The sequence below is a fragment of the Salmo salar genome, chromosome 13, assembly GCF_965601325.2.
Source record: "Salmo salar chromosome 13, fSalSal1, whole genome shotgun sequence".
Lineage (NCBI taxonomy): Eukaryota > Metazoa > Chordata > Actinopteri > Salmoniformes > Salmonidae > Salmo > Salmo salar.
Genome location: NC_138303.1, coordinates 104,134,445 through 104,278,623, shown reverse-complemented (window position 1 = coordinate 104,278,623; position 144,179 = coordinate 104,134,445). Strand labels below are relative to the sequence as shown.

At 43.6% G+C, this 144,179-nt stretch overlaps 3 protein-coding genes, 1 non-coding gene and 1 pseudogene across 9 annotated transcripts; 2 read left to right on the top strand and 3 right to left on the bottom strand.

The window, feature by feature from the left end:
• Positions 1-9,632: 9,632 nt before the first annotated feature.
• pdl1 (Programmed cell death 1 ligand 1) lies at positions 9,633-15,153 on the bottom strand. Of its 3 annotated transcripts, XM_014138756.3 has the most exons (7): positions 14,930-15,151; positions 14,484-14,666; positions 13,358-13,417; positions 12,448-12,798; positions 11,936-12,214; positions 11,219-11,332; positions 9,640-10,066 (listed from the first exon to the last, which is right to left on the bottom strand). In XM_014138756.3, the coding sequence occupies exons 3-7, from the start codon at positions 13,410-13,412 to the stop codon at positions 10,041-10,043; spliced, it is 825 nt and encodes a 274-aa protein (XP_013994231.1). In that variant the 5' UTR covers positions 13,413-13,417; positions 14,484-14,666; positions 14,930-15,151; the 3' UTR covers positions 9,640-10,040.
• Positions 15,154-28,687: 13,534 nt separating this feature from the next.
• Positions 28,688-32,442, top strand: LOC123726175 (plasminogen receptor (KT)-like; annotated as a pseudogene).
• A 4,667-nt stretch (positions 32,443-37,109) lies between these two features.
• rln1 (relaxin 1) lies at positions 37,110-38,647 on the top strand. The gene is made up of 2 exons (XM_014138792.3): positions 37,110-37,287; positions 38,083-38,647. The coding sequence occupies exons 1-2, from the start codon at positions 37,110-37,112 to the stop codon at positions 38,433-38,435; spliced, it is 531 nt and encodes a 176-aa protein (XP_013994267.3). The 3' UTR covers positions 38,436-38,647.
• Positions 38,648-40,158: 1,511 nt separating this feature from the next.
• On the bottom strand, positions 40,159-139,571 carry LOC106568442 (tyrosine-protein kinase JAK2). 4 transcript variants are annotated; one of them, XM_014138772.3, is made up of 24 exons: positions 139,298-139,570; positions 111,385-111,612; positions 80,405-80,528; positions 80,057-80,168; positions 75,005-75,150; positions 73,010-73,301; positions 72,595-72,714; positions 72,175-72,332; positions 68,678-68,789; positions 68,274-68,460; positions 67,118-67,242; positions 66,620-66,754; positions 66,322-66,409; positions 63,802-63,929; positions 63,115-63,253; positions 62,658-62,809; positions 62,105-62,255; positions 61,691-61,857; positions 60,519-60,708; positions 57,766-57,890; positions 56,486-56,658; positions 44,928-45,039; positions 43,532-43,645; positions 40,159-43,459 (listed from the first exon to the last, which is right to left on the bottom strand). In XM_014138772.3, the coding sequence occupies exons 2-24, from the start codon at positions 111,608-111,610 to the stop codon at positions 43,352-43,354; spliced, it is 3,384 nt and encodes a 1,127-aa protein (XP_013994247.1). In that variant the 5' UTR covers positions 111,611-111,612; positions 139,298-139,570; the 3' UTR covers positions 40,159-43,351. The 4 variants fall into 4 exon arrangements, with proteins under 4 accessions (XP_013994247.1, XP_013994249.1, XP_013994250.1 ...); XM_014138774.3 differs by having other exon boundaries at positions 61,691-61,824; XM_014138775.3 differs by lacking the exon at positions 111,385-111,612 and adding an exon at positions 78,121-78,240.
• Positions 125,215-125,290, bottom strand: trnaa-ugc (transfer RNA alanine (anticodon UGC)). Its single transcript has one exon. It is a non-coding gene; the product is annotated as a tRNA-Ala (tRNA).
• Positions 139,572-144,179: the final 4,608 nt, after the last annotated feature.

The window sequence follows — 144,179 nt, the reverse complement described above, 5'->3', positions numbered from 1 at the left end:
GATTGGTTGAAGAGCATGCATTTAGTTTTGCTTGCATTTAAGAGCAGTTGGAGGTAGTGTTGTATGGCATTGAAGCTCATCTGGAGGTTTGTGTCCAATGAAGGGCCAGAAGTATACAGAATGGTGTCGTCTGCGTAGAGGTGGATCAGAGAATCACCAGCAGCAAGAGCGACATCATTGATATATACAGAGAAGAGAGTCGGCCTGAGAATTGAACCCTGTGGCACCCCCATAGAGACTGCCAGAGGTCCGGAAGACAGGCCCTCCAATTTGAAGCACTGAACTCTGTCTGAGAAGTAGTTGGTGAACCAGGCGAGGCAGTCATTTGAGAAACCAAGGCTGTTGAGTCTGCCGATAAGAATGCGGTGATTGACAGAGTCGAAAGCCTTGGCCAGGTCAATGAAGACGGCTGCACAGTATTGTCTTTTATTGATGGCGGTTATGATATCGTTGAGGACCTTGAGCGTGGCTGAGGTGCACCCGTGACCCGCTCGGAAAACCAGATTGCATTGCGGAGAAGGTACAGTGGGATTCGAAATGGTAGGTGATCTGTTTGTTAACTTGGCTTTCGAAGACTTTAGAAAGGCAGGGTAGGATAGATATAGGTCTGTAACAGTTTGGGTCTAGAGTGTCTCCCCCTTTGAAGAGGGGGATGACCACGGCAGCTTTCCAATCTTTAGGGATCTCAGACGATATGAAAGAGAGGTTGAACTGGCTAGTAATAGCGGTTGCAACAATTGCGGCTGATCATTTTATAAAGAGAGGGTCCAGATTGTCTAGCCCAGCTGATTTGTAGGGGTCCAGATTTTGCAGCTCTTTCAGAACATCAGCTATCTGGATTTGGGTGAAGGAGAAATGGGGGAGGATTGGGCAAGTTGCTGTGGGGGGTGCAGAGCTTTTGACCGGGGTAGGGGTAGCCAGTTGGAAAGCATAGCCAGCCGTAAAAAAATGCTTATTGAAATTCTCGATTATAGTAGATTTATCGGTGGTGACTGCGTTTCCTTGCCTCAGTGCAGTGGGCAGCTGGGAGGAGGTGCTCTTATTCTCCATGTGTCCCAGAACTTTTTGGAGTTTGTGCTACAGGATGCAAATTTCTGTTTGAAAAAGCTTGCTTTTGCTTTCCTAACTGCCTGTGTATATTGGTTCCTAACTTCCCTGAAAAGTTCCATATCGCGGGGGCTATTCGATGCTAATGCAGTACGGCACATGATGATTTTGTGCTGGTTAAGGGCAGTCAAGTCTGGAGTAAACCAAGGGCTATATCTGTTCTTAGTTCAACATTTTTTGAATGGGGCATGCTTATTTAAGATGGTGAGGAAAGCACTTTTAAAGAATAACCAGGCATCCTCTACTGACGGAATGAGGTCAGTATCGTTCCAGGATACCCGGGCCAGGTCGATTAGAAAAGCCTGCTCGCTAAAGTGTTTTAGGGAGCGTTTGACCGTGATGAGGGGTGGTCGTTTGTCCCCGGACCCATTATGGACGCAGGCAGATCCTGGTTGAAGACAGCAGAGGTATATTTAGAGGGCAGGCTGGTCAGGATGATATCTATGAGGGTGCCCGTGTTTACGGATTTAGGGTTGTACTTGGTAGGTTCCTTAATAATTTGTGTGAGATTGATGGCATCTAGCTTAGATTGTAGGATGGCCGGGGTTTTAAGCATATCCCAGTTTAGGTCACCTAACAGTACAAACTCTGAAGATAAATGGGGGACAATAAATTCACATATGGTGTCCAGGGCACAGTTGGGGGCTGAGGGGGGTCTATAACAAGCGACAACAGTGAGAGACTTGTTCCTGGAAAGGTGGGTTTTTAAAAGTAGAAGCTCGAACTGTTTGGGCACATACCTGGATAGCATGACAGAACTCTGCAGGCTATCTCTGTAGTAGATTGCAACTCCACCCCCTTTGGCAGTCCTATCTTGGCAGAAATTGTTGTAGTTGGGGATGGAAATTTCAGAATTCTTGGTGGCCTTCCTAAGCCAGGATTCAGACATGGCTAAGACATCAGGGTTGGCGGAGTGTGCTAGAGCAGTGAATAAAACATACTTAGGGAGGAGGCTTCTGATGTTAACATGCATGAAACCAAGGCTTTTACGGTTACAGTGGAGGTAAACCTAGGCGTTGAGTGACGATGAGAGAAGTTTCGTCTCTGGAGGCACCAGTTAAGCCAGGTGAGGTCTCTGCATGTGTGTGGGGTGGGACATACGAGCTATCTAAGGCATTTTGAGCGGGACTGAAGGCTCTACAGTGAGATAAAACAATAAGAACTAGCCAAGACAGCAGTAGACAAGGCATATTGACATTAGAGAGAGGCATAAAGCAAACACAGGTGTTGATCAGGAGAGCTAAGACATCAACTGGTAAATGGCAATGAATGGGCAGAGCGGGTCAGTTAGGTACATACAGGACCTGAGTTTGAGACTGGGGCCGACAGGTAAACAAAATTAGGTTCCATGTTATTGAAGCAGTCCAGGGGGCATCAGCTGTGTAGCCGAGTGATCATAGGGTCAAAGGAGCAGCGATAGGTGGTAGTCACTACTACACTAGGCGAGCAGGGGGCATAGCGTTCAGAAAAGCTAGTGGGCCGGGGCTAGTAGATAGTTCTTCGGTGACATCGTAACAGAATAGCCTGTTGAGACCACATCGGGCGATCATGTCGGCAGTCCAGTTGTGATAGATCGGCGGGGCTCCGTGTCGACAATAAAGGATCTAGGCTAATTGGCAAAGGAGGTGTTGTAGCCCTAGAATAAGCTGGTATATGGGCCTAGCTCGAGGCTAGCACAAGGCTAGCTGGTGCTTGCTTCAGGACAGAGGCGTTAGCTAACAGTAGCCACTCGTTTGCAGCTAGCTAGCTGTGATGATCCGGTGTAATGATCCAGAGCGGCAGGAATCCGGTGATTGGTAGAGAGATGCAGTCCAATCTGCTCTGGGTTGATATTGCGCCGAGCAGACAGGCAGGTGTTGTCCGAGCTAAGGCTGGCTGGCTGGTGACCGAGAAAAAGGTGAAGACCGCTAGCCGTGGCTAACAAAGACTAGTATCTAGTTAGCTGGCTAGCTCCTGATGGAAGTTCCAGTTATAAGGAATAAAAATATCAGATCCATACTACATTGGGTGAGGCGGGTTGCAGGAAAGTATATTTAGTTCGTAGATAGAAAATGAGATTAAGATATATACGAAGAAGACCGGCTATTTACACGGGATAAGACAAGGACAAACACACACGTCCTACTGCTACGCCATCTTGGATTAGATGATCCATCTTGGATTAGATCACTGAAGGCTAACTTCTTAAACCTGGGGTCAAGTGCAGCGGTTTCTGAAAGCACATGATTATATTCCATTCTGTGGAACTTTCTGTCCATTGATGAACATTGGGTGTCCATCAACTCTGTCACATGTCCTGTGGTTACATTTGCTTCTCTGGCGGCTGGCTGTGATTTGCTGCAGACCCTTACACAGGAGCATAATTTTTGAGGCTGTCACATAGCTGAAAAGAGAGCACAGTAACTTATTTGTTCAGGTTCATGTTTTGTCTACTGATACTACATTCTCATCTACTGCTCATATACATATACAGTTGAAGTCGGAAGTTTACATACACTTAAGTTGGAGTCATTAAAACTAGTTTTTCAACCACTCCACAAATGTCTTGTTAACAAACTATAGTTTTGGCAAGTCGGTTAGGATATTTAGTTTGTGCATGACACAAGTCATTTTTCCAACAATTGTTTACAGACAGATTATTTCACTTATAATTCACTGTATCACAATTCCAGTTGGTCAGAACTTTACATACACTAAGTTGACTGTGCCTTTAAACAGCTTGGAAAATTACAGAAAATTATGTCATGGCTTTAGAAGCTTTTGACAGGCTAATTGACATAATTTGAGTCAATTGGAGGTGTACCTGTGGATGTATTTCAAGGCCTACCTTCAAACTCAGTGCCTCTTTGCTTGACATCATCGGAAAATCAAAAGAAATCAGCCAAATTGTAGACCTCCACAAGTCTGGTTCATCCTTGGGAGCAATTTCCAAACGCCTGAAGGTACCACTTTCATCTGTACAAACAATAATATGCAAGTATAAACACCATGGGACCACACAGCCGTCATACCGCTCAGGAAAGGAACGCATTCTGTCTCCTAGAGATGAACATCATTTGGTGTGAAAAGTGCAAATCAATTCCAGAACAAGAGCAAAGGACCTTGTGAAGATGCTGGAGAAAACAGGTACAAAAGTATCTATATCCACAGTAAAACGAGTCCTATATCGACATAACCTGAAAGGCCGCTCAGCAAGGAAGATGCCACTGCTCCAAAACCTCCATAAAAAAGCCAGACTACGGTTTCCAACTGTACATGGGGACAAAGATCGTACTTTTTGGAGAAATATCCTCTGGTCTGATGAAACAAAAATAGAACTGTTTGGCCATAATGACCATCGTTATGTTTGGAGGAAAAAGGGGGAGACTTGCAAGCCGAAGAACACCATTCCAACCGTGAAGCACGGGGGAGGCAGCATCATGTTGTGGGGGTGCTTTGCTGCAGGAGGGACTGGTGCACTTCACAAAATAGATGGCATCATGAGGTAGGAAAATTATGTGGATATATTGAAGCAACATCTCAAGACATCAGTCAGGAAGTTAAAGCTTGGTCGCAAATGGGTCTTTCAAATGGACAATGACCCAAAGCGTACTTCCAAAGTTGTGGCAAAACGGCTTAAGGACAACAAAGTCAAGGTATTGGAGTGGCCATCACAAAGCCCTGACCTCAATCCAATAGAACATTTGTGGGCAGAACTGAAAAAGCTTGTGGGAGCAAGGAGGCCTACAAACCTGACTCAGTTACACCAGCTCTGTCAGGAGGAATGGGCCAAAATTCATCCAACTTATTGTGGGAAGCTTGTGGAAGGCTACCTGAAGCGTTTGACCCAAGTTAAACAATTTAAAGGCAATGCTGCCAAATAATAATTGAGTGTACGTAAACTTCTGACCCACTGGGAATGACCTAAAACAGTTTTACTGGGATTAAATGTCAGGAGTTGTGAAAAACAGAGTTTCATGTTTTTGGCTAAGGTGTATGTAAACTTCCGACTTCAACTGTATAATACTGGATTAAATAAGGATGTAGTAATAACTGCATACTGTACCTCTCTCCACTGATTTCCACAATGACCTGCTCAATGGGTTCCTGCACACCTCCACCACCTCCCATTCCTTTTGGGTCAGAGCATCAACTGTTGCATTGACAATGGCCAGGGTAGAGATGATGGCATCCTTTGACTCAAGAAACCGCTTCAACATATAAAATGTTGAATTCCACCTTGTAGTGCAGTCTTGTTTAGGCCTCAGCTCAGGCATCCCCATCTGGCGTTGTGTAGACTTTAGTTTTTCAGCACCTACTGTGCTCCTGTGGAAGTATTCCACAGCTGCTTTCACTTTGTCAACAGTGGGCTTCATCACCTTCAGAGCATCTCTTACAATCAGCTTGATTGTGTGGGCAAGACATGGATGATGGGTCCATTTCAAAATTTCATTTAAATCTTTTGATTATTCATATCTTAATTTTTTTATATTTTTATAAATAGATTAAGCTCTTCTGATATCTGAGCTGGCTCCCAATGTTCACCAACAAGAGTCGACTCTTAGAGCCAACTTGTTCGCGAACAACCCATCACCACTACAAAGAGGCCAGAGTTTCCATGTTGGAATTCGGGTGTATCGAATGTCAGTTATTTTTCATTTTTTTAACAACTCTTTGACTGACATCGTTCAATTACTTGATTTCAATTCGTTTTTTAGCTCAATGTGCACATTGCTCTGCAGTTTCTTTAGAGATAAATCAGATCATGCCTGAACTGTGCGATGTAGTAGGCAGTTGAAACAATAACAAAGTGATTTCCTCACCACTGTTTTGGTAAGAAGCTCAGGGCTGGAGAGATGTAACCTCTCTCAAATGCATAGACAGAGCTACGGATGCAAGGACAGACCATCCAGGATATAAAAATGATAGTTTTAACCATGTTTTGAAGCTATATAGTGTTTGTTTATATTTACTTTGTTTACAAATGTTGGAGTAAAACAAGCTTATATTTTGGGTTCTCATGGAGTGTGACAGTTGAACTAAGCTCATGAGGGATTTATAAGTTATATTCTTCAAGAATCAATGTGTATATATCATTAATTTATAATTCCAAAAATGAACGAATCTCCTGATTGCCCCTTTAACCTTCTTAAATGTAACTACATCATGTAATCTACGTAATCCCCGAAAGTATTAAATAATGATAATAATATTTATCATGAGAGGACCATAAACAATAACTAGTAATGCTGCATACTCCAAGAAAGGTTAAAAGGTGTTAAATTACTTTTATGCTTTCTATGTATAGTATAATCAAATTATAAAACCACTATCTATAAGATTTCACCTTCCTTATCAATGTAAAATACATATTGTATGTTAAGTGTTAGAGATGTTAAATCGGGTTCAAGTCCGGGCTCTGGCTGGGCCACTCAAGGACATTCAGAGACTTGTCCAGAAATCACTCCTGCGTTGTCTTGGCTGTGTGCTTAAGGTCGTTGTCCTGTTGGAAGGTGAACCTTCGCCCCAGTCTGTGGTCCTGAGTGCTCTGGAGCAGGTTTTCATCAAGGATCTCTCTGTACTTGCTCCGTTCATCTTTCTCTCGATCCTGACTAGTCTCCCAGTCCCTGCCACTGAAAAACATCCCCACAGCATGATGCTGCCACCACCATGCTTCACCATAGGGATGGTGCCAGGTTTCCTCCAGACGTGACACTTGGCATTCAGGTCAAAGGGTTCAATCTTGGTTTCATCAGACCAGAAAATCTTGTTTCTCATGGTCTGAGAGTCTTTAGGTGCCTTTTGGAAAACTCCAAGCAGGCTGTCATGTGACTTATACTGAGGAGTGGCTTCCGTCTGGCCACTCTACCTGAAAGGCCTGATTGGTGGAGTGCTGCAGAGATGGTTGTCCTTCTGGAAGATTCTCCCATCTCCACAGAGGAACTTTGGAGCTCCTTCAGAATGACCATCGGGTTCCTGGTCACCTCCCTAACCAAGGTTCTTCTCCCCCGATTACTCAGTTTGGCCGGGCGGCCAGCTCTAGGAAGAGTCTTGGCATTTCGTAACTTCTTCCATTTAAGAATGATGGAGGCCACTGTGTTCTTGGGGACCTTCAATGCTGCAGAATTGTTTTGGTGCCCTTCCCCAGATCTGTGCCTTGACACAATCCTGTCTCGGAGCTCTACGGCAATTCCTTCAACCTCATGGCTTGGTTTTTGCTCTGACATGCACTATCAACTGTGGGACCTTATATAGACAGGTGCCTTTCCAAATCATGTCCAATCAATTGAATGTTCCACAGGTGGACTCCAATCAAGTTGTAGAAACATCTCAAGGATGATCAATGGAAACAGGATGTGGCTGAGCTCTAAGGGGTCTGAATACTTTCCAAAGGCACTGTATATATTTATATATATATTTATTTATTTTTTAAGCACTAATCACTCAGCACCACCACTGGGAAATCCTTGTCTGTTTCCTTGTGTAACAAAGTATAGACCAGCGGTATTCAAATCCTACTGTGGAGGTCTGGAGCACTGCTGTTCTACCTGATAATTAATTGCACCCACCTGGTGTTGCAGGCCTAAATCAGAGAGAAATAGGAAGAGGGAGCCCCAACTCGGTAGTGTTTCGTTGTTTCGCCCACCAAGCAAGGAGTTTTTTTATGGAGGTCAATGAGAGAGTGTTGAATTTGGTACCCCGAAAATGTATTATTGTTACTAGTGTACTGATATAGTAGGACACGTGACATCCTGGCAACTTGTAAGTAAAAAAAAAACTTCATATCGGTGTTGTCCCGAGATGGCTATGCATATTTATGGCATAAGGCTAGTAGCATAGCATCTCTTTCCATTGATTACAGGCGGTTGACGTCAACAACCTTCATCGAATATTTAAAAAGGATCACAATAATGAGATGTATTCACCAATCCAAAGAAAGGATAGGCGAAAGCTAGACAGCGCGCCTTGTCGCTTTGTGGACAACAACTCCCAGTGTTAGGACGGAAAAATGTAGCTGGTCAATATGTCCATCATCTTTGACTAAATCAATCCCTGATTAGAGGGGAAGAAGGAAAAAAAACTGTGCAATTGGTTTTAAGGGTCCAGATTTGATTTTGCGAGGTATAGACTGTCACGAATAGCATCCAATCATTATCATGTTTTACAATGTATTAGTGAGCAGATCTTATGTGAAATAGAAAAAAGACCAGAGTTGATGACTGAGTTTCAATTTGATGACCGAGATATTTCATTAAGCAGGAAACATCATCAGCATTTCCCATCAGCACCACCCGTCTTTTCCTGTCTATAGACAAAGTTTTTTTTCAAGGAAATTGTGCAATGGACTGACTCAATCCAGTCTCACTGTGGAGTTGCCATATGACAGACAGAAAGTGAAACTGTGTGGTCACAAGGTCTAAGTCATCAAATGGTTCGACTCATAATGAGTATCAAACAGTATCAAATACCTGAAGCACAGTAAACAACTGTGTTAATATGAGCGATACTTAAACTGGCTGGAATCACTCATTTACCTTCTGGGGTTTCATGGGAAGCATAGAAGGGAACTGTTTTTTCAATGAAATCTCCCAAAGTTGGACATCTCTGTATAAACATGTTATTATCTCTGTATTACACTTAGTAACGGTACAAGATAAACAGGAAGTAAGTGCAATGGCGAACCATGACCATAGGACCTAGGCATTCAGAGTGCCAAAAGTCTTCCAATAAGTTGTATGAAACGAAAAAATCTAGTAAATAACACAAAACAGAGCATCACTTAAAGCTACAATATGTAACTTTTTGGGTGACCTGACCAAATTCACATAGAAATGTGCATTATAGATCTGTCTTTCTCATTGAAAGCAAGTCTAAGAAGCTGTAGATCTGTTCTATATGAGCTATTTCTATGCTTCCCCATTCTGAAGTTTTGTTTTTGAGTCTTTTACTTTCGGTTTTGTACACCAGCTTCTCACAGCTGAAAATACAATATTTTTGGTTCTGGAAAATATATTTCACAGCTGTTTAGATTGTACAATGATTCTCTACACAATGAGAACTTGTTTTGTCACATAAACTGAAATTAGGCGAACTATTAGTATTTTTGCAACCAGGAAATGGCGGAGCGATTTCTGCATAGTGCATCTTTAATGCACCTGACATAATAACTTCTGTAGATGGACCATTCTAGTTCTAAGTGAAAGAGAAGCAATGCTTTTTGATGACATTATGAGAAGGCCTAGACAAAGATGTTTATAACTAACCCAAGATAGACCACAGCCTGTCTTTCCAATGGGTGCAAATGAATCATAGTGGGCAGAACAAGCAAGGAGGTGGGCAGTGCCAAGAGCGAGCTAATGAGATCCTATTGGCACATTCTAGCATATATTTACATATTTCCTTGAGGGAACGCCTACTCTGTGAAGTACTCAATTCACCCTTGCACTCCTAAACAACGCCATTTAAAGAAAACAATTGTTGGCAAAAGTTAGTCTATAAAATGCAATCCACTCTGTTTTTTACAGATTATAGTTTTGGAAACAGAAAACTGTATGGAGATCAACTGTTTAATCGATGAGAAAATTAGCAATGTCGGCCAAAATCCATCTCTCTCCATCTTCTCCCACTGCCGGCAACTGGGCTTCCTCTCATTAACATATTTGTTAGTGAGTGGAGACGCTAACCGGATGCATCACATTTAGTTAACAGAAAATGTAACACAATTAAACTTTTCATTGACAGAGTCAATGTGAGTGTATGTGTGTCCATGAGTCTTTTGTGTTCTCAGTCCTCTCATGGCAGAGTTTACAGTCTCAGTGAGGAGTGTCTTTCTCTGTTGCCTCCTGGTACAGGTCACTGACAGTCACAAACAGTCTATCACCAGGACCAGTTGGAGCTGCCGCAAGGGGTCCAGGCAGGTCAGAGGTCACATCTCTGTTGAGCCCAGGAGGGTGTTAGAGTTTGAGGGTCCTGAGCCTACCTGTGAACAGAACATAAAAGCGGGTTATAGTTTACAGTCCAAATGTTTCATGAGATGTCCTGCTGAACCAATTCATGTTATTGCTTAGAAAGTCGTAATGCCATTTTGTAACACTTTTAGTGTCTAAGATTGGGACTTTCCTTTCCTCTTTCTCGCTCTTTGGTTTTTAACATGCTGACTTCTCAAAATGCTATTGCAGTAAAACTATAAGTATAAACCATAGGAGGCTGCTGAGGGAAAGAATGGCTCATAATAATGGTAATCATGTATTTGATACCATACTATTCCATTCCAGCCATTACCACAAGTGTTAGTGTTACCCTGCCATATCCCTTACCGTAACCGTTTTTTAAATTTCAACTTAAATGTGGTGTCGTCAGAGTTGGGACGTCCCAAGGATCCTCTTTTGACTGTTCCTTACCACAATCCCGTCCTCCCCAATTAAGGTGCCACCAACCTCCTGTGTTGTAAACTTGATAGAGATTGAGACTGATAGGGGACTTTTCTAAAAATAAGGAATGACTAGCTCTATATCAGGCTGCCGGGACTTTTAAAGCTGGCCTTAATACTCATCTCTATCGGCTGGACTACACTTCCTACTAGAATTTGATTGTTGCTTTCATGATATGGTTAGATATATTTGTTTCGTTGAAAAAAAAAAAAAATATTCTTTCAATTTTATTTTATGCACTTTGAGATTTTTCTTGTTTAAATTTAAATGAAAAGTGCTTTACCAATGTAATAAATTATTGTTGTTATTATTAGTAGTAGTAGTAGTAAACCATCCACATGATTTACAACATGTGAACCCCCCCCCCCCAACACAAAAACAAACTGTGGGGGGTGTTTCCACATGTGGCAGTTCAGACTGGTTTAGAAAGCACACACTCATGTTCTCACATGCTAAGTCATTACATGCCAAGTCATTGTCACAAGATTCAGATGTTTTTTTTTCCAGTCTCACACTAACTCAGTACACGATCATTCTGGCTTCAACATCAGTAACACCTTTAGAGGTTAAAGTACATACTTCCTCTCTAGGCTGTCTATCTCAGGCAACATGAAACAGTGGAAACTCCTTGTAGCAAACTTGAGATAAAAAAAATGTGTGCAAATCAATTAAGAACTGAAGAAAAGTTAAGTGTATGTTACCTTTCTGTCTGCGATACCCGAAGATGGTAGCTACAATGATCATAGCCACCGTCAATGTCGTGCCCAATACAATAGAAAGGGTGTTAGGTTTACTCTCAATCACAGGTATTTCATCTGTGAGTAAAAAAGATAGGGAGAGTGAAACCATTTTATTTTTCATCATAAACTGTATATAATACTGCCTATGTTCTTCGTTAAAATTTCTAAACGTAAAAAAAACATTTAGGAAAGAGAACAATATTACACCAGATAAAAGGGTTTAAGAGAATTTCCAGAAATTGGTCAAACTTAAAACAGTGCCATTACTAAGCAACAATGATTGGTAGAAGTTCTGACACAAATGTGGTCTTCATGAAAAAATGTATACACTATCTGCTATCCATCTTCAAAGCCCATGTTTTTTTCCCCACATTGACTTATGACGCCTACAAAGTGAATCATTGAATGGAAGGGAAAACATCACCACGACACCAACGCTTTACAGCACTATGCTCATTGAGGAAAGCACCCACCTTATCAACAACACATCTATGCACTCCAACCCCCACTTTCCAGGTTAAATAGACCTTGTTGCGCTTTCACTATAATGTCACGCTATAATGTCACACGGTATTGCTTATAAATGTGTTATGTATGAGTTATGAATGTGTTATGAAGTCCTTATGTAGATGCCCTTCAAATAGTGTAACCAAACAGGGAAATTCACCCACTTCATACCTGGGATGTCAAACCTGGCTGATGGACCCTTTGGAGCTTCCCCTTTCTCCACGAAGGCACATGTATAGTTGTTTTTCTCAGAGTATTTGACCGTTATTTTGCTGGTGACATGGAAAAGCTGGTTTGGAGTTTTCACAACGGTGTCGTTGGATTTGATGTTCCTGAGACTCTTGTCTCTCCAGTTGATTGTGGCAAGAGGATAGCCCTCAGACTCACAGGCCAGCTCCACCTCACCTCCCCCACGTCTCTGCATGCTTTTAATGATAGTCTTATAGGTAGCTTAAGGACACATGAGAGTAGAATGATAAAACATTCAACTCTATTACAATGCAGTACTTATAATGTGGTTAAACTACATATGTAACATGTGAATACAGTGTAATTACAGTGTCGTATAAGAAAAAAGTAAAATGTTACCACATTTTTTTCAGACAAGTTCATTACCTAATATTGATTGACTGCTTATAAAAACTACAGTACTGTGCTATTGCAATGAAAGAGCTTTAACTCACCTTTGACAGTCAAAGTGGTCTGTTTATAATCAGCTCCCCCCATTTCCACAAGACATCTGTACACCCCAGAGTCGTTGATCCTCAGCCTGGACACATGTAGCTTGGCCCAGCCATTGGTCAGCTCCTCCGACACCAACCGTGCCCTGCCGCGGTACTGGAAATTCTGAGAAGTGAGGTTCTCCTGTCCGTTATCCAGCCTGTACACCTCTACATCTGGAAGAGGCTGGACCCGTTGCCATATCACTGACAGGTTCGGGTCCCAGCTCCCAGGTTGGAACCTGCAGCCCATGGTGACATCACCGTAGAACTCTGCCACATGTGAGAGACTGTCCACCTCCACTGTGAACAAGGCTGTGTGGCGAGAGAGAGGGTGGGGTGGGAGGGAGAGAGAGGGTGGGGTGGGAGGGAGAGAGAGGGTGGGGTGGGAGCGAGAGAGAGGGTGGGGTGGGAGGGAGAGAGAGGGTGGGAGGGAGGGAGAGAGAGGGTGGGGTGGGTGGGAGAGAGAGGGTGGGGTGGGTGGGAGAGAGAGGGTGGGGTGGGAGGGAGAGAGAGGGTGGGGTGGGAGGGAGAGAGAGGGTGGGGTGGGAGCGAGAGAGAGGGTGGGGTGGGAGGGAGAGAGAGGGTGGGAGGGAGGGAGAGAGAGGGTGGGTTGGGTGGGAGAGAGAGGGTGGGGTGGGAGGGAGAGAGAGGGTGGGGTGGGAGGGAGAGAGAGGGTGGGGTGGGAGGGAGAGATCAGAGATAGATTAGCAACATTGGGAATATCATCCATATTGAAATCAGATATCCAACGGTCAGTCAGAAGTCACAATAACCAGGCTAAAGTGTGCTCTAAACAATGGACAAAAAATATGAATGTGTCTTTGAGTCTGTTGTATTATCGTGAATGTACTTTCAAAAGTGAATGACATACCTGCAAGAGTTGGCCATAAGACTACATGTAAAACCAAGAGAAAAGTCTGCTCCATTTGACCTAGAGAAGGAATGACATGTTTGAAATTTGGCAACCAATAGCTTTTGTAAGTGGAGTCATGAGTTAAATAAAAAAATGAGTCAGTCCTTTGAAATAAAACAGAAATTGGCACACTAGAACTACTGGATAAGTCTGGTCTGAACTGGTTCTCGGGTGCTTCAGCAACTGATGCGATGGAGAAAAGGCATGAAAGAATATGTATTAATTTGTTGCTGTGTAGTCTAACTTTATCTCCTGATTAGAACAGACTGGTATGAGTCAGCAGCACTGGCAGAAATAGAGCATTTTACTTTCCTATAGGGCAGCAGGTAGTTTAGCAGTTAATAAGAGCGTTGGGCCAGTAACTGAAAGGTTGCTAGTTTGAATCCCCGAGGCCGACTAGATGAAAAATGTGTTAATGTGCCCTTGAACAAGGCAGTTAACTCTAATTGCTCTGGATAAGAGCATCTGGTTAATGACAAAAATATATATTAAAATAACACCACTACTGATCATGGGTACCATTCTGCATCATGTACGTACAGGCTCTCTCTGGTTAAGAACAGGGGGTGTAAATAAATGGAGTCAATAACACCAGGTTCAGTGCAGCTCTGATGTCATAGATTCCACTTTCAATCAATCAGAATAATACATCCAAATCATGGAAATCAATCCCCCATCTGAGGGTTTTATCACAGCAGCATAGTAAACCATGGTAAATGCATTTGTGTATAACAGAGGGTATACTGAAACATAACAAGAGCTTTTCTGCTACAGTGAATAGGTTATTATGGGACATTCATTTAGTTATTTAACCCAAGTAGTGGATTGGGGAAAGCCTTTCTCAGCAAGTCAATCAAAATTTCCTGGCAGAGACAAATATATTATAGGATAAAAAGAAAAAAAGAAATCCTTAAAGTAAATTCAACATAACTTTATTAGTCTCCACAATATATCATCAAGTTTAAGTTTCTGATAAGCAAATAAAAACTTTAAAATAATAGAAATTGATTAAAACAAAGCAATAAAACATTGGCACATAAACTAAACGAAGTTAAAGCACTCACTAAATGTGGTGTTGTACTACCTTTGCTGAAGTCTTGCTTGTTCTTTCAGAGTTTCTCTCACATCACATCAGTCATATATTCTGTTTTTTTAGTCTGCCACCTCCTCTCGATCCTCCCTCTACTGTAATTGTCGAAATCCTCCAGTGAAAGCCGAGCAGTTTCCTGATAGTGACTGTGCATGCGATATTTGCTCATATACTTATCTGGGAACAAAGAGGTGAATAACCTAGTATAACATTTGCCATTGCAAAATGATCACTATAAACATAAACACTATTATCATTTAGGGCCAGGAGAATTCCTGATAAAAAAGGAGGTTGGGATTGAGTACGGTTGTGGAATCTGGATAAATGATCTCCCTCTATACAGAACTCTTCATTTGTTGTTGTTCATTTTTGTCGTAAATAGTCCTGGCCATAATGATAACATTAATCAGAGTCATTTATGGTTAAAATCCTCCTTTCACCTTGCAAAATAGTTGTAGGGTTTTTGTAATATCGAATGTAAGCTAAAGGAGGAAATCATCGAATCCCTCCCAAAATTACACACTTTTTACTGTCAGGGTAGAAAAAGTTGTTTAACCCCTTATTTACTCAACAAGGAAGGACGTTGAAGTTACGGTAAAGGGGTAAACCTAGGAGTCTATTATGATAGTCTCAGGCAATGAACCAAAATACCCACTACAGCAAAGAAACACCCCAGCCCAGACTACTTCCTTGTTTATTTCCATACGTTATTTATTAAAGGCCCAGTGCAGTCAAAAACGCGATTTGCTGTGTTTTATATATCGGTTGGAATAATACAGTGAAATTGTGAAAATTGTGATAATGCCCTTTTAATGTAAGAGCCGTTTGAAACGATTCTTGAAATGTCAGCCTGTTTTGGCTTGCCTGGACAAATTAGTGAACAGATCAGTAAGAAAGAAAGTTCTAAACCTCTCTGTCAAAAACAGCTAGTTTTGAGTTTTCCCCTCCCAGCTCAGACCACTCCCAGAAAGTCCTAGCACAATTCTTGCTTGAGAAATTGTTCTTTGCTAACAAGCTATTTTTGTTTATTTTTTACAATTTTAATTGAAAACAATCACAGTAAGGTACTTAACTGTTACCCAAAAATGATTTGACATTGAGATAAAAATGGCTGCATTGGACCCAACCAAATTCATAATATGTGTTATATGTGTTATTATGTGTTAAATATGTGTTATTGATCTGCCATTCTCATTGAAAGCAAGTCTAAGAAGCGGTAGATCTATTCTACGTGTGCTATTTCTATGTTAACTGTTCTTATATTTCGGTTTTGCATAGGAGTTTGTGTTCACACATGCACAAGTGATTTATTTGGATAAAAATGCTTTATCTGCCTACTCAATAAAAACTAGTTTGAAAATAAATGTTAAAAAATTTATGGAAAAAACATCTATGTTTCTGAACTATACATCATGCTTTCTTGTTGACAACATGACCGAGTGACGCAAATTACTGTTCGATTGGAGAAGAGCATGTTTCCCTCACCGCTTTTGCCTGTTCATGTCACGGGCCATAGCCTGTGCACCGCGGATCAGTTTAATCGAATTTGCTCAGTGGCCAAAATCCGACCAATGAGAGAGCCTCCCGCAAGCTGTGGGCGTGGAACGCTTGTTTCGGGGACATTCAGGGTTGACGTGTTCTCGATTTCCCAGTCAAGTTGATTTCCCAGTCAAATTTCTACTTTAGATAAATTCGCTCATAGGTGATTTAAAGTAAATTGCATTCTAATGTCGACTTTTCTTATGGATAACCGTATAAATCGAAGGGTTTTACTCATGCTCAGTTTTAGGGTCTGGAGCGCAGCGCTAGTGGAAATTTGAAACGGTCTTTATGGAACTCCGACTCAAGTAAAAGTGAAAGTCACCCAGTAAAATACTACTTGAGTAAAAGTCTAACAGTATTTGGTTTTAAATCTACTTACGTATCAAAAGTAAATGTAATTTCTCAAATATACTTAAGTATCAAAAGTAAAAGCCAGGGGCACGCTCCAACACTTAGACATCATTTACAAACGAAGCATGTGTTTAGTAAGTCCGCCAGATCAGAGGCATATGACCAGGGATGTTCTCTGTTTAGTGAGTCCTCCAGATCAGAGGCAGTAGGGATGACCAGGGATGTTTTCTGTTTAGTGAGTCCTCCAGATCAGAGGCAGTAGGGATGACCAGGGATGTTTTCTGTTTAGTGAGTCCTCCAGATCAGAGGCAGTAGGGATGAACAGGGATGTTTTCTGTTTAGTAAGTCCACCAGATCAGAGGCAGTAGGGATGAACAGGGATGTTTTCTTGATAAGTGTGTCAATTATACAATTTCCCTGTCCTGCTAAGCATTCAAAATCTAACGAGTACTTTTGTGTATCAGGGAAAATGTAGGGAGTAAAAAGTACATACTCTTTTTTAGGAATGTCGTGAAGAAAAAGTAAAAGTTGTCAAAAATCTAAGTAGTAGAGTAAGATACACCAAAAAACTACTTAAGTAGTATTTTCAAGTATTTTACATAAGTACTTTACACAATTGGAAATGTCTATTCCGTTGGAATTTGTGTGAATGTAATGTTTACTGTAAATTTGTATTGTTTATTTCAATTTTGTTTATTATGTATTTCCCATGCCAATAAAGCCCTTTGAATTGATTTGAATTGAGAAGCACGAGATTGAACTTCACTCAACTTTGTGGAGCAGAAGTCACCAACCAGAAAGTGGCTTGTTTAGAAGCACTTGACAGAATAGGCGTTCCCTAACGGAAACATGCAAATTAATACTAGAACGCACCAATAGGACCTCGCTAGCTCGTGCTTGGCTCTGCCCACCTCCTTGCTTGTTCTGCACACTATGACTAATTTGCTCCAATTTGAAATGACGGGCTGTGGTTTATCTTGGTTTAGTTATAAACATCTTTGGCCTTACTTTCCTATAGTTTTTTATTCATTAAGGGCTGTTGGAGGTAAGTGCACCCGATTCAGCTGCCCTGCGCGCCTGGTAGGCAAACTGTTGCCATTTGGAACCATTCATGTGTTTGAAGGTACAAACTTTTCTTCCCGGCGGGCCCAGACAGCAAATCTAGTGCACTATAGTCTTGTATACCACTGGCCAATCGGATGGCTCCGATTATCGTAGCAGGCATAAGAAATCTACAGTGGACTTTTCCCTTCTTGGATATGATACCAAAAGCTTGGCACACCTATATTTGGGGAATTTCTCCCATTCTTCTCTGCAGATCCTCTCAATCTCTGTCAGGTTGGATGGGGAGTGTCGCTGCACAGCTATTTTCAGATCTCTCCAGAGATGATAGATCGGGTTCAAGTCCGGGCTCTGGCTGGGCCACTCAAGGACATTCAGAGACTTGTCCTGAAGCCACTCCTGCGTTGTCTTGGCTGTGTGCTGAAAGGTCGTTGTCCTGTTGGAAGAGAACCTTCGCCTCAGTCTGAGGTGCTGAGTGCTCTGGAGCAGGTTTTCATTAAGGATCTGTCTGCACTTTGCTCCTTTCATCTTTCCCTCAATCCTGACTAGTCTCCCAGTCCTTGTCGCTGAAAAACATCCCCACAGCATGATGCTGCCACCACCATGCTTCACCATGGGGATGGTGCCAGGTTTCCTCCAGACAAGACGCTTGACATTCAGGCCAAAGATTTCAATCTTGGCTTCACCAGCCAGATAATCTTGTTTCTCATGGTCTGAGAGTCCTTTAGGTGCCTTTTGGCAAACTCCAAGTGGGCTGTTGTGCATTTTACTGGAGTGGCTTCCATCTGGCCACTCAACCATAAAGGCCAGATTGGTGTAGCGCTGCAGAGATGTTTGTCCTTCTGGAAGGTTCTCCCATCTCCACAGAGGAACTCTGGAGCTCTGTCAGAGTGACCATCGGGTTCTTGGTCACCTTCCTGACCAAGGACCTTCTCCTCTGATTGCTCAGTTTGGCAGGGCGGCCAGCTCTGGGAAGAGTCTTGGTGGTTTCAAACTTCTTCCATTTAAGAATGATGGAGTCCACTGTGTTCTTGGGGACCTTCAAAGCTGCAGCAATGTTTTGGTACCCTTCTCCAGATCTGTGCCTCGACACAATCCTGTCGCGGAGCTCTATTTCCTTCGACTTCATGGCTTGGTTTTTGCTCTGACATGTACTGCCAACAGTGGGACCTTATATAGACAGGTGTTTGTGTGCCTTTCCAAATCATGTCCAATCAATTGAATTTACCACAGGTGGACTCCAATCAAGTTGTAGAAACATCTCAAGGATGATCAATGGAAACAGGATCCACCTGAGCTCAATTTCGAGTCTCATAGCAACGGGTCTGAATACTTATGTAAATACGGTATTTCTGTTTTTTATACATTTAAAACATTTCTAAAAACCTGTTTTCGCTTTGTCATTGTGGGGTGTTGATGAGAATTTTTTATTTAGTCAAGCTGAGAACAAGTTCTCATTTACAATTGCGACCTGGCCAAGATAAAGCAAAGCAGTTCGACACATATAACAACACAGAGTAAAACAAACATACAGTCAATAATACAGTAGAAAATTAAGTCTATATACAATGTGAGCAAATGAGCTGAGATAAGGGAGGTAAAGGCAATAAATAGGCCATGGTGGCGAAGTAAATACAATATAGCAATTAAAACACTGGAATGGTAGATTTAACAGTAGATGAGTGTGCAAAGTAGAAATACTGGGGTGCAAAGGAGCAAAATAAATAAATAAATACAGTAGGGGAAGAGGTAGTTGTTTGAGCTATTTATAGATGGGCTATGTACAGGTGCCGTGATCTGTGAGCTGCTCTGACAGCTAGTGAGGGAGATAAGTGTTTCCAGTTTCAAAGATTTTTGTAGTTCGTTCCAGTCATTGGCAGCAGAGAACTGGAAGGAGAGGCGGCCAAAGGAGGAATTGGCTTTGGGGGTGACAAGTGAGACATACCTGCTGGAACGCGTGCTACGGGTGGGTGCAGCTATGGTGACCAGCCAGCAGAGATAAGGCGGGACTTTACTTTGTCTTCTGATCCCTCCTGTCTCAGCCTCCAGTATTTATGCTGCAGTAGTTTATGTGTCGGGGGGCTAGGGTCAGTCTGTTACATCTGGAGTATTTCTCTTGTCTTATCCGGTGTCCTGTGTGAATTTAAATATGCTCTCTCTAATTCTCTCTTTCTCTCTTTCTGTCTTTCTCTCGGAGGACCTGAGCCCTAGGACCATGCCTCAGGACTACCTGGCATGATGACTCCTTGCTGTCCCCAGTCCACCTGGCCGTGCTGCTGCTCCAGTTTCAACTGTTCTGCCTGCGGCTATGGAACCCTGACCTGTTCACCGGACGTGCTTGTTGCACCCTCGACAACTACTATGATTATTATTATTTGACCATGCTAGTCATTTATGAACATTTTAACATCTTGACCATGTTCTGTTATAATATCCACCCTGCACAGCCAGAAGAGGACTGGCCACCCCTCATAGCCTGGTTCCTCTCTAGGTTTCTTCCTAGGTTTTTGGCCTTTCTAGGGAGTTTTTCCTAGGGAGTTTTTCCTAGCCACCGTGCTTTTTTCACATGCATTGCTTGCTGTTTGGGGTTTTAGGCTGGGTTTCTGTACAGCACTTTGAGATATCAGCTGATGTACGAAGGGCTATATAAATACATTTGATTTGATTTGATTTGATACCTAGCAGGGTCTTGTAGATGGCCTGGAGCCAGTGGGTTTGGCGACGAGTATGAAGCGAGGGCCAGCCAACGAGAGCGTACAGGTCGCAGTGGTGAGTAGTATATGGGGCTTTGGTGACAAAACGGATGGCACTGTGATAGACTGCATCCAATTTGTTGAGTAGGGTGTTGGAGGCTATTTTGTAAATGACATCGCCAAAGTCGAGGATCGGTAAGATGGTCAGTTTTATGAGGGTATGTTTGGCAGCATGAGTGAAGGATGCTTTGTTGCGAAATAGGAAGCCAATTCTAGATTTAACTTTGGATTGGAGATGTTTTATGTGAGTCTGGAAGGAAAGTTTACAGTCTAACCAGACACCTAGGTATTTGTAGTTGTCCACATATTCTAAGTAAGAACCGTCCAGAGTAGTGATGCTGGACAGGCGGGCAGGTGCAGGCAGTGATCGGTTGAAGAACATGCATTTAGTTTTGCTTGTATTTAACCTGTCTGGGATAGGGGGCAGTATTTTCACGGCCGGATAAAAAACGTACCCAATTTAAACTGGTTACTACTCTTGCCCAGAAATGGGAATATGCATATTATTAGTAGATTTGGATAGAAAACACTCTGAAGTTTCTAAAACTGTTTGAATGGTGTCTGTGAGTATAACAGAACTCATATGGCAGGCAAAAACCTGAGAAAATTCCAAGCAGGAAGTGGCCTGTCTGCGAATTTGTAGTTCTCCATTTGCTTCTCTATCAAATCTACAGTGCCCGTGGGGTTAGGTAGCACTTTCTAAGGCTTCCATTGGCTCTCTAAAGCTTTCAGAAAGTGGATTGAGGCGTCTCCTGTCTCTGGGCAGAGTACAGGAGCACAGTTTGTCAGTGGACTGCCTGGTGACTAAGAGATTGGAAATGCGCGTTCACGAGACCTCGCCATTTTTTCTCTTCCTTTTTGAATGAATACAGCATTGTCCGGTTGGAATATTATCGCTTTTTACAAGAAAAATACCATAAAAATTGATTTTAAACAGCGTTTGACATGCTTCTAAGTACGGTAATGGAACATTTTGAAATGTTTTGTCTCGAAATGCGATTGCGCGTTACCCTTTGGATAGTGACCTGAACATACGAACAAAACGGGGTTATTTGCACATAACTATGGATTATTTGGAACAAAAACAACATTTGTTGTGGAAGTAGCAGTCCTGGGAGTGCATTCTGACAAAGAACAGCATACTAATACTAATTCTGAGTTGTGAGCCCCGAACTTGGCGGGTGTCAAATTAGCTAGCCGTGATGGCTGAGCTATGTACTCAGAATATTGCAAAATGTGCTTTCGCCGAAAAGCTATTTTAAAATCGGACATAGCGATTGCAAAAAGGAGTTCTGTATCTATAATTCTTAAAATAATTGTTACGTATTTTGTCAACATTTATCATGAGTAATTTAGTTTTCATTTTGAGCGTTTTATTAAAGCATTAATAAGCATGATTTAGTCTTCTAGGTCAACATATAATGACAGAAGAGACGCTGCATCTACAGTATCTAATTATACACAAGTTGACCAACAAATAGTCTACCAAAATGTCGGAAATTATAAGCCAGACAAACATATCTAAATCAGTCAGAAAAAATCCTGCACCCCCCATCAAAAAATCGTTCCGTCTTCTGACTGTCTGTTTTCCGTAAACAAGCACTCTAACATGGAAATATGGCCGCTTGGGAACCCTAACCCTATAAAAGGTGTATCAATTTAACCTTTCGTTATTATTATTTCTCGCCGATATGAAAGATAAGGTCCTTTTTCTTCCAAAATCGTACCGCAAGCAATGCATGTCAATATTCAAAAATATAACAAAACTCCCCCCTACAAATGACGCCTTTGTCCAATGACTCTTAGGTGTGATGTGATGCACCTGAGAGTTATGATGAAGGGCTAGCTATAGCCTAACCAGCGTCAGAACAAGGCAGTTCTATAAAAACAACTGATTAGATTCCAATGGGCTCAACATGAGTCTTCCCTAAAATAAGAATTATAGCTATTTTATTATCAGTTTTTTTTATGGTGTTATTTAGTTAGAGGATTTGACATACTCAACCAGTATTACCAATGTTTTCCCCATTTTTGACATTAGAAAAGTGTATAAGGCCCAAAGTGATGACAGCCCTGGTCTGTAATGCCTGTCTGCACGAATGCAAAAGCCATAACAAAGATTCCTGTATAAACCTATTCAATGTGTGGCCATTATCTGTTTCTTGGAGGATAGAAGTTTCAGCTGTAAAACTGGGCAAAACTTGTTGAAATTACAGCATTATGATATTACAACAGCTGAAATGACCAATGACGTCTTCAAAACCAGTTTTGCCTGGTGTCTGGTTGTAAAGACGTCATTTAAACGATTTTTGCCCACTGGGTAACACACATTTTATTGATGCTCAGTATTTTCCCCTAGATTCTAAAATATCTCAGTAACACAGTAACACGGTCTTGAAGATGGAGTGAGGTGCTTCCGTTTGCTCGGGGCGAGCTGAAGCAGGGTGTAAAACAGATTTTATTGGAATCGTTAAAAAGGGGTGGCTTTTTTGCAACGAGCTTTGACCATAAGCTTTTTTTTCTCTCCATATTGTGGTCCAATACGTTTTTGATTTATTTTTTGACTGCGAGGCAATCAGCACCTGTGATCTGTGGTTGTGGCAGACCAATATCATTATCAGACAATAGCCCATAGAGGCTGACAGACTTTTTACTGTAAAATATTGTTCTGTTTTCCCCCACTTTCTCCCCACTTTTACCTCCGCAAATGTAATAAATAATGACTAATGATGATTGGTTGATTGATACCAAGCTTTCCAGATTGAGATTGGGGCTTCAGCATCATGCTGTGGTTAAGGTCATTTGGATTACTCAGACTGAGACAAATATATGTATATATATATATTTTCCCTGCAAGTTTTTTGAGGGAATTCAGGTATTCTATGATGTTTAGCACAAGTATGGCATCTTTAACCATATAATTACATATAGCCATCCTATATTCCAAAACTAATCACATATAGTAATTCTGTATGTCATCGTGACTTCATGACAGCTGAGACTAAATGTTCTGTATAAGTGTGTAATGTACAATTTGCTCAGACTCAGAAGTAAATGCATGTACTTTATAATTATTTTTGTATTTCAGATTATGATTTTTTTTATCTGGTTTTCGTGAGGATTAAGATATTCAGTGGCATTTGTTGACCACCAGTATGGCACCTCCTAACTGTCCTTGTGAGATGTGACAGCAGGGTACATCAGCAGAGCACATGTTCTTCAGAAGTTTTTCATATGTAATGCACAATTTACCATATGCCACATCACCACCATCATCATCATTGTAAAATGTGGTGGGTACATCTCTAACTGACACCATTGTGTTATCATGTGTCTAATACTGTGGTAACATTAATACGACTGTAGATGAAGAAGAAAAAAAAAAGGTATTTTGTGGACAAAATCGATCGCCTAGAAACAGAACATTACTGTACTGTTACCGTCTTCTTCTCTATGTAAATGACTATCTGGCACTTGGAATGGTAATAGATGGAATCCACCTGGCAATTTAAAAGGATATCTGGAGTATGAAGCCTATGACTTCTCCCTCTCTCCTGCGTTAGGATTTCTAACCGATTGCATGTCAAGCGGAGGAGGAGTGTCTTTTCAAGTCATATCAAAGTAAATGACTGTTTGCTCGCTGCTCGCCTGAATCGGACTGCACGCTCAACAACGTCATTGCTCATTGTAGTGGAATCTTACAACGTTTTAACTTATTGTCTATGACTTGATGAGTAAATGGAGATGGTCAGTTTGTATGGGTACATCGTGCGTGATTGAAACTTAGGACATTTTTAATTCATCCACTTTCAAAATATGAATTAAATATAGCCTACAAATTATAGGGATGTGGATCCTGATGTTCTAAGGAATGTGAAATAGAATAGATGACTATTGCACTCATCGTGATTAGTCTGTCATTTAAGATAGGCCTAGTCATTGACGCCCCCCCCTCCACTGTCTTTTTCACAAAGCTCAAATTGTTTACCTGTGTATGACGAAATGTGAGATGATAAAACCATGTAGCAATCAAAAGTTAGAGCTCATAACTAGACTCAACACACTAAAATAAAAGTTGGCTCATTGGTTGAGGCCGGTTTTGATTATTTGAGAGGGTCCTGTCTTGAGTTTTCCATTTGATTTACTGCTCAGTAAAGGACATTAGGAAATGTCAGCGAACTTCCTCCACACAGTTCAGCGCCCATTCCACTTCATCACCTTTGTCACCTCCATATTACTCCTTTGTTGTCCCTCGACTCTCCTCAACCCACCTCTCTCCCGCCGAGTCACCCCTTCCTGAGGAGTCAGAGCAGACTTTAAGAACTGTGTCTCTTGGTGACTTCCAACTCCATTTGAGCATGATTTTGCAGTTAAGGCCTGAGTTGGCAAAGGTAAAGGGTCTTGATATGTTTTAGCTGCAGAGATTCAGACGTTGGCCTAATGCCTTAGTCAGAAACACCAATGTTATCCAATGTGGTACACATTGGAAGGAATCTTTCCTATCTGCCAGAATGCTCTTGTGACCTCCTATGCACTCTACGAGGTAGATAAACAGTTAAGTGGGGCCACTACCTAATAAAAATACATTACACACTCCGCTGAAGGTCTAAGCCTTTAAAACACACAATACTTTATATCCTAACTGCACATATTTTATCCAACAGATCTGTGATGTTTGCTTTTTTTTCTATGAACAAAATTATGCTTCCTTAAAAGCCATCTCCGGTTTGATGACGCGGCGCCATTGGTGGCAAAGGCTGAAATCGATGTCTGGTGGCCAAATGGTCTAACGTGGCAGACCCATTGAAATGACTGCAGATGAGAATTCCCTAGCTGTCTGATGGTTATCAGAGAAATAGCAGCGTCGGCGGGAGTCCTGCCGTCCTCTATGTCACTACCTGACCAAAGACACCATGCGTTCCAAATAGCACACTATTGGCTAACGAGTGCACTTCTTTTGATCAGAGCCCTATGGGCCCTGGTTAAAAGTAGTACACTATATACGAAATAGGATAAAATTTTTGGACACTACCACTGGATTACTCTTCACTTCCCCTCTGTGACCTGGCCCAGGGAAAGGCCTCCTGACTGGACGTGGGAGGTGATATATTCGGGACAGACCCAGCAATGAGCTCTCTCCCACTCACGTCACAACACCATCACCTCCATATGCTACATTCATGTTGCCATCTAAAAAACATGTGGAGCAGCAGCAACTCCCTGAGTTAACAGCACTCAGTTAATGGAGTTAACAGCGCTCAGTTAATGGAGTTAACAGCGCCCAGTTAATGGAGTTAACAGCGCTCAGTTAATGGAGTTAACAGCACTCAGATAAGGGGAGTTAACAGCGCCCAGTTAATGGAGTTAACAGCGCTCAGTTAATGGAGTTAACAGCGCCCAGATAAGGGGAGTTAACAGCGCCCAGTTAATGGAGTTAACAGCGCCCAGATAAGGGGAGTTAACAGCGCTCAGTTAAAGGGAGTTAACAGCGCCCAGTTAATGGAGTTAACAGCACTCAGTTAAAGGGAGTTAACAGCGCTCAGTTAATGGAGTTAACAGCGCTCAGTTAAAGGGAGTTAACAGCGCTCAGTTAATGGAGTTAACAGCACTCAGTTAAAGGGAGTTAACAGCGCTCAGTTAATGGAGTTAACAGCGCCCAGTTAAAGGGAGTTAACAGCGCTCAGTTAATGGAGTTAACAGCGCTCAGTTAAAGGGAGTTAACAGCGCTCAGTTAATGGAGTTAACAGCGCTCAGTTAATGGAGTTAACAGCGCTCAGTTAAAGGGAGTTAACAGCGCTCAGTTAATGGAGTTAACAGCGCTCAGTTAAAGGGAGTTAACAGCGCTCAGTTAATGGAGTTAACAGCACTCAGATAAGGGGAGTTAACAGCGCCCAGTTAATGGGAGTTAACAGCGCTCAGTTAAGGGGAGTTAACAGCGCCCAGATAAGGGGAGTTAACAGCGCTCAGTTAAGGGGAGTTAACAGCGCCCAGTTAAAGGGAGTTAACAGCGCTCAGGGAAGACATGATGCATATCCTAGCTCCCTGAGGACACAATGGCTTTCACGGTTGATTGATCATGTGCCGTCATCACCCTTGAAAATGTGGATAACATAGAACCCCCATGGCCCCACCAACCCACACAGTATCTTGAAGACCAGTATATCAGACCTGGTCTCAAATACTAATTTAAATAATTTCAAATACTTTATCTGTGCTTATTTGAACGATGGAACCAGTAGAATAATCGCAAAAGTGCAAACCCCGCCCATCTGGCACTACAGGCAGGCTATAGCAAACGCTCACAAGTATTTGAAGAATTACAAATAGTAGTCCTATTTAAACCCATTCTGCAGGATATACACTCCAGGGTTCTCCCCAAAGGAAGGTAAGAGGGCGCTACGCCACCTTGTGGCTGTGCAACTATAAAAAATACGTTCTAAATATATATATATATATACTTATTATTTGTTATCATTTAAGGCCAATTTTGCTCTAGATTGCAGGAAATGGCAGTTACATGTGTTTAAAAATGCTAAAATCTTTGAGTCAAACCTCCAGCTGTACTCAGCACCAGCTGAGTATTTGAGGAGAACTCTGCAGTCACTAATACAGAACAATAGCTCTTGATTTTTATGTTTTCCCAATGATTTCTTTAAGCTAATGTTAAGGTGTCACTGAATGGCCACATGCCTGATACTTTAATACCAAAGACGTTATAGTACTCCCAAGAAAAGCCAAGTGGTCTTCTCTAATCACCACATCTTAGCGCTTCTCCTTAAGGTGAAAGGTTTTTATTGGTTTAAAGTTTTTGTGACATGCTGGCTTGTGTAATCAATTGCCTAATGATGCCTAACAAGTCACAAAACGAGTCAATCAGTCTGGCTCCACCCCTTGTCTTTCACAAACACCAGACACTTCCTTCAGAGTGTTTATTTTTGTTGTTTGAAGAGTTGCACAAATTATAGTTGTAGGTACATTGACATTTGCGTTTTTTTATTGAATACTATTTACATTCAATTGTCTGGAGTCAATACATTACAGTGTACTTTGTACTCGGATGATGAGTTGGCAGAGCATGTCGCTTGCAACAGCAAGATAGTGCGTTCGATTCCTGTGACCACTGTACCTAAAATGTATGCATGTGTGACTCTTTGGATAAAAGTGTCTGCTAAATGGCAAACATTATTTATATATATTCATTTTATATTTTTGATGTTGTCTCCCACTCCTTCTGTTTTCGGCCACTTACTGTTAGAATATTTAATGTATTGCCACAAATGACCAACGATAATTGTCACGAAAATCATCCTCACATGACACACTATAATTTACGTCCCTTTTATACTGCCATATTTGAATGTCATTTGAATCGTATTTTTCCCAACCTAATCAACCGCCAGCCTTACGATCTATCTACATATTTCATAAAGCAAATGGCATCTTTTGACATGACTTTTAGGAAATAAAGAGCTGTCATACAAAATGCCATGCATTCTCTCTTCTCTTCTCCTAATGATAATGGCGGCCGTAGTGGACGGTGGACGTCTTTCCAGTAAACGGGAAACAACGTAGAAAAAAAGCCTGCTTGACCCGACAAAGAGTTCACCTGGGAATATGAGTGTGATGGCGCTAGGGGTCGAGTGATCCCGAGACCCTGGTATGTCTCAGAATCAAAGGGGTGTGACTGCCTTCAAAGGATGCGAGGGGAATGCATTTAAAGGCCGGCTCTGTAATATTTACAGCCGTTTTTAGAGAATGAGTTTAATCTGTTTTAATATTCACTGAGGTGACAGAAGGTGAAATAGAAACCTTTCTCATCCACCCTGAAGGTCTGAGGCTTTGTCATATCTTGAAGGACAGATGCACTTAGTCTTAGTGTCCCGTCCCACAGTCTCATAATTTAATTGTCATGATAATGATGGCCATGATAACTAGATTGAGTGACTCACAGTTCAATCCAAGCCAGGATGTGATGGCCGCAGGTTCCGCTCCACTCTCCCAGTCCTGCGTCACTGGAGTATCAATATGTCTCCTCCCTCTGACCCCTACCTATCACCCTCTTCTTACGTCTATTGTCAGGGAGGCACGAAGCCCCACGGAGGAAGTCGCACCAGTAGAGCCTGGTGTTCAAGGGTGTTCATATGTGTTTCTCCACCTCTCTTTGTTCCTTTCATTCATTTCACACTCACATCTCTTGAAACAACAAATACATTCTGCTATTTGTGTCGAAGAAATGTACATTTGCTATAGACTATTCATTTTTAGGGTGTGTGCCTTGAGATCAGAGTTTTGTAGCAGATAACGAGATTACAACCAAAAATGCGGATTTTTCTGGTTGCTAAAAAGACATCAACAAAACGTCCTTTTACATCCTTTTACTTGGTATAACGTCATAAAAGATGTCATAACAACATCATTGCAACCAGTTTTGCACGCTGGGATGTGTTCTCTGAGCTCTGAGTATGTTTCTGTCCTTCCTGCCCTGCCCTGATGGAGACACAAACCCTGATGCAGAACCAGATGAGAGAGAGGCAAATGGCCATGCAGATAGCCTGGTCCAGGGAGTTCCTCAAATACTTCTTCAGCTTGGCCACACTAGGCCTCACCCTCGGGTGGGTTCTCCATAGAGTTAACTAGGCCTCACCCTCGGGTGGGTTCTCCATAGAGTTAACTAGGCCTCACCATCGGGTGGGTTCTCCATAGAGTTAACTAGGCCTTACCATCGGGTGGGTTCTCCATAGAGTTAACTAGGCCTCACCCTCAGGTGGGTTCTCCATAGAGTTAACTAGGCCTCACCCTCGGGTGGGTTCTCCATAGAGTTAACTAGGCCTCACCCTCGGGTGGGTTCTCCATAGAGTTAACTAAGCCTCACCATCGGGTGGGTTCTCCATAGAGTTAACTAGGCCTCACCATCGGGTGGGTTCTCCATAGAGTTAACTAGGCCTCACCATCAGGTGGGTTCTCCATAGAGTTAACTAGGCCTCACCATCAGGTGGGTTCTCCATAAGGTTAACTAGGCCTCACCATCGGGTGGGTTCTCCATAGAGTTAACTAGGCCTCACCATCGGGTGGGTTCTCCATAGAGTTAACTAGGCCTCACCATCAGGTGGGTTCTCCATAAGGTTAACTAGGCCTCACCATCGGGTGGGTTCTCCATAGAGTTAACTAGGCCTCACCATCAGGTGGGTTCTCCATAAGGTTAACTAGGCCTCACCATCGGGTGGGTTCTCCATAGAGTTAACTAGGTCTCACCATTGGGTGGGTTCTAAGCCTACATCATTTTAGTTCACATTAAGCCAGGGTTCTTCAATAGTTAGAGATAGATGATTGATAATGTTTTAATACAATTATTACATTGCAAAATGTATGTTTAGTTAATAAAGAGACTAATGAAGATGAGATGGACAAAAAAGATGAGGTAACACTTTGTTTGAACAGTATGTCATAAGTGTCACAATACTGTCCTAAACATGACATAACATGCCATATATCATGACAGTGATATTGTTGATGACAATGTTGTGCTGCTGTTATGACTTACACTTCAAATCAAATCAAATTGTGTTAGTCACATGCACCGAAGACAACAGGTACAGTGATTACTTAAAAAGAAAATATGAATAAGAAATAAAAGTAACAAGTAATTTCAGAGCAGCAGTAAAATAACAAATAGTCTGCGAATAGTCTGGGTAGCCATTTGACTATGTGTTCAGGAGTCTTATGGCTTGGGGGTAGAAGCTGTTTAGAAGCCTCTTGGACATGTGGAAGCAGAGAGAACAGTCTATGACTAGGGTGGCTGGAGTCTTTGACAATTTTTAGGGCCTTCCTCTGACACCGCCTGGTATAGAGGTCCTGGATGGCAGGAAGCTTCAGTGTTAACACATGGTTAGATGTTCTGAAACCTACCTAGGACCACTGCTGTTGCCATTGCTTGCCGAGCTGAGTGACTATATTTCCTACCTGTTAGGTGTGAGATGCTCACTGATCTAAAGGGTTAGAGAGTAACTGATTCATGTGAAGTGCAGTGGACCGTTAAAGCCAAACCACTGTTTTATTTACAGCAGTGTGATGTGTGTACGCAGTTCATTACCTGCTATTCACATACAGGTTATGGTTCAGTAGTTTCAGATGCTCATCGACAACATCTTCCTCAAAACAAACATATAAATACGTCGCCCTCGCCCATAATGTTATGAGTGAAGCTAGCTAATGTGATTTAAAAATAAACAATATCAAGTGTTTTGTTTTCTACTGTATTTTTTACTGTATGTTTGTTTTACTCCATGTGTAACTCTGTGTTGTTGTATGTGTCGAACTGCTTTGCTTTATCTTGGCCAGGTCACAGTTGTAAATGAGAACTTGTTCTCAACTAACCTACCTGGTTAAATAAAGGTGAAATAAAATAAAATAAAAAATCTCTGTCTTTGGATGCCAACACAAGCCTTGGCCATGTTGATAATATAGGCTAAATGTGTGCCCCACCCATGCACAAATGTATATATTGGTTTGGTTTCACGCGTTTGAATGATTGTTTTAGTTGTTAGTTGATCTCTGTGACTGTCTGATGTACCTTTATCCCCACGTGAGCAGTGCTATTAAGAAGAGGAAGCTGGCTTTCTGTCCCGTCATACCTCTCGGCTTCGTTCTGGTCTATCAGATGGACATGGCGAATGGAACGCTTATCTACCACATGGGGAGTACGTACTTCTCTCTTTACCACGTGTACTGACAGCTGACCTGAAACGTACTGTGTACACTCCGATATTATATTTTCGCATTGTCCTTTCCAGCAAGGTTCCAGAAATTATGCTGGATGCGTAACCAGACCAACGCAGTACAGCTTGGCTCAGCTCAGTATTGGGGAGATGGTATTAGTCCCCTCTATTTTAAGCTCACAATCACGTCTAATGGTGATGTCACCAAAAGATTTGAACAAATGGGGATTAAAATCTCCCAATTTCAAGACTAAAACCACCTCAAGCAGAAAGTGTTTGATTTTCATTCTGACAACCAGAAACCTTGCTAGGCATGCCAGTCCTCAAACGTCATTGAATGGATACATTTAACAGAGTGGCTGCGTTTCTCAATTCTCTGGAAGTCGGTTCCCGATAGCTACAAATTCTAAACTTCTGCGCATTTTCGCGATTCTATAGTTTACGCACAGTCTCTGCTCTATTCGCTCGGCTGCCCAGAGAACAGGGTACTCTGGCGAATGGCGCTTGTTTAATAAAGTTAGATCAAAGCTGAATCAATGTCTGCAAGATCACAATACTAACGATAGTATTCTACATAACTGAACCGAACATAATAGCATAGTACAACGTAACTATAAGACGAAAAACACCACCAAATGTCTTATGACATTTTTTGGATGATTGTGCGAATGGTCGCATGTTTCTCTCGTGCGGCCAGAACACAACAGCGCACAACTCTAGGCAAAATATGTGCTTTGATTGAAACAAAACACAGGTATGATACAGTTTGTCAACACCATCTGTTCTAAAATTCGCTCAGTGTACATAATGCAAAACAACACTGTACTTAACTCAAGATTTAAATGCATATTCCCATGTAACTGATTGAGATCAAATGGTTGGCAACTTGAAGAATTGTCATTCACGATTGACAGTGAGAAATGTGAAGGGAGGGTGAACACAAAAATGTGTGCGTAAAGTAGAGGTGAAGAAACATCATGCAGAACGTGATGCAGATGTTTTGCTCTGGGGAAATGGCTTCCGGGGGGCGGAACGGGCAGGTACCGTAGGAAACGCAGCCTCAGCCAAAATTCGAACGTGAGAAAACAATATTATTGTAGTCAGTTGCTACCGTATGGCAGCTGTAATTTCAACATTACTCGAGCCAGACCACCACATATTCATTTTAATATCAGTATCCTCGTTGAAAGCAAAAATACAAATTTTCCTGATCTTTTTCTTTGCTTGCTTGTTTTCTTTGCTCTCTGATTGATGTCACTTTCTGTCTGTGTGTGTCCCCAGATGAGGCAGAGAGCATCATGGTCTCAGAGCACGACCGATAAGACTTTCCAAGTGGTGTGCCCAACTTCGTGAGCATTGAGAAGGCAAGAAGAGCAGCTCCCTGAGCTTCCTCTTTGAGAAGTGACACAGACACTGTCCTGCCATGGGTGGGTGTTGTTCAGGGTTGTTCACACCTCTGATCTCCACCCCTGGAAGTCAGTAAGTGACACTCCTCTGTCCCCAAGATCAATGTTCATCAAGTCTTTGCCTCAGTTATGTTGCGTTTAGAATCAGTGTCAGTCGTGCTGTTTATGATGAGGGAGGACAATATTTTTTTCTTCATGAGCATGGCCTTATTTCTATTACAGCATATTGTATGACTGTCATTTATATTCCATTCACCCAGTTCAATGTAACATCGATAGGTTTAGGCTACTACATGATACTCTAATTTTCTCTATACCCATCACAAGGTTTCTACAACCTAGCCTATGAATGAAAGTTTACAACTTATGTACACACAGGTCAAGAGAAAAATTTGACGTGACAGACAGTAACACATGGACAGACAGTGACACATTCAATACCGCCCTGCTCACTCCTGCCTGCATCTAGCTGATCTAGGGTGTAATCATTATTCCAACAGTTGCAAACGAGAGTTTCTATTGGACAAATTCAGGTATGTTTATCCCTGTTTCGCTACGTTTGCTTCCGTTCAAGAAAAGTTTTTCATATACAGCCCTAATCACGCGTAAACTCAGTTCACTATCATAGCAGCCACGTTGTATTCCTCCTCACATCTATGCGCTCTCCTCCTCTCACCTTCCCTCTTCGTTTGTGGACTTCAATGCACAACACTTCAGCTGTATGTAGCCAGGAGTATGTGACCTTTCCAAGCCAAACCATATCATAACTGCTACACAGCCTACATCGTTGTCACCATATTAGTTAAAGTAGCGTCATAGTCAACATAGATACTAGAACTAATGCGTTAATAAACCCACTACAATCATGCAGTAACGTTAAAGTGTATAGTCAGTAAGCAGTTTAGCAATTACATCGGCAGGCCCTGGTGGCAATACATTTGTAAAACCTAAAGCTTACCTTGACTTGGAAGAGTTCCAGTGTTGTGTTGGATAGTCATAGCCAGATAGCTAACATAGCATCCCTCTGTTTGAGCAGGGTGTTTGAGTATGCTTAACTAGCTAGCTGCATTTGTGAAACTGAAAGAAATGACAAATTATCATGCTCTCTTACTTCTCCTTCATTTTTGAAGAAATCAATTTGTTAAAAACTGTTAAACTATTGTCTTTCTCACTCTTTCAGTCAAATACTCAACACATTTTATGCACAGCAGTGCTAGCTAGCTGTAGATTATGCTTTCAGTACTAGATTCATTATCTGACCTTTTGATTGGGTGGACAACATGTCAGTTCATGCTGCAAGAGCTCTGATAGGTTGGAGGACGTCCTCCGGAAGTTGTCATAATTACTGGGTAAGTCTATAGAAGGGGGTGAGAACCATGAGCCTCCTAGGTTTTGTACTGAAGTCAATGTACCCAGAGGAGGACGGAAGCTAGCTGTCCTCCAGCTACACCATGGTGCTACACTATAGAGTGCTGTTGAGGCTACTGTAGACTTTCATGGCAAAACAATGTTTTAATACATTTTTTGGTGACGTGAATATATATTTAAATAATTTTATAGAACCTTTATTTAACTAGGCACTTGACGGTCGCCTAGGATAGGGGGCGCTCCAGCGATTTTTGAAAAATATTAGTGCCCATTTTAAACGGCCTCCTACTCAAACTCAAAAGCTAGGATATGCATATAATTAATACTTGTGGATAGAAAACCCCCTAAAGTTTCTAAAACTGTTTGAATGGTGTCTGTGAGTATAACAGAACTCATATGGCAGTAAAAACCCCGAGACCGATCGTAACAGGATGTGGAATTCTGAATTGCGGACTCAACTTCACCACTTTACCTGTAATTCACACAGTGAGCAATGGTTCATTGAGCACTTCCTATTGCTTCCACTAGATGTCCCCAGTCTTTACAAAGTGATTTGAGTCTCCTACTGTGAAAACTGAATGAATGAGACGCTGTTGAAATTGGTCACATGAGGAGGGCCATCACCATTATGACGCCGGCGCCCCTGGCTACCCTCCCCTTTCGAAACGTTTTGAAAGACAATGCAATCATCCCCCTTGAATATTATTGGAGCTCTGGTTGAAAAAGGCCCTAATGATTTATGTTATACAACGTTTGACATGTTTGAACGAACCTAAATGAAAAAAAAAAATGAATTTTTTCGAAAGAGCTGTCCCGCGCACTACGGATGTTTTGGAGCAGCCTTCAGACGCGCTAACAAGAACAAGCTATTGGAACTTAAAGGAGTAATTTTTTCGAACGAAAATACATTTGTTGTGGACCTGGGATTCCCGAGAGTGCTTTCTGATGAAGACAACCAAAGGTAAGGGATTATTGACAATAGTATACAAGACTAGATTTGATATGCGATTGTTCCAAGATGGCGCTGACCTGTATTACTAGCCTATTTTCTGAGTATCTCTTTTATCGCCAAGTGTGATTACCCAGTAAAGTTATTTTTAAATCTGGCATTACAGGTGCTTTCAAGAGATATTCATCTATAAATCTTAGAATGACAATATTACATTTTAAAAATGTTTTCGAATAGTAATTTAGTAAATTGTAGCGCTGTTTCACCGGATGCATTTGAGGAAAAATAGTTAGTCAACGTTACGCGCCGATGTAAAATGCTGTTTTTATATATAAATATGAACTTTATCGAACAAAAGAATGCATGTATTGTGTAACATGATGTCCTAGGAGTGTCATCTGATGAAGATTGTCAAAGGTTAGTGCTGCATTTAGCTGTTTTTTGGTTATTGGTGATGCATGTGGTTGGTCGGAAAATGGCTATGTGGCTACTTTTACGATATACTCCTCTAACATAATCTAATGTTTTGCTTTTGCTGTAAAGCCTTTTTGAAATCGGACAACGTGGTTCGATTCAGGAGAGGTGTATCTATAAAACGATATGACATAGTCCTATATTTGAAAAAAATATATATATTACATTTCGTTATGCTAATGGCGATAGGATTTTTTCGCTGGATGTCCGTCCCGCATACGGGACGAGCCCGTCAAGAGGTAAGAACAAATTCTTATTTACAATGACGGCCTCGGGGGCTGGGATTAAAATAAAATAATATAGGACAAAACATACATCACAACAAGAGAGATACCACAACACTACATAAACAGAGACCTAAGACAACAACATAGCATGGCAGCAACACATGACAACACAACATGTTAGCAACATAACATGACAACAACATGGCAGCAGCACAACATGGTGAATATAGTTAGTGTAGTTTTAGCTAAAAAGGATAACTTTTTAAAATGTTTTACCATTTTTGTGAAATTCACTGAGGAGGATGGTCCTCCCCTTCCTCCTCTGAGGAGCCTCCGCTGATTGGAAGGATCTGAAACTCTGTCCTGTAAAACTCCCATAAAGTTCAGATGTCCAAAACTGTTCATAATGACCTTCCAAGTGTTAAATAGTGTTGGAAACTTGGTTAGCATAATGACCTTCCAAGTGTTAAATAGTGTTGGAAACTTGGTTAGCATCATACCCAGATAGACATTTTAGAGTTTCTGATAATTCCGAAGGTAAAATGATACAGCCACCCATCCATAGTGGACACTTATTGAGGTGAACTAGAACTACAATTGAGGTGAACTAGGACTGATTGTTGTGACCAGAATCTGTACTGTTTTAGAATTATCCACACCAACGGTGTCCAGATATAGAAACCCTTTGAATGTACCCACATTATAAGTGACCTCAATTGCTCACCAGTTGAAGTCACTATTCATCCATGCATAACTGTCCACAGTGTTTGTAAAAAGAACAGTCTAATTTATCTTTTAATACATGTGCACTATAAATATCATATCATGTACCTTATTTTGGCTAACAAGTATTGCCAAAGTACCAGCGCTTCATAGTCTCTTTATTGTATTTGGACATTTAAGGAAGTTTTTGCTCCCAAGTGGCGCAGCGTGTAAGGCACTGCATCTCAGTACATTGACCATAGTATATAACCTATTCATGGAATATTTGTTTTTCAATACTGATGTCACATTGTGTGACGATATGTACATCATATTACTGCTGATTATACTTTTCCTAACTTGAATAAAAGACGATGGTCTGATATCTCTCTTGACAAAGTTTACTTTCTCAAATAGAAAAAAATCCTATCCATCCATTTCCACAGAAACTATTCATTTTCTGCTGTCATAGTACCATCACACACACACACACACACACACACACACACACACACACGGGGTCAGTTATTAGCCTGTCATCATTTCCAACACAGGTTGTTTATTGTAGATTAGGATTTGATTGGAGCCAGTCTCAGGTGTTTAGCTCTGAGCTGTTTCTCTAGAACCACACCAAACAAAGATATTTCACTCTAATTCTGCCATATGAAAGAAATTATACTCGGAACACTGAAAAACTAAAAATATGAGGTCATTAATTATTACGCATCTAAGTGTGTGCGTGCGTGTGTGTGCAATGTACGCGTTTGCATGGTATGTGTGTGCATGCGTGCGCGTGTGTGAGCGAGCATGTTGGGGAGGAAGAGGAGTTGGCATCAGGTTGATGTGTATGGAGAGTAGGGTATCATGACTCGCACACAAGATGGTGAGGGGTAGAGACTATAAGAAGCAGCAAATGGTAGCGAGAAAGAGTCACTTCATGATATCCTACTGACGTCTACATTGACTGATAGAGTAGCAACAGCATCTAAAGAAACCCTTCACACTTGGACCGCACGCTAGGGCGACTTCAGTTCATCTCTACAACCAAACCAGCTACTTCTTTAACTGAAAATGCCTCTAAAGTTTACTACTGTGATCCTTGTCTGTGTTGGTAGTTTGTTCTTGTGTGCGAGCGCTCAAAGCTTATCACGAGACTACGGGGTGAAACTGTGCGGCAGAGAGTTTATAAGAGCCGTTATCTTCACGTGCGGCGGGTCCCGTTGGAAACGATCCTTAGACGAAGACTTGGGTACGTCTGATAAAACATAATTTAAGGTCTTCTAAATGCAAACACTCGTCGGTAATGTTGAACTGGTAAAACGGACATTTATTCGCGGCTGCAGTTTAATCTTGTTACTTTCATGCGAACGTTTTAGAATTTTTTTTTTTTTTTACTTTAACATGAGCTACATTGTGAGCTAATTTCCATTGTGTTAAAGTTAAAACAATATCTATATTCTTAAATCAAAGTTGTTTCGTAACGTTTTGGAAGTTGTTTTGGAGAACGCCTAAGAAACCTAATCTGCTTGATAATGCCACTTCAGCACCACAGACAGCTCCTTGATTGGAAAATGAGCGTACCATGCTTCTGCCTCAAAAAATATGGTACCCTGATTACTGAGAAGTAACCTAATTGAAACGCAATCATAGGTTAATTGTTGTGTCAGTTAGGCTAATTAGTAATTTCCTATTCAACGGTTGTTCAGAGCTCTTTCAATTTATTTAGCCAGGTGGGTCTGCAAGGCACTCAGCATGGTTTCTGAGAGATTGCTATCCATGCAGAAACAGTCGAGGACCTCTGATTTTCACTTAAATTAATTGTTAGGGGTGTCTTGGCACATGGTGGGAAAAGTTTAAAAAAAAGAACCCAACTCATTTTGTATTTTGGAGGGATTTTCTGGCATATTATGTATTCACTTTAGAGTTTGTGTACTGGTATTCACATTACAGTCTATGCAGTGATCTTAAACAAAAAATAATAACAAATAAATAAAACGGGCATCAACACTAACCGTACCGCTCCCTCTGCTCTGACTCCTTCCAGATCGCTTCCAGCCCGGTTCCTACAGTGATGTCACGAAGGGCGAGGACAGCAGAATCAACTGGCCTCACGGACATGATCTAGACCAGGCAGCAGACCACCCTCTCCAGCTCTCATCCTCCCTGGCAGACCTCCTCTCACTCTTGGGCGGAGTGGGAGACCATAGGGGGTCAATGGTTGATGTAAACCCCAGCGAGGGGCTTCCGAACCAGGCTTCAGTGCTGGGAGGAGTGGCCAAGAATCCGAGCATCAACTGGCCACGGCGTGACAGACAGAAGAGGAACTTTTCCCTGGGCGTAGCTGGCATGTGCTGTAACCAGGGTTGCACTAAGAATGACATTGGGCGTCTGTGCTGAGTGAGACTGGGGCAGAACAGAGATGGTGGAGGTGGACACTGGCTGAGGGAGATCACCCTGTACAGAACGGAGAACGTTGCTCTAATTCTCCTTCCTGTACAGGGTGAGGAGAGCTCCGCCTTCTCTCTGTGTTGTTGGACTGGGTGTGAGACAGCAGTTTTAAGTTTGCATTTCAGTGTTCCAAGACAATCACAAGGTTTGGGTTGTTGATGGGGGCACTTTAAAATGGCTTTGTATACTTTTCTGTATAATGTGAAAGGAAAATAGTTTACATTTCATTTGAATTATTGCTCAAATTTTGTCTCATCATTAAAGGAATGACTTTGCTACTGAAGTAAGAGCATCATTGTACTTCCCTGAGAAACAAAATAGTTTGAATGACATGAAACATGTATCTCCCCTAACAACCCACCACAAATAGCTCATTCCAATACTGAGAAAATATGCTGTGTATGTAAAATGTTAAACTATTCAAATATCAATATAAAGTATCTTTTGGAAATCACATCTTGTCCATGTCAAAATGTCTCATCCACAAATGTGCTAGCTCTATAATGCTATTGCATGGAAGAACTATATTTATTATTCATATGTACATTCTACCAGAGGTGAAATCACTGATCCATCAGTTACAGTCATGGTTATTGCAATGACTACCACGCTTCTACAGAACATCACTTACACTTATCACCACTACCAAGGTGTACCTGTGACAGATCTCAAAGCTGGTTTACTCATGACCATTCAACCCCATTTAGTCTCAAAGCGATCATGAAAGACCATTGCCTGTATTTTACCTGTAATTGACAAGCTCAGTCAAGGCATTGAGGAGACATGTCTCTCACAGGAGGAGATGCGAGGGTCTTCCCTGTGTTTCTCTCAAGAGGAGCTGGGAGCATCTTCCCTGTGTTTCTCTCAAGAGGAGCTGGGAGCATCTTCCCTGTGTTTCTCTCAAGAGGAGCTGGGAGCATCTTCCCTGTGTTTCTCTCAAGAGGAGCTGGGAGCATCTTCCCTGTGTTTCTCTCAAGAGGAGCTGGGAGCATCTTCCCTGTGTTTCTCTCAAGAGGAGCTGGGAGCATCTTCCCTGTGTTTCTCTCAGGAGGAGCTGGGAGCATCTTCCCTGTGTTTCTCTCAAGAGGAGCTGGGAGCATCTTCCCTGTGTTTCTCTCAGGAGGAGCTGGGAGCATCTTCCCTGTGTTTCTCTCAAGAGGAGCTGGGAGCATCTTCCCTGTGTTTCTCTCAGGAGGAGCTGGGAGCATCTTCCCTGTGTTTCTCTCAAGAGGAGCTGGGAGCATCTTCCCTGTGTTTCTCTCAAGAGGAGCTGGGAGCATCTTCCCTGTGTTTCTCTCAGGAGGAGCTGGGAGCATCTTCCCTGTGTTTCTCTCAAGAGGAGCTGGGAGCATCTTCCCTGTGTTTCTCTCAGGAGGAGCTGGGAGCATCTTCCCTGTGTTTCTCTCAGGAGGAGCTGGGAGCATCTTCCCTGTGTTTCTCTCAAGAGGAGCTGGGAGCATCATCTTCCCTGTGTTTCTCTCAGGAGGAGCTGGGAGCATCTTCCCTGTGTTTCTCTCAGGAGGAGCTGGGAGCATCTTCCCTGTGTTTCTCTCAAGAGGAGCTGGGAGCATCTTCCCTGTGTTTCTCTCAAGAGGAGCTGGGAGCATCTTTACCATGTGTAAATGATATTTGAGAGCCGACTGTGCAGTGTGGAAACAGAGACGAGCCACTGTTCAATCTATTATGTTTAATGTGAGACTATAACCAAATAACATTGCAGTTCAACTTTTATAGTGTCTCTTATAAATAAAAAACAGCATGAAGGTTACCCAAAGCAACAAAAGCCATTTCTGACCAGTTCTGCAATAACATACAATATTAAAAGGTTGACTGCTTTGATATAAAATAGCTGATATTTTACAATCAATTTAGCCTACGCATTGTTATTCATATTCAACAACAGATTTACATTCAACACGCAAACACAGGGAAATACTGGCTTGTATATAAAACAATATGTTGATTTTTTTAAACACCCACTTCTTCATGATCATGTTATGATTTTTTTAATGAAAAAAACCAACATGTTCACGCAAAACACTGACCTTGACATGACGGCATCCGGTATGACTGTCAGCACGGCTACCATAACATTCAATAAAAGGAAGACAGAAACAAACAAGCAGACAGATTAAACCAGGGTTCTCCAACTGGCAGCCCATGGGTCAGATTAAACCAGGGTTCTCCAACTGGCAGCCCATGGGTCAGATTAAACCAGGGTTCCCCAACTGGCAGCCCATGGGTCAGATTAAACCAGGGTTCTCCAACTGGCAGCCCATGGGTCAGATTAAACCAGGGTTCCCCAACTGGCAGCCCATGGGTCAGATTAAACCAGGGTTCTCCAACTGGCAGCCCATGGGTCAGATTAAACCAGGGTTCTCCAACTGGCAGCCCATGGGTCAGATTAAACCAGGGTTCCCCAACTGGCAGCCCATGGGTCAGATTAAACCAGGGTTCCTCCAACTGGCAGCCCATGGGTCAGATTAAACCAGGGTTCTCCAACTGGCAGCCCATGGGTCAGATTAAACCAGGGTTCTCCAACTGGCAGCCCATGGGTCAGATTAAACCAGGGTTCTCCAACTGGCAGCCCATGGGTCAGATTAAACCAGGGTTCTCCAACTGGCAGCCCATGGGTCAGATTAAACCAGGGTTCTCCAACTGGCAGCCCATGGGTCAGATTAAACCAGGGTTCTCCAACTGGCAGCCCATGGGTCAGATTAAACCAGGGTTCTCCAACTGGCAGCCCATGGGTCAGATTAAACCAGGGTTCTCCAACTGGCAGCCCATGGGCCAAATTTAGACCATGGGTGGTTTTATTTGGCTCCCCAAGTTCTGAGCAAAAATGTAAAAAGAATTTAAAAAAATTGTGTGTGTGGAATTTTCATTGTTGGACATGAAAGACAGTACAAAAATATCAGGAAATCAGCTACAAGTGAGTTTTATGTAAGAAATCTGTTCAAGTGTTCCCATGCATAACAGAGAGACACAATGTGATCGCATACAAATGTAAGGAAGGTTTGAAATGATGTTTTAGGCAAACATCTGTTTGTGCTTCTTGCGGTCAATTTGCTGTTCACAAATGATTTGTAACTATGTTCCAACCCTCTGACCATCCGCTCTCGGCCGCTTCTAGATCTGGTTGATCGCTGGATTAGCCTCCATTATTACAATAGAGCAGTGGGACGTTGCTGCTTTACAGTTACAGATCATAGAGTCACTGACAGAATTAAAGACAGCATTACATTACATCTCTATGGGCACGATGACTCTGCATGGACAGGTCACAGGGGCACTATGCGTTTTGTCACACACCAGATAGGTGCAGTGAAATGTGCTGTTTTACAGGGTCAACCATAGTAGTACAGCGCCCCTGGAGTAAAATAAGTACTTCGCTGAAGGGCACATGGACAGATGTTCACCTTGTCGGCTTGGATATTCGAACCAGAGACCGTTTGCTCTAACCGCTAGGCTACCTGAATACTTAAATATCCACGAAGTGAAATTACACCTCGTCTCTGCACTTCTCATCTGTTGATTCTTTCACCTACACCATTTAGCCAGTCTCATTCCAAATATTGCTATGTAGCAACACTATAATGAAGACATTATTTTCCAACTGGCAGTGGACAGCATCCTAGACTCATCAAGTTATAGAATATTATAAAAGGGGAAGCACATAAGTCAACAATTCCTCCTGCATGTTACTTTGCAGTAGCCCAGGATTTCAGGGTACGACGATAAGTAGACGGGTGCTTAGAGAGAAATGAAATACAAGGTTGTACCCTTTGTCAAACATCTCCCTTCATTGTTTTTTCATCACCCTTTTCTCACACATCTTTGTGTCTCTAAAAGCAGTATTGCTTTATTAGTTCTTCCCTCAGGTGAAAAAGAGAAATGTGGTTTGACATAATCCACTTGAGTTAAGGAAGAAGGAAGTTGAACATCCTTTACTAACTGTACAGTACATCTTCTGTGTTGCTTTCCCTCACGTGCCTTCTGTGTTGCCGTTAACACATCATCAACAGCAGGGTGTTCTGTGTTGCCGTTAACACATCATCAACAGCAGGGTGTTCTGTGTTGCCGTTAACACATCATCAACAGCAGGGTGTTCTGTGTTGCCGTTAACACATCATCAACAGCAGGGTGTTCTGTGTTGCCGTTAACACATCATCAACAGCAGGGTGTTCTGTGTTGCCGTTAACACATCATCAACAGCAGGGTGTTCTGTGTTGCCGTTAACACATCATCAACAGCAGGGTGTTCTGTGTTGCCGTTAACACATCATCAACAGCAGGGTGTTCTGTGTTGCCGTTAACACATCATCAACAGCAGGGTGTTCTGTGTTGCCGTTAACACATCATCAACAGCAGGGTGTTCTGTGTTGCCGTTAACACATCATCAACAGCAGGGTGTTCTGTGTTGGAGAGAGTCTGAGACCCTGACAGAAGTCAAACAGTGAAAACATCTCCAAATGAAGAAATGACAGCAGCAAAGTAACAGCATATGGAATTCAGAGATCCCCAGAATCCCTGAAAAAGTGGGTAGGTTTGAACACGAAGTAGACCGTTTTTGAGACTTTGTCCCAGAATGCCATTGGTAATACTCCCCCGTTTTCCGCTCCAGAAGACGGTTGGGTCAGGTGACTTCATTGTCGTCGTCTTTTAGAGTTGAGGCGTCATTAGGGATGTATTCATTAGGGCACACCGCAGCAAAACGCTTTGCAACAGAAAAGGAAAACGAGCGTTTCTTACTGGACAAGTTCAGGTAATCCCTTTCAGTCCGTTTGGTGCCTAATGAACACAACCCAGGTGATCGGTGTGGGCTGGGCCAGGTCCCCTCCAGCAGAGACCTCCAGGAAGGGCTCCTCAGCCCTCCTTACTGTCCCGGAACATGTCCACGGTCTGGGCTAACTTCTTGAAGGTGGGCCGCAGGGCTGGGTCAATGTTCCAGCACTCGGTCATCATGTGCTGGATCTGAGGGGTGCAGAGGGAGGCTCAAGGTTACGTTGCAATCAGAGGGACACTAAATTAGACAGACAGACTCACCTCCTCAGGGCAGCCCTTGGGAGCAGGCAGTCTGTATCCTCTCTTCAGCAGATCTATGAGGTGATACACGATCATCTGGCCCTGCTTGTCACTGCCCATCTTATCCATAAACGCCTGGAGAGGAGGAGGAGGGGGGATGAGAAAGAGGAGCAGGATGAGAAAGAGGGGGAGGATGATGATGAGGGGTGAGGATGAGGGGCAAGGGGAAGAGGGGACGGGGAAAAGGAGGAAGAGGGCAGGAGAATGAGGGGGAGGGAGGAGGAAGAGGGAGGATGAGTAGGAAGAGGAGGAAGAGGGAGGAGTAGGGGGAGGAGGAAGAGGGAGTAGGGGGAGGAGGAAGAGGGAGGAGGAGTAGGGGAGGAGGAAGAGGAGGAAGAGGGAGGAGTAGGGAGAGGAGGAAGAGGGGGAGGAGGATTAGGGGGAGGAGGAAGAGCAGTAGGTGGAGGAGAGGGAAGTGGCGGTAAGAGCTGTGTAAATTACAGCAAACAGTTTAAGGATGGCAGGTAAACTAATCAAATTTGCAAAGAGAAATGCATTAGTGGATTTATATATTAACCTTGTACAGAGACCACAACGGGATAAGAAAGTCTCAATAGACATAATTATAACAAGTGTTATTCAAGCTCTTTCCACAGTAAACAGCATCAAAGAGAGAAAGGTTGACTGACAGAGACAGAGGAGGCATCAAAGAGCGAAAGGTTGACAGTCAGAGGAGGCATCAAAGAGAGAAAGGTTGACAGACAGAGGAGGCATCAAAGAGAGAAAGGTTGACAGACAGAGGAGGCATCAAAGAGAGAAAGGTTGACAGACAGAGGAGGCATCAAAGAGAGAAAGGTTGACAGACAGAGGAGGCATCAAAGAGAGAAAGGTTGACAGTCAGAGGAGGCATCAAAGAGAGAAAGGTTGACAGACAGAGGAGGCATCAAAGAGAGAAAGGTTGACAGACAGAGGAGGCATCAAAGAGAGAAAGGTTGACAGACAGAGGAGGCATCAAAGAGAGAAAGGTTGACAGACAGAGGAGGCATCAAAGAGAGAAAGGTTGACTGACAGAGGAGGCATCAAAGAGAGAAAGGTTGACAGTCAGAGGAGGCATCAAAGAGAGAAAGGTTGACAGACAGAGGAGGCATCAAAGAGAGAAAGGTTGACAGACAGAGGAGGCACCAAAGAGAGAAAGGTTGACAGACAGAGGAGGCACCAAAGAGAGAAAGGTTGACAGACAGAGGAGGCATCAAAGAGAGAAAGGTTGACAGACAGAGGAGGCATCAAAGAGAGAAAGGTTGACAGACAGAGGAGGCATCAAAGAGAGAAAGGTTGACAGACAGAGGAGGCATCACAGCATTACAGATGAAAAGTGAAAGTGTGAGATTGAAGAAGAGGAGCAGTAGAAGATACGTACAGCTGGAGGACTGCAGTTCTTGTCACTGAACAGCTCATAGAGGACCACTCCAAAGCTCCACACGTCAGAGCCCACTGAAAACCTGCTCTCTGTCAGAGACTCCGGGGCATACCTTCAACACAACACAGTCAAATAAACTCACACACTAAATAAATAGGAACAAATACATAGAGGATTGTGTCCGAAAAATCCAGATTACTTTAAAATCAGGAAAAATATATGCAGACTCATTCAAAAGACTATGATTCTACCCTCTGTTTGCTGAGAGATGTTAGAGAGAAACATGATTCTCTCCTCTGTCTGCTGAGATGTTAGAGAGAAACATGATTCTCTCCTCTGTCTGCTGAGATGTTAGAGAGAAACATGATTCTCTGTCTGCTGAGATGTTAGAGAGAAACATGATTCTCTCCTCTGTCTGCTGAGAGATGTTAGAGAGAAACATGATTCTCTCCTCTGTCTGCTGAGAGATGTTAGAGAGAAACATGATTCTCTGTCTGCTGAGATGTTAGAGAGAAACATGATTCTCTCCTCTGTCTGCTGAGATGTTAGAGAGAAACATGATTCTCTCCTCTGTCTGCTGAGATGTTAGAGAGAAACATGATTCTCTCCTCTGTCTGCTGAGATGTTAGAGAGAAACATGATTCTCTCCTCTGTCTGCTGAGATGTTAGAGAGAAACATGATTCTCTCCTCTGTCTGCTGAGATGTTAGAGAGAAACATGATTCTCTCCTCTGTCTGCTGAGATGTTAGAGAGAAACATGATTCTCTCCTCTGTCTGCTGAGATGTTAGAGAGAAACATGATTCTCTCCTCTGTCTGCTGAGATGTTAGAGAGAAACATGATTCTCTGTCTGCTGAGATGTTAGAGAGAAACATGATTCTCTCCTCTGTCTGCTGAGATGTTAGAGAGAAACATGATTCTCTCCTCTGTCTGCTGAGATGTTAAAGAGAAACATGATTCTCTCCTCTGTCTGCTGAGATGTTAGAGAGAAACATGATTCTCTGTCTGCTGAGATGTTAGAGAGAAACATGATTCTCTCCTCTGTTTGCTGAGATGTTAGAGAGAAACATGATTCTCTCCTCTGTCTGCTGAGAGATGTTAGAGAGAAACATGATTCTCTCCTCTGTCTGCTGAGATGTTAGAGAGAAACATGATTCTCTCCTCTGTCTGCTGAGATGTTAGAGAGAAACATGATTCTACCCTCTGTCTGCTGAGATGTTAGAGAGAAACATGATTCTCTGTCTGCTGAGAGATGTTAGAGAGAAACATGATTCTCTCCTCTGTCTGCTGAGATGTTAGAGAGAAACATGATTCTCTGTCTGCTGAGATGTTAGAGAGAAACATGATTCTCTCCTCTGTCTGCTGAGATGTTAGAGAGAAAAATGATTCTCTCCTCTGTTTGCTGAGATGTTAGAGAGAAACATGATTCTCTCCTCTGTTTGCTGAGATGTTAGAGAGAAACATGATTCTCTGTCTGCTGAGATGTTAGAGAGAAACATGATTCTCTCCTCTGTCTGCTGAGATGTTAGAGAGAAACATGATTCTCTCCTCTGTCTGCTGAGATGTTAGAGAGAAACATGATTCTCTCCTCTGTCTGCTGAGATGTTAGAGAGAAACATGATTCTCTCCTCTGTCTGCTGAGATGTTAGAGAGAAACATGATTCTCTCCTCTGTCTGCTGAGATGTTAGAGAGAAACATGATTCTCTCCTCTGTCTGCTGAGATGTTAGAGAGAAACATGATTCTCTCCTCTGTCTGCTGAGATGTTAGAGAGAAACATGATTCTCTCCTCTGTCTGCTGAGATGTTAGAGAGAAACATGATTCTCTCCTCTGTCTGCTGAGATGTTAGAGAGAAACATGATTCTCTCCTCTGTCTGCTGAGATGTTAGAGAGAAACATGATTCTCTGTCTGCTGAGATGTTAGAGAGAAACATGATTCTCTCCTCTGTCTGCTGAGATGTTAGAGAGAAACATGATTCTCTCCTCTGTCTGCTGAGATGTTAGAGAGAAACATGATTCTCTGTCTGCTGAGAGATGTTAGAGAGAAACATGATTCTCTGTCTGCTGAGATGTTAGAGAGAAACATGATTCTCTGTCTGCTGAGATGTTAGAGAGAAACATGATTCTCTGTCTGCTGAGATGTTAGAGAGAAACATGATTCTCTCCTCTGTCTGCTGAGATGTTAGAGAGAAACATGATTCTCTCCTCTGTCTGCTGAGATGTTAGAGAGAAACATGATTCTCTCCTCTGTCTGCTGAGATGTTAGAGAGAAACATGATTCTCTCCTCTGTCTGCTGAGATGTTAGAGAGAAACATGATTCTCTCCTCTGTCTGCTGAGATGTTAGAGAGAAACATGATTATCTCCTCTGTCTGCTGAGAGATGTTAGAGAGAAACATGATTCTCTCCTCTGTCTGCTGAGATGTTAGAGAGAAACATGATTCTCTCCTCTGTCTGCTGAGAGATGTTAGAGAGAAACATGATTCTCTGTCTGCTGAGATGTTAGAGAGAAACATGATTCTCTGTCTGCTGAGATGTTAGAGAGAAACATGATTCTCTCCTCTGTCTGCTGAGATGTTAGAGAGAAACATGATTCTCTCCTCTGTCTGCTGAGATGTTAGAGAGAAACATGATTCTCTGTCTGCTGAGATGTTAGAGAGAAACATGATTCTCTCCTCTGTCTGCTGAGATGTTAGAGAGAAACATGATTCTCTGTCTGCTGAGATGTTAGAGAGAAACATGATTCTCTCCTCTGTCTGCTGAGATGTTAGAGAGAAACATGATTCTCTCCTCTGTCTGCTGAGATGTTAGAGAGAAACATGATTCTCTCCTCTGTCTGCTGAGATGTTAGAGAGAAACATGATTCTCTGTCTGCTGAGATGTTAGAGAGAAACATGATTCTCTCCTCTGTCTGCTGAGAGATGTTAGAGAGAAACATGATTCTCTCCTCTGTCTGCTGAGAGATGTTAGAGAGAAACATGATTCTCTGTCTGCTGAGATGTTAGAGACAAACATGATCCTCTCCTCTGTCTGCTGAGATGTTAGAGAGAAACATGATTCTCTCCTCTGTCTGCTGAGATGTTAGAGAGAAACATGATTCTCTGTTTGCTGAGATGTTAGAGACAAACATGATTCTCTCCTCTGTCTGCTGAGATGTTAGAGAGAAACATGATTCTCTCCTCTGTCTGCTGAGATGTTAGAGAGAAACATGATTCTCTCCTCTGTCTGCTGAGATGTTAGAGAGAAACATGATTCTCTCCTCTGTCTGCTGAGATGTTAGAGAGAAACATGATTCTCTGTCTGCTGAGATGTTAGAGAGAAACATGATTCTCTCCTCTGTCTGCTGAGATGTTAAAGAGAAACATGATTCTCTCCTCTGTCTGCTGAGATGTTAGAGAGAAACATGATTCTCTCCTCTGTCTGCTGAGATGTTAGAGAGAAACATGATTCTCTCCTCTGTCTGCTGAGATGTTAGAGAGAAACATGATTCTCTCCTCTGTCTGCTGAGATGTTAGAGAGAAACATGATTCTCTCCTCTGTCTGCTGAGATGTTAGAGAGAAACATGATTCTCTGTCTGCTGAGATGTTAGAGAGAAACATGATTCTCTCCTCTGTCTGCTGAGATGTTAGAGAGAAACATGATTCTCTCCTCTGTCTGCTGAGATGTTAGAGAGAAACATGATTCTCTGTCTGCTGAGATGTTAGAGAGAAACATGATTCTCTCCTCTGTTTGCTGAGATGTTAGAGAGAAACATGATTCTCTCCTCTGTCTGCTGAGAGATGTTAGAGAGAAACATGATTCTCTCCTCTGTCTGCTGAGATGTTAGAGAGAAACATGATTCTCTCCTCTGTCTGCTGAGATGTTAGAGAGAAACATGATTCTCTCCTCTGTCTGCTGAGATGTTAGAGAGAAACATGATTCTCTCCTCTGTCTGCTGAGATGTTAGAGAGAAACATGATTCTCTGTCTGCTGAGATGTTAGAGAGAAACATGATTCTCTCCTCTGTTTGCTGAGATGTTAGAGAGAAACATGATTCTCTCCTCTGTCTGCTTAGAGATGTTAGAGAGAAACATGATTCTCTGTCTGCTGAGATGTTAGAGAGAAACATGATTCTCTCCTCTGTCTGCTGAGATGTTAGAGAGAAACATGATTCTCTCCTCTGTCTGCTGAGATGTTAGAGAGAAACATGATTCTCTCCTCTGTCTGCTGAGATGTTAGAGAGAAACATGATTCTCTCCTCTGTCTGCTGAGATGTTAGAGAGAAACATGATTCTCTCCTCTGTCTGCTGAGATGTTAGAGAGAAACATGATTCTCTGTCTGCTGAGATGTTAGAGAGAAACATGATTCTCTCCTCTGTCTGCTGAGATGTTAGAGAGAAACATGATTCTCTCCTCTGTCTGCTGAGATGTTAGAGAGAAACATGATTCTCTCCTCTGTCTGCTGAGATGTTAGAGAGAAACATGATTCTCTCCTCTGTCTGCTGAGATGTTAGAGAGAAACATGATTCTCTCCTCTGTCTGCTGAGATGTTAGAGAGAAACATGATTCTCTCCTCTGTCTGCTGAGATGTTAGAGAGAAACATGATTCTCTGTCTGCTGAGATGTTAGAGAGAAACATGATTCTCTCCTCTGTCTGCTGAGAGATGTTAGAGAGAAACATGATTCTCTCCTCTGTCTGCTGAGAGATGTTAGAGAGAAACATGATTCTCTGTCTGCTGAGATGTTAGAGACAAACATGATCCTCTCCTCTGTCTGCTGAGATGTTAGAGAGAAACATGATTCTCTCCTCTGTCTGCTGAGATGTTAGAGAGAAACATGATTCTCTGTTTGCTGAGATGTTAGAGACAAACATGATTCTCTCCTCTGTCTGCTGAGATGTTAGAGAGAAACATGATTCTCTCCTCTGTCTGCTGAGATGTTAGAGAGAAACATGATTCTCTCCTCTGTCTGCTGAGATGTTAGAGAGAAACATGATTCTCTCCTCTGTCTGCTGAGATGTTAGAGAGAAACATGATTCTCTGTCTGCTGAGATGTTAGAGAGAAACATGATTCTCTCCTCTGTCTGCTGAGATGTTAGAGAGAAACATGATTCTCTCCTCTGTCTGCTGAGATGTTAGAGAGAAACATGATTCTCTCCTCTGTCTGCTGAGATGTTAGAGAGAAACATGATTCTCTCCTCTGTCTGCTGAGATGTTAGAGAGAAACATGATTCTCTCCTCTGTCTGCTGAGATGTTAGAGAGAAACATGATTCTCTCCTCTGTCTGCTGAGATGTTAGAGAGAAACATGATTCTCTGTCTGCTGAGATGTTAGAGAGAAACATGATTCTCTCCTCTGTCTGCTGAGATGTTAGAGAGAAACATGATTCTCTCCTCTGTCTGCTGAGATGTTAGAGAGAAACATGATTCTCTGTCTGCTGAGATGTTAGAGAGAAACATGATTCTCTCCTCTGTTTGCTGAGATGTTAGAGAGAAACATGATTCTCTCCTCTGTCTGCTGAGAGATGTTAGAGAGAAACATGATTCTCTCCTCTGTCTGCTGAGATGTTAGAGAGAAACATGATTCTCTCCTCTGTCTGCTGAGATGTTAGAGAGAAACATGATTCTCTCCTCTGTCTGCTGAGATGTTAGAGAGAAACATGATTCTCTCCTCTGTCTGCTGAGATGTTAGAGAGAAACATGATTCTCTGTCTGCTGAGATGTTAGAGAGACACATGATTCTCTCCTCTGTTTGCTGAGATGTTAGAGAGAAACATGATTCTCTCCTCTGTCTGCTTAGAGATGTTAGAGAGAAACATGATTCTCTGTCTGCTGAGATGTTAGAGAGAAACATGATTCTCTCCTCTGTCTGCTGAGATGTTAGAGAGAAACATGATTCTCTCCTCTGTCTGCTGAGATGTTAGAGAGAAACATGATTCTCTCCTCTGTCTGCTGAGATGTTAGAGAGAAACATGATTCTCTCCTCTGTCTGCTGAGATGTTAGAGAGAAACATGATTCTCTCCTCTGTCTGCTGAGATGTTAGAGAGAAACATGATTCTCTGTCTGCTGAGATGTTAGAGAGAAACATGATTCTCTCCTCTGTCTGCTGAGATGTTAGAGAGAAACATGATTCTCTCCTCTGTCTGCTGAGATGTTAGAGAGAAACATGATTCTCTCCTCTGTCTGCTGAGATGTTAGAGAGAAACATGATTCTCTCCTCTGTCTGCTGAGATGTTAGAGAGAAACATGATTCTCTCCTCTGTCTGCTGAGATGTTAGAGAGAAACATGATTCTCTCCTCTGTCTGCTGAGATGTTAGAGAGAAACATGATTCTCTCCTCTGTCTGCTGAGATGTTAGAGAGAAACATGATTCTCTCCTCTGTCTGCTGAGATGTTAGAGAGAAACATGATTCTCTGTCTGCTGAGAGATGTTAGAGAGAAACATGATTCTCTGTCTGCTGAGATGTTAGAGAGAAACATGATTCTCTGTCTGCTGAGATGTTAGAGAGAAACATGATTCTCTCCTCTGTCTGCTGAGATGTTAGAGAGAAACATGATTCTCTCCTCTGTCTGCTGAGATGTTAGAGAGAAACATGATTCTCTCCTCTGTCTGCTGAGATGTTAGAGAGAAACATGATTCTCTCCTCTGTCTGCTGAGATGTTAGAGAGAAACATGATTCTCTCCTCTGTCTGCTGAGATGTTAGAGAGAAACATGATTCTCTCCTCTGTCTGCTGAGATGTTAGAGAGAAACATGATTCTCTGTCTGCTGAGATGTTAGAGAGAAACATGATTCTCTGTCTGCTGAGATGTTAGAGAGAAACATGATTCTCTCCTCTGTCTGCTGAGATGTTAAAGAGAAACATGATTCTCTCCTCTGTCTGCTGAGATGTTAGAGAGAAACATGATTCTCTGTCTGCTGAGATGTTAGAGAGAAACATGATTCTCTCCTCTGTTTGCTGAGATGTTAGAGAGAAACATGATTCTCTCCTCTGTCTGCTGAGAGATGTTAGAGAGAAACATGATTCTCTCCTCTGTCTGCTGAGATGTTAGAGAGAAACATGATTCTCTCCTCTGTCTGCTGAGATGTTAGAGAGAAACATGATTCTACCCTCTGTCTGCTGAGATGTTAGAGAGAAACATGATTCTCTGTCTGCTGAGATGTTAGAGAGAAACATGATTCTCTCCTCTGTCTGCTGAGATGTTAGAGAGAAACATGATTCTCTCCTCTGTCTGCTGAGATGTTAGAGAGAAACATGATTCTCTGTCTGCTGAGATGTTAGAGAGAAACATGATTCTCTCCTCTGTCTGCTGAGATGTTAGAGAGAAACATGATTCTCTCCTCTGTCTGCTGAGATGTTAGAGAGAAACATGATTCTCTCCTCTGTCTGCTGAGATGTTAGAGAGAAACATGATTCTCTCCTCTGTCTGCTGAGATGTTAGAGAGAAACATGATTCTCTCCTCTGTCTGCTGAGATGTTAGAGAGAAACATGATTCTCTGTCTGCTGAGATGTTAGAGAGAAACATGATTCTCTCCTCTGTCTGCTGAGATGTTAAAGAGAAACATGATTCTCTCCTCTGTCTGCTGAGATGTTAGAGAGAAACATGATTCTCTGTCTGCTGAGATGTTAGAGAGAAACATGATTCTCTCCTCTGTCTGCTGAGATGTTAGAGAGAAACATGATTCTCTCCTCTGTCTGCTGAGAGATGTTAGAGAGAAACATGATTCTCTCCTCTGTCTGCTGAGATGTTAGAGAGAAACATGATTCTCTCCTCTGTCTGCTGAGATGTTAGAGAGAAACATGATTCTCTCCTCTGTCTGCTGAGATGTTAGAGAGAAACATGATTCTCTCCTCTGTCTGCTGAGATGTTAGAGAGAAACATGATTCTCTGTCTGCTGAGATGTTAGAGAGACACATGATTCTCTCCTCTGTTTGCTGAGATGTTAGAGAGAAACATGATTCTCTCCTCTGTCTGCTTAGAGATGTTAGAGAGAAACATGATTCTCTGTCTGCTGAGATGTTAGAGAGAAACATGATTCTCTCCTCTGTCTGCTGAGATGTTAGAGAGAAACATGATTCTCTCCTCTGTCTGCTGAGATGTTAGAGAGAAACATGATTCTCTCCTCTGTCTGCTGAGATGTTAGAGAGAAACATGATTCTCTCCTCTGTCTGCTGAGATGTTAGAGAGAAACATGATTCTCTCCTCTGTCTGCTGAGATGTTAGAGAGAAACATGATTCTCTGTCTGCTGAGATGTTAGAGAGAAACATGATTCTCTCCTCTGTCTGCTGAGATGTTAGAGAGAAACATGATTCTCTCCTCTGTCTGCTGAGATGTTAGAGAGAAACATGATTCTCTCCTCTGTCTGCTGAGATGTTAGAGAGAAACATGATTCTCTCCTCTGTCTGCTGAGATGTTAGAGAGAAACATGATTCTCTCCTCTGTCTGCTGAGATGTTAGAGAGAAACATGATTCTCTCCTCTGTCTGCTGAGATGTTAGAGAGAAACATGATTCTCTCCTCTGTCTGCTGAGATGTTAGAGAGAAACATGATTCTCTCCTCTGTCTGCTGAGATGTTAGAGAGAAACATGATTCTCTGTCTGCTGAGAGATGTTAGAGAGAAACATGATTCTCTGTCTGCTGAGATGTTAGAGAGAAACATGATTCTCTGTCTGCTGAGATGTTAGAGAGAAACATGATTCTCTCCTCTGTCTGCTGAGATGTTAGAGAGAAACATGATTCTCTCCTCTGTCTGCTGAGATGTTAGAGAGAAACATGATTCTCTCCTCTGTCTGCTGAGATGTTAGAGAGAAACATGATTCTCTCCTCTGTCTGCTGAGATGTTAGAGAGAAACATGATTCTCTCCTCTGTCTGCTGAGATGTTAGAGAGAAACATGATTCTCTCCTCTGTCTGCTGAGATGTTAGAGAGAAACATGATTCTCTGTCTGCTGAGATGTTAGAGAGAAACATGATTCTCTGTCTGCTGAGATGTTAGAGAGAAACATGATTCTCTCCTCTGTCTGCTGAGATGTTAGAGAGAAACATGATTCTCTCCTCTGTCTGCTGAGATGTTAGAGAGAAACATGATTCTCTGTCTGCTGAGATGTTAGAGAGAAACATGATTCTCTCCTCTGTTTGCTGAGATGTTAGAGAGAAACATGATTCTCTCCTCTGTCTGCTGAGAGATGTTAGAGAGAAACATGATTCTCTCCTCTGTCTGCTGAGATGTTAGAGAGAAACATGATTCTCTCCTCTGTCTGCTGAGATGTTAGAGAGAAACATGATTCTACCCTCTGTCTGCTGAGATGTTAGAGAGAAACATGATTCTCTGTCTGCTGAGATGTTAGAGAGAAACATGATTCTCTCCTCTGTCTGCTGAGATGTTAGAGAGAAACATGATTCTCTCCTCTGTCTGCTGAGATGTTAGAGAGAAACATGATTATCTCCTCTGTCTGCTGAGAGATGTTAGAGAGAAACATGATTCTCTCCTCTGTCTGCTGAGATGTTAGAGAGAAACATGATTCTCTCCTCTGTCTGCTGAGAGATGTTAGAGAGAAACATGATTCTCTGTCTGCTGAGATGTTAGAGAGAAACATGATTCTCTGTCTGCTGAGAGATGTTAGAGAGAAACATGATTCTCTCCTCTGTCTGCTGAGATGTTAGAGAGAAACATGATTCTCTCCTCTGTCTGCTGAGATGTTAGAGAGAAACATGATTCTCTCCTCTGTCTGCTGAGATGTTAGAGAGAAACATGATTCTCTCCTCTGTCTGCTGAGATGTTAGAGAGAAACATGATTCTCTCCTCTGTCTGCTGAGATGTTAGAGAGAAACATGATTCTCTCCTCTGTCTGCTGAGATGTTAGAGAGAAACATGATTCTCTGTCTGCTGAGATGTTAGAGAGAAACATGATTCTCTGTCTGCTGAGATGTTAGAGAGAAACATGATTCTCTCCTCTGTCTGCTGAGATGTTAGAGAGAAACATGATTCTCTCCTCTGTCTGCTGAGATGTTAGAGAGAAACATGATTCTCTGTCTGCTGAGAGATGTTAGAGAGAAACATGATTCTCTGTCTGCTGAGATGTTAGAGAGAAACATGATTCTCTGTCTGCTGAGATGTTAGAGAGAAACATGATTCTCTGTCTGCTGAGATGTTAGAGAGAAACATGATTCTCTCCTCTGTCTGCTGAGATGTTAGAGAGAAACATGATTCTCTCCTCTGTCTGCTGAGATGTTAGAGAGAAACATGATTCTCTCCTCTGTCTGCTGAGATGTTAGAGAGAAACATGATTCTCTCCTCTGTCTGCTGAGATGTTAGAGAGAAACATGATTCTCTCCTCTGTCTGCTGAGATGTTAGAGAGAAACATGATTCTCTCCTCTGTCTGCTGAGAGATGTTAGAGAGAAACATGATTCTCTCCTCTGTCTGCTGAGAGATGTTAGAGAGAAACATGATTCTCTCCTCTGTCTGCTGAGATGTTAGAGAGAAACATGATTCTCTGTCTGCTGAGAGATGTTAGAGAGAAACATGATTCTCTCCTCTGTCTGCTGACATGTTAGAGAGAAACATGATTCTCTGTCTGCTGAGAGATGTTAGAGAGAAACATGATTCTCTCCTCTGTCTGCTGAGATGTTAGAGAGAAACATGATTCTCTGTCTGCTGAGATGTTAGAGAGAAACATGATTCTCTGTCTGCTGAGATGTTAGAGAGAAACATGATTCTCTCCTCTGTCTGCTGAGATGTTAGAGAGAAACATGATTCTCTCCTCTGTCTGCTGAGATGTTAGAGAGAAACATGATTCTCTCCTCTGTCTGCTGAGATGTTAGAGAGAAACATGATTCTCTGTCTGCTGAGATGTTAGAGAGAAACATGATTCTCTCCTCTGTCTGCTGAGATGTTAGAGAGAAACATGATTCTCTCCTCTGTCTGCTGAGATGTTAGAGAGAAACATGATTCTCTCCTCTGTCTGCTGAGAGATGTTAGAGAGAAACATGATTCTCTGTCTGCTGAGAGATGTTAGAGAGAAACATGATTCTCTCCTCTGTCTGCTGAGATGTTAGAGAGAAACATGATTCTCTCCTCTGTCTGCTGACATGTTAGAGAGAAACATGATTCTCTGTCTGCTGAGATGTTAGAGAGAAACATGATTCTCTCCTCTGTCTGCTGAGATGTTAGAGAGAAACATGATTCTCTCCTCTGTCTGCTGAGATGTTAGAGAGAAACATGATTCTCTCCTCTGTCTGCTGAGATGTTAGAGAGAAACATGATTCTCTCCTCTGTCTGCTGAGATGTTAGAGAGAAACATGATTCTCTCCTCTGTCTGCTGAGATGTTAGAGAGAAACATGATTCTCTCCTCTGTCTGCTGAGATGTTAGAGAGAAACATGATTCTCTCCTCTGTCTGCTGAGATGTTAGAGAGAAACATGATTCTCTCCTCTGTCTGCTGACATGTTAGAGAGAAACATGATTCTCTGTCTGTTGAGAGATGTTAGAGAGAAACATGATTCTCTCCTCTGTCTGCTGACATGTTAGAGAGAAACATGATTCTCTGTCTGTTGAGAGATGTCGTATCTTTTCTCACCAGAAGATGGGACTCTCTCCCGGCTCTCTGACGGTGTAGTAGTCCTTGTCCTGAGGCAGGACCTTAGTGAGCCCAAAGTCCCCTATCTTCACCCTCAGCTCGCTCTCTACCAGGATGTTCCGCGTGGCCAAGTCCCGGTGGATGTAGCGTTTGGTCGCCAGGTAGTCCATGCCCTACAGAACACACAGGTAAGGCTGTTATTTTACCATGGGAAACCCCAAGGATGCTCCACACACCTCAACAATATATCTATAGAAATACCTCACAGAGATATTGATCAAATAGATATTAACTATCCACAGGTTTCTTTTGACCTCAGTGATGATGAGCAGCAGTGATGACATATCAATCATCGTCATTTGATTGATTGCTTGATGTTATAACATACCATCTTCCATACAGCTGTTTTTACAGTATTACAGGAGTACAGGATTATATTACAGGAGTACAGTATTACAGGAGTACAGGATTATATTACAGGAGTACAGTATTACAGGAGTACAGGATTATATTACAGGAGTAGAGTATTACATGAGTAGAGTATTACAGGAGTAGAGGAGTACAGTATTACAGGAGTAGAGGAGTAGAGTATTACAGGAGTACAGTATTTCAGGAGTAGAGGAGTAGAGTATTACAGGATTACAGGAGTACAGTGTTACAGGAGTAGAGAAGTACAGTATTACAGGAGTAGAGTATTACAGGAGTAGAGAAATACAGTATTACAGGAGTAGAGTATTACAGGAGTAGAGAAGTACATGTGTACAGTATTACAGGAGTAGAGGAGTACAGTATTACAGGTGTACAGTATTACAGGAGTACAGTATTACAGGAGTACAGTATTACAGGTGTACAGTATTACAGGAGTACAGTATTACAGGAGTAGAGTATTACAGGAGTAGAGAAGTAGTGTATTACAGGAGTAGAGGAGTAGAGTATTACAGGAGTAGAGGAGTACAGTATTACAGGAGTACAGTATTACAGGAGTAGAGGAGTACAGTATTACAGGAGTACAGTATTACAGGAGTAGAGGAGTAGAGTATTACAGGAGTACAGTATTACAGGTGTACAGTATTACAGGAGTACACTATTACAGGAGTACAGTATTACAGGAGTAGAGGAGTAGAGTATTACAGGAGTAGAGGAGTACAGTATTACAGGAGTAGAGGAGTAGAGTATTACAGGAGTACAGTGTTACAGGAGTAGAGGAGTACAGTATTACAGGAGTACAGTATTACAGGAGTAGAGGAGTAGAGTATTACAGGAGTAGAGGAGTAGAGTACCTTGCAGATCTGTGAGGCGTAGTGCAGGAGCTTCTTGTAGTCGAAGCGGTCCTTGTTCTTGATGAGGTAGTCCCTCAGACTGCCGTAGGGGAGGTACTCCATGATCAGACGCAGGTTCCTCCGGCCTAGGAATAGGGGAGGAAGAGGGTCAGAGACACAGAGCAGAGAGAGAGGGTCAGACAGACACAGAGCAGAGAGAGAGGGTCAGACAGACACAGAGCAGAGAGAGAGGGTCAGACAGACACAGAGCAGAGAGAGAGGGTCAGACAGACACAGAGCAGAGAGAGAGGGTCAGAGACACAGAGCAGAGAGAGAGGGTCAGACAGACACAGAGCAGAGAGAGAGGGTCAGACAGACACAGAGCAGAGAGAGAGGGTCAGAGACACAGAGCAGAGAGAGAGGGTCAGACAGACACAGAGCAGAGAGAGAGGGTCAGACAGACACAGAGCAGAGAGACAGGGTCAGACAGACACAGAGCAGAGAGAGAGGGTCAGACAGACACAGAGCAGAGAGAGAGGGTCAGACAGACACAGAGCAGAGAGAGAGAGTCAGACAGACACAGAGCAGAGAGACAGGGTCAGACAGACACAGAGCAGAGAGAGAGGGTCAGACAGACACAGAGCAGAGAGAGAGGGTCAGACAGACACAGAGCAGAGAGACAGGGTCAGACAGACACAGAGCAGAGAGAGAGGGTCAGACAGACACAGAGCAGAGAGAGAGGGTCAGACAGACACAGAGCAGAGAGAGAGAGTCAGACAGACACAGAGCAGAGAGACAGGGTCAGACAGACACAGAGCAGAGAGAGAGAGTCAGACAGACACAGAGCAGAGAGAGAGGGTCAGAGACACAGAGCAGAGAGAGAGGGTCAGACAGACACAGAGCAGAGAGAGAGGGTCAGACAGACACAGAGCAGAGAGAGAGGGTCAGACAGACACAGAGCAGAGAGAGAGGGTCAGACAGACACAGAGCAGAGAGAGAGGGTCAGACAGACACAGAGCAGAGAGAGAGGGTCAGACAGACACAGAGCAGAGAGAGAGGGTCAGACAGACACAGAGCAGAGAGAGAGGGTCAGAGAGACACAGAGCAGAGAGAGAGAGTCAGACAGACACAGAGCAGAGAGAGAGGGTCAGACAGACACAGAGCAGAGAGAGAGGGTCAGACAGACACAGAGCAGAGAGAGAGAGTCAGACAGACACAGAGCAGAGAGAGAGGGTCAGACAGACACAGAGCAGAGAGAGAGAGTCAGACAGACACAGAGCAGAGAGAGAGGGTCAGACAGACACAGAGCAGAGAGAGAGGGTCAGAGAGGAACCCGACAGAGGAAGAGGGTCAGAGAGGAACCCGACAGAGGGAGAGGGTCAGAGAGGAACCCAACAGAGGGAGAGGGTCAGAGAGGAACCCGACAGAGGAAGAGGGTCAGAGAGGAACCCAACAGAGGAAGAGGGTCAGAGAGGAACCCGACAGAGGGAGAGGGTCAGAGAGGAACCCGACAGAGGGAGAGGGTCAGAGAGGAACCCAACAGAGGAAGAGGGTCAGAGAGGAACCCGACAGAGGGAGAGGGTCAGAGAGGAACCCAACAGAGGAAGAGGGTCAGAGAGGAACCCGACAGAGGGAGAGGGTCAGAGAGGAACCCGACAGAGGGAGAGGGTCAGAGAGGAACCCGACAGAGGGAGAGGGTCAGAGAGGAACCCGACAGAGGGAGAGGGTCAGAGAGGAACCCGACAGAGAGAGAGGAGATCAGGGTCTTACTCCATTTTTTTATATTTCCGGAGAGCTACAGCCTGAACGTCCAATAAGAACAGATGTTTGTTTCAGCTTGCAAAATGTCTTGTTACAGTGTACGCTATTGCAAGGGTTTTCAAGCCTCTCTTCAGGGACCCTCAGCTGTTCCTGATTTTACTGGTCAGCTAATTATCAAGCCCCTGATTAGGGAAATCAGTCCAGGGCTACAATAACATTGTGAAACATCTGGAGGTCCCAGAGGAAAGGATTTGAAAACCTCTGCGCTACTAAACACAATCCTGGCCTGTCTTTCACAAAATGGACAGGATGCACTGATCTCCTGCCTTGGTGATTTAACCTCTATGGGATCGGTGACCCCCCCCACACGGGACGGTTTAGCTAACGTGCGCTAATGTGATTAGCATGAGGTTGTAAGTAACAAGAACATTTCCCAGGACATAGACATATCTGAAATGGGCAGAAAGCTTAAATTTGTGTTAATCTAACTGCACTGTCCAAGGTACCGTAGCTATTACAGTGAAATAATACCATGCTATTGTTTGAGGAGTGCACAATTATGAACTTAAAAATGTATTAATAAACCAATTAGTCACATTTGGGCAGTCTTGAGACAACATTTTGAACAGATATGCAATGGTTCATTGGATAAGACTAAAACTTTGCACATACACTGCTGTCATCTAGTGGCCAGAATCTAAATTGCACCTGGGCTGGAATAATACATTACAGCCTTTCTCTGGAACATGAAACAAACAAGAAAAGCATGGTATTATCTTTTACCAGATCTAATGTGTTATACTCTCCTACATTCATTTCACATTTCCATCAACTTCAAAGTGTTTCCTTTCAAAAGGTATCAAGAATCAGCATATCCTTGGTTCAGGTCCTGAGCTCCAGGCAGTTAGATTTGGGTTTGTAATTTTAGGTGAAAATGGGGCGGATCCTTAAGATGCACTGATCCCTGCCTTGGTGATTTAAGTTACTCTAGTTATGACGATGGTAAATCTCACCAGCACTGTAACACACTCCCTTGTACTTGACGATGTTGTCATGCTGAAGGGACTTGAGGATCTCTATCTCCCGTTCAAAGTCTCGGAGGTGTTCTGCTGTGCTGTGCTGCAGCTTCTTGACCGCCACCACCTCCCCAGTATTATCCTGCAGAGGGTCATACCTACACATCTCCACACTGCCAAAGTTACCCTGAGAGAGATAGAGGGAGGGAGGGAGGGAGGGAGAGAGGGGAGAGGGAGTGAGAGAGAGGGGAGAGAGTGGGGAGAGAGTGGGGAGAGAGAGGGAGAGGGAGAGAGAGGGAGAGAGAGAGAAGGAGAGAGGGAGAGAGGGAGTGAGAGAGAGGGGAGAGAGAGAGAGGGAGTGAGAGAGAGGGGAGAGAGAGAGAGGGAGTGAGAGAGGGGAGAGGGGAGAGAGAGAGAGAGGGGAGAGAGAGGGAGAGAGAGGGAGAGAGAGAGAGAGAGAGAGAGAGAGGGAGAGAGAAGGAGAGAGGGAGAGAGAGAGGGAGAGAGGGAGAGAGGGAGAGGGGGAGAGGGGGAGAGGGGAGAGGGAGAGAGAGAGAGGGAGGGAGAGAGGGAGAGGGGGAGAGGGAGAGAGAGAGAGGGAGGGAGAGAGGGACAACACTGTATATATACATAATATGACATTTGTAATGTCTTTATTCTTTTGGAACTTCTGTGAGTGTAATGTTTACTGTTCATTTTTATTGTTTATTTCACTTTTGTATATTATCTACTTCACTTGCTTTGGCAATGTTAACACGTTTCCCATGCCAATAAAGCCCCTTGAATTGAGAGAGAGTGAGTGACAGAGAGAGTGGCAGAGAGAGTGTGAGTGAGTGAGAGAGAGCGACAGAGTGACTGAGACAGAGAGAGAGTGAGTGAGAGCGAGACAGAGAGTGAGTGAGAGAGAGACAAGAGCGTGAGTGAGAGAGAGACAAGAGAGTGAGTGAGCGACAAGAGAGTGAGTGAGAGACAAGAGAGTGAGTGAGAGACAAGAGAGTGAGTGAGAGACAAGAGAGTGAGTGAGAGACAAGAGAGTGAGTGAGAGACAAGAGAGTGAGTGAGAGACAAGAGAGTGAGTGAGAGACAAGAGAGTGAGTGAGAGACAAGAGAGTGAGTGAGAGACAAGAGAGTGAGTGAGAGACAGAGTGGTGGCGTGTGTGTTGTCTAACCTTGCCCAGCTGCTTGAGGAAGATGAGATGTCTCTCTTCAAACTGAGCAGGGTTTTGGTTCTCAAAGGCCCCTGGGAACCCAAACCCTCTGGCCCTGTTGGGCACCATGTCACTCTCCACCAGCAACTCGTAGTCTGGAGCAGGAGACAGGACACAATCAACACCTTCTGGAAATAAACCAAAACATACATGCTAATCTAGCATACGTTTTTACCCCAAAGTGTCATAGAACTGCCAACACTGACAGAGACCCAAAGCCTACATTCAGAATATGTTGTAATCCATGTGAGAATGGAACTGCTGTTGCCAGTGTCTTGGTATAACACACTGAGCTACTGGACCAGAATCAGTGAAATGACTAGAAGGACATGTTTGTCAGTGTGCAGAGCACTAGAAAGCGAGGAGACAACCGACCAGGAGTGAAGAGGCTGTTGAGGTCTCTGATAACAGCTCTGAAGGACGGTCTGTTGGAGGGCTCATAGTCCATACAGCTGTTGATCAGGTTGGCCAGCTCTGTCCACTTAGGTGCAGGCAGCTGGTGGTGGTCTTCATAGAACAGCTGTTTCTACAGAGGACAAGAAGACGACATCAACTAGAAACAGAGGAACATAACTCTAACAGCTTTAGTCCTAGTGTCCAGACAAGACAACCGTACATCAACTATGTCTCTCTAAACATAACATACCAGTAAACTGAGGTACAAAACCCTCAGGTTGGACATCTTCGACTTTGATTTAAATTCATCTGATTTCCTGCTTGTAAAAAGCACCTTGATATTTGGCTGTAATTTACAGTGGAGCTGTAATGGTACAGAAACCGGAGATGGAGTCCTGCCTATTGGCCGTCCTGGCTCGCACAAGGCTTACCATTACTAACAAATTCAATGGTATTAGAATTACAAATATCCAATTATTAATATATATATAGCAATATGTAATTATTACATGAATAAAAGTGTGAATTGCACCTTGGAGCAGTCCAGTGTACCGAGTGGTCTGTCTCCTCCACTGCAGATCTCCCACAGAGTCGTGCCGAAGGCCCACTTATCTGTAGCTAGAGTGAGATGTCTGTCCTCCTCGAAACACTCGGGAGGTACCCAGGGAATGCGCTCCACAAGGACTGGAGGGACAGGGGAGGACAGGACAATGGGGTGGGAAATATACAGCACACAGACATGAAAGAGACTTCCTTCCTGACTTCCTGAGCTACTGTTCTTGTTTATTTGTGCGTTGTATGCTTTTAGCTGTTAGTGTACAAAACATTAGGAACAAACCCCCCCAAAACACCTTGCACCATGTGTCGCTGCGTAACCAAGCCACATAGTTTACACATAGTATTGTAAAACAACGTGCAAAAGTTCAGTGAAGTACCATTTCTCAGTACAGTATCTCTTTGTAATAACTAACATAAGGGCTGGTACTCACCATCTTTGGGCAGCACCGTGATGCTGATTCCAGGGTCACTCAGTTTGATGAAGGGGGGGTTCCCAGTCTTCCTGTCCTCCTCGCGGATCAACAGAACATTCTTGGCACACACATTCCCATGGACCAGGTTCTTATCCTCCTGTTATTCAGTTGAACATGGTGGACTGATTAGTGGCAGATTGAACACAGAAGTTACACCATTACAGTGAGATCAGATGCAGTTATATTAAATATGTTTTATTGGACAGAGAGGAGAGAGAAAGTGGGAAAGATAGGGAGGGGTGCATCACATAGGCTGCTTTAACACAGGCAGCCCATTCTGATCGTTTGCCGAATTATTGGCAAAAGAGCTGATCTGATTGGCCAAAAGATCAATTGGTGGAAAAAGATCAGAATTGGGCTGCCTGTGTAAACGCAGCCAAAGACAGTGGGTCAGATTTGAACCCATGAAAACGCTAGTTACGAGATGGAGGCCACAACGCTGAGCACTAGACCACCCAGGACACATAGCAGACCACCCAGGACACATAGCTGACCACCCAGGACACATAGCAGACCACCCAGGACACATAGCAGACGGCTTCTTTCCAAAACCATTTACTGTTCAGGGACTGCATCCATTCGGTGAACCATCTGGGGCCTTATGAATGGAGTTTCTTCCTGATTATTATGATTAGGGTGTCTTACCAGGTAATGCATAGCCCAAGCCAGCTGCTTGGCCACCTCCAGCTTCCAGGTGATGTTCACAGAGCTCTTGTTCTTCTTTAGGTATGTATCCAGGGAGCCAAACTTCACATATTCCTGCACCATCATGTCTGAAAGGGTTATAATTCAACAAATCACAGCTGGACCACTGTAGCACATCAAATAAAGGGGCTTGAAACTGCCATACTGTTTTGATGAGCCATTTCCCAACTTCTCTGGTCAATAAGGACTGGTGGGTAAAAGCATCCAATCTCAATCCACATGGATATTCTTATTCATACTGTATCAAATCAATCTTCATTGATCCACTTGAGTGCTGGATCTCACACACACACACACACACACACACACACACACACACACACACACACACACACACACACACACACACACACACACACACACCCCTTTAAAACCAGGCATGACCATGCCTAGTGATATATAGAGCGAAGCCTACTTCCTACAACAGCTGGCTGGTCCAGTCCTTACATAACATAGGATTAACCTAGAGCCTCGGCCAGTTCAGCAGGAGCAGCTACCGTTAAAAAAGGATTTTATTCCAGACCGATGCTGGCCCTGATGTTACCCAGAAAGCATTAGGCTACAAACTGAAGAAAACTGCCTGAAATGGGGGAGGGACTACCTGGACTTGTCCAATAAGAAACGTTAATTTCCGTGTTCTGTTGAATGCCCTAATGAACTGCTGTGTTTAATCCACAGCCCCCACAGTTGAACTTAACTAGGAATAGATCCCTATCACACTGATACAGACACTAGGAATAGACCCCTATCACACTGATACAGACACTAGGAATAGACCCCTATCCCACTGATACAGACAGACACTAGGAATAGACCCCTATCCCACTGATACAGACAGACACTAGGAATAGACCCCTATCCCACTGATACAGACAGACACTAGGAATAGACCCCTATCACACTGATACAGACACTAGGAATAGACCCCTATCACACTGATACAGACACTAGGAATAGACCCCTATCACAATGATACAGACAGACACTAGGAATAGACCCCTATCCCACTGATACAGACAGACACTAGGAATAGACCCCTATCCCACTGATACAGACACTAGGAATAGACCCCTATCACACTGATACAGACACTAGGAATAGACCCCTATCACACTGATACAGACACTAGGAATAGACCCCTATCACACTGATACAGACAGACACTAGGAATAGACTCCTATCCCACTGATACAGACAGACACTAGGAATAGATCCCTATCACACTGATACAGACACTAGGAATAGACCCCTATCCCACTGATACAGACACTAGGAATAGACCCCTATCCCACTGATACAGACAGACACTAGGAATAGACCCCTATCCCACTGATACAGACAGACACTAGGAATAGATCCCTATCACACTGATACAGACAGACACTAGGAATAGACCCCTATCACACTGATACAGACACTAGGAATAGACCCCTATCCCACTGATACAGACAGACACTAGGAATAGACCCCTATCACACTGATACAGACAGACACTAGGAATAGATCCCTATCACACTGATACAGACACTAGGAATAGACCCCTATCCCACTGATACAGACACTAGGAATAGACCCCTATCCCACTGATACAGACAGACACTAGGAATAGACCCCTATCACACTGATACAGACAGACACTAGGAATAGACCCCTATCACACTGATACAGACACTAGGAATAGACCCCTATCCCACTGATACAGACAGACACTAGGAATAGACCCCTATCCCACTGATACAGACACTAGGAATAGACCCCTATCCCACTGATACAGACAGACACTAGGAATAGATCCCTATCACACTGATACAGACAGACACTAGGAATAGACCCCTATCCCACTGATACAGACACTAGGAATAGACCCCTATCCCACTGATACAGACAGACACTAGGAATAGACCCCTATCACACTGATACAGACAGACACTAGGAATAGACCCCTATCCCACTGATACAGACACTAGGAATAGACCCCTATCCCACTGATACAGACAGACACTAGGAATAGACCCCTATCACACTGATACAGACAGACACTAGGAATAGACCCCTATCCCACTGATACAGACAGACACTAGGAATAGACCCCTATCACAATGATACGGACGGACGGACGGACGGACGGACGGACGGACAGACAGACGACAGATAGAGACAGACAGACGACAGACAGAGACAGACAGAGACAGACAGAGGCAGACAGAGGCAGACAGAGGCAGACAGATAGAGACAGACAGAGACAGATAGACAGAGACAGACAGAGACAGACAGAGACAGACAGACGACAGACAGAGACAGACAGAGGCAGACAGACAGAGACAGACAGAGACAGATAGACAGGACAGACAGAGACAGACAGAGACAGAGACTAACAGAGGAAACGGTTGGGATGGAGGTAGAGGGAGGCTAACAGAGGAAACGGTGAGAGGTATAATTTAGTTTGGTAATGTCACTTACTCTCCTCTCCGCAGACACACACGCCATAGGTGAGGAGCAGGTGCTTATGGGATAGCTGGCTCATCATACTGGCGGCTTCAAAGAATGACTGGAGAGAAGAGACAAGAGCCGTCAGACCGAGTTAAATATTGTAAAGTAGGAAATGTAAGCAAACATAGAAAATGAACACATTAACTGTCAAAACATTGTGCTAAATAAAATGACTTGTCAGCAATGGAAGAGTCATGTCCCTTTAAAGACTCCATGTCCTTAACACTACATGTTGTTGGCTGGAGGTGAGGAGACGTTCTCCACCAACCTCGGAGTACTTTCGGTGAGCCTTATCCAGGATCTTAACAAGGACATCCATCTGGTGAATCTCTCCGTAGTCTCCCAGCTCCTTCCTCACGCCACAGAAGATCTTGGTAAACGTCCCCTGTCCCAGACTATCTTTCTGTAACACACAGGTAACACCGGGTCTAAGAGCCTCTCCCCTGGTCAGCCAAACACATCCACCCCTTATTTCAATTGTATTTGTGAGTGTTTATTTCTATGTATATTTTATTAACCTACATTATTCATATCATAGTTGAGAACTCATGCCATCATTTCACCTGAACCAGTTAAGGAGCGACAATTCAGCCCTCCGATTGAAGTCCTCTATCGTGTGTGTGAGTGGCAATGTCAGCAGGTACATGCAGGTGTACGTGACCGTGTCACAGGTTAAAGAGGTCATTACACCACAATAGGAATGGATGTTAACTGACCTTTCAGTCATGGGTGAAGGAGAAGGAGAGGGACAGAGAGGTCATCTTACCATGACAAGATCCTCCTTGCGTATCTTGTGGAAGACCATCTGGCTGATGTTGTGTCTGTGCAGAGAGGGGGACAGGGGGACCTCAGCCCCCTGGTTACTGCGGCACACCAACAGGTTAGACTTGTCTGCAGACACAGGGAGCACAGACCAGGACGTTAAGTGAGTTAGGAGCACATCATCTAGTCCTCTTTATGGGTCGTATTCATTAGGGCATACCACAGCAAAAAAGGTTTTAAACACTAAACGAAAACAAGTTGGACAAGTTCTGGTAGACCCTGAACAGAGAGTGCAATGCTGTCAACAAGGCAAAGGGTGGCTACTTTGCAAAACCTCAAATATAAAACAGATTTTGATTTGTTTAACACTTTTCTGGTTACTACATGATTCCATGTGTTATTTCATAGTTTTGATGTCTTCACTATTATTCTAGAATGTAGAAAATAGTACAAATGAAAGAAAAACACTTGAATGAGTAGATGTGTCCAAACGTTTGACTGGTAGTGTATGGGACACAACATAATGTTATGTACAGTATGTGTGATGTGGGGTCGATGCAGCTCACTGGCCTTGTCCAACTGTTTCTGTTGTGTTTGACTATAGACAAAGGAATTGAACATCATGCTGAACATTGGTGACCAGAATAAACCCTCTGGAACACTATGGCCTAGATGATCGTTTAACAACAACTACAATACTTGTGCCACGTCTCCTTTTAAACGATAGTGCATTCTTTTTTTATATAGTTAACCTTTATTTAACTAGGCAAGTCAGTTGAGAACAAATTCTTATTTACAATGACAGCCTACCAAAAGGCCTCCCACGGGGACGGGGATTAAAAATAAATTATAAAAATATAGGACAAAACACACATCACGACAAGAGGGACAACGCTACATAAAGAGAGACCTAAGACAACACCACAGCAACACAAGACAACACAGCATGGTAGCAACACAACATGGCAACAACACGGTAGCAACACAACAACATTGTTTATCAAACTACTGTGAGAATATAGACTTCGTGTTGAGTGTGGCTGGAGAGCTGACGTCAGCCCACATTGCTAATATTGGCCAAAGAAATGAAGTTGGCCAGTTTATGATATTGTTATAAATCACAAAACACAGCTATGACCCTTATTCCCTGACCACCTCACCTTTAGCTTTAGGCGGGCAGCACTTGGTGAACTGGAAGACGTGTCCGTCAGAACGCAGAGCTTCTTTCTGGTAGCGGTGGAGCAGCTCCCTCAGAGAACCAAAGCTCTTCTTGGCCCCAGAGAGGATGTAGTCTCCCTGGTCTGTCTTCACTATCTGGCAGTGCTTGTACTCAACTAGGCTGTCACACTGCAGGGGACACAGGTCAGATATGCACCCTAACACTCCCTATCGGTCCTTACCCTTCAAAGTTTGTAGATTTCTAAGGTGTTAGCAATATGGTGAAAGCTGCACCAGTACACCTGCATACCTATCCAGACCCTTTCAGATCTGGAAACCTTGAAGGGTCTGGACTAAACACACTTAGCACCATGTCTTTCAATAACCTGTATGGTACGGTACTCACGCCCACTACAAAAGACAGGAAGTATTTGTTGTAGTCCTTAGGGCTGCTACGGAGGATGTACAGACCCTTGTGATTCCCAGACCGCCGCAGCTTACTGATAGCAAAGTCCATCCTGAGGAGAGAGAGACAGGAGAGATCTGGTCAGTCATGGTCGTACTGTGCTTGTATATGTACAAGTTAATGATGAGAGGGTTGACGAGGTTATATCAGCGGGACTAACGGGTTTAGGGTCATGACATTTTGTGTGGATGAAGGGCGGGTTGAATAAAAACAGAAAACAATTTCTTTAAAATGCATAAATGTGCAATTTATATCTATAGGCTACATTACATTATTTTAGGCTCTCTGTCATTAGTGGGTAAGCCTAAACTTTAGATCCTAACTGTACGTTCCCCAAATAGCCTACACGCCAATCCCCAAATAGCCTACACGCCAATCCCCAAATAGCCTACACGCCAATCCCCAAATAGCCTACACGCCAATCCCCAAATAGCCTACACGCCAATCCCCAAATAGCCTACACGCCAATCCCCAAATAGCCGACACGCTAATCACCAAATAGCCGACACGCTAATCCCCAAATAGCCGACACGCCAATCCCCAAATAGCCTACACGCCAATCCCCAAATAGCCGACACGCTAATCCCCAAATAGCCGACACGCTAATCCCCAAATAGCCGACACGCTAATCCCCAAATAGCCGACACGCTAATCCCCAAATAGCCTACACGCCAATCCCCAAATAGCCGACACGCCAATCCCCAAATAGCCGACACGCCAATCCCCAAATAGCCTACACGCCAATCCCCAAATAGCCTACACGCCAATCCCCAAATAGCTTACACGCCAATCCCCAAATAGCCTACACGCCAATCACCAAATAGCCTACACGCCAATCCCCAAATAGTTTACACGCCAATCCCCAAATAGCCTACACGCCAATCCCCAAATAGCCTACACGCCAATCCCCAAATAGCCTACACGCCAATCCCCAAATAGCCTACACGCCAATCCCCAAATAGCCTACACGCCCATCCCCAAATAGCCTACACGCCCATCCCCAAATAGCCTACACGCCAATCCCCAAATAGCCTACACGCCAATCCCCAAATAGCCTACACGCCAATCCCCAAATAGCCTACACGCCAATCCCCAAATAGCGTACACGCCAATCCCCAAATAGCTGACACGCCAATCCCCAAATAGCCTACACGCCAATCCCCAAATAGCCTACACGCCAATCCCCAAATAGCCTACACGCCAATCCCCAAATACCCTACACGCCAATCCCCAAATAGCCTACACGCCAATCCCCAAATAGCCTACACGCCAATCCCCAAATAGCCTACACGCCAATCCCAAAATAGCCTACACGCCAATCCCCAAATAGCCGACACGCCAATCCCCAAATAGCCTACACGCCAATCCCCAAATAGCCTACACGCCAATCCCCAAATAGCCTACACGCCAATCCCCAAATAGCCTACACGCCAATCCCCAAATAGCCTACACGCCAATCCCCAAATAGCCTACACGCCAATCCCCAAATAGCCTACACGCCAATCCCCAAATAGCCTACACGCCAATCCCCAAATAGCCGACACGCCAATCCCCCAAATAGCCGACACGCCAATCCCCAAATGCTTTTGGGAACAGGCAGAAAAAGTTAAACGCAAAAAGTACAATGTTGGAGTTTATTTCAATAAAGAGAAAAGCTGTGAAATGTAGAGTTGAAAATAAAGAGAAGGGAGGACCAGAAAGTAATGTTTGGGAAAGATTTGATGAAGTGGTAAAAGAGGATGATAACAGTGTTATGTGTGGTGATTGTGAGGCGCTATACAAATTCAATAGTCACAAGATCGCACTTCAAATAGGCCAATGACACGTCAAGGGAACTGTAGCCTACTGTTCAGATGAGTAAAATGGAAACTGAAATCTGGACACTGACTGTAGGTCTATAACCTCTCACATAGCCTTAACATTAACTCTCGTTGAATGAAGCTGTTCTTGCAGTGCCTGAGTGGAAACATGTTGCAGTTTTGCGTCCTGATGTTCTATGCCGTCTGCTCCGTGTTATTTTGTAAATATATTCCGTTAATAGTTCACTACAGTTTATTGAAACGTACCAGCTGCCTTACTTGTCCTCTTTCTTTGCATTTCTTGCACTAAAATGATACACCAAATGTAGGTTAAATTATTACTGGGGAACAGGAGTAGAGAAATATGATTTATTTCAGTATCTTGAGAGAACGTGAATGGTCAGTTAGATACCGTCTGTAGAGGTGCTATATTTATCAGCATCATAAAAGCTGATAGTATTTCAACCACATTAAATATGCATCCAAGCAGAACTGAAATCTTATCAGAAACATGTTGGCGTCGTTTTACACAGCTTTCTATTTCCGTACAACCGGTCAATCTGATGTCATTTGGATGTTTTGCACAGAAAGTCTTTCCTGTTTTTTTCCCTACGGGTCCCTAAACGTCTTCGCTCTGAGAAAGAAGCAGAGATGACAGAAAACTTTACCAATGTCAACTAGATTGAAGCATTCATTCTATCGATTTGACATTCTGGTGGGTAAAGGCGTCAGCATGCTTCAGTTTGGCTAGTGCCTAGCCGAGCAAGTGTGCTTGCATACTCCCTTAAAAGACCTTCCCTTGAAAAACTTGAAAAAGCGGCAATAATACGGTTTCTCCATTTTGAAACACGGTAGCCAGTATACACTTCCTCAAAATAGTCAGAATTAATCTATGATAACTCAATCTGTCATTAACTTCCAAGTTTTTGCCGAAGAGATCTTAATTGCGCAATTTTTACATCTAATTAAGACGCTAGGTGCAGTATTTCTCAATGAAAAAATGTGCATGAAAATGAGTCGTCTCTCGTTAAATGACAACAAATACTTTATTGAAGAATCCCTACTGTTGACCAATCACTGAAGAAGGGGCGTAGACTTCAGCTCCGAACTTCGGCTTGCCTCCAGAAAAATGTGCGCCCGAACAGCCGAAAGTCCAAAACAAACAAAAACGTCCTAAAATGTTATAATATATACACAAACTCTACCGAACTGTTTTGGCTGGGAAGCATGCGGACACCTAAAGGGTAGATTTAGTCTTCTAGGGCATCATATAATGACAGAAGAGACGCTGCATGTATCTAATTATATACAAGTTGACTAACAAATAGAATTTCCAACAATTTGTAAGGCTAAGCAGAAACATATCTAACATATCAGGCAAATCAAGTCCTGCACCCCCTATCAAATCGTTACGCCGTCTCCGACAAGCCTACTGTTGTGCATTTTCTATATTAGCGGGTTAGGGTGTAGGCCTCAGATTGTCACGTTATCACATATAGGCCGGGCGGTTGCGGATGGGTTATTAGCAATTGCGGGCGGGTGAACAAACCTGCTGAGCCGCACACCCCTAGTACACGTGTCTATGTGTGTGTGGATGTTCTTGTGTTTGTACAGTATATGTGCCTAGTCTAGACTTACGAGACTGGACCATGGCAGTAACTCTGAATGGCCTCCAGCAGCCTAGGGGGCGCCACCTCTTTACACAGGAAGTGGTGAGCGTCTGCTATGAGCCGGTAGTAGCCATCCACCAAAGACACAAAGGACAGAGCCTCCGACAGGGAACGGAACTCCAGCTCCTGTGTAGCAGAGAGAGATGGACGAGGATATGAGGGATGAATCAGTTCTCTGTTACACATAATACATGAGAAATGTTCCTGTTCTGATCTAACATAACAGTTGGGCTGAGTCGAAAATGTCACCCTGTTCCCCCTACAAAGTGCACTTGGCCCTATGGCCCTGCTCAAAAGTAGTGCACTATATTGGAAATAGCTTGTCATTTCAGACACAAATGATGTCCTTGTCCCTGTCTGAGTTATGAGGTTAGCAGAGTCATCGTACCAGAGTCTGACTGTCCTGTCTGTTGATGGTGACGATGCGACTCTCGATAGAGCCATCCTTGTTGGCTTGTTTGATGCTGATGTCAATAACTTCAGGGAAATCACAGTACGTCTGGAAACCCTATAGAGAGAGAGAGTAAGAGTAGTAGCAGCCACCCTGAATGCACAACCGCTTCAAAACATCCTTTCTCTGACTGTCTATGACATTATTACAGGAGACTATTTGAACACGTGACTAACTCTAGCCCCTTTGTGGCTGTCTCAACTGGTCATATGTGCTTTCAGAAATCAGAAAGAAAAGGAGAAGACGAGAAGGAAAAATACGAAAGAAAAAGACGAGGAGAACAAGGAACAAGAATAAAAAGGAAGAGAAAGTGAAAGAAGAATAGAGAAGAGAACGCTACTCCTCCCCCTACCTTGTCTGCCTCCTTATCCTCCTCCCGGGACCACTGGATGCCGTTGTTTCCTGTGACGACGATGGTGACCTCTCCTTCCAAGGACTCGGTGACACGGAAGCACTCCGAGTAGAAGGCTGGGTGCAGTGTCTCCAGGTTCACCAGGTATTTGAGCTTGAGGTCACGAGCCGTGGCTTTACACTGGCTGAACTGCTGGATGAACTTCCTGAAGCGATGGCGGATCCTCTTCCGGGTCACAAAGTGGTACTCTTGGATATGGGCACGCATATTCTTGGGCAGGAACGACTTATAGCTGAGGAGGGAAGGTGAAAGGATTGGTTTAGTTACACACTAGTATCAATAGCAGCAAAGAGCAGAATTATGTGAAACAACAAACACAATACAGGTTTTAAGAACATGGGCTATGGTGGATTGGAGTGAGGTGGGTGGGGTGGATTGGAGTGAGGTGGGTGGGGTGGATTGGAGTGAGGTGGGTGGAGGTGGATTGGAGTGAGGTGGGTGGAGGTGGATTGGAGTGAGGTGGGTGGGGTGGATTGGAGTGAGGTGGGTGGAGGTGGATTGGAGTGAGGTGGGTGGGGTGGATTGGAGTGAGGTGGGTGGAGGTGGATTGGAGTGAGGTGGGGTGGATTGGAGTGAGGTGGGGTGGATTGGAGTGAGGTGGGTGGGGTGGATTGGAGTGAGGTGGCTGGGGTGGATTGGAGTGAGGTGGGTGGAGTGGATTGGAGTGAGGTGGGTGGGGTGGATTGGAGTGAGGTGGGGTGGATTGGAGTGAGGTGGGTGGGGTGGATTGGAGTGAGGTGGGTGGGGGTGGATTGGAGTGAGGTGGGTGGGGTGGATTGGAGTGAGGTGGGTGGGGTGGATTGGAGTGAGGTGGCTGGGGTGGATTGGAGTGAGGTGGGTGGGGTGGATTGGAGGGAGATGGGTGGGGGTGAATTGGAGTGAGATGGGTGGGGGTGAATTGGAGTGAGGTGGGTGGGGGTGGATTGGAGTGAGGTGGGTGGGTGGGGGTGGATTGGAGTGAGGTGGGTGGGTGGGGGTGGATTGGAGTGAGGTGGGTGGGTGGGGGTGGATTGGAGTGAGGTGGGTGGGGGTGAATTGGAGTGAGGTGGGTGGGTGGGGGTGAATTGGAGTGAGGTGGTTAGGGGTGGATTGGAGTGAGGTGGGTGAGGGTGGATTGGAGTGAGGTGGGTGAGGGTGGATTGGAGGGAGATGGGGTGGATTGGAGGGAGGTGGTTAGGGGTGGATTGGAGTGAGGTGGGTGAGGGTGGATTGGAGTGAGGTGGTTGGGGTGGATTGGAGGGAGGTGGGGTGGATTGGAGGGAGGTGGGGTGGATTGGAGGGAGGTGGGTGGGGGTGGATTGGAGTGAGGTGGGTGGGGGTGGATTGGAGTGAGGTGGGTGAGGGTGGATTGGAGGGAGGTGGATTGGAGGGAGGTGGGGTGGATTGGAGGGAGGTGGGTGGGGGTGGATTGGAGGGAGGTGGGTGGGGGTGAATTGGAGTGAGGTGATTTGTTTAACACTTTTCTGGTTACTACATGATTCCATACGTGTTATTTCATAGTTTTGATGTCTTCACTGTTATTCTAGAATGTAGAAAATAGTAAAAATAAAGAAAAACCCTTGAATGAGTAGGTGTTCTAAAACTTTTGACCGGTAGTGTACACATATCAGATATTATTGCCCACTACAATATCATATGCCAAAACATGATTTGTATTGAACCCTGATTGTGAAGTGTATGAACAGTACAACTCAGGGGTTGAAGGGGATCTAGGGATGATTAGGTGGCCGGGAAAGTAAAACAACTGGCAGGTTTGGATTTTAGACAGGACACCGCCCAGGGTTAACATCCCTTCTTTACTGACCGCAGGGAAGGCTCTGCATTCCACCTGGTTTGACCGTTGTGTACACATTGCTTTGTGACCAAACGGTTTTCAGCTCTGACAGTTTCTTCTAGGTTCAACATGCTCCATCTTCCTCCTACCAGACTACTCACCTGGTGTCGTTATAGATGTCCACAGGAGACTGGCTACTCTCCTTAGCCATCCTCATCATGTCCAACACAGCCATGCCAAGACACTCCTCCTGGGCCTCATGGTTCACTGGGATAATCACCCAGCTATGCACAAAGTCACTACGCCACTGAGAGGGAGGGAGATAAAGCGGATAGAAGTGTCATAAGGTGAAAACAAACAAGGCGAGAGAGCGAGAGCGAGAGAGAGAGGGAGATAAAGCGGATAGAAGTGTCATAAGGTGAAAACAAACAAGGCGCGAGAGCGAGAGAGAGAGGGAGATAAAGCGGATAGAAGTGTCATAAGGTGAAAACAAACAAGGCGAGAGAGCGAGAGCGAGAGAGAGAGGGAGATAAAGCGGATAGAAGTGTCATAAGGTGAAAACAAACAAGGCGAGAGAGCGAGAGCGAGAGAGAGGGAGATAAAGCGGATAGAAGTGTCATAAGGTGAAAACAAACAAGGCGCGAGAGCGAGAGACAGAGAGACAGAGAGAGAGAGAAGGGAGGGTTGGTAACGTTAACTTATGACAGACAGCCACAGCAGACTGGCAGACACCCCTAACATATCACATGGCTGTTAAGGCATGAGGCAGTTGTTATACACCCCTATCTGTGGCATGCCTCGGGTCTCTGTGGCATGCCTCGGGTCTCTGTGGCATGTCCCAAGTGGCACCCTAAATAGGGTAGTCTAAACAAATCGGACCTTCGGCAACACAGTGACTACGGTCTCAGTTCAATGATGCACTCGTGGAATAGAGGAACTATGTCCCTACATCAATGCCTACGTGCAGTATAACTGAATCACTACAATAGCAAGATGGAGATCACTGAAGTTATTTTTTAAAACTAGACCTTAGTCCCCGTGTTGCCTGGGTTGAGTTTTCCAGACTACATATTCTGCACTACTTTTGACCAGAGCCCTATGGGCCGTGGTCTAAACTAGTGCACTAGAGCCCTATGGGCCGTGGTCTAAACTAGTGCACCAGAGCCCTATGGGCCGTGGTCTAAACTAGTGCACCAGAGCCCTATGGGCCGTGGTCTAAAGTAGTGCACCAGAGCCCTATGGGCCGTGGTCTAAAGTAGTGCACCAGAGCCCTATGGGCCGTGGTCTAAACTAGTGCACTAGAGCCCTATGGGCCGTGGTCTAAACTAGTGCACCAGAGCCCTATGGGCCGTGGTCTAAACTAGTGCACCAGAGCCCTATGGGCCGTGGTCTAAAGTAGTGCACCAGAGCCCTATGGGCCGTGGTCTAAAGTAGTGCACCAGAGCCCTATGGGCCGTGGTCTAAAGTAGTGCACCAGAGCCCTATGGGCCGTGGTCTAAACTAGTGCACCAGAGCCCTATGGGCTGTGGTCTAAAGTAGTGCACCAGAGCCCTATGGGCCGTGGTCTAAAGTAGTGCACCAGAGCCCTATGGGCCGTGGTCTAAACTAGTGCACCAGAGCCCTATGGGCCGTGGTCTAAAGTAGTGCACCAGAGCCCTATGGGCCGTGGTCTAAACTAGTGCACCAGAGCCCTATGGGCCGTGGTCTAAAGTAGTGCACTAGAGCACTATGGGCCGTGGTCTAAACTAGTGCACTAGAGCCCTATGGGCCGTGGTCTAAAGTAGTGCACCAGAGCCCTATGGGCCGTAGTCTAAAGTAGTGCACTAGAGCCCTATGGGACATGGTCTAAAGTAGTGCACAATATTGGGAATAGGGTGCCATTTAGGACGCACACTTTGTCTGTTCATGCTGGCTAAGGAAGAGGTCCCCACAGGCAGGGTTACAACCTAACTGGGGAGAAAAGACTGCCTGTGTGTTTGAGGAGATCCATTTAACCAAGGCAGGATGCAGGCACAACCACTTCATTACATAATGATTAGTTATGCTATTAAGACGCAAGGTGATTTGCAGTTCAGTGATTCCGATTGCAATGTTGTCCATCTCAAACACGTACACTCTGCATCCCTCGTCTTCCTGACTGCACTACCACTTATTTTCTAGTTACAGCAAATAACAGCCCTGACATGGTACGTGGAATACATGCAGCCACGTTTCCACAAGCTACACCTGAAGTATTACACTCCCTTCCATTGTTTTGCTCAACAACTTTCTGTGCTGCACCAAAAGCGATAGGGATCTTAGTGTTTGTGAGCTGTAGAACTGGCCAGTCCAGTTGAACTTGTATTCTCTCTGTGGATAAATATCAAGTGAAACCACAAGAGACATCGGCTTCGGCGATACGAACACCACATCAGCAGACAGATCGTCTTGAGGGACATAACCCACATTTCCAAGAATAGAAACTAAAGAAAAAGTATTATTTTTTTATGTGGAAACAAGGTACCTCAGTTCTCAGAACTGTGGAATAAAGTCAACACTGCTTTCCTCACAGCAACCCAGGGCCTCTATTTTTCTAAAATATGGACTTAAAGGGGCCATCCACCGTTGAAACAATAAACTAAGGGGTCCTCCCCCAGCCTGTGTTTTGGTAAAAAGCTGAGGGATGGGCCTGGAGAAATATAACCACTCTTAAATTCATAAACGGAGGTATTGATGCAAGGACTGACCATCCAAAATATCTAAATTATAGTTATATACAGTGTTCATTTACATTTTCAATCTTTACAAATATTGAAGTAAAACAAGCTTGTATTTCAGGTTCTGATGGGGTATTACAGTTGAACTAAGCTCATAAAGGCATTTATAAGTTATGCTCTTTAAAACGACAGCAGGACCTGGCATAGCTAACGTATACAGACAGGGTAATCTCTCCCCCCCAGTGTGTTCTGTGACAATGTGAATGTGAAGATAAAAACTGAAAGGACACCACAGTCCACACAGACATTCTAAAAACACGCACGTACACACAAAAACACGCACGTACACACAAAAACACGCACGTACACACAAAAACACGCCCTACCAGCCACAGCTTTCACCACTGCCTCACCCTCCCAACACTACTTCCCCTTTTCTTCAGCATACGTACAGACACACACACAGACGGGTAGATTAGGCAGTTATTTACACCACACAGACTTTACAGCGTCGCTGATTGGTGATTGGTTTAAAGAAACCAGTCGCCCAAAATTGATTGTGCTTGGCATTATGGTCTCACCAGCTGGCTCGCTCTCTGTAGCAATTGAGCCCGGGGATCAGGTTACTTAATACTTCAGGTATCTGGTGGCTTTACAGTAAGGCATCTGGTGGCTTTACAGGTAGGCCATTTTAGGGGAGCCTGTAACATACATGTTAGACTAGAGCCCATATTTACAAATCAACTCAGAGTAGAAGTGCTCATTCATTTTATTTATTTAACCTTTAGTTAACTAGTCAGTTAAGAACAAATTATTATTTTCAATGATGGCCTAGGAACAGTGGGTTAACTGCCTTGTTCAGGGGCAGAACAACAGATTTGTACCTTGTCAGCTCGGGGATTCGAACTTGCAACCTTTCGGTTACTAGTCCAACACTCTAACCACTAGGCTACGCTGCAGCCCCAATTTCTTATGATCTTTAACCTGTTGGGGCTAGGGGGCAGTATTTTCACGGCTGGATAAAAAAACGTACCCGATTTAATCTGGTTACTAATCCTACCCAGTAACTAGAATATGCATATACTTATTATATATGGATAGAAAACACCCTAAAGTTTCTAAAACTGTTTGAATGGTGTCTGTGAGTATAACAGAACTCATTTGGCAGGCAAAACCCTGAGACATTTTCTGACAGGAAGTGGATACCTGATGTGTTGAATTACCTTTAAGCCTATGCCATTGAAACACACAGGGGTTGATTAATGTTTTGGCACTTCCTATTGCTTCCACTAGATGTCACCAGCCTTTACAAAGTGTTTTGAGTCTTTTACTGTGAGATCTGACCGAACAAGAGCCATGGAACGGTGATGGCCGATTAGACTCTGGCGCGCGAGTTCATGTTGGGTACCCTCGTTCCAATACGTTATAAAAGAGAATGCATTCGTCCACCTTGAATATTATTCATGTTCTGGTTAAAAAAGGCACTAATGACTTATGCTATACAACGTTTGACATGTTTGAACGAACGTAAATATATTTTTTCCCCTCGTTCATGACGAGAAGTCCGGCTGGCTTAGATCATGTGCTAACAACACGGAGCTTTTTGGATATAAATGATGAGCTTTTTTGAACAAAACTACATTCGTTATGGACCTGGGATTCCTGGAAGTGACATCTGATGAAGAGAATCAAAGGTAATGGATTATTTACATAGTATTTTCGATTTTAGATCTCTCCAACATGGCCGTTTGTCTGTATAGCAAAGCATATTTTTCTGGGCGCAGTGCTCAGATTATTGCAAAGTGTGATTTCCCAGTAAGGTTATTTTTAAATCTGGCAAGTTGATTGCGTTCAAGAGATGTAAATCTATAATTCTTTAAATGACAATATAATATTTTACCAATGTTTTCTAATTTAAATTATTTAATTTGTGGTGCTGACTTGACTGCCGGTTATTGGAGGGAAACGATTTCCTCAACATCAATGCCATAGTAAAACGCTGTTTTTGGATATAAATATGAACTTGATAGAACTAAAAATGCATGCATTGTCTAACATAATGTCCTAGGAGTGTCATCTGATGGAGATTGTAAAAGGTTAGTGCATCATTTTAGCTGGTTTTATGGTTTTGGTGACGCCTGGCTTTGAATTGACAAAACATTACACACAGCTATTGTCAATGTACTCTCCTAACATAATCTAACTTTATGCTTTCGCCGTAAAACCTTTTTGAAATCGGATAACGTGGTTAGATTAAGGAGATGTTTATCTTTCAAAGGGTGTAAGATAGTTGTATGTTTGAAAAATTCGAATTTTGACATTTATTTGGTTTGAAATTTGCCGCTCTTGAAATGCACCTGCTGTTGATAGGGTGCACCACGGGTGGCACACTAGCGTCCCACATAGCCCCAAGAAGTTAAGGCAAAGCTGATCCAAGATCAGCACGTCTACACTCTTCAATTTCACACTACCAGACTGAGAAAACATTCCTGGTAAAAAATATAGTCCAAGACTAACCTGAGCGAAGAGGTAGGACATGACAGTATCGTCAAACACTGGGCTGTCCATTCCCTTGTTGACTCCATAGCGGAAGGAACAGGAGCCTCCATACCAGCCAGGGAAGTAGTACCTGGGGGGGGGGGGGGGGGGCGCAGAAAGGGAGAAGAAACAGGAAGAGAAGATAAAGAAGACTATATAGAAGACAAGAACATTGTGTCTAATACTACTTCTGTACAATGATACTTTAATTAAACATCATTGTATATTTCACACTTTAATTCCTTAATATTTTTAATAGCATATCTAACTGTTTCCTTTTCAACAGAAAAATGAAAAGTCGTCCCCTGACCACACGCCACATCCCACCTCACTCTGAAGAGGAGACTGTAATTTGCTGATTGGTGGAGTTTGAGGATGTGATTGGGTGGGAACCACATGCGGTCGCTTTCCCTCATCAGGCCAAACAGGCTGCAATACAACGGTGACAGGCCTGGGAGACAGGAGAGAACAGAATAATAACAACATTAACACCAAACACATCCATAGGGATAAGCAGAGCCATATGTAACCTTGTAGTTAGTGTGTCAGCCCTGAGATTGGAAGGTTGGGGGTTTGATCCCCCGTCAAGTCATACCAAAGACTCCAAAATTGGGACCTGATGCCTCTATGCTTGGAACTTTAGTATTTAGGAGATGGATTAGGGGTAAGGCCCTGCGATAGACTAGCGTCCTGTCCAGGGGGTGTCTCACCCTACAGAAATGGGTGGCAGAGCAATGGACATTAGACCGGTGGAAATCTGTCCCTTTGTCCAAATTTGAGAATTTTGGTTATAACCGCCATGTCTTTGTGAGATGCAGAGTAGGTGAACAGATGATCTCTGCAAGTGTACTTCCCACCGTGAAGCATGGAGGAGGAGGTGTGATGGTGCTTTGCTGGTGACACTGTCGGTTTTTTATTTAGAATTCAAGGCACACTTAACCAGCATGGCTACCACAGCAGTCTGCAGCGATACGCCATCCCATCTGATTTGCACTTAGTGGGACTATCATTTGTTTTTCAACAGGACAACAACCCAAAACACACTCCAGTATGTGTAAGGGCTATTTGACCAAGAAGGAGAGTGATGGAGTGCTGCATCAGATGATCTGGCCTCCACAATCCCCTGACCTCAACCCAATTGAGATGAGTTGGACCGCTGAGTGAAGGAAAAGCAGCCAACAAGTGCTTAGCATATGTGGGAACTCCTTCAAGACTGTTGGAAAAGCATTCCTCATTATGACCTTTAAGGCAAAGCCAATCCTAGATCAGCACTCTTACCCATGCACAAACACACAGGTGGTTATGGTCAACTGGTCCCTGTAAGAGGGTTGGGGTTGTGAGGGTTTAGAGTTTAGGATTTGAAGCTTGAGGCGAGGCATTTCAGTGGATAGTATTGGGCCTCAGTCAGCTGTGCTCTGGTCTGGGCTCAGAGTGAAATCAGCCTCAGCTGTGCTCTGGTCTGGGCTCTGGGAGTGAAATCAGCCTCAGCTGTGCCCTGGTCTGGGCTCTGGGAGTGAAATCGGATTAACTTGCCAAAAGGCACCTACTGTATGAAATGTCACTCTTCTCAGCATGGAAATAGCGTTGTAAAATGGTGTAGAAACGTGCCATTTCAGGAACATTAAACACACTAGCCATTTCAACAGCTTTAAATAGATGTGTTTTTCCCACGTATGTAGGCCTATAGCGTCGGGCTGCAATGTGTCCACAGGGGCAGCAGGTAGCCTAGTGGTTAGAGCGTTGGACCAGTAACCGAAAGGTTGGTGGATCGAATCCCCGAGCTGACAAGGTACAAATCTGTTGTTCTGCCCCTGAACAAGGCAGTTAACCCACTGTTCCTAGGCCATCATTGTAAAGAAGAATTTGTTCATAACTAACTTGCCTGGTAAAATACAACAATTGAAAATGTATGTATTTACACTACCGTTCAAATGTTTGGGGTCACTTAGAAATGTCCTTTTTTTCCATGAAAACATAGGTGAAATTAGTTGCAAAATGAATAGGAAATATAAACAATGATTTATTATTGAAATAATAGTGTCCTTTTGTCAAAGAATCCTTAATTTGCAGCAATTACAGCCTTGCAGACTTTGGCATTTTAGTTGTCAATTTGTTGAGGTAATCTGAAGAGATTTCACCCCATGCTTCCTGAAGCACCTCCCACAAGTTGGATTGGCACTTCTTAGGTACCATATGGTCAAGCTGCTCCCACAACAGCTCAATAGGGTTGAGATCCACTGACTGTGCTGGCCACTCCATTATAGACAGAATACCATTCCCTAAATAGTTCTTGCATAGTTTGGAGCTGTGCTTTGGGTCATTGTCCTGTTGTAGAAGGAAATTGGCTCCAATTAAGCTCTGTCCACAGGGTATGGCATGGCATGGCATTGCAAAAGGGAGTGATAGCCTTCCTTCTTCAAGATCCCTTTTACCCTATACAAATCTCCCACTTTACCACCGCCAAAGTACCTCCAGACCATCAAATTGCCTCCACCATGCTTGACAGATGGCATCAACCACTCCTCCAGCACCTTTCCATTTTTTCTGCGTCTCACGAATGTTCTTTGTGGTCCAAACACCTCAAACTTAGATTCGTCTGTCCCTAACTTTTTTCCAATCTTCCTCTGTCCAGTGTCTCTGTTCTTTTGCCCATCTTAATCTTTCCTTTTTTTTTGGCCAGTCTGAGATATGGCTTTTTCTTTTCAACTCTGCCTAGAAGGCCAGCATCCCGGAGTCACCTCTTCACTGTTGACGTTGAGACTGGTGTTTTGCGGGTACTATTTAATGAAGCTGCCAGTTGATCAGTTGTGAGGAGTCTTTCTCAAACTAGACACTAATGTACTTGTCCTCTTGGTGAGGTGTGCACCTGGGCCTCCCACTCCTCTTTCTATTCTGGTTAGAGCAGGTTTGCGCTGTTCTGTGAAGGGTGTAGCAGACAGCTTTGTACAAGATCTTCAGTTTCTTGGCAATTTCTCGCATGGAATAGCCTTCATTTCTCAGAGCAAGAATAGACTGACGAGTTTCAGAAGAAAGTTCTTTGTTTCTGGCCATTTTGAGCCTGTAATCGAACCCACAAATGCTGATGCTCCAGATACTCAACTAGTCTAAAGGCTAGTTGTATTGCTTCTTTAAATCAGCACAACAGTTTTCAGCTGTGCTAACATAATTGCAAAAGCGTTTCTAATGATCAATTAGCCTTTTAAAATGATAAACTTGGATTAGCTAACACAATGTGCCATTGGAACACAGGAGTGATGGTCGCTGATAATGGGCCTCTGTACGCCTATGTAGATACTCCATCAAAAATCAGCCGTTTCCAGCTACAATAGCCATTTACAACATTAACAATGTCTACACTGTATTTCTGATCAATTTGATGTTATTTTAATGGACAGAAAAATGTGATTTTCTTTCAAAAACAAGGACATTTGTAACTGACCCCAAACTTTTGAAGGGGAGTGTATGTATGTATGTATGTATGTATGTATGTATGTATGTATGTATGTATGTATGTATGGATGTATGTATGTATGTATGTATGTATGTATGTATGTATGCATGTATGCATGTATGTATGTATCCTTCTGCAGGGAACAAAGTTAAGGGTGAGGCCAGGGGAAGTGGGAAGAGGAAACTCGAGTGACAGAGTAAAGACAGAACACAACAAGTTGGAGTGTCCAGAGTCCTATACTACGTACTTGGTTCGAGGAGTCCCAACCAGAAGCCGTGGATTACAGGCAACATTCGCACTGAGCTAAAGGGTAGAGCTGCCGCTTTCAAGGAGCGGGACTCTAACCCGGAAGCTTATAAGAAATCTCATTATGCCCTCCGACGAACCATCAAACAGGCAAAGCATCAATACAGGACTAAGATCGAATTGTACTACACTGGCTCCGACGCTCCTCGGATGTGGCAGAGCTTGCAAACTCTTACAGACTACAAAGAGAAGCACCGCAGAGAGCTGCCCATTGACACGAGCCTACCAGACGAGCTAAATAACTTTATGCTCGCATTGAAGCAAGTAACCCTGAAACATGCATGAGAGCATCAGCTGTTCCGGATGACTGTGTGATCACGCTCTCCGCAGCCGATGTGAGCCAAACATTCACAAGGCCACTGGGCTAGACGGATTACCAGGGCATGTACTCCAAGCATGCGCTGACCAACTGGCAAGTGTCTTCACTGACATTTTCAATCTCTCCCTGTCTCAGTCTGTAAAAACAACATTTTTCAAGCAGACAGTCCCTGTGCCCAAGAACACTAAGGTAACCTGCCTAAATGACTACCGTCCCGTAGCACTCACGTCTGTAGCCATGAAGTGCTTTGAAAGGCCGGTCATGGCTCACAACACCACTATCCCAGAAACCCTAGACCCACTCCAATTTGCATACTGCACCAACAGATCCACAGATGATGCAATCTCTATTGCACTCCACACTGCCCATTCACACCTGGACAAAAGGAACACCTATGTGAGAATTCTATTCATTGCCTACAGCTCAGCTTTCAACACCATAGTGCCCTCAAAGCTCATCACTAAGCTAAGGACCCTGGGACTAAGCACCTCCCTCTGCAACTGGATCCTGGACTTCCTGACGGGCCGCCCCCAGGTGGTGAGGGTAGGTAACAACACATCCGTCACACTGATCCTCAACACGGGGGCCCCTCAGGTGTGCATGCTCAGTCCCGTCCTGTACTCCCTGTTCACACTCATGACTGCATGGCCAAACACCACTCCAACACTATCATTAAGTTTGTTGATTACACAACAAAGAGACAGCCTATAGGGAGGTCGTCAGAGACCTGACTGTGTGGTGCAAGGACAAAAACCTCTCCCTCAATGTGATCAAGACAAAGGAGATGATCGTGGACTAAAGGAAAAGGAGGACCAAGCACGCCCCCATTCTCATTGACGGGGCTGCAGTGGAGCAGGTTGAGAGCTTCAAGTTCCTTGGTGTCCACATCACCAACAAACTAAGATGGTTCAAGCACACCAAGACAGTCGTGAAGAGGGCACAACAAAACCTATTCCCCCTCAGCAGACTGAAAAGATTTGGCATTGGTCCTCAGATCCTCAAAAGGTTTTACAGCTGCACCATCGAGAGCATTCTGACAGGTTGAATCACTGCTTGGCCTCTGACTGCAAGGCACTACAGAGAATAGTGTATACAGCCCAGTACATCACTGGGGCCAAGCTTCCTGCCATCCAGGACCTCTATGCCAGGCGGTGTCAGAGGAAGGCCCTAAAAATTGTCAAAGTCTCCAGCCACCCTAGTCATAGACTGTTCTCTCTGCTACCGCATGGCAAGCGGTACCGGAGCACCAAGTCTAGGTCCAAGAGGCATCTAAACAGCTTCTACCCCCAAGCCATAAGACTCCTGAACAGCTAATCAAATGGCTACCCAGACTATTCACATTACTCCCCCGCCCACTGCTGCTACTCTCTGTTATTATCTATGCAAAGTCACTTTAATAACTCTACCTACATGTACATAATTACCTCAATTACCTTGACACCGGTGCCCCCGCACATTGACTCTGTACCGGTACCTCCTGTATATAACCCCACTATTGTTATTTACTGCTGCTCTTTAATTATTTGTTGTTCTTATCTCTTACTTTTTTATGAATTTCTTAAAACTGCATTGTTGGTTAAACGCTTGTAAGTAAGCATTTCACTGTAAGGTCGACACCGGTTGTATTCAGTATTTCACTGTAAGGTCGACACCGGTTGTACTCAGCATTTCACTGTAAGGTCTACACCTGTTGTACTCAGCATTTCACTGTAAGGTCTACACCTGTTGTACTCAGCATTTCACTCTAAGGTCTACACTGGTTGTATTCAGCATTTCACGGTAAGGTCTACACCGGTTGTATTCAGCATTTCACGGTAAGGTCTACACCGGTTGTATTCAGCATTTCACGGTAAGGTCTACACCGGTTGTATTCAGCATTTCACGGTAAGGTCTACACCGGTTGTATTCAGCATTTCACGGTAAGGTCTACACCGGTTGTATTCAGCATTTCACGGTAAGGTCTACACCGGTTGTATTCAGCATTTCACTGTAAGGTCTACACCTGTTGTATTCAGCATTTCACGGTAAGGTCTACACCGGTTGTATTCAGCATTTCACGGTAAGGTCTACACCGGTTGTATTCAGCATTTCACTGTAAGGTCTACACCGGTTGTATTCAGCATTTCACTGTAAGGTCTACACCTGTTGTATTCGGCGCATATGACAAATAAGATTTGATTTGATTTAACTACGGTCAACTCTGATGTTCTGGGATGTTTTGTGTGTTAAAAATAAATACCTGTCATATTACACATCTAGTAATGACTGAATGCGTTTGAACCTTCAACGCACAGTAAAACTTGTGTATGACTTAATATAATTATTTTATCGCTAGGAGTGGAGGGGAAAGTTGCTTGTGCATTGATAAGCACACTGAAGATGGTATTACATTTTGTTACATTACATTTTTATTTTCTATTTAAACCTTTATTTAAGGCAAGTCAGTTAAGAACAAATTCTTATTTACAATGACGGCCTAAACCGGCCAAACCCAGACGACGCTGGGCCAATTGTGCACCGCCCTATGGGACTCCCAATCACGGCTGGTTGTGATACAGCCTGGATTCGAACCACGGTGTCTGTAGTGACGCCTCTAGCACTGAGATGCAGAGCCTTAGACCGCTAAAACAGTAAGTTAACACTAAGTAATACATAAAGATGTCTATTTCACCCCATGGCCTGCTGGATTTGCAAATAGGGATATGCGTGACTGAGTACTGAACAGACAAACTCTTCTTCAAATACTGTAAAACTCAAAAATGTGTCTTGACTCTAGCATTCCATTTGTACATGTGCAAGCTCCCGTTAGTCCTACAGAAATACATGCTTATTAAAAACAGATAACATTCCTTGCTAAAATGTGGAGTTTCATCACAAATTAAAAATGGACTGGTTGATTGAATTAGGGAAATATGTGTTCCAACAACGAACTGCAGTTTTGGAATAATTGCATCCTGTCTATTTTCCACAAACTCAGTCTGGCTATGTCGTAAAAATGTAAGAAAACAAACATTTCTTTGTTGGTCTTATTTTAAGGTTAGGGTTAAGGTTATCAGTGTGGTTAGGGTTAGGTTTAAATTCAGATTTTAATTAGATACATTGTAGAAATACACAGGGTTTATGACTGTGGCAACTAGCTTATTTAAATATTTTATAATAAAAAGAAATGCACTTTTATTTATTTTTTACCCGAAAGATTGAGACAAAAACAAAGAACATTGACATACATTTTCACAAACGATGACATCACCATATCCACAGCCAATGTTGATCGGGGTGGCAGGTAGCCTGGCGGGTAGCCTGGCGGGTAGCCTGGCGGGTAGCCTGGCGGGTAGGGTAGCCTGGCGGGTAGCCTGGCGGGTAGCCTGGCGGGTAGCCTGGCGGGTAGCAGGTAGCCTGGCGGGTAGCCTGGCGGGTAGCCTGGCAGGTAGCAGGTAGCCTGGCGGGTAGCCTGGCGGGAAGCCTGGCGGGTAGCAGGTAGCCTGGCGGGTAGCAGGTAGCCTGGCGGGTAGCCTGGCGGGTAGCCTGGCGGGTAGCCTGGCAGGTAGCCTGGCGGGTAGCCTGGCGGGTAGCCTGGCGGGTAGCAGGTAGCCTGGCGGGTAGCCTGGCGGGTAGCCTGGCGGGTAGCAGGTAGCCTGGCGGGTAGCCTGGCAGGTAGCAGGTAGCCTGGCGGGTAGCCTGGCGGGAAGCCTGGCGGGTAGCCTGGCAGGTAGCAGGTAGCCTGGCAGGTAGCAGGTAGCCTGGCGGGTAGCAGGTAGCCTGGCGGGTAGCCTGGCGGGTAGCCTGGCGGGTAGCAGGTAGCCTGGCGGGTAGCCTGGCAGGTAGCCTGGCGGGTAGCAGGTAGCCTGGCGGGTAGCCTGGCAGGTAGCCTGGCGGGTAGCCTGGCGGGTAGCAGGTAGCCTGGCGGGTAGCAGGTAGCCTGGCGGGTAGCAGGTAGCCTGGCGGGTAGCCTGGCGGGTAGCCTGGCGGGTAGGAGAATTGGCCAGTAATCTGTCATTATGTTGTTTGTTTGTAGCCCTAAAAAAAATCTAGATTTAAATAAAGCATTTGTTTCTTCCATTCTCTTAAAGTTGGAGTATTAATTTACTTTGAATATTTAATTAACAGCTTCTTCAATATACACAGAGTATACAAAACATTAGGAACACCTCTTTCCATGACAGACTGACCAGGTGAATCCAGGTGAAAGCTATGATCCCTTATGTCACTTGTTAAATCCACTTCAATCAATCAGTGTAGATGAAGGGTAGGAGACACGTTAAAGAAGGAGTTTTAATCCTTGAGACAATTGAGACAGATTGTGTATGTCCGCCACACAACTGTGGGAAGCACTGGAGTCAACATGGGCCAGCATCCTTGTGGAACGCTTTTGACACCTTGTAGACTCCATGCCCTGACGAATTGAGGATATTCTGAGGGCAAAAAGGGGGAAAGCAACTTAATACTAGACAGGTTCCACACTGAAAATATGCATTAGTTTGATAAAGACAAAGAGCGTATGTTTGTCAGAATGATTATGCCTAGACCTACTCACCAAACCAATGCTGTGTCTGTGATTCATCCCCATGCAGTGTTTAATGTGGAATTGTTCATCCATTTTGAAAATGCCAAAGAACATGCAGAATAAACTAAATCGAACATCTGTATATATCGAAAAGAGACATTTTGGTTTGTTACCCTGCAAAATGATCACTGTTTGATAATAAGGGTTCCAGACATGAGATGTTCATCACTTCACACTGGAAACTTTTTCCATTTGGAGAAATATTCTGTTCTACTGTTGCGCACTGTTGGCATATAGATAAATGCACACATTTTTTCCCAGTTATTTTTTTAATCATGGGAGTACTCCTAACAGTAAAACATGTCAAATGCCCATCCCTATTTGCAACTTTTTTCCTTTTTATTTCGGCCCCCCAAAGAAATGTGCCATTAACTCGCCCATGGATTGATGTTTCAACATTATCTCAATGAAGAGTTTGGCATTCGACTAGCCATGTGCAGTTACAAGCCTGCTAGAGTTAGCGACAGGCGGACAAGCAATATCCACCGTCGTAGTACAGATGAAACCTGTTTTAGAAAACCCTGACTAGATCTAGTTTCAATAGTAGTATACCCTTTAGGCCAAGCCCTCAAAAACAACAACAACGTCTATGAGACGAGGGTGTGACAGACAGTAGATGAGAGAAACCGGAACTGAGAATAGAGTGTCGTGTGACAAGAGGAAGAGAAGCCTAGGCGAGCGTATTGCATAGTGGAGGTTAGTAAGTTTGTTAGCTAGCCAGCCCCACTTTCTGCCTGTCGGGGGAGACTGCGATAAAGCAGCCTGGGGGAGCAGTGGAAGAATAGAATACAAGTCATCAACACCAGCCATCAGAGGGCTGACTTTCCCCATATAAACAAAAGTACTAGATTGAGTGTATCCGTCAAATTTCTGTGGTCTGAGGAGCTTTTCCCATTCTACTAGACCTAATTATATGGTTGTCGCCTTCTCCCTTAGGTGCTCAGAATAACCTCACTGTCTCTCTAAACTTTCGTAACATAATAACTCTGACATGGCAACACAATCACTCCAGCATGCCGGTCTACACTACAGTGGGGAGTAGTTAAACGTCAGAAGGAATAGGTGGACAGGGCGAGAGAGAGAAAATGAGAGAGAGAGAGCGAGAGAAAATTAGAGAGAGCGAGAGAAAATGAGAGAGAGCGAGAGAAAAATGAGAGAGAGCGAGAAAATGAGAGAGAGAAAATGAGAGAGAGAGAAAGAGAGAAAGAGAAAGAGAGAAAGAGAATGAGAGAGAAATAAAATGAGAGAAAGAGAAAGTAAATGAAAGAGTAAATGAGATAGAGCGAGAGAAAGAAAATGAAAGTAAATGAAAGAGAGAGTAAATGCGAGAGAGAGAGAGAGAGAGAGAGAGCGAGTAAATGAAAGAAAGAGAGGGAGTAAATGAAAGCGAGAGAGTAAATGAAAAAGAGAGACTGCTGCAGGGTGCATATCAGAGACCTTCTGGGGTGTGTTTGAGAGAGATAGAGACATAGAGAACTAAAAATCAACAAGTCAACAGCCTGCTGAGGTCAGTGTATGAACATCCAGGTCAGGGGTAGGCTATAGGAAAACAGCCTGCTGAGGTCAGTGTATGAACATCCAGGTCACTGTATGAACATCCAGGTCAGTGTATGAACATCCAGGTCAGTGTATGAACATCCAGGTCAGGGGTAGGCTATAGGAAAACATAACTACATGACTGTGGCTTCAAGCCAAATTCAAGCAAAACTGCTATCAAGGCTTTTCCGGATTATGACTAAGAATATATTCTCCTTAAAATTACGTGTCGATGCATATTTACACTTTACAGATTAAACTGCCAGATACAGAACCATGTTTACACTTTGAAGCAAAATTGAAAAAGGGTAATTTGGAATGAAAATGAGTCATTTTTTGAGTACTCTGTAAACCGGGCCAAACAGATAGCAGTTTCACATCTTGCACAGATGAGCTGACCTCTGCAAGTGGAGGTGTCAAATAGGTTTTAAAGCTAAAAATACACAGACTGTTGGACATCTAGTTAAACAACCACCACAACAACTGTATAACTGCTTAACATGACATTAAGACTGTGATCAAGGAGAGATGGGTCTAAGTAGGCTGGTTCTGCTCTAACGTAAGAGCAGACTATGCTTCAACTCAGGTCACTGTACACCACTTGCTACCTACCGCCAAACATTGCACACTACCTTGGCAAGAAGCACAATGCTCAAATACTGCTGCGTTAGTCTTTGACTAATCAAATCATTCATTTATTAAATAATTAGTCTAATGAATCTGCTTACAGCCTCTCCAGGCCCAGATTACCCAAGTCACAAAACAAGCTTGATTTACTGCCACGGTGGCTAGGCTGGTTACACACGTGCGGAATCCCAAATCGACTCTTCGCTTGCCATTGCCAGACGTTCTATCGGGTGTCTATCGTTCTATCGGGTGTTGCAGTGTCCCATATCCAGTAAGCATCAAACCCACAACCTCAGTTTACATTTACCGCTTGATGACGTACAATGGCGCCGTCTATGTCAAGACAAAATGAGAACCCCGTCTGCAGTAAACAATGACCTGAGTTGTAGTTACACAAAACCCTCAAGAGAAGTAAACCTGAGAGACTGTGCCAGTGAAAAAGAGGTCAGAGGAGATATGTGTGGATTTCACTCCCTCCTCATTGAAACCTCTTCCTTGTGCTTCTGTCTGCGCTGAAAAGGTTGACTTTTATAGGTTAGGGCTTGTTTTGATGTTTGTTGTAGGGGAAATAAGAGCAAAACGTGATGTACTTCAGGCCCTGTAGGGCAGGAGATCGTCTCTGTGGGCAATTTTTGTATGTATTTTTTTTTCACATTCTAGTCATTTAGCAGACTTGCAGTTATAGTGCATTCATCTTAAAGAGATTCTCCAGTACTTTTGTATACTTTTCAGCCAGTAGTTCTGAAAATAGCACTCACGAGCCAAAAGTGGTCCGCAACAGTTGTGTACTTCGTCATCACGTCATTGTTCTCGAGCCTCTGTAGCATGCACAAAGAGAATTAAAAAAACTCCTGTGCTTAGCCTCACCTCACAACCTCATTGGACAATGCTGTGCCGATCTGATCCCGCCTTCCACTTCAACCTTGAAACCCTCATTGGACATCATTCCACCTGTCAATCAACATTGTCCCTCAAGCTTGGTTGCAGCTAATTGCCATTGTTGTACAGACTATTATGTCAAGCAAGAGATTGTCATCATGTCATTTATACAATGCAAAAGGTATAACATACTTAGACTATGTTTGCATCCAATGACCTACTCCTTTAAAGTCACCTAATGATTATATATAGGCCTAGCATTTGTCTACACGATGAATGATGATCACTGGCAATCAACTGCAGTTTTGGCTTTACCCCATATAATGGAATACCTGCTGTGTGCAGATATAATGACAAAAGGTGGACGGATACAGAAATGATTTGAATGGGATGGTTAAAACAAAGATAAGAAAATATCGCCCTATCTAAAAATGAAGTGGGTGAAAGTTTGCAGTATACATTTCTCTAGCGCATCAACCGTGTGTGTTGACTCCGTGATTCACGCCTGGTAAAAACAGTCTATTCAGCAATATATTCCAAAAGTCAAACAAAATCCACCAGTGACACCATTTAGTAGATTCAGGTTGTGAGCATAGTGTTTCTGATTGGTTGACTATTGTCTTTTAATGTATTCGTCTGGCTACAAAGCCATGTTTAGCACACATTTTATCAGGAAGTCTTTTTGTATTATGTTTGCTTCCAGAGAAATGTAGTCTGTTGAAAGAAATTAAACTACAAATGCGGTCTAATAGATCTAACTTTAATTTTCAAATGTTTTGTAATTTAGGATGCATGGATTTGATCAACGTATTCCATGCATTTTTGCTGTTATCAAAACAACTAATGGTAAGGTCACGTAGCCAGGCAATCCCACTCGCTTTAGATCGCGCGCTACCTACATAAGATGAATGACCATATCTCGTGTGCACTAAATTATTCCAGGTTAGAACGTAAGGATTGTGTGCTTTCTCTGCTGGGAGAAGACTGAAGATGGTTTAAGACAGACAGACAGAGACAGACAGACAGACAAAGTCGGAAGTTAACATACACCTTAGCCAAATACATTTAAATTCCTGACATTTAATCATAGTAAGAATTCCCCGTCTTAGGTCAGTTAGGATCACCACTTTATTTTAAGAATGTGAAATGTCAGAATAATAGTAGAGAGAATGATTTATTTCAGCTTTTATTTCTTTTATCACATTTCCAGTGGGTCAGAAGTTCACATACACTCAATTAGTATTCGGTAGCATTGCCTTTAAATTGTTTAACTTCGGTCAAACATTTTGGGAAGCCTTCCACAAGCTTCCACAATAAGTTGGGTGAATTTTGGCCCATTCCTCCTGACAGAGCTGGTGTAACTGAGTCAGGTTTGTAGGCCTCCTTGCTCGCACACACTTTTTCAATTCTGCCCACGAATTTTCTATGGGATTGAGATCAGGGCTTTATGATGGCCACTCCAATACCCTGACTTTGTTGTCCTTAAGCCATTTTGCCACAACTTTGGAAGTATGCTTGGGGTCATTGTCCATTTGTCCATGATGCTGCCACCACCATGCTTCACTGTGGGGATGTTGTTCTCGGGGTGATAAGAGGTGTTGGGTTTGCGCCAGACATAGCATTTTCCTTGATGGACAAAAAGCTCAATTTTATCTGACCAGAGTACCTTCTTCCATATGTTTGGGGAGTCTCCCACATGCCTTTTGGCGAACACCAAACCTGTTTGCTTATTTTTTCTTCATACAATGACTTTTTTTTCTGGCCACTCTTCTGTAAAGCCCAGCTCTGTGGAGTGTACGGCTTAAAGTGGTCCTATGGACAGATACTCCAATCTCCGCTGTGGAGCTTTGCAGCTCCTTCAGGGTTATCTTTGGTCTCTTTGTTGCCTCTCTGATTAATGCCCTCCTTGCCTGGTCCGTGAGTTTTGGTGGGCGGCCCTCTCTTGGCAGGTTTGTTGTGGTGCCATACGTGGGATGTTCTAAGTTTCAGATTTTTTTTTATAACCCAACCCTGATCTGTACTTCTCCACAACTTTGTCCCTCACCTGTTTGGAGAGCTCCTTGGTCTTCATGGTGCCCCTTGCTTAGTGGTGTTGCAGACTCTGGGGCCTTTCATAACAGGTGTATATATACACTGAGATCATGTGACACTTAAATAAAGTCCACCTGTGTGCAATCTAACTAATTATGTGACTTCTGAAGGTAATTGCTTGCACCAGATCTTTTTTAGGGGCTTCATAGCAAAGGGGGTGAATACATGCACGCACCACTTTTCAGTTGTTGTTTTTTATTTTTATTTTATTTAAACAAGTTGTTTTTTTAATTTCACTTCACCAATTTGGAATATTTTGTGTATGTCCATTACATGGAATCCAAATAAAAATCGATTTAAATTACAGGTTGTAATGCAACAAAATAGGAAAACACCAAGGGGGATGAATACTTTTACAAGGCACTGTACAGGAGAGGGCTGAGAACGCACCCTTGTGGGGCCCCAGTGTTGAGGATCAGCGGGGTGGAGATGTTTCCTACCTTCACCACCTGGGGGCGGCCCGTCAGAAAGTACAGGACCCAGTTGCACAGGGCGGGGTCGAGACACGGGGTCTCGAGCTTCATGACGAGTTTGGAGGGTACTATGGTGTTAAATGCTGAGCTGTAGTCAATGAACAGCATTCTTACATAGGTATTCCTCTTGTCCAGATGGGTTAGGGCAGTGTGCAATGTGATGGCGATTGCATCGTCAGAGGACCTATTGGGGCGGTAAGCAAATTGGAGTGGGTCTCGGGTATCAGGTAGGGTGGAGGTGATATGGTCTTTGACTTGTCTCTCAAAGCACTTCATGATGACAGAAGTGAGTGCAATGGGGCGATAGTCATTTAGTTCAGTTACCTAAGCTTTCTTGGGAACAGGAACAATGGTGGCCATCTTGAAGCATGTGGGGACAACAGACTGGGATAGGGATTGGTTGAATATGTCCGTAAACACACCAGCCAGCTGGTTTGCGCATGTTCTGAAGGCGCGGCTAAGGATAGCGTCTGGGCCGGCAGCCTTGCGAGGGTTAACATGTTTAAATATTTTACTCACGTTGGCCACGGAGAAGGAGAGCCCGCAGGTTTTGGAAAGCGGGTCGTGTCAGTGGCACTGTATTTATTGTCCTCAAAGCGAGCAAAGAAGTTGTTTAATTTGTCTGGATTAGGACATGCTCCGCTTTCTGTGTGAGGAAAGGTAGTACTCTACAGGTGTTGTAGAGCATAAACCTGCAGGAGAGAGTCAATGTCTTGATGTTTGCAGAGAATGACTAGGTGTTGTCCAGGATCACACCAAGACACTAATGACAGGCCGGACACTAGTCTTGTGTTCAGAGAATGACTGGGTGTTGTCCAGGATCACACCAAGACACTCATGTCAGGCCGGACACTAGTCTTGTGTTCAGAGAATGACTGGGTGTTGTCCAGGATCACAGCAAGACACACGTCAGGCCGGACACTAGTCTTGTGTTCAGAGAATGACTGGGTGTTGTCCAGGATCACACCAAGACACTCATGTCAGGCCGGACACTAGTCTTGTGTTCAGAGAATGACTGGGTGTTGTCCAGGATCACACCAAGACACTCATGTCAGGCCGGACACTAGTCTTGTGTTCAGAGAATGACTGGGTGTTGTCCAGGATCACACCAAGACACTCATGTCAGGCCGGACACTAGTCTTGTGTTCAGAGAATGACTGGGTGTTGTCCAGGATCACACCAAGACACTCATGTCAGGCCGGACACTAGTCTTGTGTTCAGAGAATGACTGGGTGTTGTCCAGGATCACACCAAGACACTCATGTCAGGCCGGACACTAGTCTTGTGTTCAGAGAATGACTGGGTGTTGTCCAGGATCACACCAAGACACTCATGTCAGGCCGGACACTAGTCTTGTGTTCAGAGAATGACTGGGTGTTGTCCAGGATCACACCAAGACACTCATGTCAGGCCGGACACTAGTCTTGTGTTCAGAGAATGACTGGGTGTTGTCCAGGATCACACCAAGACACTCATGTCAGGCCGGACACTAGTTTTGTGTTAAGAGAATGACTGGGTGTTGTCCAGGATCACACCAAGACACTCATGTCAGGCCGGACACTAGTCTTGTGTTCAGAGAATGACTGGGTGTTGTCCAGGATCACACCAAGACACTCATGTCAGGCCGGACACTAGTCTTGTGTTCAGAGAATGACTGGGTGTTGTCCAGGATCACACCAAGACACTCATGTCAGGCCGGACACTAGTCTTGTGTTCAGAGAATGACTGGGTGTTGTCCAGGATCACACCAAGACACTCATGTCAGGCCGGACACTAGTCTTGTGTTCAGAGAATGACTGGGTGTTGTCCAGGATCACACCAAGACACTCATGTCAGGCCGGACACTAGTCTTGTGTTCAGAGAATGACTGGGTGTTGTCCAGGATCACACCAAGACACTCATGTCAGGCCGGACACTAGTCTTGTGTTCAGAGAATGACTGGGTGTTGTCCAGGATCACACCAAGACACTCATGTCAGGCCGGACACTAGTCTTGTGTTCAGAGAATGACTGGGTGTTGTCCAGGATCACACCAAGACACTCATGTCAGGCCGGACACTAGTCTTGTGTTCAGAGAATGACTGGGTGTTGTCCAGGATCACACCAAGACACTCATGTCAGGCCGGACACTAGTCTTGTGTTCAGAGAATGACTGGGTGTTGTCCAGGATCACACCAAGACACTCATGTCAGGCTGGACACTAGTCTTGTGTTCAGAGAATGACTGGGTGTTGTCCAGGATCACACCAAGACACTCATGTCAGGCCGGACACTAGTCTTGTGTTCAGAGAATGACTGGGTGTTGTCCAGGATCACACCAAGACACTCATGTCAGGCCGGACACTAGTCTTGTGTTCAGAGAATGACTGGGTGTTGTCCAGGATCACACCAAGACACTCATGTCAGGCCGGACACTAGTCTTGTGTTCAGAGAATGACTGGGTGTTGTCCAGGATCACACCAAGACACTCATGTCAGGCCGGACACTAGTCTTGTGTTCAGAGAATGACTGGGTGTTGTCCAGGATCACACCAAGACACTCATGTCAGGCCGGACACTAGTCTTGTGTTCAGAGCCAGTGTTGGTTCTGATGGAGGCTGGGGCCAGTCTGTGATATGGGCGTTGTGTGGATTTGGATGAACGGTGGAGTCTGGGCCCTTTGCTGTCAACAGCAGTCACAGGACATGGACGTGTGTTAGGTATGTGGTTTTCAAAGTAGGTTGTTGTGAAGAGCTATAGGAACACAGGCTCATTGTAATGGCTGGAATGGAATAAACACAACGATAAACACATCAAGCATATTGAAACCACAATTTGACTCCATTCCAGCCATTACAAGACAGTCCTCCTATAGCTCCTCCCACCAGCCTCCACTGGTGGTGAGTGTCATGCACCCAGATGTGTGTCAGCGGCAGGGTTTCAGTTAGCCGGTAATTGCTTGCTTTTGGCCTTTTTTTGACTATATTTTGTTTTTATTCCAGCCAAATTGACCGGAGAAAAAAACCAATCCCATTGCAAAATAATGCTTTTTATTCATTGATGGAAATACATTTACCCGACATGCTTATCGGTCTATAGGTTAATTTGCACATTTTAGTGTAATTAAAATTGGCGTGTGTGTATTTTCTTATTTATACAACACTATCACAGGCATACAGAGCCTATTTTGAGCGGGATGTCTGCTCAGTTGTGTAAGTACTTAAGTAAAAAAAATACTTTGAAGTACTACTTAACTCGTTTTTTTGGAGGCATCTGTAATTTACTTTTTATATTTTGGACAACTTTTACGTCACTACATTCCTAAAGAAAATATTATACTTTTTACTCCACACATTTTCCTTGACACCCAAAAGTACTCATTACATTTTGAATACTTAGCAGGACAAGAAAATGGTCCAATTTACTCACTTATCAAGAGAACATCCCTGTTCATCCCTATTGCCTCTGGCCTGGCGGACTCACTAAACACAAATGCTTTGTTTGTAAATGATGTCAGTGTTGGAGTGTGCCCCTGGCTATCTGGTAAAAAAAAATTCTGCTGTCTAATTGGAAATAATTTATACTTTTACTTTTGATACTTAGGCATATTTTAGCAATTAAATGTACTTTTCTGTATTTTTTTCTATTTTATTAGGATTCCCATTAGTTGTTGCAAAAGCAGCAGCTACTCTTCCTGGGGTCGACACAAAACATGACATAATACAGAACATTAATAGACAAGAACAGAACTACATAAAAAAAATGTAAAGGCACACGTAGCCTACATACCAACACATACACACAAACTATCTAGGTCAAATAGGGAAGAGGCGCTGTGCCGTGAGGTGTTGCTTTATCTGTTTTTTGAAACCAGGTTGGCTCTTAACTTGAACAATATGAAACGGAAAAGGAGTTCCATGCAATAATGGCTCTATATAATACTGTACCCTTTAATGAATTTGTTCTGGATTTGAGGACTGTGAAAAGACCCCTTGTGGCATGTCTGGTGGGGTAAGTGTGTGCGTGAGTGAGTGAGTGAGTGAGAGAGAGAGTGTATGTATGTATTCAATATATACATTCACTCACTCACTCACTCACTCACTCACTCACTCACTCACTCACTCACTCACGCACTCACCCCACCAGACATGCCACAAGGGGTCTTGTATATATATATATACACACACACACACACACACACACACACACACACACACACACACACACACACACACACACACACACACACACACACACACACACACACACACACACACACACACACACACACACACACAGCTCAAAAAAATTAAGGGAACTAAAATAACACATCCTAGATCTGAATGAATGAAATAATCTTATTAAATACTTTTTTCTTTACATAGTTGAATGTGCTGACAACAAAATCACACAAAAAATAAATCAATGGAAATCCAATTTATCAACCCATGGAGGTCTGGATTTGGAGTCACACTCAAAATTAAAGTGGAAAACCACACTACAGGCTGATCCAACTTTGATGTAATGTCCTTAAAACAAGTCAAAATGAGGCTCAGTAGTGTGTGTGGCCTCCACGTGCCTGTATGACCTCCCTACAACGCCTGGGCATGCTCCTGATGAGGTGGCGGATGGTCTCCTGAGGGATCTCCTCCCAGACCTGGACTAAAGCATCCGCCAACTCCTGGACAGTCTGTGGTGGATGGAGCGAGACATGATGTCCCAGATGTGCTCAATTGGATTCAGGTCTGGGGAACGGGCGGGCCAGTCCATAGCATCAATGCCTTCCTCTTGCAGGAACTGCTGACACACTCCAGCCACATGAGGTCTAGCATTGTCTTGCATTAGGAGGAACCCAGGGCCAACCGCACCAGCATATGGTCTCACAAGGGGTCTGAGGATCTCATCTCGGTACCTAATGGCAGTCAGGCTACCTCTGGCGAGCACATGGAGGGCTGTGCGGCCCCCCAAAGAAATGCCACCCCACACCATGACTGACCCACCGCCAAACCGGTCATGCTGGAGGATGTTGCAGGCAGCAGAACGTTCTCCACGGCGTCTCCAGACTCTGTCACGTCTGTCACATGTGCTCAGTGTGAACCTGCTTTCATCTGTGAAGAGCACAGGGCGCCAGTGGCGAATTTGCCAATCTTGGTGTTCTCTGGCAAATGCCAAATGTAAGCACAACCCCCACCTGTGGACGTCGGGCCCTCATACCACCCTCATGGAGTCTGTTTCTGACCGTTTGAGCAGACACATGCACATTTGTGGTCTGCTGGAGGTCATTTTGCAGGGCTCTGGCAGTGCTCCTCCTGCTCCTCCTTGCACAAAGGCGGAGGTAGCGGTCCTGCTGCTGGGTTGTTGCCCTCCTATGGCCTCCTCCACGTCTCCTGATGTACTGGCCTGTCTCCTGGTAGCGCCTCCATGCTCTAGACACTAGGCTGACAGACACAGCAAACCTTCTTGCCACAGCTCGCATTGATGTGCCATCCTGGATGAGCTGCACTACCTGAGCCACTTGTGTTGGTTGTAGACTCCGTCTCATGCTACCACTAGAGTGAAAGCACCGCCAGCATTCAAAAGTGACCAAAACATCAGCCAGGAAGCATAGGAACTAAGAAGTGGTCTGTGGTCACCACCTGCAGAACCACTCCTTTATTGGGGGTATCTTGCTAATTGCCTATAATTTCCACCTGTGGTCTATTCCATTTGCACAACAGCATGTGAAATTTATTGTCAATCAGTGTTGCTTCCTAAGTGCACAGTTTGATTTCACAGAAGTGTGATTGACCTGGAGTTACATTGTGTTGTTTAAGTGTTCCCTTTATTTTTTTGAGCAGTAATATATATATATATATATATATATATATATATATATATATATATACACATACATATATCAGAGCTGTGTGTACGTTGACTACGCAAACAATTTGGGATTTTCAATACATTGTTTCTTACAAAAAGACAAAGTGATGCAGTCAGTCTCTCCTCAACTCTTAGCCAAGAGAGAATGGCATGTATAGTATTTAAAATCAGCCCTTTGATTACATTGAAGAGCAAGACGTGCCACTCTGTTCTTGGCCAGATGCAGCTTAACTAGGTCTTTCCTTGCAGCACTCGACCGGACAATAATCAAGCTTTTAGGAGTGTGGTGTCAAAAAAAGCAGAGCTTTTTATAATTACAGACAGACCTCTCCCCATCTTTACAACCACTGAATCTCTGTTTTGACCATGACAGTTTACAATCTAAGGTAACACCAAGTAATTTAGTCTCCTCAACTTGTTCAACAGCCACACCATAACATTACCAGATTCAGCTGAGGTCTAGAACTTAGGGAATGATTTGTACCAAATTTCAATGCTCTTAGTTTTAGAGATGTTCAGTTTATTACTGGCCACCCATTCCAAAACAGACCAGAAGTCTTTGTTAAGGATTTCAGTGACTTCATTAGTTGTGGTTGCTGATACGTACGTGGCTGAATCATCAGCATACATGGACACACATGCTTTGTTTAATGCCAGTGGCAGGTCATTGGTAAAAATAGAAAAGAGTACGGGGCCTAAAAAACTTCCCTGCGGTATGCCACACTTTACCTAGAAAAGCTTCCATTAAAAGAAAACCCTTTAAGTTCTATTAGAAAGAGATCTCTGAATCCACGCTATTGAAGGGGGTTCACCTAGGGGTCATGATAGGGGCTGTACCAAATGTTTGATGTATTATAATAATTGATTATGTTGTATTAATAGAAGGGGAGGGGTTATAAGACCCCTCCCTCCTTACATTTATAGGGTCCTAGACTACAGATTAACAATATAAATACATTATGAGGTTTAATATTGTTTCACAGTACTTTTCTAGTCTCTCTGCCTCTTATGAAGAAACTGTCTGAGAAATGTGTGACTGTGAAGACAGAACTCCGCAGGGGAGTGTAAGAGATAGGAGACTAGTCAGACATCCCACCATAAATCAACTTTGACATTTACTGCTAAGCTTTTAGATAACACTAAAAGCCTTGTTTATATAGCTGTGTAGGCATGGTTTTGGTCTCATAAGTAAAAGGAAATGACGTAGGCAGTGACATCACTAAGGCTGGACTTCGGGTTAAATAAAAGCAACTTGGGAACCTTTATTTTGCAGAACTTACTCAGAAACATGAGTCATGTTCCTGTTGTCAACTTCTGTCTGCAATTGCATTAATAAAGGTTTTTGAATGATTTAATTAAAGATGGCAGCAAGCTGATCGGTCTGCTTTTAGAACCAGTAAAGGCAGCTTTACACCTCTTGGGAACGGAATTACTTTGGCTTCCCTCCAGGCCTGAGGACAAAGACTTTCCTCTAGGCTCAGATTATAGATATGACAGATAGGAGTGGCTATAGAGTCAGCCACCATCCTCAGTAGCTTTCCTTCTAAATTGTCAATGCCAGGTGGTTTGTCATTATTGATCGATAACAATCATTTTTCCACCTCTCCCACACTAACTTTACAGAATTCAAACTTGCAATGCTTTTCTTTCATTATTTCTTTTTTCTTCATGAATACAATGGCTCACTGTTCATTGTTGGCTGCCTTAGTTTGCCCACTTTGCCAATGAAGTAATCATAAAAATTATTGTCAACATCAAATGGTTTTGTGATGAATAAACCATCTGATTCAATGAAAGATGGAGTTGAATGTCTTTCTGGCCATAATTTCATTTAAAAAGTACTCAAATGTTTTTCCACCATTCTTTATATCATTGATCTTGGCATCATAACAGTTTCTTCTTTTTGTTGAATTTATCATTTCTCAATTTGCAGTAAGTCAGCCAGTCAGATGTGCAGCCAGACTTTTGCCCCATCTCTTTCAACCATACAGATCTTAAATTCCTCATCAATCCAAGGAGCCTTAACAGTTCTAACAGACAGTTTTTTAACAGGTGCATGTTTATCAATAATTGTAAGAAGCAATTTCATAAATTCATCAAGAGCAGCGTCTGGATGCTCCTTATTAAATCACATCAAACCTACATGTTTTTAACATCATCTACATAAGTCACAGCAAAATATTTTGTATTATCTCTTATACACTATTTTAGGCCCAGCTGTTGAAACTTTGGCTTTTCCTGGATATAGCCACTATAATTGTGATCACTGCACCCAATGAGTACAGATACAGCTTTAGAACAAAGTTCTACAGTATTAGTAAAAATATGATCGATACATGTGGATGATCTTGTTCCTATAGTGTTTGTAAACACCCTGTCAGGTTGATTAATAACATGAACCAGATTACAGGCACTGGTTACAGTGAGAAGCTTCCTCTTGAGTGGACAACTTGATGAAAACCAGTCAATATTCAGGTCCCCAAGAAAGTAGACCTCTGTTTACATCACATACACTATCAAGTATATTCAGATACTATTTAGATACTGAGTGTTAGCACTATGTGGCCTATAGCAACACCCCAAAAGAAAAGGCTTTAGATGTGCCAGGTGAACTTGCAACCACAACACTTCAATAACATATTCTCTAAGCATTACAGGGTTATAGCTCTGAATATATACAGCAACACCTCCCCCATAAGTGTTCCTGTCTCTTCTATAGATGTTATATCCTTCTATTGCTAAAATTGTATCAAATGAATGATCTAAGTGAGTCTCAGAAATGGCTAATATATGAATGTTATCAAGTTATTGATTTCATGAATCTTATTTCTAAGGCTACCTATATTAATATGGTCTATTTTCAGCCCTTTGCTGGGTAGCTTATCAGAGACAGACATAATATGGAAAAGAGCAAACAAAGCAAGATAAAAAATATACATTCAGCAGTCCATTACTCAGTTGGTGTGTGTAAGTAAATATATATATATGTTGCGGGGTTGAAGCTAGGAACTCACAGGCTTGGCTCTCTTATCCCTTCCAGGCTTCTGGGAGGGAGGGTGGACAATGAGAGAGTCATAACGGATGTAAGCATTGTCCCCATGCGCTCTGGCAGCTTTCATGGCCGGGAAAAGTTCTTTCCTCTTTTGGCTTAAGTATGAGTGTAAGTATAAACAGTGCCTTTGGGAAGTATTCAGACCCCTTGACTTTGTCCACATTTTTATAGGATACAAACTAATTCTAAAAATGATTAAATCTTTTTTTTATCAATCTAGACACAATACCCCATAATGGCAAAGCAAAAGCAGGTTTTTAGAAATTGTTAATTTATAAAATAAAATAAATGGAAATATCATATTTACATAAGTTTTCAGACCCTTTACTCACTACTTTGTTCAAGCACCTTTGGCAGTGATTACAGCCTCGAGTCTTCTTTGGTATGACACTACAAGCTTGGCACACCAGTATTTCGGGAGTTTCTCCAATTCTTCTCTGCAGATCCTCTCAAGCTCTGTCAGGTTGGATGGGGAGCGTTGCTGCACAGCTATTATCAGGTCTCTCCAGAAATGTTCGATCGGGTTCAAGTCCAGGCTCTGGCTGGGCCATTCAAAGACATTCAGAGACTTGTCCCGAAGCCACTCCTGCGTTGTCTTGGCGTGTGCTTAGGGTCGTTGTCCTGTTGGAAGGTGAACCTCCAACAGGACAATGACCAGTCTGAGGTCCTGAGCGCTCTGCAGCAGGTTTTCGTCAAGGATCTCTGTACTTTGCTCCGTTCATCTTTACCTCGATCCTGACTAGTCTCCCAGTCCCTGCCGCCGAAAAACATCACCACAGCATGATGCTGCCACCACGATGCTTCACAGTAGGGATGGTGCCAGGTTTCCTCCAGACGTGACGCTTGGCATTCAGGCCAAATATTTAAACCAGAGAATCTTGTTTCTCATGGTCAGAGTCTTTAGGTGCCTTTTGGCAAACTCCAAGCGGGCTGCCATGTGCCTTTTACTGAGGAGCGGCTTCCTTCTGGCCACTCTACAATAAAAATACCTGATTGGTGAGGTGCTGCAGAGATGGTTGTCCTTCTGGAAGGTTCTCCATTCTCCATAGAGGAACTCTGGAGCTGTGTCAGAGTGACTGTCGGGGGCAAAAAAGTGTTAAATCAAAATATATTAGATTCTTCAAAGTAGCCACCCTTTGCGTTGATTACAGCTTTGCACACTCTTGACATTCTCTCAACCAGCTTCATGAGGAATCCTTTTCCAACAGTCTTGAAAGAGTTTCCACATATGCTGAGCACTTGTTGGCTGCTTTTCAACTCATCCCAAACAACCTCAATTGGCTTGAGGTTGGGTGATTGTGGAGGCCAGGTCATCTGATGCAGCACTCCATCACTCTCCTTCTTGGTCAAATAGCCCTTACACAGCCTGAAGGTGTGTTCTGGTCATTGTCCTGTTGAAAAACAAATGAGTCCCACTAAGCCCAAACCAGATGGGATGGCATATCGCTGCAGGATGCTGTGGTAGCAATGCTGGTTAAGTGTGCCTTGAATTCTAAATAAATCACCAACAGTGTCACCAGCAAAACATCCCCACACCATCACACCTCCTCCTCCATGCTTCATGGTGGGAACCACACATGCTGAGAATCCATTCACCTACTCTGCCTCTCACAAAGACACAGCAGTTGGAACCAAAAATCTAACATTTGGACTCATCTGACCAAAGGACAGATTTCCACCAGTCTAATGTCCATTGCTCGTGTTTCTTGGCCCAAGCAGGTCTCTTATTCTTATTGGTGTCCTTAAGTAGTGGTTTCTTTGCAGCAATTCGACCAAGGCCTGATTCACGCAGTCTCCTCTGAACAGTTGATGTTGAGATGTGCATGTTATTTGAACTCTGAAGCATTTATTTGGGCTGCAATTTCAGAGGCTGTTAACTCTAATGAATTTATCCTCTGCAGCAGAGGTAACTCTGGGTCTTCCTTTCTTGTGGCGGTCCTTATGAGAGCCAGTTTCATCATAGCGCTTGATGGTTTCTGCGACTGCACTTGAAGAAACTTTCAAAGTTCTTGAAATTTTCCGTATTGACTGACCTTCATGGTCTTAAAGTAACGATTTACTGTCGTTTCTCTTTGCTTATTTTAGCTGTTCTTGCCATAATATGGACTTGGTCTTTTACCAAATAGAGTCATCTTCTGGCCCTTATACCACTCCTATCTTCTCACAACACAACTGATTGGCTCTAACGCATTAAGGAAAGAATTTCACAAATTAACTTAAGGCACACTTGTTAAATGAAATGCATTCCAGGTGACTACCTCATGAAGCTGGTTGAGGGAATGCCAAGAGTGTGCTAAGCTGTCATCAAGGCAAAGGGTGGCTATTTGAAGAATCTCAAATATAAAATATATTTTGATTTGATTTGTTTAACACTTTTTTGGTTACTGCATGATTCCATGTGTGTTATTTCGTAGTTTTGATGTCTTCACTATTATTCTACAATGTAGAAAATAGTAAAAATAAAGAAAAATCCTTGAATGAGTAGGTGTGTCCAAACTTTTGACTGGTACAGTACGTAAATAAGGTGTTTCTGTTTATTCTCTGTAATACATCTGCAAACATTTCTGAAAATCTGTTTTCGCTTTGTCATTATGGGGTATTGTGTGTAGATTGCTCAGGATTCTATTTTTTTTTTAGAATAACTCTAACGTAACAAAATGTGGGTCTGGATACTTTCCGAAGGCACTCTATATAAGTGCATGTAAAACCAAATACTTTTACTCAAGTAGCATTTTACTGGGTGACTTTTACTTGAGTCATTTTCTATTAAGGTATCTTTACTTTTACTTAAGTATGACAATTGGGTACTTCTTCCACCACTGTTTCTGCTGCAGCTCCTCAGCTGGTTACTGCTGGAGTAAAACATGTTATTTTATAAGTCCAGTCATTGCGTAACAATTCTAAAATGCAATCGCTTGTTAAAAACTGTTTCCATGGCCACAATTAAAAAGAGCTACTGGTTTTATTTGGTAATTGAAGCGCGCCTCCCATTCACCATTCAAGTGTAGTCAACGGTAGACAGGCTATCAGTCCGTCACCCACCACTTTACAATGTGAGTTATGCATTTTGAAAACATACTTAAAGCGGCAATATGTAACTTTTTGGGCGACCCGACCCAATTTACATAAAAATATGAGTTATAGATTTGTCACTCTCATTGAAAGCCAGTCTAAGAAGCGGTAGATCTGTTCTACGTGCACTATTTCTATGCTTCCTGTTCTTAAGTTTTGTTTTTTACTTTCGGTTTTGTACACCAGCTTTAAAAACAGATGAAAATACAATATTTTTGGTTATAGAAAAGACATTTCACAGTGGTTTAGATGGTACAATAATTCTCTACACAGTGCTTGTTTTGGGACAAACTGAAATTAGGTAAACTATTAGAATTTTTGCAACCAAGAAATGGCACAGCGATTTCTGCATATTGTACCTTTAAATTGTTTGAAATATGAATATTTAACTTCACATTATGAGGCATGTCTCTTATCTTTATAAAAACAGTAGAAAATATCCTGATGAAAATCCAGGTTATTTTAATTGCATTCATCTCTCTACTCAGCTCCTTTTCTATTGGTCTTGACTTGAACTGTTGCTAGTGAAGTGCGACATTGTATCAAATAAATCAACTGGGAGTCCTGAAGCTGACACTAGCGAATTTGAAACACTATCAGCTAGCCTATTCCGAGGTTTTTGGCAAGAGTGTGTTCAGGTATTTTAGGACATTTCCACTTGATTTTTGGGATCATCAGATCATGATATTTTGGTCTTTCACACCAACGCTTGGTGATTATTGAGGGAAAGATTGTTGGAAAGATTTATAAAATATTGTGAGGAACTATTATCATTTGCAAAACAGATATCGTTGACTTACTGTGTGAGCTGAAGAAAACATTTTTGAGAAGCTCAGCTTATTAGTGGTGGAAGTGGTGAGTTAAGACAATCAGAAAATCAGGACCTCCCCAAATGGGCAGTTTCTTACATTCGCTCGCAGCAGACTAGTTACTTCTATGCGTGCTCAGGTGCGTGCTCAGGCGCAGGCGCGTGCTCAAGCATGCGCTCCCAGAAATGTATGTAACCAAATGACAGGGATTAACAGTACATTTACTACTGGTTACATATGTAATGGGGAATTAATGAAAATAAACAAAGTGCAAACAATTCACATGAAACAATGAGTGCGCAAGAATTGACGGGAGACAGCTGAGCGCATTCTGGAGAGCTGAGAGACGTGCCTATATCTCCGCCACACACTCCTCCCCTTCTTGGGTCAACATTTAAAATTATACTCAAGACACCATCTCAAAATATATTTTAGATGCTTTTCACTGACAGCTAATCAGCTAGGCCTATTGCCATGTGGGCTTCCCAAATAGACACAGGCCTACAAGCTTGTGATGTCACAGTCCACAGCTCATTTTGTAAAGAAGCTAATGATTCTCCATTCCTCTGTGGCCAAGTGATGCTCTCTGGTGAAGTATTTTGGATGATTTTATTTATTTTCTGTATAGACAGGAGTAATTATATAAATATATTTTTTACTTTAGGGCCTTTTAGACATGCTGCCTATGAAAGACTTCCTCATGACATTCCTCCTGTTCTATTGGTTTTCATATCAACTTTCTTTCGTTGTGCAGAAGCCAAAGGCCCAATCCTAGTCATATTACCAACCCATCCTAGTCATATTACCAACCCATCCTAGTCATATTACCAACCCATCCTAGTCATATTACCAACCCATCCTAGTCATATTACCAAAACATCCTAGTCATATTACCAACCCATCCTAGTTATATTACCAACCCATCCTAGTCATATTACCAACCCATCCTAGTCATATTACCAACCCATCCTAGTCATATTACCAACCCATCCTAGTCATATTAACAACCCATCCTAGTCATATTACCAACCCATCCTAGTCATATTACCAACCCATCCTAGTCATATTACCAACCCATCCTAGTCATATTACCAACCCATCCTAGTCATATTAACAACCCATCCTAGTCATATTACCAACCCATCCTAGTCATATTACCAACCCATCCTAGTCATATTAACAACCCATCCTAGTCATATTACCAACCCATCCTAGTCATATTAACAACCCATCCTAGTCATATTACCAACCCATCCTAGTCATATTACCAACCCATCCTAGTCATATTACCAACCCATCCTAGTCATATTACCAACCCATCCTAGTCATATTAACAACCCATCCTAGTCATATTACCAACCCATCCTAGTCATATTACCAACCCATCCTAGTCATATTACCAACCCATCCTAGTCATATTACCAACCCATCCTAGTCATATTACCAACCCATCCTAGTCATATTACCAACCCATCCTAGTCATATTACCAACCCATCCTAGTCATATTACCAACCCATCCTAGTCATATTAACAACCCATCCTAGTCATATTACCAACCCATCCTAGTCATATTACCAACCCATCCTAGTCATATTACCAACCCATCCTAGTCATATTACCAACCCATCCTAGTCATATTAACAACCCATCCTAGTCATATTACCAACCCATCCTAGTCATATTAACAACCCATCCTAGTCATATTACCAACCCATCCTAGTCATATTACCAACCCATCCTAGTCATATTACCAACCCATCCTAGTCATATTACCAACCCATCCTAGTCATATTACCAACCCATCCTAGTCATATTACCAACCCATCCTAGTCATATTCCCAACCCATCCTAGTCATATTACCAACCCATCCTAGTCATATTACCAACCCATCCTAGTCATATTACCAACCCATCCTAGTCATATTACCAACCCATCCTAGTCATATTCCCAACCCATCCTAGTCATATTACCAACCCATCCTAGTCATATTACCAACCCATCCTAGTCATATTACCAACCCATCCTAGTCATATTACCAACCCATCCTAGTCATATTACCAACCCATCCTAGTCATATTACCAACCCATCCTAGTCATATTCCCAACCCATCCTAGTCATATTACCAACCCATCCTAGTTGTTTTATCTTTAGAGTCATTCTTTCTAAGATTCTAACAGAGATTTTCATCTCTGTCACATATGGAATCAAATTTCAATGAAATGTATTCATAAAGCCCTTTTAGTAACATCATCAGAAGTCACAAAGTGCTGCACAGAAACCCAGCCTAAAACCCCAAACAGCAAGCAATGCAGAAGCACGGTGGCTAGGAAGAACTCCCTAGGAAGAAACCTAGCGAGGAACCAGGCTCTGAGAGGTGGCCAGTCCTCTTCTGGCTGTGCCGGGTGGAGATTATAACAACACATTGCCATTAAGGCCAGATTGTTCGCCAAGACGTTCAAATGTTCATAATGACCAGCTGGGTCAAATAATAATCACAGTGGTTGTAGAAGGTGCAACAGGTCAGTACATCAGGAGTAAATGTCACTTGGCTTTTCATAGCTGGGCATTCAGAGGTTGAAATAGCAGGTGCGGTAGAGAGAGAGTGTGGTGTGCTGTTTTGAATGGCATGTTCCCGCAAATTGCATTTTGTCAAATGTTTGAAAATGGCATGTTATTTCGTGTTTCATTACAGGAGTTGCATGTTCCGTTAAGAAGCATTACCATAACCTAAATGGTATCTGCAATTCTGGCCACCGTGGGTAGACACCCTAATGGGCAACGCACCCAATGCATACGAGTCCGGTAAATTTCTCAAATGGCCGGTAAATTAAAATCTTCCCAGTTACATTGTTCGGCGTCACATTTCCCTTGCGGAAACCCTGGTGTGTGTGGATCTGGATCACCAAGAGGACACTCCAGGCACCTGAAGCCTGCGGGCAGTGGTTTCTGGGCCCTGTTGTGTCAACAGCAGTCACAAACAAGGAAAAGGGTGGGGAGGGTGTGTGTGTTTGTCTACTGGTGTAGTCCTATGCTGTGGCCTAAGCATTTTAAATGAATCTGGCACAAACCTGAACCACACAGTCTATCGACACTAGAAACCATCACTAATGTGTTTTAGCCAAAAGTTAAGGCTAACGAAACAATCACGTAAGTGTTTTAGCCAAAAGTTAAGGCTAACGAAACAATCACGTAAGTGTTTTAGCCAAACGTTAAGGCTAACGAAACAATCACGTAAGTGTTTTAGCCAAACGTTAAGGCTAACGAAACAATCACTAATGTGTTTTAGCCAAACGTTAAGGCTAACAAAACAATCACTAATGTGTTTTAGCCAAACGTTAAGGCTAACGAAACAATCACGTAAGTGTTTTAGCCAAACGTTAAGGCTAACGAAACAATCAGGTAAGTGTTTTAGCCAAACGTTAAGGCTAACGAAACAATCACGTAAGTGTTTTAGCCAAACGTTAAGGCTAACGAAACAATCACGTAAGTGTTTTAGCCAAACGTTAAGGCTAACGAAACAATCACGTAAGTGTTTTAGCCAAACGTTAAGGCTAACAAAACAATCACGTAAGTGTTTTAGCCAAACGTTAAGGCTAACGAAACAATCACGTAAGTGTTTTAGCCAAACGTTAAGGCTAACGAAACAATCACTAATGTGTTTTAGCCAAACGTTAAGGCTAACGAAACAATCACGTAAGTGTTTTAGCCAAACGTTAAGGCTAACGAAACAATCACGTAAGTGTTTTAGCCAAACGTTAAGGCTAACGAAACAATCACATAAGTGTTTTAGCCAAACGTTAAGGCTAACGAAACAATCACGTAAGTGTTTTAGCCAAACGTTAAGGCTAACGAAACAATCACGTAAGTGTTTTAGCCAAACGTTAAGGCTAACGAAACAATCACGTAAGTGTTTTAGCCAAACGTTAAGGCTAACGAAACAATCACATAAGTGTTTTAGCCAAACGTTAAGGCTAACGAAACAAGCGCTGAAGTGGTTTGGTTAAAGGCCAGCGATGATGCTTTAGAGTTACAGTCAGAGACAGAGACAGGGGACCACAGTGAACAAAACGGCAAAGTCTCATAAACCTGCCCACACTTTAATACCTCAAACAAGCACAGAGGGGAAAATAGCATGTCTATTATCTCGTTCCCAAACTAAGCACTACTAACCCGATGCAGTATGTGTCAGTCCTTGTTTATGGCTTTAGTTCCACTCAACGTTGTTCATGCTTTATTAAATAATCTCCTTTGGAGCAGAAAAACATTGAGCACTGGCTCACTCACCGCATGCCTTGGCCGCGTCGATGCACAGCTCCTCAGCCACATAGTCTCCTGCCGGGTAGGTGAGGTCTTGGCTGTTGGCTCCGCCCTGGCCCAGGTGGTACAGGTGCACCCTCAGACAGGGAGGTGGAGCTACTTCCTGTTCTTGTTTGGTCTCGGAGACAGGAAGTGGGTTCAGGATGCAGCCGTTCTGATTGGACGAGGGACATAATGCAGACTCCATGTCCATCACTGCAATCCATTGAGAGATGGAGAGGGGAAGACATAGCAGGAAAGGGAGAGAAATACGGTGTAGAGGGGAGGAGAGAGGAGAAAGAGAGTACAGGGAGCGAGAGAGAAAGAGGTGGTGGGGGAGGGGCAGAGGGGAGAGTCAGCAGTCAGTTGAGTGTCATGATTATGACACGTGTCATTAGTGAGCTATAAACATGAACTGCTCTGCATTGTTTACAGTTTGTTATAGCCTATGCTGAGAATAGAATTTACAGACATGGGGTTTTTCTGGATCCAAAATGGACTTAGGTGGTGGGCTTCGCAGGGGGTGTGGCAAATGGCACAGTCACACCGGCTTGTCGACGTGGCTAGATTTTAGAGAACTCCCATCTTGGCGATGTACAAACATTTTTAAGCCAATCAGAATGAGTTTTTCCACACAAAAAGGCTTTATTACAGAAAGAAATACTCCAGTTTCATTAGCTGTCCGGGTGGCTGGTCTCAGACAATCCCGCAGGTGAAGAAGCCAGATGTAGAGGTCCTGGGCTGGCGTGGTTACACGTGGTCTGCGGTTGTGAAGCCAGGTTGGATGTACTGCCAAATTTTCTAAACCGACGCTGGAGGCGACTTATGGTAGAGAAATTAACATTAAATTCTCTGGCAACAGCTCTGGTGGACATTCCTGGAGTCCGCATAACAATTGCACGCGCCCTCAAAACATCTATGGCATTGTGTTGTGTGACAAAACATTTCAGAGTGGGCTTTTATTGTTCCAGCAGAAGATGCACCTGTGCAAATGCTCATGCTGTTTAATCAGATTCTTGATATTGTCTTGGCAAAAGACAAATACTCACTAACAGGGATGTAAACACATTGCTGCACAAAATCTGAGAGAAATAAGCTATTTGTGCCAATGGAAAATTTCTGGAATCTTGTATGTCAGCTCATGAAACCAACACTTTACATTTATATTTCAGTACACATATTCTGGGATGGATCTGACAGGACATTTTGCAGTTTCAAAGCTAATTTGCACAAACATTAAATCAATACTGCTAAATGTATTGTTTTTGGAATTTTCAAATCTCCCTGTCTAGCTTTTATTTAGCTGATTGTTAGATCTACAAAAAAAAAAAAAAAAAAAAAAAAAAAAAAAAAATTGTATATATATATACACACACATACATACATACATACATACATACATACATACATACATACATACATACACACACACATATACACTGCTCAAAAAAATAAAGGGAACACTTAAACAACACAATGTAACTCCAAGTCAATCACACTTCTGTGAAATCAAACTGTCCACTTAGGAAGCAACACTGATTGACAATACATTTCACATGCTGTTGTGCAAATGGAATAGACAACAGGTGGAAATTATAGGCAATTAGCAAGACACCCCCAATAAAGGAGTGGTTCTGCAGGTGGTGACCACAGAAACTTCGCAGTTCCTATGCTTCCTGGCTGATGTTTTGGTCACTTTTGAATGCTGGCGGTGCTTTCACTCTAGTGGTAGCATGAGACGGAGTCTACAACCCACACAAGTGGCTCAGGTAGTGCAGCTCATCCAGGATGGCACATCAATGCGAGCTGTGGCAAGAAGGTTTCCTGTGTCTGTCAGCGTAGTGTCCAGAGCATGGAGGCGCTACCAGGAGACAGGCCAGTACATCAGGAGACGTGGAGGAGGCCGTAGGAGGGCAACAACCCAGCAGCAACCCGCCTTTGTGCAAGGAGGAGCAGGAGGAGCACTGCCAGAGCGCTGCAAAATGACCTCCAGCAGGCCACAAATGTGCATGTGTCTGCTCAAACGGTCAGAAACAGACTCCATGAGGGTGGTATGAGGGCCCGACATCCACAGGTGGGGGTTGTGCTTACAGCCCAACACCGTGCAGGACGTTTGACATTTGCCAGAGAACACCAAGATTGGCAAATTCGCCACTGGCGCCCTGTGCTCTTCACAGATGAAAGCAGGTTCACACTGAGCACATGTGACAGACGTGACAGAGTCTGGAGACGCCGTGGAGAACGTTCTGCTGCCTGCAACATCCTCCAGCATGACCGGTTTGGCGGTGGGTCAGTCATGGTGTGGGGTGGCATTTCTTTGGGGGGCCGCACAGCCCTCCATGTGCTCGACAGAGGTAGCCTGACTGCCATTAGGTACCGAGATGAGATCCTCAGACCCCTTGTGAGACCATATGCTGGTGCAGTTGGCCCTGGGTTCCTCCTAATGCAAGACAATGCTAGACCTCATGTGGCTGGAGTGTGTCAGCAGTTCCTGCAAGAGGAAGGCATTGATGCTATGGACTGGCCCGCCCGTTCTCCAGACCTGAATCCAATTGAGCACATCTGGGACATCATGTCTCGCTCCATCCACCAACGCCACGTTGCACCACAGACTGTCCAGGAGTTGGCGGATGCTTTAGTCCAGGTCTGGGAGGAGATCCCTCAGGAGACCATCCGCCACCTCATCAGGAGCATGCCCAGGCGTTGTAGGGAGGTCATACAGGCACGTGGAGGCCACACACACTACTGAGCCTCATTTTGACTTGTTTTAAGGACATTACATCAAAGTTGGATCAGCCTGTAGTGTGGTTTTCCACTTTAATCTTGAGTGTGACTCCAAATCCAGACCTCCATGGGTTGATAAATTGGATTTCCATTGATTATTTTTGTGTGATTTTGTTGTCAGCACATTCAACTATGTAAAGACAAAAGTATTTAATAAGATTATTTCATTTATTCAGATCTAGGATGTTTTATTTTAGTGTTCCCTTTATTTTTTTGAGCAGTATACACACACACACACACACACACACACACACACACACACACACACACACACACACACACACACACACACACACACACACACACACACACACACACACACACACACACACACACACACACACACAGTTGAAGTCGGAAGTTTACATACACCTCAGCCAAATACATTTATACTCAGTTTTTCACAATTCCTGACATTTAATCCTAGTAATCACCACTTTACTTTAAGAATGTGACATGTCAGAATAATAGTAGAGAGAAATATTTCTTTCTTTCATCACATTCCCAGTGGGTCAGAAGTTCACAATCAATTAGTATTTGGTAGCATTGCCTTTAAATTGTTTAACTTGGGTCAAACGTTTTGGGTAACCTTCCACAAGGTTACCACAATAAGTTGGGTGAATTTTGTCCCATTCCTCCTGACAGAGCTGGTGTAACTGAGTCAGGTTTGTAGGCCTCCTTGCTCGCACACACTTTTTCAGTTCTGCCCACAAATTGTCTATAGGATTGAGGTCAGGGCTTTGTGATGGCCACTCCATTACCTTGACTTTGTTGTCCTTAAGCCAATTTGCCATGACTTTGGAAGTATGCTTGGGGTAATTGTCCATTTGGAAGACCCATTTGCGACCAAGCTTTATCTTCCTGACTGATGTCTTGAGATGTGGATATATTGAAGCAACAATTTTCCTACCTCATGATGCCATCCATTTTGTAAAGTGCACCAATCCCTCCTGCAACAAAGCACCCCCACAACATGATGCTGCCATCCCCTTGCTTCACGGTTGGGATGGTGTTCTTCGGCTTGCAAGCCTCCCCCTTTATCCTCCCAACATAACGATGGTCATTTTGGCCAACAGTTCTATTTTTGTGTCATCAGACCAGAGGACATTTCTCCAAAAAGTACGATCTTTGTCCCCATGTGCAGTTGCAAACCGTAGTCTGGCTTTTTTATGGTGGTTTTGGAGCAGTGGCTTCCTCCTTGCTGAGCAGCCTTTCAGGTTATGTTGATATGCGGCGGCAGGTAGCCTAGTGGTTAGAGCGTTGGACTAATAACCGAAAGGCTGCAAGATCGAATCCCCGAGCCGGCAAGGTAAAAATCTGCCCCTGAACAAGGCAGTTCCAAGGCAGTTCCAGTTCCAACAAGGCACTGTTCCTAGGCCATCATTGAAAATAAGAATTTGTTCTTAATTGACTTGCCTAGTTAAATAAAGATAACATATAGGACTCTTTTTACTGTGGATATAGATACTTTTGTACCCGTTTCCTCCAGCATCTTCACAAGGTCCTTTGCTGTTGTTCTGGGATTGATTTGCACTTTTCGTACCAAAGTACGTTCATCTCTAGGAGACAGAACGCATCTCCTTCCTGAGCGGTATAACGGCTGCGTTGTCCCATGGTGTTTATACTTGCGTACTATTGTTTGTACAGATTAACGTGGTACCTTCAGGCGTTTGGAAATTGCTCCCAAGGATGAACCAGACTTGTGGAGGTCTACAATTTATTTTCTGAGGTCTTGGCTGATTTCTTTTGATTTTCCCATGATGTCAAACAAAGAGGCACTGAGTTACACATGCACAGGTACATCTCCAATTGACTCAAATGATGTCAATTAGCCTATCAGAAGCTTCTAAAGCCATGACATCATTTTCTGGAATTTTCCAAGCTGTTTATAGGCACAGTCAACTTAGTGTATGTAAACTTCTGACCCAAATAATCTGTCTATACATTATTTTTTTTTTAAATGACTTGTGTCATGCTCAATGTAGATGTCCTAACCGACTTGTCAAAACTATAGTTTGTTAACAAGAAATTTGTGGAGTGGTTGAAAAACGAGTTAATGACTCCAACCTAAGTGTATGTAAACTTCCGACTTCAACTGTATGCATATATATATATATATATATATATTTGATAGAGCAGTCTGACTGAGCGGTGGTAGGCAACAGCAGGCTCGTAAGCATTCATTCAAACAGCCCTTCGCTGTGCTTCAAGCATTGCGCTGTTTATGACTTCAACCTGGGTGGGTATAATTTCTGGAACGTTCCAACAGGAATCTATTCCAAAAACTTCGTAAATAACAAGGTTTCCAAAAAACAACGCATACAAAGTTTTATAGCGGCAGAATAAGATACCGGGTAGGGAGTGTAGGGAGTTTCATTGCGTTTTTCACTCATCACGTTTATTCCGAAAAATGTCTGTCCTCACATGTCTGTTTGCCTATGGACAAACATTAAGAATAAGCTACGTGGTGAGTTGATGCCTATTCGGCAGCTAGTTAGCTAGGTTTGTATGCGTTGCTACTTTGTATGCGTTGTTGGTTGGAAACCTTTTACTTTACGTTTTTTGGAACAGATTCCTGTTGGAACGTTCCACAAATTATACCCACCCCTTCAAGCCTATCAACTCCTAAGATTAGGCTGGCGTAACCGATGTGAAATGGCTAGCTAGTAAGCCGGGTGCACGCTAATAGCGTTGCAAACGTCACTCGCTCTGAGACTTGGGAGTGGTTGTTCCCCTTGCTCTGCATGGGTAACGCTGCTTCGAGGGTGGCTGTTGTCGATGTGTTCCTGGTTCGAGCCCAGGTAGGAGCGAGGAGAGGGACGGAAGCTATACTGTTACACTGGCAATACTAAAGTGCTTATAAGAACATCCAATAGTCAAAGGTATATGAAATACAAATCGTATAGAGACAAATAGTCCTATAATTCCTATAATAACTACAACCTAAAACTTCTTTCCTGGGAATATTGAAGACTCATGTTAAAAGGAACCACTAGCTTTCATATGTTGTCATGTTCTGAGCAAGGAACTTAAACATTAGCTTTCTTACATGGCACATATTGCACTTTTACTTTCTTCTCCAACACTTTGTTTTGCATTATTTAAACCAAATTGAACATGTTTCATTATTTATTTGAGGCTAAATTGATTTTATTGATGTATTATATTAAGTTAAAATAAGTGTTCATTCAGTATTGTTGTAATTGTCATTGAGTCACTGGCTTACTGGTGTTGTCATGAGTAACTGGCTTACTGGTGTTCTTCCATGCCATCCCTGGGAAGGGTGCGTCACTTGAGTGGGTTGAGTCACTGACGTGGTCTTCCTGTCTGGGTTGGCGCCCCCCCTTGGGCTGTGCCGTGGCGGAGATGTTTGTGGGCTATACTCGGCCTTGTCCCGGGATGGTATGTTGGTGGTTGGAGATATCCCTCCAGTGGTGTGGGGGCTGTGCTTTGGCAAAGTGGGTGGGGTTATATCCTACCCGTTTGGCCCTGTCCGGGGGTTTCATCGGATGGGGCCACAGTGTCTCCAGACCCCTGCTGTCTCAGCCTCCAGTATTTATGCTGCAGTAGTTTATGTGTCGGTGGGGCTAGGGTCAGTCTGTCACATCTGGAGTATTTCTCGTGTCTTTTCCGGTGTCCTGTGTGAATTTAAATATGCTCTCTCTAATTCTCTCTTTCTCTCTCTCTCTCGGTGGACCTGAGCCCTAGGACCATGCCTCAGGACTACCTGGCTTGATGACTCCTCGCTGTCCCCAGTTCACCTGGCCGTGCTGCTGCTCCAGTTCCAACTGTTCTGCCTGCAACTATGGAACCCTGACCTGTTCACCGGACGTGCTACCTGTCCCAGATCTGCTGTCCCAGACCTGTTCACCGGACGTGCTACCTGTCCCAGACCTGCTGTTTTCAACTCTCTAGAGACAGCAGGAGCGGTAGAGATACTCTCAAAGATCGGCTATGAAAAAGCCAACTGACACTCTTGTGTTACTGACTTGTTGCACCCTCGACAACTACTATGATTATTATTATTTGACCATGCTGGTCATTTATGAACATTTGAACATCTTGGCCATGTGCTGTTATAATCTCCACCCGGCACAGCCAGAAGAGGACTGGCCACCCCTCATAGCCTGGTTCCTCTCTAGGTTTCTTCCTAGGTTTTGGCCTTTCTAGGGAGTTTTTCCTAGCCACCGTGCTTCTACACCTGCATTGCTTGCTGTTTGGGGTTTTAGGCTGGGTTTCTGTACAGCACTTTGATATATCAGCTGATGTACAAAGGGCTATATAAATAAATTTGATTATTACAAAAAAATAAAAATCGGCCGATTAATCGGTATTGGCTTTTTTGGGTCTCCAAATAATCGGTATCGGTGTTGAAAAATCATAAATCGGTCGACCTCTATTATAGGGTATTGTGTATAGATTGATGAGGGATAAAAACATTTTTTTATATATATTTTTTTTTTAGAATAAGGTAAACCTAACAAAATGTGGACAAAGTCAAGGGGTCTGAATACTTCCGACGGCACTGTTTTTATAGGTCCATTATCTTTTTCTACATACTTTCTATCTGGTTTTAGTCTTACGTTTACACTGGAAAGTGTTAGTCCATCACAAATTATTGAAATTCTCTCAATGTTTGGACTTCGCCCACAAAGATTACAATGACGGCAAAATCCCTGCAATGTCAATATTTGTATTTATTACAGATCCCCATTAGCTGCTGCCTAAGCAGCAGCTACTCTTCCTGGGGTCCAGCAAAATTAAGGCAGTTTATACAATTTTAAAACATTACAATACATTCACAACACACTGTGTGCCCCCAGGCCCGTACTCCACCACTACCACATATCTACAGTACTAACTCCATGTGTATGTATGGCGTGTATGTTATCGTGTGTGTGTGTGTGTGTGTGCGCGTGTATCTGTGCCAATGTTTGTGTTGCTTCACAGTCCCTGCTGTTCCATGAGGTGTTTTTTATCTGTTTTTTAAATCTAATTTCACTGCTGCATCAGTTACTTGATGTGGAATAAAGTTCCATGTAGTCATGGCTCTATGTAGTACTGTGTGCCTCCCATAGTCTGTTCTGGACTTGGGGACTGTGAAGAGTCCTCTGGTGGCATGTCTTGTGGGGTATGCATGGGTGTTTGAGCTGTGTGCCAGTAGTTTAGACAGACAGCTTGGTGCATTCAACATGTCAATACCTCTCATAAATAAAAGTAGTGATGAAGTCAATCTCTCCTCCACTTTCAGCCAGGAGAGATGAATATTAGCTCTCTTTGTACATCCAAGGGCCAGCCGTGCTGCCGTATTCTGAGCCAATTGCAATTTTCCTAAGTCCTTTTTTGTGGCACCTGACCACACGACTGAACAGTAGTCAAGGTGCGACAAAACTAGGGCTTGTAGGACCTGCCTTGTTGATAGGGATGTGAATCACTGTCTATGCAAGTGCTAGGCCTGCAGACTGTTGACAGTTGAATCAATAAAGTATTGAATGGAAAACAAGTTAATTCCTCAATTAGAGTTAGCAACTAAAGACGGGTGATGTTCTGAAAACAAAAGGTCAAAGTTGACTCATGTCCAGGGTGTTCTGAAAGCATTAGATTAAATCAAATCCAATTTTATTAGTCACATGCACCGAATACAACATTTCACCTTACAGTGAAATACTTACTCACAAGCCCATACCCAACAATGCAGTTTAAAAAATATGAATAATAAATATAAGTAACAAGTAATTAAAGAGCAGCAGTAAAATAACAATAGCAAAACTATATACAGGGGGGTACTGGTACAGAGTCAATGTGTGGGGCACCGGTTAGTTGAGGTATAGAATGGAGGTGGAGTTATTAAAGTGACTATGCATAGATGATAACAACAGAGAGTAGCAGCAGTGTAAAAGAAAGGGGGGAGGGGGGGGGGGGTCAAAATACTAGCATGTATGAGCAACAAGTCATCATACCAACATTCAGGTAAAAATGTGTCATTGTACTTTGGTGTCCGTCTGTGGTATAGGCGGGCATCTATACCACATTAAGGCCAATCAAAACCAGAACGAGTCGTCCATTCGTCTTCCGGCTACAATGCAGGGGAGGGTACAGTAATCACATCTAAGGTGACAGTGCTACTCTTGGGATGGCAAACTACAATATGTCTGGAGCTAAGGGTCTTGTTCTGGAGTCTTTGTTCAGCGACAGGCCTGATTTGAGGGTGGCTAGCTAGGATTCGTACAGAACAGTACAGGGGACAGGCCCATGTGAGCTGTCCTCGCCTGGCAGAGCTCAGACAGTACTGCTGGGATGGCCTGACAAGTCCATTTATCATCAGCAGCCGTCTGGAATTAGGCCTAATCTGTGATAGCCAGCCAGGGAAGCACATTATGTCTATCCTACAACATCGACATGAGCAAGAGCAAACAGCCTCAGGCTGAGATATGATAGAGATCTGAATAAAATAAAACAATTCTAGAAACTAAAATGTATCCTAATTAGGGTGTACTTTTTGCATTCTTTATTGTAGTGGCATCTCATCGGAATTTGCTCGATGACTTCTAGATGCTACGTAGTGAAGCAAACAATTATCTGCAGGTAGCAAGATTGATGCTGCTTAGCGTTGCTGAGTCAGTGACCACCACCTACCTCAGATTGAAACCTGATGATTCATAGGTAAGCTGTTGTCAGCCTAAAGCTGAAGGATAGAAAAGTACTGGGAAATAGTATGAGTAACAGCACCAGAGGGACAGTATCATCATGTCAAACGGTAGGCTTGCATCATATACTCTGCCTCATCTCCTCTCTCTCTTGGATTGCTTTTGTATCATTGTTTATCAATACATCTTATTATAAAAGTATGGTTATTATACATTATGGTTATCATAATTGTTGGTGTAATTACAGGATCTTAAAATTGTATTTTTGTATCATCTTTGTTCCACCACGTGAAACATCTAACTGGTCACTGCAACCGTAAAGAAATGTGCAAATTGCTACCTTCACACAACAGATAGATGTCTACCCCCATCGTAACCAGGTATGACATGGAAACAAAGGTGAGAATACATACAGTAGGTTATATGTTGTACTTAAATAAATACAGTAAGTTATACAGGACAATTCCACATTAACAGATCGACACCGAGCGTGTTTCTCAATATGCATACTACTGTACACTCTTACGCTCTGAGTGCATTCTCCGACCACTTTCTCTTGATTACGTTCTTGTGAGGACGAGAGTGTGGAGAACGTATAAAACATTCCATTTGATAAGCACTCCCCCTACTGTATTACCTCACGCTGAGCAGCACTCCCCCTACTGTATTACCTCACGCTGAGCAGCACTCCTCCTACTGTATTACCTCACGCTGAGCAGCACTCCCCCTACTGTATTACCTCACGCTGAGCAGCACTCCTCCTACTGTATTACCTCACGCTGAGCAGCACTCCCCCTACTGTATTACCTCACGCTGAGCAGCACTCCCCCTACTGTATTACCTCACGCTGAGCAGCACTCCCCCTACTGTATTACCTCACGCTGAGCAGCACTCCCCCTACTGTATTACCTCACGCTGAGCAGCACTCCCCCTACTGTATTACCTCACGCTGAGCAGCACTCCTCCTACTGTATTACCTCACGCTGAGCAGCACTCCCCCTACTGTATTACCTCACGCTGAGCAGCACTCCCCCTACTGTATTACCTCACGCTGAGCAGCACTCCCCCTACTGTATTACCTCACGCTGAGCAGCACTCCCCCTACTGTATTACCTCACGCTGAGCAGCACTCCCCCTACTGTATTACCTCACGCTGAGCAGCACTCCCCCTACTGTATTACCTCACGCTGAGCAGCACTCCCCCTACTGTATTACCTCACGCTGAGCAGCACTCCCCCTACTGTATTACCTCACGCTGAGCCGCACTCCCCCTACTGTATTACCTCACGCTGAGCCGCACTCCCCCTACTGTATTACCTCACGCTGAGCCGCACTCCCCCTACTGTATTACCTCACGCTGAGCAGCACTCCCCCTACTGTATTACCTCACGCTGAGCAGCACTCCCCCTACTGTATTACCTCACGCTGAGCAGCACTCCCCCTACTGTATTACCTCACGCTGAGCAGCACTCCCCCTACTGTATTACCTCACGCTGAGCAGCACTCCCCCTACTGTATTACCTCACGCTGAGCAGCACTCCCCCTACTGTATTACCTCACGCTGAGCAGCACTCCCCCTACTGTATTACCTCACGCTGAGCCGCACTCCCCCTACTGTATTACTTCACGCTGAGCAGCACTCCCCCTACTGTATTACCTCACGCTGAGCAGCACTCCCCCTACTGTATTACCTCACGCTGAGCAGCACTCCTCCTACTGTATTACCTCACGCTGAGCAGCACTCCCCCTACTGTATTACCTCACGCTGAGCAGCACTCCCCCTACTGTATTACCTCACGCTGTGCAGCACTCCCCCTACTGTATTACCTCACGCTGAGCAGCACTCCCCCTACTGTATTACCTCACGCTGAGCAGCACTCCCCCTACTGTATTACCTCACGCTGAGCAGCACTCCCCCTACTGTATTACCTCACGCTGAGCCGCACTCCCCCTACTGTATTACTTCACGCTGAGCAGCACTCCCCCTACTGTATTACCTCACGCTGAGCAGCACTCCCCCTACTGTATTACCTCACGCTGAGCAGCACTCCTCCTACTGTATTACCTCACGCTGAGCAGCACTCCCCCTACTGTATTACCTCACGCTGAGCAGCACTCCCCCTACTGTATTACCTCACGCTGAGCAGCACTCCCCCTACTGTATTACCTCACGCTGAGCAGCACTCCCCCTACTGTATTACCTCACGCTGTGCAGCACTCCCCCTACTGTATTACCTCACGCTGAGCAGCACTCCCCTACTGTATTACCTCACGCTGAGCAGCACTCCCCCTACTGTATTACCTCACGCTGAGCAGCACTCCCCCTACTGTATTACCTCACGCTGAGCAGCACTCCCCCTACTGTATTACCTCACGCTGAGCAGCACTCCCCTACTGTATTACCACACGCTGAGCAGCACTCCCCCTACTGTATTACCTCACGCTGAGCAGCACTCCCCCTACTGTATTACCTCACGCTGAGCAGCACTCCCCCTACTGTATTACCTCACGCTGAGCAGCACTCCCCCTACTGTATTACCTCACGCTGAGCAGCACTCCCCCTACTGTATTACCTCACGCTGAGCAGCACTCCCCCTACTGTATTACCTCACGCTGAGCAGCACTCCCCCTACTGTATTACCTCACGCTGAGCAGCACTCCCCCTACTGTATTACCTCACGCTGAGCAGCACTCCCCCTACTGTATTACCTCACGCTGAGCAGCACTCCCCCTACTGTATTACCTCACGCTGAGCAGCACTCCCCCTACTGTATTACCTCACGCTGAGCAGCACTCCCCCTACTGTATTACCTCACGCTGAGCAGCACTCCCCCTACTGTATTACCTCACGCTGAGCAGCACTCCCCCTACTGTATTACCTCACGCTGAGCAGCACTCCCCCTACTGTATTACCTCACGCTGAGCAGCACTCCCCCTACTGTATTACCTCACGCTGAGCAGCACTCCCCCTACTGTATTACCTCACGCTGAGCAGCACTCCCCCTACTGTATTACCTCACGCTGAGCAGCACTCCCCCTACTGTATTACCTCACGCTGAGCAGCACTCCTCCTACTGTATTACCTCACGCTGAGCAGCACTCCCCCTACTGTATTACCTCACGCTGAGCAGCACTCCCCCTACTGTATTACCTCACGCTGAGCAGCACTCCCTCTACTGTATTACCTCACGCTGAGCAGCACTCCCCCTACTGTATTACCTCACGCTGTGCAGCACTCCCCCTACTGTATTACCTCACGCTGAGCAGCACTCCCCTACTGTATTACCTCACGCTGAGCCGCACTCCCCCCTACTGTATTACCTCACGCTGAGCAGCACTCCCCCTACTGTATTACCTCACGCTGAGCAGCACTCCCCCTACTGTATTACCTCACGCTGAGCAGCACTCCCCCTACTGTATTACCTCACGCTGAGCAGCACTCCCCCTACTGTATTACCTCACGCTGAGCAGCACTCCCCCTACTGTATTACCTCACGCTGAGCAGCACTCCCCTACTGTATTACCTCACGCTGAGCAGCACTCCCCCTACTGTATTACCTCACGCTGAGCAGCACTCCCCCTACTGTATTACCTCACGCTGAGCAGCACTCCCCTACTGTATTACCTCACGCTGAGCAGCACTCCCCCTACTGTATTACCTCACGCTGAGCAGCACTCCCCTACTGTATTACCTCACGCTGAGCAGCACTCTCCCTACTGTATTACCTCACGCTGAGCAGCACTCCCCTTACTGTATTACCTCACGCTGAGCAGCACTCTCCCTACTGTATTACCTCACGCTGAGCAGCACTCCTCCTACTGTATTACCTCACGCTGAGCAGCACTCCCCCTACTGTATTACCTCACGCTGAGCAGCACTCCCCCTACTGTATTACCTCACGCTGAGCAGCACTCCCCCTACTGTATTACCTCACGCTGAGCAGCACTCCCCCTACTGTATTACCTCACGCTGAGCAGCACTCCCCTACTGTATTACCTCACGCTGCAACTTCCCCTTTTCTGAACCTTCTTCCAGTCAGGACAATGACAACAATAGAGACCAAACAAGATATACACAAAGCAAACGTTTTACTTCATAATTATCTGCTAGCTATATGTGAATCGTAATAACTAGATAGTTTAAACAGGCAGAAATGACCTTAAACTAAATGTTTAACAAGGTAGATGTCAATTCTTCGTGCGTCGCTAGCTAGCTACCAATTCTTTGTGGCCATCTAGCTAGCTAACAATAGTAGCTAGCCAGTTCGCCCAATTGAATTACTATTTACATTTTAGTCATTTAGCAGACGCTCTTATCCAGAGCGACTTACAGTAGTGAATGCATACATTTCATACATTTTTTTTTTTGTCTTTTTTTTTTTTGTACTGGTCCCCCGTGGGAATCGAACCCACAACCTTGGCGTTGCAAACACCATGCTCTACCAACTGAGCTACACGGGACCACGTGTACTATGGGCTTGCGATCATCACACACTACAGTGGGTAGACAGGTAAACCTGCCAAAATTAACACAGTACCTATTTATTAACATATCAAGATAAAATATAGTAGTCAGGCAACATATGATATGTGAATGGGTAATATTTCATTCCAAAGCCAGAGTTTATTGTCTCTTGCTTCAGCTCAAATAATGTCCGCCATTGATTTCCATTGAAGCTTACATCTATGCATTCTTCAAAACATGTACAAAAGGATTACGCGTCAGAGAAGTGTCCCTCCGTGCTCCGTTTCGCAGACTTTGATTAGGACTCATCCTCCGACCCTCCTGTGCTCGGAGCACAGTAGTACGCATTTTGAGAAACACCCCGAGACTCTGATTTATTTTCACTTTAAAAATGCATGTCAAACAAAAACCAATGATTAAGTTAAACAAACAACTCCATGCACAAGGACTACTTTTGTACAATTTTCACAGAACATTTTACCAGAACACATTTCCTTGAAGAACAGTGCTGATACAAAGTTTGGTAAGCGAATGACGGCACAAACAGCACAAACTGTCATTCTGTTACCAAACTTTGCATTTTCAAGTGTAAGATCAGTCTCAGGGTCACTATTACCGTGGTAATCGCCCATAAGAGACATTTTCACACATATCACAAACATTGCTGCCAAACCTCTTGCCAAAAAAGGGCCTCCTACCTACAGTACAGGAAGCATCCTAGATCAGCACTCCTACTCTGAGACGCTTGATACACAACCCCTGGTTTCAAACACTGTAGCTCAATTGTCTTTCTCAAAGAAGACCTAGCCCTATAGACCCAAAACTTCCATTCTCAAACTGGCCCACAAAACTTCAGCCTGTGTTGGTGTACCGTTGTGTGGCCAGACTAATGATTTGACGGATCTGAAATTACCGGAAATAAACTTGATGAATGAACCGATAGAGAAGCACATCTGAAATGCTGATCTAACTCAACAGACTGTGTGCAATTCATGTATAGGACTAATGTATGAATGACATAGGCTATGCTATAGCAGAAAATGATCTGCTCATATCTGATCTTAGCATGCTGTAAGCCTACAGTACACTTTCAGTCTACCTTGCTACCTGTGTGTGCACTGACAGAAAGTCCAAGGGTAAACATCCTATACATGAGATGAGGTCATATGGTTTGAATAAGTAGGCCTAAATGGTTTTACTGCTGTCAACACATGCCGTATCCTAGGTCAAACAAATCTCAGCACACAGAGGAGAGGTAGGCAACTTGGGAAATGTGGCAGTGCTACTGCAGCCCAGTATGTTTAGTGTTGTAAACCTAACTGCCAGTCTTCATGTTAGCGTTGCCATAACAAGCTAGGCTTCCTTGCCTCCAACCCAGCTATTGGCACTCCTATAAAATATATATATAATTCAGAAAGTATTCAAGGGTTTCCATGATATGCAACTTTGACAGATTAAGGTTAGTGATACATCTTTTAATTGGTGCAGTGAAACTAGGCTACACTGACTTCTTCTGTAAAGATGATGACTACATTACATTTTAGTCATTTAGCAGACGCTCTTATCCAGAGAGACTTACAGTAGTGAGTGCATACATTTCATACATTTTTTTTGTTTGTTGTTGTAGTGGCCCCCCGTGGGAATCGAACCCACAACCCTGGCATTGCAAACACCATGCTCTACCAACTGAGCCACAGGGAAGACTACCCAGGAGCACATGCTCCTGGGTGGGCTCTGTGTGCTCCTGGGTGGGCTCTGTGTGCTCCTGGGTGGGCTCCGTGTGCTCCTGGGTGGGCTCCGTGTGCTCCTGGGTGGGCTCCGTGTGCTCCTGGGTGGGTTCTGTGTTTTTTTTAGCTGTAGTTACTTACTGGGTATGCTGTGTTTATATCTATACACATTTTCTATGATCTGTATGTTTTCATTGGAACCCAGGACTCCCTGGAAAACAGTGCCAATTGTTACTGAGTGGACTATCCTGGCTAAATAAATCAAACCAAACTCGGGTATTTACTGCCATTATGCTGCTAGCACATTACGTTTCATAACCATAAAGATGCAAACCAGGTTCAGGCTAAACCAGGTCCACATTAACCAGCAGCAAACCAGGTTCAGGCTAAACCAGGTCCACATTAACCAGCAGCAAACCACGCTCAGGCTAAACCAGGTCCACATTAACCAGCAGCAAACCACACACAGGCTAAACCAGGTCCACATTAACCAGCAGCAAACCACGTTCAGGCTAAACCAGGTCCACATTAACCAGCAGCAAACCACGCTCAGGCTAAACCAGGTCCACATTAACCAGCAGCAAACCAGGTTCAGGCTAAACCAGGTCCACATTAACCAGCAGCAAACCACACACAGGCTAAACCAGGTCCACATTAACCAGCAGCAAACCACGCTCAGGCTAAACCAGGTCCACATTAACCAGCAGCAAACCACACACAGGCTAAACCAGGTCCACATTAACCAGCAGCAAACCACGCTCAGGCTAAACCAGGTCCACATTAACCAGCAGCAAACCAGGTTCAGGCTAAACCAGGTCCACATTAACCAGCAGCAAATCACGCTCAGGCTAAACCAGGTCCACATTAACCAGCAGCAAACCACGCTCAGGCTAAACCAGGTCCACATTAACCAGCAGAAAACCACGCTCAGGCTAAACCAGGTCCACATTAACCAGCAGCAAACCAGGTTCAGGCTAAACCAGGTCCACATTAACCAGCAGCAAACCACACACAGGCTAAACCAGGTCCACATTAACCAGCAGCAAACCAGGTTCAGGTTAAACCAGGTCCACATTAACCAGCAGCAAACCAGGTTCAGGCTAAACCAGGTCCACATTAACCAGCAGCAAACCAGGTTCAGGCTAAACCAGGTTCACACCACAGCTTGTTATTGTGCTTCACTTCTACACTGTGGTGTCCCTGCAGACCGACGACGGCAGGAGAAAGAAAAAGTAAAAAGACGTGAACATAACAGTAGGTTGGCATGTAAACATACTGCCTTAACCTTACAGTGTGAATATTTACGCAGCACTTTGACACCACCTCTATTAGAACTCCAGTAGCCCAGAAAGAGCAGAACATGTCCTTCCTCTATGTTAAGCAAAATTGAAAAGTGAACTGACACCACTTCACACAGCTGTTGTTCAGTCTCATACGTCATCAGCTGAGCTAGTCTAAAACTCCTAAAAGGTGGGTGGAGTTAATCAAAGGGTGTCTCCCAAATGGCACCCTATTCCCTATATAGTGCACTACTTTTTGACAAGAGCCCTATTGGGAATAGGGTGACATTTGGGGCACAGCCATGCCAATGTCAATTAGGCTAGCTCAGTGTTCCTTCCACAGTCTCCATGCCAATGTCAATTAGGCTAGCTCAGTGTTCCTTCCACAGTCTCTATGCCAATGTCAATTAGGCTAGCTCAGTGTTCCTTCCACAGTCTCTATGCCAATGTCAATTAGGCTAGCTCAGTGTTCCTTCCACAGTCTCTATGCCAATGTCAATTAGGCTAGCTCAGTGTTCCTTCCACAGTCTCTATGCCAATGTCAATTAGGCTAGCTCAGTGTTCCTTCCACAGTCTCTATGCCAATGTCAATTAGGCTAGCTCAGTGTTCCTTCCACAGTCTCTATGCCAATGTCAATTAGGCTAGCTCAGTGTTCCTTCCACAGTCTCTATGCCAATGTCAATTAGGCTAGCTCAGTGTTCCTTCCACAGTCTCTATGCCAATGTCAATTAGGCTAGCTCAGTGTTCCTTCCACAGTCTCCATGCCAATGTCAATTAGGCTAGCTCAGTGTTCCTTCCACAGTCTCCATGCCAATGTCAATTAGGCTAGCTCAGTGTTCCTTCCACAGTCTCCATGCCAATGTCAATTAGGCTAGCTCAGTGTTCCTTCCACAGTCTCCATGCCAATGTCAATTAGGCTAGCTCAGTGTTCCTTCCACAGTCTCCATGCCAATGTCAATTAGGCTAGCTCAGTGTTCCTTCCACAGTCTCCATGCCAATGTCAATTAGGCTAGCTCAGTGTTCCTTCCACAGTCTCCATGCCAATGTCAATTAGGCTAGCTCAGTGTTCCTTCCACAGTCTCCATGCCAATGTAAATTAGGCTAGCTCAGTGTTCCTTCCACAGTCTCCATGCCAATGTCAATTAGGCTAGCTCAGTGTTCCTTCCACAGTCTCCATGCCAATGTCAATTAGGCTAGCTCAGTGTTCCTTCCACAGTCTCCATGCCAATGTCAATTAGGCTAGCTCAGTGTTCCTTCCACAGTTTTGGTGAAACAATAAAAACACGCTGCATGGGGTTCTCCCTGATAAATCCTCTAAACCACGACACAGAACCCCCCTCACTTGTTTAGATCACACACACACACACACACACACACACACACACACACACACACACACACACAAAACTATGTACGTACTCCTAGTTTGTCAATGGTGTTTTGCTGTTATCGGCCTGCAGGCAGAGAGAGTTAGCCTACTTGTTCCAGGCTTATCAGAGCTTTGGGGGAAACTGGGGTCAACCACTATCACTGCAGCCAGACTATGTCCTGTAGGCTGCCCTGCCTTGATGTCACATGGCTTGCTACATCTTCTCTAATGGGTCTACAACTCTCACAAATGCTCCCGTCCTCGGTCCTGTCACCAACCTAACGTCAAAATGCACTGCATCCGAGGCATATTCACACAAGAGTTCTACCACTGGACACGGAATTCATGAGCAGGATGTTGTAAAGACGCAAAGCTTGTGTAAAGATGACAGGCAGCGCACGACAACGAGGAAGCTGCTCAAACACCCATCTTCACAGGCTGCTGTAGTGGTGAGGTGGTAGCAACAAGCATGGCCCCCTACCAACTCCACAATCAGGTCAATCACAAGGCATTATGGCAGAGAAACATTGACAGAATGTTCCATGGTTAGGTTGAGGGGTGGTTGGGTGTAGTTACCATACCAGCCAAGGGTATTCAGATCTTACCCTAAGACATCCAGACTAGTGCTGGTTCTGTTCTACCTGATAATGAATTGAACCCACTAGTCCATGAGTAGAGGGGAAGACTGAAGAAAAAAACGCAGTGGAAATGGCTTGGAGGTCAATATTTTAATTTGTGGGCACAATACTATACACAGGAAGCTATAGGGGAAAGGTGAGGGGAAGCCCCATAATGCTGCATTATGGCAGAGGAACATTGACAGCATGTTAGTTTTCAGGCAAGGGATGTGGGATAAGGGGCTTTGAGACTTGTACTGATTATGCTACTTCTGCCATGCAGGAGAGACAGCAGCTCCGAGTTGACCTGTGGTTGTCAGGTCTGCTACCTGGAATAATCCCCTCACACAGCTAAGCCAGTTTGTTTCATCCAACAAATACTGTGGGTCCTCTATGCTGGCTGACGCAAGCCAACAAAGCCAATCAGACGTCCTGTGAGAGAGAAACGAAGGACTGGCACTCAACTTGATGTATTGTGTGCTGTATAGGGGAGAAGTGACCAATGAGTGGACACTTGATCATCATATTTGCATAGAAACTGAAAGCTGCAAATACACTGAACAAAAATATAAAGGGAACATGTAAAGTGTTAGTCCCGTGTTTCATGAGCTGAAATAAAATATCACCGAATTTTTCCCATACACACGAAGAGCTTACTTCTCTCAAACGTTGTAAACAAATTTTTTACATCCATGTTAGTGAGCATTTCTCCTTTGCCAAGATAATCCATCCACCTGACTGGTGTGGCATATCATGAAGCTGACTAAAAAGCATGATCATTACTAGAGGTCGACCGATTATGATTTTTCAACGCCGATACCGATTATTGGAGGACCAAAAAAGCCAATACGGGATTAATAACCGGTCCGTATTTTATCTAACGGGTGGCATCCCTAAGTCTAAATATTCCTGTTACATTGCACAACCTTCAAAGGTATGTCATAATTACGTAAAATTCAGGCAAATTAGTTTGCAACGAGCCAGGCAATGAACGCAAGAGCAGTGACACAATTTCATGTTAGCAGGCAATATTAACTAAATATGCAGGTTTAAAAATATATACTTGTGTATTGATTTTAAAGAAAGGCATTGATGTTTATGGTTGGGTACATTGGTGCAATGACAGTGCTTTTTTCGCAAATGCGCTTGTTAAATCATCACCCGTTTGTCGAAGTAGGCTGTGATTCAATGATAAATTAACAGGCACCGCATCGATTATATGCAACGCAGGACAAGCTAGAAAACAACTACACATAGTTGATGATATTACTAGTTTAACTAGTGATTATGTTAAGATTCATTGTTTTTTATATGGAGTTTAATGCTAGCTAGCAACTTACCTTGGCTCCGTGCTGCACTCGTGTAACAAGTGGTCAGCCTGCCACGCAGTCTCTTCGTGGAGTGCAATGTCATCGGCCATAATCGGTGTCCAAAAATGCCAATTACCGATAGTTATGAACACTTAAAATCGGCCCTAATTAATCGGCCATGCCGGTCGACCTCTAATACACACAAACTATCTAGGTCAAATAGGGGAGAGGCGCTGTGCCGTGAGGTGTTGCTTTATCTGTTTGTTGAAACCAGGTTTGCTGTTTATTTGAGCAATACCGGCTCTATATAATACTGTACGTTTCCTTGCATTTTTTTTCTGGATTTGGGGACTGTGAAAAGACCCCTGGTGACGTCTGTGTGTGTGTGTCAGAGCTGTGTGTAAGTTGACTATGCAAACAATTTGGGATTTTCAACACATTAATGTTTCTTATAAAAAGAAGTGATGCAGTCAGTCTCTCCTCAATTCTTACCCAAGAGAAACTGGCATGCATAGTATTTGCATCAGCCCTCTGATGAAGAGCAAGATGTGGCGCTCTGTTCTGAGCCAGCTGCAGCTTAACCAGCTCTGTCCTTGCTTTTTGAAGTGTGGTGTCAAAAAAGCAGATCATGTCTATATTATGAACAGACCCTCTTCCCTTCTTTACATCCATTGAATCTATATGTTTTGACCATGACAGTTTACAATCTAAGGTAACACCAAGTAATTTAGTCTCTTCAACTTGTTCAACAGCCACACCATAACATTACCAGATTCAGCTGAGGTCTAGAACTTATGGAATGATTTGTACCAAATACAATGCTCTTAGTTTTAGAGATGTTCAGGACCAGTTTATTACTGGCCACCCATTCCAAAACAGACCGGAAATCTTTGTTAAGGGTTTCAGTGACTTCATTAGTTGTGGTTGCTGATACGTGTATGGCTGAATCATCATCATCATCATCAGCATGCATGGACACACATGCTTTGTTTAATGCCAATGGCAGGTCATTGGCAAAAGAGTAGAGGACCTAGAGAACTGCCTTGCAGTACACCACACTTCACCTAGAAAAGCTTCCATTAAAAGAAAACCCTTTAAGTTCTATTAGAAAGATATCTCTGAATCCACGCTATGGCAGAGGTTGGTTGAACAGCCAAAACACAAGTTTTTTTCAACAACAGGTTATGGTCAATAATATCAAAGGCTGCACTGAAATCTAACAGTACAGCTCCCACAATCTTCTTATCAATTCCTTTCAACCAATCATCAGTCGTTTGTGTCAGTGCAGTACATGTTGAGTGCCCTTATCTATAAGCATGCTGAATGTCTGTTGTTAATTTGTTTACATTTCTAAATTTGCAGTAAGTCAGCCAGTCAAATGTGCAGCCAGACTTATTAGCCACTCCTTACGCCTCATCTCTTTCAACTATAGTTTTTCAATTCCTCATCAATCGAAGGAGCCTTAACAGTTCTAACAGTCAGTTTCTATGCAGGTGGAAGAAGCAATTTCATAAATTCATCAAAACATTTATTTTTACTGCTCTAATTATGTTGGTAACCAGTTTATAATAGCCATACCCATGACTCCGTGTTTTGTCATACTCATGGTATACTGTGTTATATACTACGGCTTTCCCCCAATCAGCATTCAATGCTTGACCCACCCAGTTTATAAATATGTATATACTGTATATCACACCTTTTCTATGTGAATTTGGTCAGGTCACCAAAGAAGTTACATATTGTAGTTTTAAGGCTATGTTCATTGTTGGCATCATTACATCTCTGAGCTGCTTCCCAAAACCATTGTTACTAAAGTTGCTCTTGAAAACACTCGTTATTTAATGACCAACTCTGACCACTCCTAGAACAGCTAAGTATGTCGTTAAATGCCCCCCCCCCCCCCCCTCCGCGTCACTTATCACAATCTCCACAAAAAACAAAATCAAGATGTTTATCTGTTTTTCTGTGACCGCTGACAGCTTCAGAATGACTGTGACAGTGACTACAAATACAGTTGCCCATTTATTTGCTTAACAAGTGACGGGTATAAAGACACTTCCCATGAAAACCGAGATTACTGTGTTAAAAGATAAATACAGTATAGACTACAAAGACCTATATATTTTAATTATATTAAAATCAATTTCATGTTAATTCAACTGAGTTTTATTTAGCTATTTGTACGCTACTCTGACATTTTTGCCTCGACACAGCCTATTTCATGATGTTTAACGTGCACAATGATGTGCCAAATCTTGATTTAGTACATTTACATTTATGTCATTTAGCAGACGCTCTTATCCAGAGCGATTTACAAATTGGTGCATTCACCTTATGATATCATATGATAGTACATTATTATAGGGTAAGCATTAGAATAAGCCACCTCAATATTTGTAGCCGTCCGTGATATCTCTCTAGGAGCTGATCCGTCGTCATTATTGTGGAATAATTCTAATGTTAAGGTAAGATTGGAAAGGGAGAATGCTGATCCGAGAGCAGTGCTTCCTTTCTTTCGATCCTATCAATCGCTAGGTGCCTCAACGATGCACCTAGCGACTGTTGTCTCTGCATGGTATTTTGGGAAACGCATGTTACATCTTCGGCCGTTGTAGGAAAGATGCATCGTTAAAACACTCGTAAGCCTAAGTTCCATTGCTATCGGAAAACTGTGCCCTGGTCTGCCCTAGAAAAAGCCTATGTAAATTACGATTGCCAGAACGGCCCCTTGAAGTATCTAAAAAATATATATATATTTTTGGCCTTACTGCTATTAGCCCATACAAACACACTGAATAACAGATAAACTACAGAGAGTCCCCAAAAAATCTAAAGGAAGTTTGTTCTGAAGTGTCTGTTCTATATCTGAGCGATATAAGAAAGATCAGGAAACACCATTTTTTTAGGACATGTATTTAACCAGTTATTTTTGTAACTTAACAGTCTCCATATACAGTACCAGTCAAAAGTTTGGACACCTACTCATTCCAGGGTTTTTCTTCTATTTTTACTATTATCTATATGGAAGAATAATAGTGAAGACATCAAAACTATGAAATAACACATATGGATTCATGTCGTAACCAAAAAAGTGTTAACTTCTCTAGGACCAGTGGGACGATTTCGTCCCACCTACGTAACAGCCAGTGGAATCCCGTGGCGCGTTATTCAAATACCTTAGAAATGCTATTACTTCAATTTCTCAAACATATGACTATTTTACAGCTATTTAAAGACAAGACTCTCGTTAATCTAACCACACTGTCCGATTTTTCAAAAAGGCTTTACAACGAAAGCAAAACATTAGATTATGTCAGCAGAGTACCCAGCCAGAAATAATCAGACACCCATTTTTCAAGCTAGCATATGTCACAAAAAACAAAACCACAGCTAAATGCAGCACTAACCTTTGATGATCTTCATCAGATGACACTCCTAGGACATTATGTTATACAATACATGCATGTTTTGTTCAATCAAGTTCATATTTATATCAAAAAACAGCTTTTTACATTAGCATGTGACTAGCATTCCCACCGAACACTTCCGGTGAATTTACTAAATTACTCACGATAAACGTTCACAAAAAACATAACAATTATTTTAAGAATTATAGATAGAGAACTCCTTTATGCAATCGCTATGTCCGATTTTAAAATAGCTTTACGGTGAAAGCACATTTTGCAATATTCTGAGTAGATAGCCCGGCCATCACAGGCTAGCTATTTTGACACCCACCAAGTGTGGTACTCACCAAACTCAGAATTACTATTAGAAAAATGTTATTACCTTTGCTGTTCTTCGTCAGAATGCACTCCCAGGACTTCTACTTCAACAACAAATGTTGGTTTGGTTCCAAATAATCCATAGTTATATCCAAATAGCGGCGTTTTGTTCGTGCGTTCAAGACACTATCCGAAGGGTAAAGAAGGGTGACGCGCCCGACGCGTTTCGTGACAAAAAAATTCAAAATATTCCATTACCGTACTTCGAAGCATGTCAACCGCTGTTTAAAATCAATTTTTATGCGATTTTTCTCGTAAAAAAGCGATAATATTCCGACCGGGAAACCCTGTTTTCGTTCAAAGACCAAAAAATAAAAACATGGTGTCGGCTCGTGCACGCGCCTCAGTCTCATTGTTCTCAGATCGACCACTATCCAAATGCGCTACTGTTTTTCAGCCATGGCCTGCAAAGTCACCATTCATCGTTCTGGCGCCATCTGAGAGCCTATGGGAGCGTTAGAAAATGTCACGTTATGCCAGAGATTCCCTGTTTTGGTTAGAGATGATCAAGAAGGCCAAGAAATAGTCAGAGAGAGCGCGTCCTGTTTGGAATCTCAGGTTTTGGCCTGCCAAATGAGTTCTGTTATACTCACAGACACCATTCAAACAGTTTTAGAAACTTTAGGGTGTTTTCTATCCAAATCAAACAATTATATGCATATTCTAGTTACTGGGCAGGAGTAGTAACCAGATTAAATTGGGTACGTTTTTTATCCGGCCGTGCAAATACTGCCCCCTATCCCCAACAGGTTAACCTGTAAGCCAACCGCACCAATGTGTCGGATGAAACACCGTACACCTGGCGACTGTGTCAGCGTACACTGCACCCGGCCTACCACAGGAGTCGCTAGTGCGCAATAGGCCAAATGTGCGCCGCCCCATGGGTCTCCCGGTCACGGCCAGCTGCGAAAGAACCTGGACTCAAACCCAGAATCTCTAGTGGCACAGCGATGCAGTGCCTTAGACCACTGCTACTTGGGAGGCCCTATCATTTGTTTTTCAACGGGACAATGACCCAAAACACACCTCCAGGCTGTGTAAGGGCTATTTGACTAAGAAGGAGAGTGATGGAGTGCTGCATCAGATGGCCTGTCCTCCACAATCACCCGACCTCAACCCAATTGAAATTGTTTGGAATGAGTTGGACCGCAGACTGAAGGAAAAGCAGCCATCAAGTGCTCAGCATATGTGGAAACTCCTTCAAAACTGTTGGAAAAGCATTCCAGGTGAAGCAGGTTCAGAGAATGCCAAGAGTGTGCAAAGCGTCATCAAGGCAAAGGGTAGTTACTTTAAAGAATCTAAAATAAAATATATTTTGATTTGTTTAATACATTTTTGGTTACTACATGATTCCATATGTGTTATTTCATAGTTTTGATATCTCACTATTATTCTACAATGTAGAAAATAGTAAAAATAAAGAAAAACCCTTGATAGGAGTTGGTGTTCAAAATTTTGACTGGTACTGTATGTCCAGCTCATTAAACACAAGTCTTAGAAGAGGTAGATCTGTCCTATGCTTCCTGTTCTTAAGTTTAATTGTATTTATTTTACTTCGGTTTTGTACACCAGCTTTAAACAGCTGAAAACACATTATTTGGGGTTATGGAAAAGATGTCGCAGCGGTTTAGATTGTACAATGATTCTCTACACTAAAATTGCTTGTTTTGTCACATAATCAGAAATTAGGCAGACTACTGGAATTTTAGTAAATGGCGGTTCTGCATAGCGTATATTTAAGATGCTTTTAGGAAACCAGGCTCAGGGCTTTTGGCACCTCTAGGTTGCTACTCAGTAGCCAGCCAGCAGAGCTCTTGACTTCATGCTCCAGACAGGACACGTTACAACCTTATTCAAAAACGGATATAATTCATTTGTTTCCTCATCAATCTACACACAATACCCGATAATGACAAAAGCGGAAAAACAGGTTTTTAGAAATGTTTGCAAATGTTTTAAAAATAAAAAACAGAAATACCTTATTTACATGAGTATTCAGACCCTTTGCTATAAGACAAAAAATTGAGCTCAGGTGCATCCTGTTTCCATTGATCATCCTTGAGATGTTTCTACAACTTGATTGGAGTCCACCTGTGGTAAATTCAATTGATTGGACATGACTTGGAAAGGCACACATCTGTCTATATTAGGTCCCACAGTTGACAGTGCATGTCGGAGCAAAAACCAAGCCATGAGGTCAAAGGAATTGTCTGTAGAGCTCTGAGACAGGATTGTGTCGAGGCACAGATCTGAGGACATTTATGCAGCATTGAAGGTCCCCAAGAACACAGTGGCCTCCATCAATCTTAAATGGAAGATGTTTGGAACCACCAAGACTCTTCCTAGAGCTGGCTGCCCTGCCAAACTGAGCAATCGGGGGAGAAGGGCCATGGTCAGGGAGGTGACCAAGAACCCGACAGTCACTCTGACAGAGCTCCAGAGTTCCTCTGGAGATGGGAGAACCTTCCAGAAGGACAACCATCTCTGCAGAACTCCACCAATCAGGCCTTTATGGTAGTCTGGCCAGACGGAAGCCACTCCTCAGTAAAAGGCACAACAGCCCACTTGGATTTTGCCAAAAGGCACCTAAAGACTCTCAGATCATGAGAGACAAGATTATTTGGCCTGATGATACCAATTTTTAACTATTTGGCCTGAATGCCAAGCATCATGTCTGGAGGAAACCTGGCACCATCCCTACGGTGAAGCATGGTGTTGGCAGCGTCATGCTGTGGGGATATTTTTCAGCAGCAGGGGCTGGGAGACTAGTCAGGATCAAGGGAAAGATGAACAGAGCAAAGTACTGAGAGCTCCTTGATGAAAACCTGCGCTCAGCACCTCAGACTGGGGTGAAGGTTCACCTTTCAACAGGACAACGACCCTAAGCACACAGCCAAGACAACACAGGAGTGGCTTCGGGACAAGTCTCAATGTCCTTCAATGGCCCAGCCACAGCCTGGACTTGAACCGGATCGAAAATCTCTGGAGAGACCTGAAAATAGCTGTGCAGCAATGTTCCCCATCCAACCTGACAGAGCTTGAGAGGATCTGCAGAGAAGAATGGGAGAAACTCCCCAAATACAGGTGTGCCAATCTTGTAGCGTCATACCCAAGACTTTAATCGCTACCAAAGGTGCTTCAAACTGAGTAAAGGATCTGAATACTTATGTAAATGTGATACTTTTTAAAAAAATACATTTGCAAACAATTATAAAACTGCTTTAGCTTTGTCAATGTGGGTGTGTAGATTGGAGAAAAATGATTTAATACATTTTAGAATAAGGCTGTAACATAACGTGGAAAAAGTCAAGGGGTATGAATACTTTCCGAATGCATCTCAGATATAGACTGTCCGTGAATCCGCGTATGCAAACCTGAGTAGATTACCTTTAACAATGGTTGGACATCTTGGAAACATTCTCCAGTTCTTATTATACCTCAGTGAGGTGACTCTTCGTTTCGTTCCGTTTGGTTCTTAAAAGGTTTCAGTAATGAATACACCCCTGGGCTGGGTTTCCCAAAAGCATCTTAGTACTAAGATCGTCTCTAGTTTCAATGGATGATCTAAGTACAACGATACTTTTGGGAAACCCAGCCAGTGTCTGTCAGTTTCGCGACGCGTTACCCCAGAAGTATCGGGATGTGTTTGAAAACTCTGTGTGTAGGAGGCACTTTGTGCTTGTATGCAGTTCATGCCCTGAGACTGACTGTCACAGTGAATCATTGAAGGAAATAGAAAATAAAATCCCCTTTTATTACTTGAAATTCCTTAATAAGAAATATACTGAAAACAGCCTCACTTGCTAATGATAACCACCCTGCTGTACAGTGAAGAGGACTAAACTAGCTTGCTGGTCAGCTAATTTATCTAGCTAACGGATAAGCGATTGACAGCAGCTGTACAGTTACTTACGTGAATGTTGCCCAACAGTTACCGTTTTGAATGTCGTGGTTGTCGCTGTTCCGAATGACAGGAGTTTTGCAGAAATCAAGACCGCTAACGTTACAGTCCGCGTGCTTCACCATTCATTTCGGCTCCTTTGTGTCACATTCATTAAAAGCCAGTAAGGCGTTATACGCGTCTATACCTCGATTGTAATATTCAACTAACTGACAAGGCAATGCCGCAATAGTGATCATTGGAAGACTCGAACTGCTCGTGCAACGAGAACCGGAAGTGACGACGGTTCAGAGGAGGAGAGGACGATTTTTAGTGGAAATGTCAGTGCACACTTCATTGCAAACTTCATTGGAAAACTGTTGTGGAGAGAGGGAGACGGTAGGGTGCAATATGTGTAGCTACAGCTCAGACTGCTGGACTGTTGAGTGGAAACTTGTTATGTGTAATGACTAGCTAGTGCAGTGTTACTATTTTGTTGTAAGGGTGCCACTTTGGGTTGAGAGAATCATTCATAGGGCTGCACATATCTTTAATTTGTTGTACTTTTTCTTCCAGTATTATCAATTGAGAGCAAATATCAAGCACATGCAATTGATTTGACGTACAGCACATCAAAAATATGTACATACACACATCAAATAGGCTACATCACATGTAATAGTTTGTGTCAGGAGCTATGGTCAGTCTGTTATATCTGGAGTATTTCTCCCGTCTTATCCGTTGTCCTGTGTGAATTAAATATGCTCCATCTAATTCTCTCCCTCCCCTCCCGGAGGACCTGAGCCCTGGGACCATGCCTCAGGACTACCTGGCCTGATGACTCATTGCTGTCCCCAGTCCACCAAGACGTGCTGCTGGTCCAGTTTCAACTGTTCTGCCTGCGGCTATGGAACCCTGACCTGTTCAATGGACATGCTACCTTGTCCCTTCTCTCTCTCTCTACCACACCTGCTGTTTCTAACTCTGAATGCTCGGCAATGAAAAGCCAACTGACATTTACTCCTGAGATGCTGACCTGTTGCACCCTCTACAACCACTGTGACTATTATTTGACCCTGCTGGTATGCTATGAACATTTGAACATCTTGGCCATGTTCTGTTATAATCTCCACCCGGCACAGCCAGAAGAGGATTGGCCACACCTCAGAGCCTGGTTCCTCTCGAGGTTTCTTCCTAGGTTCCTGCCTTTCTAGGGAGTTTTTCCTAGCCACCGTGCTTCTGCATTGCTTGCTGTTTGGGGTTTTAGGCTGGTTTTCTATATAGCACTTTGTGACAGATGTAAATTCGGCAGATGTAAATGCGCTTTATAAATAAATTAGATTTGATTGATATTAAGGGTTACCTCAGTAGTTGGGTGAGCGAAAATGTCCCTTCTGCTCCTTGACTCAATTCATTCTAAATGTATAGTCTGTTGTTGCTATCCTTGTGAGGCAATCCAGGTGTGCATTGGTCAGTCTGTTTCTCTGTTTTTGTTTCACAATGTTCATTGTTAAAAATTTTGCTTCACGTGAATAAGTGCTGACACTGCTTCAGAAGTGGATACACTGCATCTGACACAGGGCTCAAGAAATGGGTAACACCTTAGTTCACCTTGCAATGTGTCATTTGCCTGCAGGTCCACTATCTCACTCTATATTCCAGCACGGTCAGGACAGAGGGCTGTGATGACTTGGGTCAGAGAGGACACTATCTCACTCTCTATTCCAGCACGGTCAGGACAGAGGGCTGTGATGACTGGGGTCAGAGATAACACTGGCACATGAAAGAGGTTCTCAATGAAGTTAAAAAACTCCTTGTACTCCATGATATCCTTGAATTTTGACTCAAACTCCAACTTCAACTCATCCAACACACACACAAAAGCATCATAGCTGAAATGTTGCTGAATGTCTGGGTTGGATTAGTTTTTGGAAACTAACTGTCAGGTATGAGCAATGTGGTGATTTCATTTTGAAATACTGTGACCAAATGCAGCATTTTTCCCAGAGTTTTAGCTTTCCCTTGGACCTGGAGATTCACTGTGCTCGGGTGGCAGGTGATGTCAGTTAAAACAGACAGCTTTAATATCCACTGTGGATTATCCAGCTCTGGCTCCTCTCTCCCCTTGCTTGCAACAAATTCACGGAATTGAGGGAGGAGAGAGAGAAATCTTACCAAATCTCTGCCACAAGACAGCCATCTCACCTCATTGTGAAATATCATGTTGCTGTATTCTGTCTGGTATTCCTCCAGCAACTGGCGTAATTGCCGGTTATTCAGTGCCCTCGCAATAATAATGTTCACCACGCGCACCACTCGCTGCATCACATTCTGTAAGTCACAGTCTTTGAGTTTAGCCACAAGTGCTTCCTGATGAATGATACAACGAAATGTAACAAATTTGGGAATATCCTCATCAGGCCTATGAGTCCTTTCTCCTTCCCTCGCATGTTTGGGTGCCGTCAGTGCACACAGATGCCAGATTTGACCAGTCAATATTATTATCAGCAAAAAAAATTAACAAGGGCTTTCAGAATATCCTCTCCTCATGTTTGTCCTTGAAGGGGCAGTAAACATAAAAGTTCCTCTCTGAACGACTCGTTTTGAGGGAATTGGACCCAAACACATAATTGGGCAATGTCACTTACATCAGTGCTTTTGTCAAGCGCAATACCAAAACGCGCCATGGATGTGTCAGTAATCAGTTGCTTACTGATGTCCTCACCAAAATGTTTTATGCGTCTTGTTATGGTCGAGTCTGAGAGTTGCAGTCCCTTAATTTGCTTTAAAATATAGCTTCCTTGTTTGTGAAATCAGCATACAATATTTTGTCTGAGGCCAAAAAACATTATTTGACAATCTCCGCGTCTGTGAAGGCCTTCTTGTTTCTCACATGTATCCAAGCAATCTCATATGTTGCCTCTGTTGTTTTCTCTGCAACAGTGCTAGATCTGTCCATCATTTGTTGTTGTCCTTTTGAGTTTAGCTATTTTGTTGTTTCTGAGGTTGCTTTGTGGTGGATAAGTTTTGTCAAAGTGGGCATGGTGTGACTGGAAATGTCGCTCTAAATTTGCTTGTTTAAAACAATTGACTGCCTTCTGGCAAATAAGACAAAGTGAGCTAGTCCCATCACGCAGTACCAAAAAAATACTTGTCTGTCCATTTCTCTTGGAACTTTCTGTGTTTTTCTTGAATCGACCATATTCTCCTCTTAGCCACCGAACCATGTTAGCTACGTTAGCTAGCTGCATTTCCCCGCCGCCATCTTTGTGATTTTCCTGGTTCTCCAGTGGTTGTTCGTTCACAGCTGTCACGTTGTTCTCCAGCTCTTCCCCCTCATTTTCATTGTCAATAGATTTCCATTTCTTTTTTTACAATAAATCGATCTATGTCGACAAGACTGCAAAATTAGCTAGTAGCAAACCGATATGCGTCGGACGCTGTAGCTGAGCAGTTGCGTTCTATTTTGGCAAACGTTCTATTTAGGCCTTTCTGTTCAACAGCTGCGCTATTCTGCCATCTATCTGCCGTCCAGGGAACAATAGATACATTCAATGAAGTAATTCAGGCCTGCATTAAACACATTGAATTGAAATTGTATTATGAATGGAAAACAGGAAAATTACCGCAAGCCACAAATTAAGGGATCGTGGGCCGCATGCGGCCTGCGGGCCGCGCAATGAGTACCACTGAGCTACTGTGTAGTCCAGGGGACGGAATGGAACCGAGAATCAACATTTTGCTATCCTGATCCCAGATCTGTTTATGCTATTTTGCCAAGTCCTACTGTATGATTGTTGTCGTGCCATGTTACCATGGGAGTAGGCTATACATAGACGTTATCTATCTGGCACAAATAGATCAAAGACCACGCTAACATTTGGCTGATTGTCAGAACAGAAAACGTTAAACTTCAATGTACTGGATGACTACTCTAGAAATTGTTGGCTTTTTTACAGGAAAAATAGGTGGTTTGTTTGTGTAGCACCTTAATGTAAGGGCAAATGGTTATGCACCGTAAGGGACCTAAATTGTTTTATATTGTGGCACTCTATACCTCATCATTTATCATAAGGAACAATATACCTCATCATTTATCATAAGGAACAATATACATCATCATTTTTCATAAGGAACGATATACTTCACAGCACCATCACACACTCATACTACACAAGTGGCCAAAGCACAATAACACACTGTCTGATATGCAACCGACCTCACTCCCACGCATGGCTTCACATACTATCTACGTATCAACTTCACATTGGGGGAGAAAGTACTTCTGGGAATCCTAGATTCTAGTAAAATCCTTTAATTCAAATCATTTAACTTTGTGAACTCTATGGGAACAACATCATGTCCCACGCATCCACCCTAATTCCACCCCAACAGACAATATAATCCCTACTACACACACTATAAAACACTGTCCTGAATCCTGAATGATATGTCAAACTGACTATGGTCAAGCCAGGGAGACAACCAACACCTCAGTGATACCAGCCTTCAGCACACTGGTGGATGCCATGACAACTCACCACTATGTTTCTCTAACTCACATCAACACCAACCTTCCCCCACACGTTTGACTAAGTTTCTTTTGATCACAGCAGAGACTGTTCCCAGTCAGCACACCAAGGTGAACATAAGGATGAAAGAGATTCCTTTGTGTTGCTACTGGGTTGTTGTGGTGTGTGGTTTTCCCCCCGACGTGCAACCAAACACGTGAAGACAGCTTTGCCAGATTGTGGACCAATTAACCAGTGTCAAAATGGTGTGTGTGTGTGTGTGTGTGTGTGTGTGTGTGTGTGTGTGTGTTTCTGTGTGTATCAGAGCCAGATTGTGAAACCAAGGTCATAATAGTTTCCATGTGGCGTCTCCTCCTATTTCCACTCTCTTCCCAGCAGTAGTC

Bases quoted from the DNA above. Each gene is read 5' to 3' on its own strand.
- rln1 (XM_014138792.3), top strand. From the start codon at position 37,110: ATGCCTCTAAAGTTTACTACTGTGATCCTTGTCTGTGTTGGTAGTTTG. The intron at 37,288-38,082 runs GTACGTCTGATA...GACTCCTTCCAG, and splicing joins ATCCTTAGACGAAGACTTGG to ATCGCTTCCAGCCCGGTTCC.
- LOC106568442 (XM_014138772.3), bottom strand. From the start codon at position 111,610: ATGGACATGGAGTCTGCATTATGTCCCTCGTCCAATCAGAACGGCTGC. The intron at 67,243-68,273 runs GTGAGGTGGTCA...CTGTGTCTGCAG, and splicing joins CTGCCCGCCTAAAGCTAAAG to ACAAGTCTAACCTGTTGGTG. The intron at 43,646-44,927 runs GTACGTATCTTC...CCTCCTCTCCAG, and splicing joins AGAACTGCAGTCCTCCAGCT to GCGTTTATGGATAAGATGGG.
- pdl1 (XM_045692200.2), bottom strand. From the start codon at position 13,412: ATGGAGCAGACTTTTCTCTTGGTTTTACATGTAGTCTTATGGCCAACT. The intron at 11,333-11,935 runs GTATGAAGTGGG...TTTTACTCACAG, and splicing joins AGCCAGGTTTGACATCCCAG to ATGAAATACCTGTGATTGAG. The intron at 10,067-11,218 runs GTAACATACACT...TTCTGTTCACAG, and splicing joins CGGGTATCGCAGACAGAAAG to GTAGGCTCAGGACCCTCAAA.